General features: G+C 41.3%; 4 protein-coding genes and 1 pseudogene across 4 annotated transcripts; 4 read left to right on the forward strand and 1 right to left on the reverse strand.

Moving 5' to 3' along the window:
- The first annotated feature begins 43,948 nt into the window (after positions 1–43,948).
- On the forward strand, positions 43,949–49,719 carry LOC115104609 (regulator of G-protein signaling 20-like). Its single transcript, XM_029625968.2, has 4 exons — positions 43,949–44,106; positions 47,001–47,084; positions 47,330–47,564; positions 47,788–49,719. The coding sequence occupies exons 1-4, from the start codon at positions 43,949–43,951 to the stop codon at positions 47,980–47,982; spliced, it is 672 nt and encodes a 223-aa protein (XP_029481828.2). The 3' UTR covers positions 47,983–49,719.
- A 3,561-nt stretch (positions 49,720–53,280) lies between these two features.
- LOC115104611 (acyl-protein thioesterase 1-like) lies at positions 53,281–58,063 on the reverse strand (annotated as a pseudogene).
- Positions 58,064–58,757: 694 nt separating this feature from the next.
- On the forward strand, positions 58,758–76,612 carry LOC115105173 (large ribosomal subunit protein uL15m-like). The gene is made up of 5 exons (XM_029626862.2): positions 58,758–58,934; positions 71,823–71,980; positions 72,219–72,384; positions 72,685–72,808; positions 76,140–76,612. Exons 1-5 carry the CDS (start codon positions 58,830–58,832, stop codon positions 76,475–76,477), a joined length of 891 nt encoding a protein of 296 aa, XP_029482722.1. The 5' UTR covers positions 58,758–58,829; the 3' UTR covers positions 76,478–76,612.
- Positions 76,613–87,077: 10,465 nt separating this feature from the next.
- Positions 87,078–88,228, forward strand: LOC115104757 (sex-determining region Y protein-like). Its single transcript, XM_029626108.1, has 2 exons — positions 87,078–87,387; positions 87,585–88,228. Exons 1-2 carry the CDS (start codon positions 87,078–87,080, stop codon positions 88,226–88,228), a joined length of 954 nt encoding a protein of 317 aa, XP_029481968.1.
- A 42,842-nt stretch (positions 88,229–131,070) lies between these two features.
- LOC115104612 (transcription factor Sox-17-alpha-A-like) lies at positions 131,071–133,415 on the forward strand. Its single transcript, XM_029625969.2, has 2 exons — positions 131,071–131,514; positions 132,022–133,415. The coding sequence occupies exons 1-2, from the start codon at positions 131,217–131,219 to the stop codon at positions 132,894–132,896; spliced, it is 1,173 nt and encodes a 390-aa protein (XP_029481829.1). The 5' UTR covers positions 131,071–131,216; the 3' UTR covers positions 132,897–133,415.
- The last annotated feature ends 10,764 nt before the right edge of the window (positions 133,416–144,179 follow it).

Here is a 144,179-nt window from a genome sequence, read left to right on the forward strand (position 1 = left end):
AACAGCAGGGGGCCACAAATGAAGACCGACAAGGTAGTCCAAAGCACATCTGAGAGTGGGCTCAAAAAGGCCAGGGGTTCCAGGGGGGGCCAGGAGGGTGGGCTTCCCTGGGAGAGTAAGTAGTGGTCTCGTCCTTGAGGAAGGGTCTGTCCATGAACGACAGGGCTGGAGTCATCTCAACGAACTAGAGCCAATCTCAAGGGCAAGACTGTCACATCCACATGTCTTTCTGGAACGTATATCGAATCAAATGTGGCAGAGTGTTCATTTAGACTCAATTACACAAATTTAAAAAGACGCAGCTGCTGAAAATGAATCCAAAGCTAAAAGAGGTCCAGAGAGCATCAGTATATGAGCAGCAGGAAGGGAAGCAGTGGAGCATGCTAAAAGACCAGAGAGCGCTTATGGAGCTGTAATGTAAGGCTTTTGATTGTGAATAGGAAGACAGCCAGTGCTCGACCGAAAAAGAAAGGGAAGAAAGGAAGATCAAAGAGAAAGTAGAATTGATCATAGATGCAGACTGAGAAACACAGTCCTCCTGGGTAGAAACTGGCAGGTGTCCAAGACATGGTGGCTTTATCTATATAATCTACAATTCAGGCATAGCTACCTGGAGGGAGAGGACATTTTGGTTTCCATTTTGGAATGCAGAACACTCAATTATTCTCTCTAAAATACTTTTGTTCATGGCTATAATAAAGTATTTCAGCTGTCTAAAACCTGCAATCACCTACTCTTGTTTCTGTCTCAACATATCTTATTTTCACCCACTGAAAAGTCTCAAGGACAAGAAGAGGGTGTGTGTGTGTGTGTGTGTGTGTGTGTGTGTGTGTGTGTGTGTGTGTGTGTGTGTGTGTGTGTGTGTGTGTGTGTGTGTGTGTGTGTGTGTGTGTGTATATGTGAGAGAGAGCAAGAGAGAAAGAGAGAGAGAGAGCAACAGACAGAAAGCGAGAGAGAATGATAGGGAGTTTGTGCCTACACCCCCATTATCATAATAACCATGTAGGCAGATCAGGCTCTCCAAAATGCACATTAAAGAAGTAGCCTCAAAGGCAACACTTCATAACAAGAGGAGAAGACCTTGGCAACTGAATAATCCTGAACAATCAGTATGCCAGTGGAGACAGAGAGACTCTTCCCTCAATATAAAACCCTGTCAGTAAATGAGTGACTGGCTCAGATTGGCACCAACTGATTTTTCCCTAAATTGAATGAATCTTTGAGCCTCTCACTGGCTCAATCAATTCTGAGACATTCTTGGTGTGGTGATATCTCATTCTGCATGTTGATATTGCCAGTAGTGAGTGAGAGACTGCAAAGAGAGACTCTGACTGTTTGAATTCCCTGTCTATCCCTAAGCCCTATTCAGTAATGACAACCTCGAACTAATCAGGCTCTGGGCAGCCGCATACAACACAGATGGGCCCTCTTCATCACAGACCACGTCAGATTAAGGCTGAGATAATGTATAGTCTCCCCCTCTCTCGTTGTCTCATCTATGGATCCTGGTCAAAGTAGTGCAATATACAGTATAGGGAATAGGGTGCCATTTGGAATGCAGGCAGGGCCTTAGGAATGATTCTGGTGAATGGCTTGGTTACCATAGCAATGTGCAATACTGTGTACTGTTTCAATATTATTATTTTTATTTTTATTATTTCACCTTTAATTTAACCAGGTAGGCTAGTTGAGAACAAGTTCTCATTTACAACTGCGACCTGGCCAAGATAAAGCAAAGTAGTTCAACACATGTGAAAACACAGAGTTAAGCATGGAATGAACAAACATACAGTCAATAATACAGTAGAAAAAGTCTATATACAGTGTGTGCAAATAAGGTAGGATAAGGGAGGTAAGGCAATAAACAGGCCATGGTGGCGAAGTAATTACAACATAGCAATTGAACACTGGAATGGTAGATGTGCAGAAGATGAATGTGCAAGTAGAGATACTGGGGTGCAAGATAAATAAATAAATACAGTATGGAGATGAGGGAGTTGGATGGGCTATTTACAGATGGTCTACAGATGCAGTGATCTGTGAGCTGCTCTGACAGCTGGTGCTTAAAGCTAGTGAGGGAGATATGAGTCTCCAGCTTCAGTGATTTTTGCAGTTCGTTCTAGTCATTGGCAGCAGAGAACTGGAATGAAAGGCGGCCAAAGGATGAATTGGCTTTGGGGGTGACCAGGGAGATATACCTGCTGGAGCGCATGCTACGGGTGGGTGCTGTTATGGTGACCAATGAGCTGAGATAAGGCGGGGCTTTACCTAGCAGAGACTTGGAGCCAGTGGGTTTGGCGATGAGTATGAAGCGATGGCCAGCCAACGAGAGCGTACAGGTCACAGTGCTGGGTAATATATGGGGCTTTGGTGACAAAACGGATGGCACTGTCATAGACTGCATCCAATTTGTTGAGTAGAGTGTTGGAGGCTATTTTGTAAATGACATCGAAGTCGAGGATCGGTAGGATGGTCAGTTTAACGAGGGTATGTTTGGCAGCATGAGTGAAGGATGCTTTGTTGCGAAATAGGAAGCCGATTGTAGATTTAATTTTGGATTGGAGATGCTTAATGTGAGTCTGGAAGGAGAGTTGTTTACAGTCTAACCAGACACCTAGGTGTTTGTAGTTGTCCACATGTTCTAAGTCAGAACCGTCAACATACAGTAGGTAAGCAGGTGCATCATTCAAATCTCGAGGGCTTGAGGAAAGAGTGTTTCTTCTTCACTTGCAAAGGTTTCGCTCAGGGAAGTATTCCATTGCATCTGAAGTACAACATTACCCCTCCCTCTTTTCCATTGACCTCTTTGTGTGTGCTGTCTTTTTAATGCAGACAAAGTGTGAATGTTTCCTCACAGAGTGTATGGGATTGAGAGGGAAGGTGGAGGGGTGTGAGGCTACAGAATAATACCCTGTTGCATTACTAATGTGTTTTAAAATCAATACCAGCTCTCCTTTCTTAGGTTTATATGAATTATATCTCAGTAAACAGGAGAGCGCACCTGCAGATTGCCAAGTGATGTCTTGTCATATATGGCAAGTGTAACAGAAACACAGGCTATTAATGGCATCCACGTTGCCATCCTATCCAAACAGCTACACCATAGGCCTGTGCTGTTACCATGACAGCAAGGAAACAGACTTTGAGCAAGCTATACTGTAAGACCTTGTCCAACTGTAAAAGTGTGAGAAGAAACAGATACCAGTCAGTTAGGTATCTACTGTGGGTGATAGGGGATGGAGGATGGGGCAGCATGTTACTATGGATCAATCGTCAGAGGAACCCACCATAAGCACCTCACCTTGGAAGTCCACCTCAGTATATATATTCTTAGAAAAGGTGCCACCTAGAACCATAAAGGGTTCTTAAATTGTTCCCAAAGGAGAACCTTCTGAAAATAATTATTTTTAGTTTCAAGTGGAACCCTTTCACTAATACAAGGTTCTACGTGGAACCCTGATCAAATACAGAAGCTCCAGTGATATCTCTTCAGAGCTTGTCCAGACCGGTGCTTCTCCAGATGAGACGGTGTGCATGGATTGTGTGAAGGTCAAGGCTGATGACAGTATCTCGAGGTATCGCTCTACTCTACAGACATTTTTATTGAGCCTGCTGGGCATTGTATTTCATTTTTTGGTTGTTCACACCATGTTGTGAAACAACAAGAAACTGAGATACATATAAAAGCCAAGTGGGTCATGCTAAAAACACCCAGAGGCTTTTACAGGGACCTCAACGGTGCCACAAAAATCTCAGAAAGAACAAAATCCTGGTCATTGTGAAAAGATATTATGTTGTTTATACTTTGTCTAGATAGAGAATTGACTATATCTGTCACAGCTTGTCACAGCTCTACAGGAGGAAATATACAGTACAATTACAACGACAGTTTCTCTCACCCTGCCAACGCACTCAAACTGTATATGTCTGTTTCCCCAGGCATGATCCGTTTGCACTCCTCCCCAAAAGTAACGGCTCATCCTGGCATGCCAGGCAAATGCAATCAACTGGGAGCAGTGGTGGCATCCTGACAGTGGGCATTACTCTTACTTTGTCGAAATGGGACAGCCAAAAGATCCATCCTCCCTCCTGCCTCAAGACATCGGTCCACCTTGAATGCCTAAAACAAGGATGATGTTGCCATGCTAATTGCCTCTGTAAGGACAGTCGAGATCACAGATCTGTCTGTTTTTTCTCCCTCAAAGTTAGAGGATTTATGAGGGCATGATTGAGTTTTCATCAGCCAGGAAGGAGCTGATTAGTTCTGATTAGAAGTTGGGAGAAAAAATGGTCCTGTGAGACCTTGACACTTCAGTGGGAATGCATAATTTGTGGACCAAATTCAAGTCAAATTGCCTTTTGTTTCAGGGATATTACGTCTCACTCTCTCCCAAGTCAGAATTACAAGGGCATGTAATAATATTTTGGAGATGATATTTCCGCTCCCATTTCAAGCCCACCAAATGGATTCATTCTTCATTTCACTTGATTACCTGACAGAATCAGTCTTCTTTTCCAAAGTTGCCAAACATCAATAAACTACAGTATATAGGGGACAGTAGATAAAGATATAACAAAAATATGGATGTTCACCATCAATTGGGAGTCTTTACATTCAGAATGCATCCCAAATGGCCCCTTCTTCCCTGTATAGTGCACTACTTTTTGACCAGGGCCCATAGGGTGCAATACCTTTGAGCTCATAGAGTGAACTACTAACAGGGCCAATAGAGGACTACTAGTGCATGTAGGGAATAGGGTGCCATTTGGGACCTGAGTTCAGTCTTTATGAATAATTCACCTGAAAGTCTCCATTGATCCAAAGCCAATATTCCTACAGAGCACCTCCATCGACCAGCCAAGAGCCCAAACTCACACTCTCCAGGATGTTTTCGGGGTCTGCATGGAGGAGGATGTGGGGCCTCGGCCCTTGAGGATGAGAGTGTTATGTCTATCCTCCAGTGGTGGCCCCTTGATTTGAGACAGGATGTCCCTAGCGACCTGACCACCGGCGTTACAGATCTCTACAGCGCTGATAGACCGGGACAGTGGCAGAATGGTCAATAAAGTATCCTTTAAACCTCCTGCATTGTGGTTCTTCAGGCAACTCAGTTGCTACAGCTGCAGCCAATTATTCTGATCCACGCAGTTGCAGAACTACACAACCCCATTTACAGCTATTTATTGTAAAAACAACCACCAAGGGTGAGCAACCTCCGCTCATTTAGAGTTGTCTGTGGTGCTATCCACGGCGATGGTAGGGGCTGCTACAGCAGTTAAGAGCATTGGGTCAGTAACCGAAAGGTTTCTTGTTTAACTTCCCAAGCCGACTAGGTGAAAAATCTGTTGATGTGGCCTTTATCCTAATTGCTCCTGTAAGTCGCCCTAGATAAGAGTGTCTGCTAAATTACTAAAATGTGGTGCTGAATCAGTCTCCAATATTCATTCGTTAGCGCTAATCGTGGTGCTCTCCAGGGTCCTGAATTGCTTATGTGTGCGTCAGTATAAGGACACACTTCAGGTTTGATTGATTTTACTTGCCTAATTTTATTTGATTGATTTTATTTGTTTAAAAAAACACATATACACACAGTACATACAAAAACGTGATAGGGATAACACAAAACAAGTTGAAGTGATAGTTATAAGATGGAGAGTGAAGGAGTCTGTAGACAGATAGGAGTTGATTGGTTCAGACAGGCAGCATGGCGTGGACAAAGGGAGGGAGCATCGATGGTGCAGGGCAGAGAGAAAAAAGTAACATCTAGACAGTTCAGGAGCTCTTCAGCAGGGCCAAAGCCATCAGCATGGGAGTTCACACGGACAACCTGGGTACAGAAGAAAACAATATTTCTGCATCACATCCAGTCAACACAGAGTGAATCTGTCAAGAGTAATTTATAATCAGGCCCAGTAGTTTATATTGCTCAAGTCCGCCTACTGGATCTATAAATGCATTCATCTGTGCTCCCAATGGGGGCAGTCAGATCATATTCTCAGCTCAATGGAGCTTAAACAGATGGACAAAGTCCTTCGTTTCCTTCGTATTTCCCTCAGAATCAGAGCTGTTTCTGTCTCTTGTGCCTTTGCACTGTGGTATTTCCCCCTTTAACACAATGATTGAGCCGGTAATGCCTCCAGCTCATTCATCAGCCCTTTTATTCCCCATTAAGAGGGCTGTGTAGCATGTCTGTGGCGGTAGAGGAGTAAAGAGTCGTAGAGACAGACAGGTTCAGAGGCTAATGGTGGCGACGCTAGCAGCTAGCAGACACAGGCTGGATATTAATGGTGGCAGCACTAGCAGCTAGCAGACACAGGCTGGATATTAATGGTAGCGGCGCTAGCAGCTAGCAGACACAGGCTGATCAGCGGGGCAGGCAGGCCACTAATGAGGGCTGTATCCCTCCCCTCGATCTGACAGCAAAAGCTCTGGGTGATATTTAAAAAGCCCTTCTCAAAAACACCTCTGGTAATTAACAGACCATTATCAATCTATCCAACCCACTTAAAAAAACATTTAACTTCTCGGGACCAGCGCCCTTTTTTCTCCATTTCAGCCTGAATGACGTGCCCAAAGTAAACTTCCTGCTCTGAAGGCCCTGAAGCCAGGATATGCATATAATTGGTACCATTGGAAAGAAAACACTTTGAAGTTTGTAGAAATGTTAACATAATGTAGGAGAATATAACACAATAGATATGGTAGGAGAAAATCCAAAGAAAAACAGCCAGAATATTTTTTTGGAGAGACCATCCTCTTCAATTCCTATGGCTTCCACAGGGTGTCAGCAGTCTATGTTCAAGGTTTCAGGCTTGTAACGTCAACAACGAATAAGAAATATCAGTTTTAGTACAGGGACACAGTCTTGGAAATTCGTGTTTGCGTGCGCCATGAAGACAGGGAGCACCTGCTAAAATTGGTTTCCTATTGAACATACTTCTTTACATAAGAAATATTATAGTTTGATTACATTTTAAGGTATCTGAGGAGTGAATAGAAATGTATTTTGACTTGTTGAAAAAAAGTTTAGGGGTAGATTTTCGGATTCCTTTCTCTACATGTTGAACGAAAGGATTACTCAAATCGATGGCGCCAACTAAACTGACTTTTTGGGAAATAAAGAAGGATTTTATCTAACAAAACGACACTACATGTTATAGCTGGGACCCTTTGGATGACAAATCAGAGGAAGATTTTCAAAAAGTAAGTGAATATTTAATCCTTATTTTTGAATGTATGAAACCTGTGCCAGTGGAAAAATATTTTGATGTGGGCCGTCGTCCTCAAACAATTGCGTGGCATGTTTTTGCTGTAATAGCTACTCTAAATCGGACAGTGCAGTTAGATTAACAAGAATTTAAGTTTTCAGCCGATATAAGACACTTATATGTACCTAAGTGTTTAATATCCATAATTTTTATGATTATTTATTTGAATTGCGCTCCCTCCAGTTTCACAGGAAGTTGTCCCGCTGGCACTTAACACAGCAAAGAAAGAGGGCTCAGTTAGGAGAGCATTGTGCTTGTAATGCCAGGGTTGTGGGTTCAATTCCCACTGGGGAGCAGCATGAAAAAGTATGAAAATGTATGCATTCACTACTGTAAGTCGGTCTGGATAAGAGCATCTGCTGAATTATTTAAATGTACCCACCATTGTGAGGGTAACAGACACATTTGTGTTAAGTCTAATGCTTTAAAGAAAATACTTGCCCAGAGCTAAAATAATCACAGACAAATCAGCACTAATGTGTAAACATATACTGAACAAAACTGTTTGACATATGAACTAACAGGTTCTAGAGCAAACAACGCAATTGTCACAACACATAGGTTGTAATATGGCTTTTTTTCCCTGGCTTGGCTTCCCCAGTGATTTGACCCTTGCTCCGCTACTGCACACAGGTTGAGTTGCCAGTCTCTTCAAAAAGACCTTATCAGGCATGTCATAGACACTAATTAAAAACCATCTCACATGCGTCGACAAAGGTTAATAAGTGTAATTGTTTTCTAATTGACTTTTACAGACCCTTTCAAGATTATCACTTAATTATGTAGCCCTTTCCTGCAATCAATGACCAAAAGCGCCCCCTTTGGCCTCATGGGGGGAATGTTATTAATATTTTTCATAATTAATAAAGATTTTTTAACACGAAAATCCAGTGTTTCTATGTATTGAGTAGCTTGTATGAAAGGTGCCCAGAGGTGCCCAGAGTAAACGGCCTGCTCCTCAGTCACAGTTGCTAATATATTTATTAGTATTGGATAGAAAACACTCTATATGTATAACAGAACTAATATGGCAGGCAAAAACCTGAGAAGAAATCCAAACAGGAAGTGGGAAATCTGAGGTTGGTCGATTTTCAACCCAGCCCTATTGAATACACAGTGGGATATTGGTTATGTTGCACTTCCTAAGGCTTCCACTAGATGTCAACCGTCTTTATAAACTTGTTTGAGGATTCTACTGTGAGGTGGGGTCTCATAAGGGCTGTTTGAGCCAGGGGTCTGGCAGATTGCCACAGGCTCTGAGGCGTTCCATTGCTTTTCTACAGATATAGGAATTCTCCGGTTGGAATATTATTGACGTGTTATGTTAAAAACATCCTAAAGATTGATTCCATACATTGTTTGACATGTTTCTACGGACAGTAACGGAACTTTTTGACATTTAGTCTGCAACTAGGGAACGCGCTTCATGACTTTGGATTTGTTTACCAAATGTGCTAACAAAAGTAGCTCTTTGGACATAAATGATGGACATTATCGAACTAAATCAAACATTTAATGTGTAACTGAGATTCCTGGAAGTGCATTCTGATGAAGATCATCAAAGGTAAGTGAATATTTATAATGCTATTGTCACGTTCTGACCTTAGTTCCTTTGTTACGTCTTTGTTTTAGTATGGTCAGGGCGTGAGTTGGGGTGGGTAGTCTTTGTTCTTTTTTCTATGTTGTGTTTATGTGTTTGGCCTGGTATGGTTCTCAATCGGAAGCAGGTGTCGTTCGTTGTCTCTAATTGAGAATCAGACTTAGGTAGCCTTTTCCCACCGGTGTTTGGTGGGTGATTATTTTCTGTTTTAGTGTTTTACGCACCTTACAGGACTGTTTCAGTTTTCGTTTATTTTTCACGTCGTATATTTACCACGATGCACATTGGTCCGACATTTCATACTCCTCGTCAGAGGAGGACGAAGAATTCCGTTACAGAATCACCCACCAACCAAGGACCAAGCAGCATGGTATCGGGCAGCAGCAATCTCTGGACATGGGAGGAGATGTTGGACGGATAAGGACCCTGGGCACAGGCAGGCAGAGCTGGAGGCAGCGAAAGCTGAGCGGCGGCGATATGAGGAGGCAGCGCGGCAGCGCGACAGGCACAACAGGCAGCCCCCCAAAACATTTTGGGGGGGTGGCACATGGGGAGTGTGGCAGAGTCAGGTTGGAGACCTGAGCCCACTCCTCGTGCTTACCGAAATAAGCGCTGTACTAGTCAGGCACAGTGTTATGCGGTCAAGCGCACGGTGTCGCCAGTACGCGCTCACAGCCCGGTGTGCTATAGGCCAGCTCCCTGCAAGTGCCAAGCGAGAGTGGGCATCCAGCCACTCTCACCGGTGTTTTTGGAACTAGTGAACATAACGCGCCAATGTATACTGAGATTTTTTTATATAAATATGCACTTTATCAGAAAAAAAACGTATACGTATTGTGTAACATGAGTGTCATCTGATGAAGATCATCAAAGGTTAGTGATTCATTTTATCTCTATTTGTGCTTTTTGTGACTCCTCTCTTTGGCTGGAAAAATGGCTGAATTTTTCTGTGACTTGGCGGTGACCCAACATAATCGTTTGTGGTGTTTCGCTGGAAAGCCTATTTGAAATTGGACACTTTGGTGGGATTAACAGCAAGATTACCTTTAAAATGGTATAAAACATGTATGTTTGAGGAATTTTAATTATGAGATTTCTGTTGTTTGACTTTGGCGCTTTGCACTTTCACTGGCTGTTGTCATATCAATCCCATTAACGGGATTGCAGCCCTAATAAGTTTTTAAGGCCATAGCCATGTGTGTGAGGTGTTTTTTTTGTTTCAAAGTAGATTTGTTTAAGACTATCAAGAATCACTCTGTGTGACCCTGATTTATCCCACTGCAATAAAAGGCTAATCACCTCTGATTGGCATCTTGGGGTACAATCTGACAACGTGTGTCGAGTTTTCAGGCTACACCCCCTGTCAATACGCCATTAGGTGATTTCAACATTCACATTGATTCAACAAAATGTTCCTCTGTTACTGACTTCCTGAACATGCTTGACTGTCTCAACCTGGTATGGCATCTCAATGTCCCACACACAATCATGGGAATACAGTAGACCTCATCACTACTGGAGAAGTGCCTGCCTCAAACCTAAATATACATGAGCTACATGTATCTGACCATAGGCCTGTGATAATGTCTGTGATTACTCCTGCCCTTCATCTCCACCCCAAGCACACTATTCAATTCAGAAACATCTAGTCCCTTGACACATCCCTCTTCCAGGAGTCTGTTGCCCTGCCCTACAAGCTCAACACTGACGAGATGGTCGACCTGAATAATACCACTCTAAGCAACACCTTAAACAGTTTTGCCACTGAAAAAACTTGTCAAGTATCCTTCCAACGGTCCTCCTCATGGTTCACAGAGGAGCTGTGCAGCATGAAGACCCATGGATGCAGTTTAGAGCATCTGAGGAGAACTACTGGCCTACCTGTCCACCTACTGGCCTATAAAGACCACCAGGCTTGCTATTTCAAAGCACTAAAAGCAGTCCGCAACACCTTCTAATATGCCATGATAGACAACGACCGAGGAAATCCCAGGACCATGGTGGGACAACCACATATCACAGGATTAGTACACGTTTCCTTAATAAAGTAGTTATCAACAAAGTCAGAGCTAGAAACGGGGGAGGGGGAGACAAGTGCAAGTGTTATAAAACATTTGGGGGGGGGGGAATATTTAAGATACTCTTTGAGGAGGTAGAGTTTCAGGTGCTTCGGAAGATGCTGTCCTAGCCTCAGGGAGAAGCTGGTTCCACCATTGGGGTGCCTGGACAGAGAGGAGCTTGGACTGTTGTATCCTCCAACCTCAACCCCACTCTGGCTCCTACCCCACCACCAATATCAGCCCCCATCTCAAAGTGACTTTGCTCTGGTCTCACCTGCTGCTGTGTTAGAAATAATCGCCAAAATTAAAACTACCAGTGGCCCTATTCAACCCTATTCCAACATCACTGTTAAAAACATGCTCAGCTGCTCTCATTTAGTTTGTATCCATCCTGTTCAACAATTACCTTCACATTGGGCAGGTGCCATTACTGTTCAAAATCACTGCCATCACCCTCTTGCTCAGAAAAACATCCCTTGACCAAGACCTCCTCTCAAACTACAGGCCTATTTCCAACCTCCCATTTTGTATTTTTATCTATAAAGCTTTATGAGGCTCTCCAGTCTGGCTTCAGGCCTATGCACAGTTACTGAGACAGTCTGGTGACGGTTGTACATGACCTGCTCATGGCTGCAGATAAAGGATCCAATTTGTATGATATTTTTACGAATTACAATGCAGATTGTATGTTACGAATTGCAATTTGTACGATATGTTGCGAATTTGCAAAATGTATGATGTGTTACGAATTCCAATTTGTTGTGGCTAACGTTAGCTAAGTGGCTAATGCTAACGTTAGCTAGGTGGCTAACGTTAGCTAGGCTATGGGTTAAGGTTCAGGTTAAGGTTAGGGTTAGGAGTTAGGTTAAGGTTAAGGTTAGGTTTAGTGTTAGGGAAGGCCTGGCTAACATGGAAAGTAATTGCAAAGTAGCTAAAAAGTAGTAGTTGAAAAGTTGCTAATTAACTAAAATGCTAAAGTTGTCCATGATGACATTTGAACACACAACCTTTGGGTTTGCGTTATACATCTACCCATCTGCCCCAATAGGTTTTTGTTTATCATGCAGTTAACAACAACAAGGTATTGACACTTGACTGAAAGCATTACAGTTGTCTGTATGAATAATACTGTAATAATGTGTCCACACAAAAATACATATTATTTACAGGTCATGGCTACAACATCTTCTTATTTAAGGTTATGTTCTGTTGCTTCATAAATTAAACATGAGGTCAGACTTGGATCAGATCAGGAGAATTAGATATAATAGCAATCCTTCCGGACTGAAACAGGTTATGGGGAATATTTTAGGCTAGTTGTTCTTGTGTCTCTGTTTGCACCTCCACCTCTTCTGTGTCTGCAGGTGGGAGAGCTGAACAGGTGGGGAGTCTGCAGTTTGCTGATTTATAACACTCTTAAAACTTCCCATCACTTAACTTGGTTGCCTTGCCTTCTCACGCACCAGTGGCGCTCAGATACAGTAGATGGGAGCCCTACCTCAAACTCTTACACAAGAGAGAAATGGCAGAATACATACAGACACACACACACACACACACACACACACACACACACACACACACACACACACACACACACACACACACACACACACACACACACACACACACACACACACACACACACACACACACGGGTGCTCTGTTCCCAGACCATGCCCATTGACCTCCCATAGCAGCTCTAGTAGGCTGAGCAATGAGACAGATGAATGCAGTGTTGCCTGGGAGGAATTTCATTACATCGGTCAACCCTTTGCAGCCAAGAGTCTGAAATGCACACCCTCTGTACATAATGAGCCACCAGAAACACTAGTGTTTGTTCATTGAATTTGTTCATTTGTTCCATGTACTGTCCAAGTCCAAGAATAAGTACAATAAAAGTGCCCTTTTCATTGTACCTTTTGGCATTTCAAAATGAATATCTAACATTAATTTATGACTAAAGAACAATGTGTTCTATAGAGATTACTAATCATTACAGTGGGCATAGTGTCTGCCATGTTGCATTACCCATAGCCCTGAATGTTGTAGGTACTGTATGAAAACTGTAACAGTCAAATGAAAACAATGGGATATCAATATCCAGTGAGCTGCCGCTATTCCAATACCCATTCCTCATTATCTTTCAAGAATCCAAACGTATTATTTTGTAAACAGGGTGTAATTAGGATTCCGAGAGCAACATGTAGAGAATTAAAACTTTCCCCGCAGGAGATGTCTGATTTGAATAGCTGTATGTCTTCTATCATACCGTGAGCCTGATAAAAAAAATATAATGAAAACATAGCATTAAAGCATGAAGAAGTGCAGGGGCAGACATGACGAGCGAGAGATAGAGACAGACAGACTGAGAGAGAGAGTGAGAGAGAGAGAGAGAGAGAGAGGAGAGAGAGAGTGAGAGAGAGAGAGAGAGAGAGAGAGAGAGAGACAGAGAGAGAGAGAGAGAGAGAGAGAGAGAGAGAGAGAGAGAGAAGAGAAAGAAAAAGGGGGAGACAGGCTGAAATAAAGTATGTGAGAGATACTGAGAGAGAAAGAGTGACAGGGTGTGAAGACTGTTCTATGATATGACCCAGACAGACACAAAGACATCAGGGACATAAGCCTATCAGAAATAGTGTTGTCTGATACGATTCAAAGCACAAAATCCAAGAGGTGAGAGGCCGCAATTTCATCACGAGGCTGATAAGGCTATCTTACTCTCAGATTGTATCTAAAGCCCTATTCGAACGGGATTAGTGTAGTTTGTATTTTTGACATCTACATTTCAGGAAATGGATGAGCAGAGAGAGGAAATATAATTGAATATTTCACAAATAAATGATAAACTGTGCTTCAGTTCAAAAAGATATTGAGTAGATGGAATCATGCTGAAGATACGTGGAAGAGGGTATTGGAATTAACGTTTAATATCAATGTGAGTGTGAATCAATATAAATAAATGTTCCTTTAGCATGGAGCTGTATGGGGAATTCATTCGTTATTTTTGTGTTGTTCTGCTAATCCCATTTCCAGCCAAATAGGCCCATTGAGCTGCATACATAATTCAGAGGATAAGCATGCTTTTGGAGACGCCATGACTCCAGATGGGCCGGAGATTCTGTGTTCTTCTCCAAATCACAGGAGGCTCCCCGACCCGGCACCATTATAAAACTTTCTAGTTTCAGGAAACACACACACGAATGCACACAGGCAGACAAATATCCACACACACACACACACAGCCCAGGTGGCTGTTTTCAAGCAGCCTAAAACATTTTTTTTAAAATTTACCTGGGTAGAAGAAAGTCAAAACATATGATCAAGCATGATACAGTGAGTATCAGTCTCTGTATTTTATAGTACTGTCTCCACTTAGAATTGAAGGTATTAAGTATGTCTTTGTCCTTGAACCACTAAAACAATGCAGCCAAGCCAATAAGGAACACAAGGCTCAAACGTTGCTCTAAACCAATGAAAATAAAGTGTGTACAATGAATGGCAAGAGACAAAGCCAAGCAACGTAGCCACATTGATTTAGTTTGACATGCCAGATGTGGTTTTGATAGAGTGTGTAGACATTTTTACAGATGTGTTGTGGAACATGTCAGCCAGTAAGACCCATTCATCTGTGGTGTCTGTCGCAGACCAGATGTGCAGTGACAGCAACTCACACTCTCAAGGGGATGTTGTTGTCGTCACTACAGAGATTTTATCACACTGATATTTTCATGGCTATAAGAAACTGTTCTCCTGTGTACAAGGCTTCTAAAGCAGTATATTGACAGACAGTGCATTGGGATAATTCTGACAACTAGAACTCTTAGGATCAGGGAAATAAATTCAAAGAAGAGCCATCTTGGAAAACTGGACGGAATTCAGAAGGCAGGATAAATCAAATTACTTTATATATACGAGAATCTGGATATGTTTGTGTGTCAGACAACTACCTTCATTTTGAACATGAGTCACCCAAATGACACGTTCAAAAAGACAAAAATGAGTTCACTACGTTTAATAAATGATGCATAACGTTATACCGCAGAGCAGGACATCAGGCTAGTAAGATGAAAAGCAGCTGATTTATTATTAAATGAGGCCATTACACAGACACAGCAGCACACAAAATGTCACATCAATTAGCCCAATCTAGAAATAAACTCTGCTAGCTGGAGTCGTGTGAGATGAAGACCAGAACGTGATTGCCTCCCAAATGACACTATAGTCCCTGTATAGTGTGCTACTTTTGTCCAGAGCCCTTGGGGCCATGTTTAGAAATTGTACACTATATAAGAAATAGAGTTCCATTTGGGATGTCTGCTTTTGTATTTATTACTGGAATCCTTTTTGTCTGTATTTGCTGTAGTTACTGTACTCATCCTTTGATCCTGGTCGGTATGGTAACTGTGCATTCTCTTTGTGTTTGTGCTACATGTCACAGTGCTGCCTCTGGTTAGTCTGAATACCATTCTCAATGGAAAATAGAGATCAGAGAGAGGCCTTCCGGTTATGGAGGACATTCCGACCAATTTGTTTTAATTTATTTTCATACTGTCCTGAAAGCCATGCTAAAACGCTGGCTTAACTGTATTTATACAACAATTCCAGCCGGTGTCTGTTCCACAAGTTACCACAGGCTAAATCTATGATGTTAAAATGCCTATTTACTCGGTTCCATCTGACTCCATTGTCTCATCAGCCCGGCCAGGCAATTTATAAACTTGATCTTCACAATAGAAAGCATCATAGACATTATCTCACATTTCTTTTAGGATAACATTTAGTTTTCAACAGCGGAGATTTGTATGAACTAGAGGTCGACCGATTAGGATTTTTCAACGCCGATACTGATACCGATTATTGGAGGGCCCAAAAAAAGCTGATACCGATTAATTAATTAATTAATTAATTAACGATTTTATTTATTTATTTGTAATAATGACAATTACAACAATACTGAATGAACACTTATTTTAACTTAATATAATAGATCAATAAAAATCTATTTAGTCTCAAATAAATAATGAAACATTTTCAATTTGGTTTAAATAATGCAAAAATAAAGTGTTGGAGAAGAAAGTAAAAGTGCAATATGTGCCATGTAAGAAAGCTAACGTTTAAGTTCCTTGCTCATAACATGAGAACATATGAAAGCTGGTGGTTCCTTTTAACATGAGTCTTCAATATTCCCAGGTAAGACGTTTTAGGTTGTAGTTATTATATGAATTATAGAACTATTTCTCTCTATACCATTGTTATTTCATATACCTTTGACTATTGGATGTTCTTATAGGCACTTTAGTATTGCCAGTGTAACAGTATAGCTTCCGTCCCTCTCCTCGCTCCTACCTGGGCTCGAACCAGGAACACATCGACAACAGCCACCCTCAACGCATGGTTACCCATGCAGAGCAAGGGGAAAAACTACTCCAAGTCTCAGAGTGAGTGACGTTTGAAACACTATTAGCGGGCACCCCGCTAACTAGCTAGCCATTTCACATCGGTTACACCAGCCTAATCTCGGGAGTTGATAGGCTTGAAGTCATAAACAGCGCAATGCTTGAAGCACAACGAAGAGCTGCTGGCAAAACGCACGAAAGTGCTGTTTGAATGAATGCTTACGAGTCTGCTGGTGCCTACCATCGCTCAGTCAGACTGCTCTATCAAATCATAGTCTTAATTATAACATAATAACACACAGAAATACTAGCCTTAGGTCATTGATATGGTCGAATCCGGAAACTATCATCTTGAAAACAAGACGTTTATTCTTTCAGTGAAATTCGGAACCGTTACGTATTTTATCTAACGAGTGACATCCATAAATCTAAATATTCTTGTTACATTGCACAACCTTCAATGTTATGTCATAATTACTTAACATTCTTGCAAATTAGGCGGCCCAAACGGTTGCATATACCCTGACTCTGCGTGCACTGAACGCAAGAGAAGTGACACAATTTCACCTGGTTATTAATATTGCCTGCTAACCTGGATTTCTTTTAGCTAAATATGGAGTTTTAAAAATATATACTTCTGTGTATTGATATTAAGAAAGGCATTGATGTTTACGGTTAGGTACACATTGGAGCAAGGACAGTCCTTTTTCGCGAATACGCACCGCATCGATTACATGCAACGCAGGACACGCTAGATAAACTAGTAATATCATCAACCATGTGTAGTTAACTAGTGATCATGATTGATTGATTGTTTTTTATAAGATACGTTTAACGCTAGCTAGCAACTTACCTTGGCTTACTGCATTCACGTAACAGGCAGGCTCCTTGTGGAGTGCAATGAGAGGCAGGTTGTTAGAGCGTTGGACTAGTTAACTGTAAGGTTGCAAGGTTGAATCCCCGAGCTGACAAGGTAAAAATCTGTCATTCTGCCCCTGAACAAGGCAGTTAACCCACCGTTCCTTGGCCATCATTGAAAATAAGAATGTGTTCTTAACTGACATGCCTAGTTAAATAAAGATTCAATAAAGGTGAAAAAAATTAATAATAATAAATAAAAATCGGCCAAATCGGTGTCCAAAAATACCGATTTCCGATTGTTATTAAAACTTGAAATCGGCCTCAATTAATCGGCCATTCCAATTAATCGGTCGACCTCTAGTATGAACATTGCTTTCTATCTCTCTGAAATGTGCCACATTGTTTCAATATTCAAAATCGATATCCAGCTGTCCCATAGTAATGAACGTGTCGGGAGTTAGGACGAGACAGGCAGGCAGCGTTTCTCAGCCAGTCTAAATCATGAACCAGCTGGCATAATTTTCATGGATATATACAAAGAAATGTCAATTGAAAAAAGGTCAAATGGAAGTGCAGCTAGATTGCAGTATCCAGCTGTCCCATAGTAATGAACGTGTCGGGAGTCGGGACGAGACAGGCAGGCAGCGTTTCTCATCCAGTCGAAATCATGAATCAGCTGACATAATTTTCATGGATATATATAAGGAAGTGTCAATTGAAAACAGTCTAAACAAATGCAAATGCAGCTACAATATTGTTATTCTTGCTGCACTGTTTGACGTGACTGTAAGTTAGCCGTAGGGACAAGAACATTGCCAGCCAGTATGGCAATGGAACATTTAGAATGAACGACTGGGTTGCGTCCATAGATACAGAACAAAAAGACTGAGCGACTGGGCCGTGTTTCTGGCAACCGAACCGATAGAATGAATGACCAGCAGGCTTGGGTAGCAACCCTAAATTTGTGTCCGGGCTATACCTTGTGGAAGGATGAAATAGTATGAATAAATTCATCAAAATAAATGTTTTTATGAAAACATGTAAATCATTATTTGAATATTTTGGTAGCCCGTTGTGTAAAAGTGATAATGCCTTCAAAGACGGTATTTGGAAGCTATATCGGCATGGTTTGCCGGTCCTCAACTTCGTCTAGGGCATTAAAACACCCGTGCCAATATGTGACCGACCACCTTGATTCGGTCTTAGGTAGCAAAATTTGAAATTGTGTTTTTTACATTGGATAATAGCAGAGACAGAGAGCTACAAAATAGTATATCATACATTTTGAGGAACAATGGGGAAATAATTATGCTTTGAAAGTTGACAAACCTGCTGTTTTTATGTTATCCAGAGTGTTGGTGACTGTAAATGTGCTCCAGGCAACAATTTAATTACGTTTTTTTTGCTGACGTTTACTGACACCAGCCATATTCAACCGGTGTTGAGTGTTTGTAAATGTAATAGTTATTCTGCGCTCTGGCACACAGATGAGAGTGCTCTGAAACAGTTTTTGCAGTGACATTCTATTGAAATGGATACTTGCATTGTGGAGTCTTTTGTTAAGTTTAACTACGAGATACATTTTTAAAAGAAAGCTGCATTAGACACGGTTTACCTACACATACTGACCAGCTCAAATATACAGAAGCGTGTTATATGGCAGACCAATCCAAACTCATCTCTTGTCCAGCCCACTCATGTCCAGCCCACTCATTATCTCAGCCAATCATGGCTAGCGGGAAGGTTGCTGGCCTTTTCTGTGGCTTAACCAGCTAGGCTCGTAATTTAACCATTTTATTCATCTTTATAGATGGCACACCATTTTTTTATTAAGGCACATGTTCGAGAAGGCATTTCTGCCAAAAACTCATTTTGATTCAAATTTTAAAAATTCAGTTCAACCGGCTCTCCTGTGAAGTAGTAACCTGTGACATACGCCTAGTTTCCTGAAACGGGTCACATATATCCTCCAAACAACTGCTTCTCTGGCATTGTCACTTAAATACAATAGATCCTAGCATTCGAGAATGGCAACGGAACCTGACGAAACCTGACCTGAAATAACATGCTTTAGCCTCTGACCCGAGATGACGTAGGCGACCAGAGAAACAGACTTTTCCTCACAACTTAATGGTGTCATGACACCTATCAATGGTGTCAAGGAGGACAGCGGGTTCTTGGAAATAATCACAAAAGCCAAGGATCGCCTATAGGTGAGAGAGAGCAGGTAACATCTTTCCCTTGAGAGAAAACAAGCTTTACTTCACAGAAAGTATTCCTGAACTTTCTGGCAGAGAAAGTAAGTTGCTTGATGAGTTGTCAGGAGCGATCGGTAGGCTTTTCTCCAGTTTAAGCTGTGTGCTGATCTCAGTGGACTCCATCTTATTGACTCTAAATTACTTTGGTGTACAGAAGGCTACCCAAGCTCTCACACATAGCTCACCCCTGGTGCTTTCAATGGTGTTTATGCCTCTAAGTCTGATATGGCTGAGAACTTCTGAGAATAGTCTCACTTCAGTGCCTATCATAGTTATTGTTATGATGGGGAGATAAGATGCAGTTACTCAGGGGATATTAAGTCGAATTAATTACTTCCAGCGTGTATATGGTGAATACATAGTATTGTGAATACACACACACACACACACACACACACACACACACACACACACACACACACACACACACACACACACACACAATCCCTACAGCTTGGCAATAACAACACATATTTGCCAAAACAAATAAACGCATGTCAGAGGGCATGTAGACAAACATGAACATAATTGCTCTGAAGGTCCGGCTGTCAGGGGATGCCTCAGGTTGTCTTTGGGGAAAATGTCTATTATCATAACAATGATTCAGGCACAACACTATCATTCTGTGATCAGCTTGGGACAAAATAATGTATAGCCTACAAAAAATGGTTCCAAAGGGATTGCCGTAAATCCTTTTATCCCCCCGGCTTAAGTAACACAGCGTTTCATTTTCCTGCAGACTCCTGTTCACTTTGACCCAGCCAATGACCCCCCATTCCCCTGTGTTTTCATCTTGCTCACACCCACGTCAGAGGGATTACACCCAAATCATCCCTTCATCCTGCTGAATAACAATAAGCAATCTGACGGCCTCTTTGTAACAGCTAGAGGCAGAGAGAGCCGGACACTCTGGAGAATCAGACTTTAGAGTGTCTGTGGAACATTAAAACCTGTCTGTTCCAGAGCATTCTCCAGCACCAGCTAATATGAAATGACAAAATGTGGGGTAAAATTCTGAGTGGAAGCCTTAGAACATACTCCCTGTTGTTTGTTCTTGTTGCTGTGAAGCTAGCATGACTGCATGCTGTTGTGGCCTTGTTTTCAGGATACATTCCTTTGATAACTCAGGGAGATGGAATATAGCAGGGAGCACCAGAGCGATGAACTTGATTCAGGTAAAATCCCATTCACTCTATTCATCAAAAATAGATTTCTAACGTATGCCCCCAACCAGTGTTCAATGTCAGTAACTTGCAATGATTAAAAACAACAACCTTTGAAACTAAAGTGTAAAGGGGCCAGTGGCTTTTAGTAGAAATTCCCCTTCAGCCGGTTATCATGATGATCTGGTGAGGCAGCACCCCTGGTAGTAACAGCAGCATCGCTGTTAGAGAGTTTCTCTGCTGCTGACACTATAGGGGAAGAGAAAAAAAAGAAGACGGAAAAAGGTAGAGACAATCTGGGGGAAAGACAAATGCCTCAGGTTGCAACGGGAAAAAGGATTGCATGTAATGGGTGTTCCTTTACCAAGTTTTGATTGATTTATTATCAATGACACTGTATTTCTAGAAATGTGGCCTGGACTTAGTTGCTTACTATAAAGCTATAACGTACGTCCTTTTATTTTCTTTGATGCCGATAACGGCATTGTCATCTCCCTTACAGCCTAGCCAATATAAAAGAAAGTCCATTAGGTACTGTGACAGTGGAGAGCGGTAGTGAAGAGGAGGGGACACAAACGTATGGGTTCTATGTTGGTTTCTAATTGAGGCAGTACATCTGCAGTCATTGTCACGGCCAATTATTTCTGAAGGGGCTCTCTTTTTTTTTTCTTAATTCGCCATGGAGCTCTAATTAGTCCCTGTACGTCCGAGGCTTCTGTAAGCTGCAGGTGAGTTAAGACAGGGGATAAAGTGATGTGGAGGATGGCTGTGAAGCTAACAGTCTCTCTGACAGTTGCCCGTGAACAATAGACCTCATAATGACGGACTGCCGGTGAGCGCCTCGTGGCCAGTGCCGTACAATGCCATTTCAAACCTTTCCTGGAAACAATATATCCAGAGCAGCACTTTCAAATGACAGAGAAAGAGAGTTTTGCCCTTGCTCTTTTAATGAGAAACATGTCCACTCTTGAGAAACCGTGAGTCTTAGACAGTAGGTAGACCAGTTGAGTGCTAAGGAAAAGAAACGCCAACAGAATGCCCATCAAGGGCTGGACTTGTGCAAGCTTATTTCTTGGCGTCCAGTCCTCAGGCGTTTCTGTGCTCACCGTGTGTCTGTTACACAGTGAATGAGGCGTGAATGCTGACTACATCCGTCTCCAGCTGCACATTACCATCTTCCCTGTGCTTCTGTTATCATCCCCTCAGAAAGGATTGTTAGGGCCGTGAGAAATATTGCGTAGTTTCTCTGAATGTTTTAATGAACAGCGTCAAAACCCAATAAAAAACAAATGACAAGACCGAGCAACCATTCATCTTGCTGCTTGAGCGGTAGCCACCACTAAGGCCCGAGCTGCTCTAGCCATCGAGTCCTACATCTAAATCAAAGTCCTGTGTTGACCAAATTTCTATCTATAACATTCCAAACAAGACATTACGTAAAGCCTTCATAGTTCCTTCATAAGCTCTACATAAATGTGTTATAACCGTATGTCATGCTTTAGAAAGGGTTCATAAATGTGACATAAATGTGACATACACATTAGTGTAGCCCACTATGTCCAATATGATGTAAACTTGTGCTTTATAAAGGGTGACATGTTGGACCGAAAGATTGGAATACACTCTAAAGTGAAGTCATGTTAGTCACATTACACCTAATCTCGTTCCCAGACACTTCTGCCCAAATGTGGCCTTCGTTAGTATAGGGTTAAGTTTAAAATCAAATTTGAAGAAGATAAGCGGTGGAAATGGGCAGGGTTTAGCAACAACTACTACTTTGTTACTGTGTTAACTAGTGACAATGCCAAATACTTTACTCAGTACGGTCATTCCTATAGAATTATATGGTCACTCCCACTAAGGCCAACTTTGAATGGTTGATATTCCAGGCGTATATGCACTGTGTGCAATAGCCTGGGAACGACGTTACACCAAGAAACACTTACCTTGATGAAAGCCCCCAACTTAAAGAAATTGAAAGTGTCTTTCTTCTGGAACCAAGTTACATGTTCCTCAGTAAACAAACACGCACACAACAAAAACTAGCCATACTGTTCAGTGTTGGGCCAATCAGATCTTTGACACATTCACCCACTCCCCTGCTGAAATATCAGCCACAAAAGATTGGCAGTATTGTAACAGGTTGTAATCAAGCCCTGGTCTCCAGCATGGGAACAGAAGAGGAATAGCTGGTGCGGTGGTTGGACTACTCCAAATCATCGTGGCTCTGACACACACACAAGCTTTGCAGGTTCATCAACTAGTTTAAATACCCCTTACACCCCACAGTAATCTGTGGATTATGAGAGGGCTGGACTTCATGAATCAACAGAACGTTAAAACCTATGTATTGACACTTTATGTAGTGTCCTGTAATACTTAGTTTGAAGTGAGACACCTGTCATTCATAACACATCTATTAAGAGTCTATATATCACATGACACTGTACATAATTTAAAGTCAGACTCCTTTGGTCATTTATAACAAATACATAAATGCCTTGGATCATATTACGCTGTACTTACTATAAAGTCAGACACCTTTGGTCATTCATAACACATGCAGTGCCTTGCAAAAGTATTCATCCCCCTTGGCATTTTTTCTATTTTGTTGCATTACAACCTGTAATTTAAATTGATTTTTATTTGGATTTAATGTAATGGACATGCACAAAATAGTCCAAATTGGTGAAGTGAAATGAAAAAAACTTACTTGTTTCAAAAAATTCAAAAAAATAAAGAAAGAAATTGGTGGGTGCATATGTATTCACCCCCTCTGTTATGAAGCCCCTAAACAAGATTTGGTGCAACCAATTACCTTCATAAGTCACATAATTAGTTAAATAAAGTCCACCTGTGTGCAATCTAAGTGTCACATGATCTGTCACATGATCTCAGTATATATACACCTGTTCTGAATGGCCCCAGAGTCTGCAACACCACTAAGCAAGGGGCACCACCAAGCAAGCGGCACCATGAAGACCAAGGAGCTCTCCAAACAGGTAAGGGACAAGTACAGTACATAAGGGTTGGGTTATAAAAAATATCAGAAACTTTGAGCATCCTACGAAGCACCATTAAATCCATGATTAAAGAAATGGAAAGAATATGGCACCACAACAAACCTGCCAAGAGAGGGCCGCCCACCAAAGCTCACAGACCAGGCAAGGAGTGCATTAATCAGAGAGGCAACAAAGAGACCAAAGATAACCCTGAAGGAGCTACAAAGCTACAAAGCTCCACAGCGGAGATTGGAGTATATGTCCATAGGACCACTTTAAGCTGTACACTCCACAGAGCTGGGCTTTACGGAAGAGTGGCCAGAAAAAAACAAGCAAACACGTTTGGTGTTCACCCAAAGGCATATGGGAGACTCCCCAAACATATGAAAGAAGGTACTCTGGTCAGATTTGGCCATCAAGGAAAACGCTTTGTCTGGCGCAAACCCAACAACTCTCATCACCTCGAGAGCACCATCCCCACAGTGAAGCATGGTGGTGGCAGCATCATGGGGTGTGGATTTTTTTTCATCTGCAGGGACTGGGAAACTGGTCAGAATTGAAGGAATGATGGATGGCGCTAAATACAGGGAAATTCTTGAGGGAAAGCTGTTTCCGTCTTCCAGAGATTTGAGACTGGGACTGAGGTTCACCTTCCAGCAGGTCAATGACCCAAAGCATACAGCTAAAGCAACACTCGAGTGGTTTAAGGGGAAACATTTAAATGTCTTGGAATGGTCAAGTCAAAGCCCAGACCTCAATCCAATTGAGAGTCTGTGGTATGATTTAAAGATTGCTGTACACCAGCTTAACCCATCCAACTTGAAGGAGCTGGATCAGTTTTGCCTTGAAGAATGGGCAAAAATCCCAATGGCTAGATATGCCAAGCTTATAGAGTCATACCCCAAGAGATTTTCAGCTGTAATTGCTGCAAAAGATGGCTCAACAAAGTATTGACTTTGGGGGGTTGAATAGTTATGCATGCTCAAGTTGAGTTTTTTTGTCTTTTTCTTGTTTGTTTCACAATAAAAAATATTTTGCACCTTCAAAGTGGTGGACAAATGATTCAAATCCCCCCAAAATCAATTTTAATTCCAGGTTGTAAGGCAACAGAATAGGAAAAATGCCAAGGGGGTGAATACTTACGCACGCCACTGTATAGAAAGGCTTAATGATGTAAACACGAATGTATTAACACTTAGGGAAGTATCACTAACAGTTAAAGCAAATAAACATTAAAGACATGTTTAAACCATACATTCCCTTTGATTTGTAATTGTTTTTAAACAATGCACACACATGAAGTTTCAAAAAGTGCAGCAAAGCAATTACATTGAACATTACACTGTTACGCGGAGCGAAGCAGGTGAACCCAAGAGCAGACTCAGATGATGAGATAAGGTAACCAAGGTATTTATTGAAAAACAGGGGGAAGATGTGGTGCAGGCCAGGGAAAGCTTGGGCGGGTTGCAGGGAGCCAGGTTCTGAGACTGAGGCTGGAGCGAGGGGAGTTGGGGCTGGGTAAGCAGGTCCAGAGAGGAATCCAAGGAAGCAGTAGAGTGGGGAGTCCAGGACAGGGTAGCAGGACTGATGAGACGTGGGACTGGAGACAGGGACCCGAGTCAGAGTGGACAGAACTGTACGAGAGAGGAAAACAATCAGGCTTGGGAAAACAGGCACAACACGCAAACAGGATCTAATCAGGAACAAATGGCTAAAAATGCAGACTGACTGAGCAGAGGTTACAATCTGGCAGTGTGGAATTGGCAGGGCTGAGTATTTGTAGAGGTCTTGATTATTGAACAGGTTGCAGCTGGTGGGGATCTGCTCTGTCTCCAGCACACCTGTCTCTTCCCACACAATTCCACACACAGAGAGAGAGAAAGAGGGAGAGAGCACTGGGGGAGTGGCGGCAGGTTAGGGAGACACAGTATGAGCAGTAGAGGGCATGGCAGGTGCAGATGTAACATACACAGGGCTGTGAATAGTGTACTGTAGCTTGTCCCTGAGCTGGCGGACGAATGTTTCATGCCTGCTGGAGGTACTGCTTCTTGGTTCCAACCTTAAAAGTAACAACAAAGAAATTTAGCAGGTCTGTTAGGAAATGCCTTTGTCAAACCCTCTGGATGAGGGCATTTCTGTGCTGTACCAGAAACTGTAAATGGGGAGACGGGAAACTTTTTTCGATTCGTATTGTTATATTCCCCTTTCATTTACAAATCTCATGACTTGACCACGAGACAAAATTATTTGAAATAACAACTGAGGTAGTTACAGTATGTAATCCAACTCCCCTTTCATTTACAAATCTCATGACGTGACCATGAGATAAAATTATTTGAAATAACATGAATGAACTCAACACTTAACTTCTACAAACTGTCAACAACCTGCATTTATGAATGATATATTAAAAATAGTCTAAACGTTAACAATGATTTATATTTGCTCATATTTAAGTGACATTTGCATAAAATGTGTGTTTTAAAACATGTTCCAAGGTCATATAAATGCCCCAATGCGAATCACTGTATATGGAATACATTTATTGGCTTACAGAGCAAAAACTATTCTGAATGCCGCAGTAACGTTATTTTAGGGAATACCTGGTAGGGTCTGTAGAATGTATTTATGGTGTCATTTCATGGGTCTCTGAATAATACATGTTGCTGGCCTTTTACTCCACCCATTACATTGGCGGCCACAATGCAAATCACTGTATATGCAATACATAATCATCACATGCAATTACTGCTCTACAGACAACCCTAACCAAACAACATTGCAGGACATGCTTACTGAATTAAAGGGAAACTACACAAGTTTCTTAGATTTTTCACAGACCTCAAAAGTCATTCCCCGAATGTGGTTTGAGCATTGTCAACTGTTGTTGTTTTTCTATTAAAAAAGTGTGAAAAAAACTGGGGTAAAACCTGAAACAAAAACTGATATCCTATCAGAACTCAGGATAAGACACAGATATAGGCAGCTAGAATCACAGATGTTTATTGACCCAAACCAGGGGCAGGCAAAAGACAGTTCAAGGGCTGGCAGTAATCCAGGACAGAGTCAGTATGGTACAGAACAGCAGGCAGGCTCGGGGTCAGTGCAGGCAGATTGGTCAGAACCGGGGAAACTAGGAAACAGATACTTGAGAAAGCAGGAAGACGGGAAAGCATTCTGGTAAGACCTGACAAGACCAGGCAAACTGGCAACAGACAAACAGAGAACACAGGTATAAATACACAGGGAATAATGGGGAAGATAGGCAACACCTGGAGGGGGATGGAGACAAGCACGAAGACAGGTCAAACCGATCAGGGTGTGACATATTCGAAACCCAGAAAAACAGAGCTGAAAAAAATGTGTTTGGAAAAAAAACAGAAATAGGCAAAAAATAAAAAAGATTTTAAAAGGCCTCACCACCATTTTTATCTTAGAGTGTGTGTCATCCTACAGCACAGGATTTTGGGGAACGTTGAGGTCAGGTCCAATATTGACTATGCACCCAAGAGGGAACGCAGTTAGGCCATCCTAGAAATATGTATTATAAGTAGTAATATAAGTAGTATAATATAGAAAATGTAGCCAGCGTTTTTATCCAATGTAACTTATTGTCATATTTGACATAATTGGTTATGTCACATTTGACATTGGTGGTTATGTCATACAGTTATGCCACATTTATGAACCCTTTATAAAGCATGACATACAGTTATAGATGATTTGTAACACATGTATATAGTGTTTAGGTAAGCTTTATGAAGCCTTTATAAGCTGGACGTAATTTATAGCGGGAACACTTCAGTCATCTACTGAGATCTGATGAACACAACTGACCGGCAACTGATCCTCATATACTGTATATTAAGAGGTTGTTTTGTTTACTCCTCCCTATTTTAAAGGTCAGTGGCAGTCTGTGACATTTAAGATGAGGGTGGGCGATTTATTTGAATGAGCATGGCCTTATTTCAGCATATTGAATGACTGTCATTCATATTCCATTCACCAGCTAGCTCAATGTAACATTGATAGGTTTAGGCTACTTACATGAGGTTGCTACAACCTAGCCTATGAATGAAAGTTTACAAAGTAGGTGCACGGGTCGAGAGAAAAATAAGAGTAATCAAGGTGGCAGACAGTGACACAATTAATACTGCCTTACAAACCCTTGCACAGTCCAACAGTTGCAAACAAGAGTTTTTATTGGACAAATTAAGGTATGTTTATCACAGATTTAGTTATGTTTGCTTAAGAAATGAAATTCACCCCCACCCCCCACTCAAACACAGTTAACTTTCATGGCAGCTACATGATAATTTTGCTTGTTGTAGAGTTCCTTCTACGCACTTTCCTCCTCTCACCATTTTCCTTTGCTTGTGGACTTCAGTGCACAACAAATCAGCTGTCTGTGACCAGGCAAAAAAAAAACATTTCCAAGCTAAACCTTCATATCATAACTGCTAACTGCTACACACAGCCTACCGACATTGTCGTAGCTACTAGAACTAATGCGTTAGTAAACCCGCTACAATCATGCAGTAAAGTGTAGAGACAGCAAGCAGTTTAGCAGTTACACTGGGGGGCCTTGGTGACAGTAAATGTATAAAACCAAAAGCATATCTTGACTTGGAAGAGTTCCAGTGTTGGTTAGCCATAGCCAGCTAGCTAACATAGCAACTCTTTCTGTGTGAGCTGGGCATTCGTGTAGGCTAAACTAGAGCTAGCTCTCTTTCTTCTCCTTCATTTGTTAAGAAATTAATTTGTTCAAAACTGTTCAACTATTGTCTTTAGCTCTTTTTGAGTAAACTGCTCACCAAATGTTGTGCACTTCAGTGCTAACTAGCTGTGCTTTCAGTACCAGATTCATTCTCTGATCCTTTCGTAGGGTGGACAACATGTCAGTTCATGCTGCAAGAGCTCTGATAGGTTGAAGGACATCCTACGGAAGTTGTCATAATTACTGTGTAAGTCTGTGGAAGGGGGTGAGAACCATGAGCCTCATACATTTTGTATTGAAGTCAATGTATCCAGAGGAGGACAGAAACTACCTGTGAAATTGAACCATCTAGTGTTCAACGAAATAACAACACAATGTCAAATACAGGTAGCCTAGTCAAACAATTAACATCCAATCACATGAACTGTTACTCTCTCGCGGGAATTCCACTAACGGTCCATATGTAGTCAAACGTAGCTGCTGCTCATGTTGGTATCTGTACTGAATGCGCAAAAGCCATGACAGGGAGACATAGTGGAGTGGTAACGAGCGTGCAAGCAGTTGCTCCCGACACCACTTAGGTACACTGCAGCATCCACCGAGAGGCTCTTACTGCCAAGGGAATACCTGACAGCTTGAAAGACATTTTGGACACTACAGTGAAAATGGTTAACTTTGTGAAATCAAGGCCCCTGAACTCTCGTGTATTTTCTGCACTATGCAATGATATGGGCAGCGACCATGTAACACTTTTACAATATACAGAAGTGTGCTGTTTATCAAGAGGCAAAGTATTGACACTTTTTTAAAATTGAGAGACGAGCTTAAAGTTTTCTTTACTGACCATAATCTTCACTTGTCTGACAGCTTGCATGATGACAAGTTTCTCACACGACTGGCCTATTCTGGGTGCTGTTTTTTCTCGCCTGAACGATCTGAATCTAGGATTACAGGTACTATATTCAATGTGCGGGAAAAGATTGAGGCTATGATTAAGAAGTTGGAGCTCTTCTCTGTCTGCATTAACAAGGACAAACACAGTTCTTTCTCTTATTGTATGATCTTTTTGTGTGCAAATGAACTCAAGCTTGTGGACAATGTCAAATGTGATATAGCGAAGCACCTGAGTGAGTTGGGTACACAATTACGCAGATACTTTCCCGAAACGGATGACACAAACACCTGGATTCGTTATCCCTTTCATGCCCTGCCTCCAGTCCACTTACTGATAACTGAACAAGAGAGCCTCGTCAAAATTGCAACAAGCGGTTCTGTGAAAATGTAATTTAATCAGAAGCCACTGCCAGATTTCTGGATTGGTGCTGAGCCTTTCGCCAAATGCAATTCTTGAGGTGGAGTAACTCTGCAAGATCATGGATGAACCAGGGGCTGAACCTGTTTTTAATTCTCATTTTCTTTATTGGGGCGTGTTTGCTGACAATACCACTGAAAATATAAAAAAGAAGGTCCAAGCATCTTCGACGGAGATGATCAAGCTGATTCTATACCATTTTCCAGAGGCCAGAAGGCCTCATGAAAGAAGGCTTGCTCATTAAAGATTTGTCTATGACAAATCAGGTCGTTTCACTGAGCAGCCATTACGAACACAGGCTGTAAAACAGTGATCACCTAGGTCATTACAGAAAACACCAGACTGATGCCTATCAGGATTATGTGTGAAGATAACATTGAGGAGAGTAGCCGTTTCTGTTTGTGGGATTGATAATAATCTGAGAAAGATTTAGGGAGTCCCATTGCTTTAGGACTTGGTCAGGGGGTTTAAGCATGTCAAAATTTAGGTCACCTAGCAGGACAAATTCAGTCTTAGTGCAAGGGGCCAGGAGAGTGTAACAACGTTCATCTGTTGAAGAAAGAGAGTCGGACCGAAATGCAGCGTGTAGGTTACTCATGACTTTAATGAAAGAATATGTACATGAAATAACTCAATATAATACAAAGCAAAACAACAAACGGAACGTGAAACTAATTACAGCCTATCTGGTGACTATAACACAGAGACAGGACAAACACCCACAAAATACGACGTGAACTCAGGCTACCTAAATACGGTTCCCAATCAGAGACAACGATAAGCAGCTGACTCCAATTGAGAATCGCCTCAGGCAGCCAAGCCTAACTAGACACACCCCTAATCAACACAATCGCAATTACTACAAACCCCAATACGAAGCACAACATATAAACCCATGTCACACCCTGGCTTACCCAAACATATACCAAAAACACAAAATATAATGACCAAGGCGTGACAGAGAGAGCTTAGGGCAGGTAGGGTATAGGCCTTTGCTGATGGAGGATGATAGCACCCTGTCAACAAAGAGCTATTTGAAAGTTTAAATAACCAACAAATCAAAGACAGACTTGGTGGAGACAACCGAAGACAGACTTGGTGGAGACAACCGAACACTGAAGGTGATCCTTGGTAAAGATAGCCTACTCCCACACCTCTGGAAGATCTGTCTTGCCGTAAAAGGTTATAACCATTAAGGTTAACATCAGTATTCAAAACACTCTTCCTTAACCTTTTCACACGTACCAACACACGGGTGTCATCATTCTACAGTGGTCCCTGTAGTGTAAGATCAAAGCGGTGTGATTGGAACACTTATTTAGAACACTTATTTAGAACTGCCAGTTTCGGTATGACGCAACAGTCAGCATTTGAGCTGGCTCAGTTCCAGGTTGAATGGTGTCTCGCCTGCTCCTGCTCTCCCACTCTGGCGCTTGAGGGCACCAGGCTGCCCTTCATTACGCACACCTGTCACCATCATTACGCTCAGCAGCACTCATTGGACTCAGGCTGTCCTGTCCTGTTCCATGTCCGTTGTAATTAAATGTTCACTCCCTGTACCTGCTTCGTCTACCAGCGTCGATCCTTACAGAATGCTGACCACTAAATTAATCTTCAGGGAGTTTTTTTTGTTTGTTTTGGTTTGTGATGTCGGATCCAGATGCCGTCGCCGAGGGAACCCGGGGGTGCCTCAGCTAGCTCGTCAGGCTTCCACACCTTAGCTGGCTAGAGAGGTCTTCTTGCCTCGGTGGGCTCGGCAGGCGCCCACTCCACGTCATGCTTCAGTCGGCCCATCAGGCTCCCACGCCTCAGCCGGATTGTCGGGTTTCTACGCCCCAACCGGCTTGTCCAGCGCCCATGCCTCGGCCAGCCCGTCAGGCTCGCCCAGGTGGGACGCCGGGTGGCGCCCCTAGAGGGGGGGTAACTGTCACGCCTGCCTCCGCACTCCCTCTCTGGCGCTCGAGGGTGCCAGGCTGCCCTTCATTACGCACACCTGTCACCCTAATTACATGCAGCAGCGCTCATTGGACTCACCTGGACTCCTTCCCTTTGTTGATTGCCCTGTCTATGACTGTCTGCTCACCCGTTTGTTCCCTGTGTCTGCATTAATGTCATTATGTGTTCATGTCCAGACGCTCTCCTGTCCTGTTCCATGTCCATTGTTAATTAAATGTACTCCCTGTGCCTGCTTCTCGTCTACCAGTGTCAAACCTTACAGGATGGTGTCCTCGGGTCTCTGCTGTTTTTTTGCTAGAGTACCCTCCGTATAGCTTGGTCTGGAGTGAAGGCCAAGCTCCAAATCTATCCTTTTGTAAAAAAAAACATGTTGAAAAATGTGAGCTCACATACAGCTGAGTCTCTCTCTCTATCTGTTGAGGCTACTGCAGACCTTCATCGCAAAACAGTGTGTTTTAATCAATTATTTGGTGACGTGAATATATTTAGTTCAGTTGTATCTAAAAAGGATAACTATGTAAATGTTTCACTATTTTTATTTTTATGAAATTCACTGATAAGGATTGTTCTCCCCTTCCTCATCTGAGGAGCCTCCACTGTTATGGGGAGATGGGAGGAAGAGGAAAAGCAAACCGACAGCACAGTCAACGTATGCAGTCTCGCTACCTCACACAAGCATACATGTACGCACACACACACGCAGAAACACACGCTGCAGATCTGGGAAGCATTATTCACTGTGCAGGGCACTCGGAAAGCAGAAAATCGAGGAGAGGAACATAAATCTTTAATTCAGCACCAGAGTAAAGATAAAAGTTCTATACTTTCTGCAAATCCTAGAAATGTGGTTTATCTTGCCTGCAAAGTATCCCATGACAGATGCTCAGTCAGCATGTTCATCTATGGTCATTTAGGGACCACAGATAACACAATGTTGGGGGAATTATGACCAGAATCTTAGAGAGTATTGCTACCATCTGGAGGTGAGGGAAGTAAGGGTACAATTCTCTCGACTGAGCAAATAAATATGTTAGAATTTGAATGTAACTAATGGCCCTCCAAAGTACAGAACTGTAGAAAAAGTTGTATACTGTTTTGTATCAATAGTATCAACAACATCAATAGTATCTGGACTTCTGAACAATACTATGGTGTGTCTCAAGATTTTGGGAAGCCTGATCCGTCTAAGATAGACTGTGTTTGTGCTTGATTAAAAGACATCAATAAACAGTCCAGATAGAGTGAGGTTATGTATCTCTTGACATTTAGGAAATACAATTTTTTTTTCTGCATTCATTTCCAAGTGTCATCCTTCAGTTAACCTCTTGAACCTCTGGGGGCAGTATTTCATTTTTGGATGAAAAACGTTCCCGTATTAAACAAGATATTTTGTCACGAAAAGATGCTCGACTATGCATATAATTGACAGCTTTGGAAAGAAAACACTCTGACGTTTCCAAAACTGCAAAGATATTATCTGTGAGTGCCACAGAACTGATGCTACAGGCGAAACCAAGATGGAACTTCAAACAGGAAATGAGCAACATTTTTGAGGCGCTGTTTTCCATTGTCTCCTTATATGGCTGTGAATGCACCCTGAACGAGCCTACACTTTCTGCCGTTTCCCCAAGGTGTCTGCAGCATTGTGACGTGTTTGTAGGCATATCATTGGAAGATTGGCCATAAGAGACTACATTTACCAGGTGTCCGCCCGGTGTCCTTTGTCGAAATTGGTGCGTAATCTCCAGCTGCACGCATTCATCCATGTGATTCAGAGGAGAGAGGAGACTTCCACGAACGATATATCATCGAAGAGATATGTGAAAAACACCTTGAGGATTGATTCTAAACAACGTTTACCATGTTTCAGTCGATATTATGGAGTTAATTTGGAAAAAAAGTTTGGCGTTTTGATGACTGAATTTTTTTTTTTTTTTTTGGTAGCCAAACATGACGAACAAAACGGAGCGATTTCTCCTACACAAAGAATCTTTCAGGAAAAACTGAACATTTGCTATCTAACTGAGAGTCTCCTCATTGAAAACATCCCAAGTTCTTCAAAGGTAAATGATTTTATTTGAATGCTTTTCTTGTTTTTGTGAAAATGTTGCCCGCTGAATGCTAACGCTAAATGCTAAGCTAGCTATCAATACTGTTACACAAATGCTAGTTTTGCTATGGTTGAAAAGCATATTTTGAAAATCTGAGATGACAGTGTTGTTAACAAAAGGCTAAGCCTGAGAGCTAATATATTTATTTCATTTCCTTTGCGATTTTCATGAATAGTTAACGTTGTGTTATGCTAATGAGCTTGCGGGATAATTACACTCCTGGATACAGGTTTTTTCCGTAGCTAAACGTGATGAACAAAACGGAGTGATTTGTCCTAAACAAATAATATTTTTGGAAAAACTGAACCTTTGCTATCTAACTGAGAGTCTCCTCATTGAAAACATCTGAAGTTCTTCAAAGGTAAATGATTTTATTCGAATGCTTTTCTTGTTTTTGTGAAAATGTTGCATGCTGAATGCTACGCTAAATGCTACGCTAGCTATCAATAATCTTACACAAATGCTTGTTTTGCTATGGTTGAATGGCATATTTTGAAAATCTGAGATGACAGTGTTGTTAACAAAAGGCTAAGCTTGAGAGCTAGCATATTTATTTCATTTCATTTGCGATTTTCATGAATAGTTAATGTTGCGTTATGGTAATGAGCTTGAGGCTGTATTCACGATCCCGAATCTGGGATGGCTAGAATCAAGAGGTTAAAGGATCAGCAGTCCGTTCAACCTCCATTCATCATGCCTTTTGTAATGCTGTCAGTGTTAGGCCCACTGTCCCCTTCTCCTTGACATATAAATTACTGATGATGACCACTCCTGGGGTCAAACTGCCACTGTAGCCAGATTAACTATGATCTGTTACTCAAGAGCTGGCCGATTTCCTAAGAGTAAGAAATATCAAATGATGAAAATGTTCAAATGTTCCAATATGGCCGCTCTTTAAAAGTCTCCATGTCCAGGTCAAAGGCAATTCCATGTAATCGTGTTCTTCTGAAACACAGCAGTCACTTCTCTCTCCTAAAACTCTACTTGAAACTAAAGAACCAATAAAAAGGTTATTATACAACTTAGATCTCAGAGCTCTAAAATTCTAAGTGGTTGGGGTGGGGGGGGGGGTCTACTAAGCTAACACATGGAATAGTTTTAAGATGGTCATATAATGGATCATTTACTGTTTCATTTAGAATTTTAGGACCCCTTTAGGTATCAATAAAAAATATATCACCTGTATTGTTTTTAGGAAGCCCCTGATTTGGGAAGTGCGCGTCGCAATATGTCTAGCTGATTGAGTCGCGGCTGTCAGTGAAAAGCGTCTAAAATATGTGTCTTAAGTATAAAGATAATGTGTCTTAAGTATAATTGAAAATGTTACATCAAGAAGAAGGGGAGGGGTGTGTGGCGAAGATATTGTGTGACTCTCTCCAGAATGCATGCACATGTAGGAAAGTGCCTGTTTGACAAAGTCTGATTTCTGATTGCCTTAATTAATCACGTACCTACACCACTAATTTTTTCTTCAAGTCAACAAAGTCTCTTTTTCAACACCCATTGTGAATGATAGTTACTCAGTATTTGAAAAATCTTCCCAACACTCTCGGACTCGATAATCACCCAGCCGTGTGAAAGAGGAAAAAATCATGGTCCCATATATCCAGTGGAAATGTCATAAAAAACAGCTTTCTTTCCCGAGCTCACTGGCACAGGAAACTCTGAGGACCTGGAATATGCTAGTTGATACTGTCACGACTTCCGCCGAAGTCGGCTCCTCTCCTTGTTCGGGTGGCGTTCGGCGGTCGACGTCACCGGCTTTCTAGCCATGTTCCCTGCACACCTGGTTTTCATTCCCCAATCAATCCATATGTACTTATTCCTCTGTTCCCCATCATGTCTTTCTGTAAGATTGTTTGTGTTACGTGTATTTTGGAATTGTGGATATTATTACGCATATTACTTTTTGTCTATGTTCCGTGTTTGGGCACATTTTATGTTGCTTTGTGCTGACTTTTTGGACCGGAAATAAAAAGTGAACCTGTTCACTACACTCTATTCTGCTGCACCTGACTTGGCCTCCAATACACACTCCTAACAGATATGATGTTGCAAAATCATGACCCCATGTATCCAGTGGAAACAGCTTTCTGTCCCGAGCTCACTGGCGCAGGAAACTCTGAGGGCCTTGTCATGAAGGATGAAGGTAGGCCCCTCTTGGTTTTCATTGGCAAAGACTGAACTCAAGTCAGGGGTTATATGTCAGACTCTCCTATACCACTATTCCCAAACATTTTATACCCCAGAGGTTGTAAATAAACCCTTTTCTATCAAGGCACAAGGCGAGACCCAGATGCAGACACAGGAGGCAGATGGTTGGAGTCTTACAATGTTTATTAATCCAAAGGGGTAGGTAAGAGAATGGTCGTGGACAGGCAAAAAGGTCCAAATTGAAACTCAGGAGCTGCCTATGGTCTTTACTATTACAACCATTTAAAAAATTGTGAACGCACAAACTTGTGCACACATAGGAGGTCCAGTGAAAAAAACGTGTCCCCAGTCCAACTGATTCGTTCTGCCGATGGGTCTGGGAAGGCCGACATATGCGGATGCTTGGATTGAGACGCAGCCCATGCTAAAAAACAGAAATGTTAGTTTAAACGGACAGATTTTTATGGGGACTTTTTCATTATGTTACTTAGATTGAAACACGGGTGCGTCAATAGACTCTTAAGGGTCATAACATTGTGCACAATATGGGAATTGGGAAAGTGGCATTCGGTTGAACAAAGTTAATGTCACTTATACTCCCTCTCCGGCCTCTAGGTCATCAGGCTGCTGATTATCCCGCACACCTGTCACCATCGTCAAGCGCACCAGCTCCTCATGACACTCACCTGGACTCCATCAACTCCTTGATTATCTTCCCTACATCTGTCACTCCCCTTGGTTCCTTCATCAGGTGTTATGGACTCTGTTTCATGTCGGTGTGGTGTGGTGTGGTGTGGTGTGGTGTGGTGTGGTGTGGTGTGGTGTGGTGTGGTGTGGTGTTTGTGTTTCGTGGTTATTGTTTTGTTTATTTATGAATTAAAACACTCACTCCCTGTACTTGCTTCCGAATCTCAGCGCACTCTTTGGTTCATCTTTAATCTACAGTTTATTATTAACATTGTGGTAAAAAAGTGTGATATTGTTCCACGTTTCTTTGCAATTTCTTCACATGTTCGACAACAGAATACACATCTAAATGCTAATACTTGTGTCTATTTACCTGGCCACTTCACGTGTAATATTATTTCACAACATCCTTGAGACACAGGCTACTTCCGGCATGCATACACTGGATATTGGATTTAAAAGGTATGGACTCTTTGGTATGACTCTTTGGCCAAAGGGGCAGTCTTTCGGGAGCTGCCTAAGTGAATGCCTCCCATCCTTAGACTGCCTCCCCTCAGCATTGCACAGCTCAGGCCACACCGCTCTGTATTTGAAGCATGAACAAATGGCAATTCCTGTCCAGGAGGAAAATGAAGAGGATCCATTAGAGAGAGATCTTCTGTTATTCTGAGATAGGATTCTGAATTTGCTTATGAATTTGCAACTTTTTCCCATTTTGAAATGCAAATAATGTATACCTTAAAGTTCCATATTTTACAACTTGAATATTCAAACATTTGACAATTACACATATGCCACTATCCCTCCAATTGATTTTGGCTATCTGTGAATTGAATTCCTCAAAGTACCATAAACTGCCAGCGCCTGATTCATGTGTCAAACCATGAGGTCATAATGTCACATACAGAAATGCAGTTATAGTAATATATGGCCTCATTGGCCTGAATAGCCTATAGCTGAGGTATATGCCATATTTTGCTGAACCACAAGACAATTATTGGATTTATCTAATGTGTATTTCAAGGCATTAGTGTCATGGATTTTGTGGTTTATTGACAAATTAAATGATCAAATATGCATTTAAGTCAAGTATATTACAGGCAGTTCACATATGCACAATAAAAACAACCCTCAATGCAGGGTTAAATCTTTACTGAGAGGGACTCAGATGTGCTGTCTCACTATTTTGATATGAAATATTACACACTCTCATTTACGCTGCTGTAATACATTTCTCAGAGGAGATATAACTTATATGGGCTCCGATAGCTTCGCCTATTAACCAGGCTATACGTCTGAAAAGATTACTATTCTGCCCCCCCCCACACACACACACACACACACACACACACACACACACACACACACACACAGAGAGGAGAGACCCAGAAGGGACAGAGAGAGAGAGAGAGAGAGAGAGAGAGAGAGAGAGAGAGAGAGAGAGAGACCTGAAACAGAGGTCCATTAAATTGAAAGTATTTTATAGCCCAGTTGTCATATAAAGTAGAGGGGGATAGATATTCCACCTCTGCGGATCTCCCAGTAACCATATAACATATTTCCAGTGTCATATTTGCAACTTCAGCTTCAGGGGAAAGACCGACTGCACAGAGAGTGTTGTACCGTGAAATGAGGAAACACGGATAAGATATTCTGTATGATAGATGTTCTTCTTCTTCTGAAACACACAGACAGACACACAACAGCTATTTTATCAAGCGATAAAGCCCTCGTTTGACCTTCTTAATAGGATCGAAGAGGAAAAAGTTGAGATGACAGTTAATAAAATACCCTCCCAGCTGGGTCCTCACCGGTTCCAAGTGCTGTGTAATGTAACACCGTGGGGATGTCCTTCAGGACAGGTGCTTGTGCGTCAGAACATCTGCTCAACAGTATCTGTCTTAGAAGAACCCTGCTACCCTATTACCCAATTATTTTCCTCATCAAACCTAGACACTAGATGTCTGCATATTGCAACACCAACTTTACAATTGTCAAGAAGTTCTTGAGATGGACAAAGACATGTATGCATGCATTAATGCATGCCCCTAAGCATGCACACACTTGCACACGCACACACACCCACAAACACACAAATTCAGTTACACCCACATGCACACATACATTAGCATAAACACTCAAACTTGCAATAGGCTACTGGCAAGATACAATTTGTTACTGAAAAAAATTGTTACAGTTCAGTGAACAAACATTGATTGTTTCACTATAGAGTCGCCTTTGTCTATTTGCTTATGTGTGTATAAAAGCACAAGTCCTTTTTTCCTGCTGAATTTCAAGCTCAATAAACAGAGAAACCAATTTTCAATTCACATTAAAACCAGATCTATTGGATAGAGATATGTAACAGATGGAGGAATCTATTCTTGCTGAGAGTCCCTGATGGCTTGTACGGTTTTCATCTCTCTGAAAAAGTCAATCACGGCTGAATTCAAAGGAACCCACACAGTTTAGTTGGCATTTGGTGCTGCATGGGTGCCACCACTATACACCTATGTAGGCCTAAGCAGGCTATAACGTAGGCAGAGGCCTAATGGACATTGTCTTGGAGTTAAGCCTACCTTAGTCTTCGATAAGACCATTCTCTACTTGGAAACTAAACACGTGTTGATAGATGTGTTTTAACATTCGTATTAGCAGCAAAGAGATCTGTTAATTAACTTCGCGCTCCATCGGAAACTAATTTCACACAGCGTCCATCAAGTCCTATGAAAACTGCATCGTGCATTTCAACATAGATCGCTACTGCTCTCTTGTGGCTGTAGGCTCCTACTGCCGTTACGCAAAGAGACCAGTTGTGAGTTGGCTGACACAGTTGGCCTTGTATCATGGAAGACATGGGTCACAAATTCTAACACATCACATCTCAATGACCCACACCATTGCATAGGCAATGAACAATGTCTAATTGCTGACACACAAAAAAGAAATGTTTGGAGAAAAAAAAGGTATGTGGATGAAGGTCATGATTAGGCAAATCAACCATAAAGGGAAGTTAATGGCTACAGTTCAGACTTAGTTTTTTTTTTCATGACAAACATTTTTAGAAAAAGGCTGTAACCACGGATGTGCCAGTTACCCCGGTTGTCATGCCCTGATCTGCTTCACCTGTCCTTGTGCTTGTCCCCACCCCCCTCCAGGTGTCGCCGATCTTCTCCGTTATCCCCTGGGTACTCATACCTGTGTTTTCTATCTGTCTGTGCCAGTTGGTCTTGTTTGTAAAGTCAACCAGTGGTTTGTCTCAGTGCTTGCTTTCCCCCAGTCGCTCTTTTTCTCGCCCTCCTGGTTTTGACCCTTGCCTGTCCTGTCTCTGAGCCCGCATGCCTGACCATCCTGCACCTTTGCCCCACCTCTGGATTACCGCCCCATGCCTGCCTTGACATGGTGTTTGCCTGCTCATGTTGCTGTAATAAACATTGTTTCTTTGACACAGTCTGCATCTGGGTCTTACCTTCAAAACCTGACACTGGTAGAAGATTATGGCAAAGGGTTTCACCCAAGTGTGTTAAAATCCATTTACTCTGTTTTATTTAGAAATTCTTGAGTAAGTAATAGTTAAAAGCTAAGTCTAGTTGTCTCATTTTAATTATTTAAATAAAATATGGGGGGGGGGGGGGATTGGTGTTGCACATGTCACCATTACTAACCTCACTTTGAGGAGATTTGATGTAAAGTCCCTCCTTTTTAATTTTCTTTGTTCTTTCTTCGTAGTTCCTTTCCCGTACATTCCATTATGTACAATTACACTAAATCTCGTTTAAATAATGCAAGATTTTAAAACCCAGCAGTCTTTAAAATAACATTCATGAGCAAAAGGTTATCAAAAGTTGTTTTTAATTCATAAAGAAATGTATTTATTGGAAATATAATATAACTTCTAAAATTAAATATAACATTTAATAACAATAACTTAACTAATTAACTCAGTGTAACATTGATGTGGCAACTCTCTTATGCTCTGCTATTGCACATTTCTAATTTGTACATAGGTCAGAAATAAAGCTATCCCCAGTCAAATTGGACCACAACTCATGAGTCCACCTCCTGCACTGCTCACACCTAATCCAGTCCACACCTGTGACTGAAAACAGGGGGAGCGATGACAATTGAAAAGCTCTGTCTTAACAACGTAGCTATAGCTATCCCATCAAAATGACATAAAATGCTGTGTAAAATTGCTAAAAGGCTAGTTGCCCTCAACACACTCATCCAACATATTACTACTTTACTCAAAAAGTATCTACATTTTCTCTCTAAACAAGTGGATTATTTATTTTAAGGCTTTCCTACTTGCATATTTAAAAAAAACTATTATAGATCTAACTTCATTGGAATATATCTACAAGTTTTTCAAAATTTCAAAAAAATGTGATCAACTTCTCATCAAATCGTTTTCTTGAAATACCTCCAAATGTTGTGACAACGCGGAGGAAATGTTTTGTTGAGCATGAGCAGTGGCAGTCAGGTTACGTTTGGGGGAAATAATTTGGTGACATCTTGTGGTCTTTATGTGAATTACAGAGGGGGTATACTATCCTAATGATGAATTTATAGAATAAAATCTCTATCACTAACCAGGTTTCCATCCAACATGTTTATGCGCATAAAGTATATGTTGGATAAAACATGTCATGACAGGCATAATGGAAACATACAATGTATCGGTACACTTTACAAATGTCTACAAAACAAAATATGCTCGACAAGGTGGGATCTATTTATGTCAGTAAAATTAATTATGCGAGAAATTTAGGAGGAAACGCTTTCATGCGCAAATATTGATACAATAACCATCATATCGAAGTACACATGGAGTCACGCGATGACATGTTGTGTGGTAAAACAAATAAATACAAATAAAAGACATGTTGTGTGGTCCTCCCACTGCGACCTGTCAGGAAACCATGCAGTTTATCAGGCTACAGATTAAATAAATGATGATGAACTTCACAGGGTTGTGAAAGTGCAATGTGATGAGCATAATGCTCTTTTCCAATACATATCGAGGGTCATGTTCTGGAGACATGATGATCAGATCGATGCTTGACTGCTGTTTGACAAATACAAATGTTATAATTATAATAATCTCATCATGTAGACTAGCCTAATCGCACAGCCTACCCGCACTGTTGTTGCCTAGAGCGCACGTGCCAAAACCAAAGAAGGCTATTGCTATTTAACGCAACAGTTTTGGAAAATGCGATTGACATTTTATTTGGTACAATGAAAAATTAAGCGAAACAAATATTTTTGTGTGCACTATGTCATCACGCACTGATTTGTATCTGGTACGAGTCCGTTTGGTGACAACACTAGTGCTGGTTAAATAGCGCATATTTTCTACATGTGGATTTTCGAATATTTTCATGAAAATCTGCCGCCAATTGGATGGAAATCTAGCTACTCATGGTGGGTGGATCATGGAAATGTTTCATTCAGTGGTTGTGAAGTAGGCTTTGCTACAGATGAGGCTATGAGAGCATCATCAAACATTGCTTGAAGCCTCCAGTAAAAGCTGGTCTGCCCTTCAACGATTCAGCTGCAGAACATATTTTTTTTGCACTCAAACAAAACGCATGCGCATGGAGCAAACGAATTGCAACACAGTGCAGACGTTTGTGATTGAGGCAAGAATCACCTGTATTTTGGCATTCATGGTGACACAGTGAGTACAGTTACATTGGAATTTCCGCTATGAAATATAATTGAATGCTAAAATTTGAATTAGATTCAGCAATCTAAATGGAAAATGATGGACACTAGATAATTATTGCCAGCATGGTTTCTTGACAATCTCGTTCTATCTTTTGGAAATAGCTACCGAATTTAATGGTAATTTATTTATTTATTGCTGCTGTTGTAGTCATCATTTGCATCAGATCATTAGATGCCATATTCTCCATCTTGAAAGAAAAATACACCTTATGCGTTATTATACTGTCAGCATACAGTATTTCGTTTAAAATATTCTCAATATTGATTAACCTAATAAATGGTAAAAACAAAACAAAAGCGCTCTAACCCCCAAGTCTCCATCTGTGTTGTATCTGAGGATGCTTGGCTGGAGGCAGCAACGCCTCGTCTTTCTCATCCCATGCATTTCTCACCCCAGAGCGCGTTAAAATGATTTGATCCTGCGAATGTTAGGCTTAATAGGCGTTTAATAGCTTAGATATAGCTTATATATGTTTATGTATGTAATGTCAATGACGGTATTTTGCATAGCCAACTGGTACTACATTTCTCGCTATAATAAGTTATCGCTTTGACAGTGAAAAGAAGTTCGCACAGCGATCATTCTGCTCTGTTGAAGTGGTCAGAGCATTCCGCAAGACATGCGCGCTCAAGCTGATGTGACGACATGCCGTGGGGATTCCCTCAGTAGGCTACTATTTTTACGTGGTTTCGAAATGTTGTACAAGCAGTGGTGGTTCTAGCTTGTATGGCTCCCTGGGCGAACCACCCCCAAAAATATGACTCATAAATATCAAAAAGAAGTATCAAAGACAAATAGAAACAAATTTGTGTAGATTTGGCACTCGAGCATCAATACATTACCCATCCCCCAACACTGCTAACCAAGAGTCAAGACCAAACCAATTCACCTTGGTGGTGTGCAGACTGGTTTAATATTATTCTTAACGATTTCGCACAAAACAGAAAAAAATGCAACAATATGTCTGTGTAACTATATATTCACAGTATTATGAATGCATTGTGGTTTATTTGGTAGCATTTCGTATTGTGTCTGATTTTACTAATTGCATTAGTACTATACAAATTTAGAGGTGCGCTATTTGATAGATTCCCCTGCTCCTCCCTATCTCCGGCTCCCAGTTGGGAGATCTGAGGTCGCTTCCCTCCCCATCTCCTGCTTCTGAGTGGGAGACCTTCCCAGGCAGTAGCCTGCCTAGCTCACAAACTAGAATCAGCCCACTCCGAAAAGGTTAATTGACCCACAGTACAACACGGTGACATGCTATCATTGACGTGACGTGCAAATGAGCGCTAGAAAACCGATCGCGCAATTGTCACCATTCCAAAAAATGTGTGTGGGCGCCCCGTTCCGCCCCCGGCAAGATGCCGCTCTGGGAGGCTGCCCATGTCGCCTATACCTAAATCCGCCACTGTGTACAAGTCTTTAAAATGGCATATTTTTCACTCCCTCAATGTTATCTACAAGAAGATATGGTTATAAGTATACGGGTGGATGACTGATGCCTGCATTCTATGTGGGAATTATCTGAACCAACTCGAGTTTCCAGGTTGTATAGCCTAAGTGAGTGCAGTGTGCTGTATTGGGGGGGGGGGGGGGGTCTGCAGTATTGTGAGTCTGTCTCACCTACAACCTCAGCGTGGTGTTGTGTGTCCTGGTCTGCAGCCCATGGGGTCAGAGCGGCTGGAGATGCGCAAGAGACAGATGCAAATGCACCAGGAAGCCGCGACCAGTGTCCTCCAATCACAGCACAGGATGGGGAACATGCCCACCAACGCTTCCAATGCCTGTTGTTTCTGCTGGTGTTGCTGCTGCAGCTGCTCCTGGTAGGTACCACTATACTATCCATAGTAAGGGTTTGTGTCCCAAATGGCACTCTATTCCTTATATGGCGCACTACTTTTGACTAGGGCCCATAGGGTGCCATTTGGGACATAACCCATAGCTACCTTCCATTATATATACCATGCTTATACCAAAACTCTGCACTCCGGAGCAGGGGCGTCATGCACCCCAAAAATCTGAGGGGGCACCAAGTATGTGAAGATGGCTGGGGAGTGGTCTGGAGTGGGACTAAGCCCCCAGTCAGAAAGTTGGAGAATTTAGCATTTTTCAAACACCTGAAACGGTCTTTCCTGCAATCAAGAGCCATAATCATTATACTTAATTCTATTAAAGAATATATGTTTATTTTTCTGCATATCTAAGCATACCTCTTGAGCTGTCTGTATCCTCTGTAGTTATTTTGTTAAAGAAACTAAATATGCTCAAATCTGGGTATAAGATTGAAAGGAATGTGGGTCATATTCAGTGAATTTAGTAATTTTTTGTGTTTCTAAAGTCCACCGACAGCTGGCATGCCAGCTAAGAGAGTTAGACAAGCTAGCTACTTGATTGATAGCCTGAAATTGCTTCTTGGTATCTAGTTATGAGGTTGGGAGATTGGGAACCTATCTGGGCTAGCTAAAGCCAACTTCATAAAATTGCTAGGTGGATAGTAGTATTACAGAGAGACAACAAACAAAAAATGAAACATATTTATATTTTACAGGACATCTTTGAGGGGACACGTGCCCCCTATGCACATGACGCCGTTATCTGGAGCAACCTACATACAGTGCATTCGGTCGTCTTCAGAACCCTTTACTTTTTCCACATTTTGTTATGTTACAGCCTTATTCTAAATGGATTACATTGTTTTTTTGCTTCATCATTCTACACACAATACCCCTTAATGACAAAGCAATATTTGTTTTTTAGACATTTTTGCAAATTTTTACAAAATAAAAAACTGAAATATCACATTTACATAAGTATTCCGACCCTTTACTCAGTACTGTGTTGAAGCACATTTGGCAGCGATTACAGCCTTGAGTCTTCTTGGGTATGACACTACAAGCTTGGCACAGCAGTATTTCGGGAGTTTCTCCCATTCTTCTCTGCCGTTCCTGTCAGGTTGGATGGGGAGCGTTGCTGCACAGCTATTTTCAGGTCACTTCAGAGATGTTCAATCGGGTTCAATTTGGGCTCTGGCTGGGCCACTCAAGGACATTCATAGACTTGTCCCGAAGGCACTCCTGCGTTGTCTTGGCTGTGTGCTTAGTGAAGGTGACCCTTCACTTCAGTCTGAGGTCCTGAGCACTCTGAAGCAGGTTTTCATCAATGATCTCTCTGTACTTTGCTTCATTCATCTTACCCTCAATCCTGACTAGTCTCTCAGTCCCTGCCACTGAAATAAATCCCATAGCATAATGCTCCCACCACCATGCTTCACCGTATGAATGGTGCCAGGTTTCTTCCAGACATGACACTTGGCATTCAGGCCAAGGACTTCAATTTTGGTTTCATCAGCCCAGATAATCTTGTTTCTCACGGTCTGAGAGTCTTCAGGTGCCTTTTGGCAAACTTCAAGTGGGCTTTCATGTGCCTTTTACTGAGGAGTGGCTTCCGTCTGGCCACTCTACCATAAAGGCCTGATTGTTGGAGTGCTGCAGAGATGGTTGTCCTTCTGGAACATCCTCCCATCTCCACAGAGGAACTCTGGAGCTCTGTCAGAGAGTCCATCAGGTTCTTGATCACCTCCCTGACCAAGGCCCTTCTCCCCCGATTGTTCAGTTTGGCCAGGCAGCCAATTCTAGGAAGAGTCTTGGTGGTTCCAAACTTCTTCCATTTAAGAATGATGGAGGCCACTGTGTTCTTGGGGACCTTCAATGCTGCAGACATTTTTTGGTACCCTTCGCCAGATCTGTGCCTCGACACAATCCGGTTTCGGAGCTTTATATACAATTCCTTCGACCTCGTGGCTTGGTTTTTGCACTGACATGCACTGTCAACTGTAGGCCCACAGGTGTATGCCTTTCCAAATAATGTCCAATCAATTTAATTGTCCAATCAAGTTGTAGAACCATCTCAAGGATGATCAATGGAAACAGGATGCACCTGAACTCAATTTCGAGTCGCAGAGCAAAATGTTTGAATAAGGTATTTTGTTTTTTTATTTGTAATACATTTAGAAAAAACAGTTTTTGCTTTGTCATTATGTGATACTGTGTGTAAATTGATGAGGGAAAAAAATATTTTTAGAATAAGGCTGTAACATAACAAAATGTGGAAAAAGTCAAGGGTCTGAATACTTCCCGAATGTACTGTACAATATACTCTGCACAGGACACAAACAGAGCATCTGCCAGCTACACACAGTCTCTGTGGACAAAACCCACAGGGACATTTATGTTTTGAAGTCATAGATGTATACGTAAGCAAGGATTATGCCTCTTCCTCTGACTGCTCTCTTAGGACAGCACTACCTGTTGTGTGCAGAATAAGAGCATGCTAATTCACACCTCAGGGAGTGGGAATAGTCTCTGTCTCCACATCAACCTCAATTAAGTTGTGCTAATTGTCGCAGAGCTACAGTGTGTGCCTGGAGAGCCCAGATGTGGTGGATTCTCACCTGCCTTTAATTAGGCTACAGGTGACTGCTACACTAGGTGTTTAAATTAACTCCAGCACATCTCTAAGGACTGGATGACAGTAGTGTTTACACAAGACCTCCGTGCAGAACTCACGCATCCGGGACATGTGCACCTACCACCACTGTTGTTCACAGTTTGGAACAAACAACATGCCTGCTGCCCACGCCAATTGACAATAGCCGAAAACCATACATTGTGCATACAGTACATTTTCTATTTCTATTCCGTTTTTCACTGTTTTTCAGTCTGAATGTTATGACAGAGGATGAGAGGATTCAAAGAAGCACCTATGAGAGGAGGGCAGAGGGAATCGCAAACTGTGATGACAGGTAACAGCACTACACAGTAGATATACCCCATAGGGTTAGCTACATAGTTTAGGAAAAACAAGAAAAGGGGATATGGTTGAGACTGTTTAATAAAATCTCTAGACACAGAGATCCTACTAAATTACTAATATGTGATGTAATCTTTTGAGTTCTATATGTAATTATATAGAGCTAGAGCTGAAACGTCAACATTAAACAACTACATCTATTGTATGAAATAAAGAGCACGGTCCCTTTTTTTGAAGCCCCAAGCCTACTCTGGAGGATGCGACAATATGGACCATGTCGTTTGAGAGGCTGATGAAGAGCCCCGCAGGGCGGGGCTGCTTCCGACAGTTCCTAAGGACAGAGTTTAGTGAAGAGAACATGATGTTCTGGTTGGCCTGCGAAGAGCTCAAAAAGGAGACCAACAAAACTGTGGTGGAGGAGAAAGTACGACAGATCTATGAGGACTTCATTTCTATCCTCTCCCCTAAAGAGGTGAGTTTACACCGCTTTGGCCTTTCTTGAGACTGAAGTATCCTATAATTGTGCTCATTTATAGCTGTAAGCCTAAAATGCTTTCTCCATAGAGTATTCTCATTAGTGTGACTTGCTTCAGCAAGACTACTCTAGATTTCACATACCTCCGACTTATTACAGTTATTCATTAGACCGCTACTGCTCTTATTCAACTTCTCTGGTTGTTTAATTACTTCTCCAGGTGAGTTTGGACTCACGTGTTCGAGACGTGATCAACAAGAACATGCTGGAGCCCACGTCCCACACGTTTGAGGACGCCCAGCAGCAGATCTACACGCTGATGCAGAGAGACTCATACCCACGCTACATGAACTCGACAGCGTATGCCGAATTACTGCAGGGCCTGGAAGAACCACCACCTGCCACAGAGCCATAGACTTCCATTCTCCGTCAATCACTCTACACATTGCTCTTAGATGACACTTGTGTATCTTAGGTCCAGCTTTCAGTTACAGTTCACATGTTGATTGATCAATAGGCTCTATTTACAAAAATGTCGATATTAAGGTGTAACTACTGTGTGCTACCTTAAATATTGGCTTTCCAAAATCCTCAAAGCGAGCAAGAACATACGCTGTATTCCAATTCAGATTTCAAGATGTTTCCAAATATATTTATATTTTTATATTGCCTAGCACTTCACATTGCACTTTTCTATAGTTTTATGAGGGGAAAGCATGTTGTATCTGTTAGCACTGCATTTGTGTGTAGTTCTATTGTCAGACTTAAATCATTTTCAGTTATTTTTAATGAAATCTAATTTCACTTAATATTAAGAAGACATGGGAAAGTGCCTTGGCATTAGATCGTTTACCACTACACCTTCAACATACAGTACCAGTCAATAGTTTGGGAACACCTACTCATTCCATGGTTTTTCTTTATTTTTACTATTTTCTACATTGTAGAATAGTGAAGACATCAAAACTATGAAATAACACATATAGAATCATGTAGTAACCAAAAAAGTGTTTAACAAATCAAAATATATTTTCTATTTGAGATTCTTCAAAGTAACCACCCTTTGCCTCGATAACAGCTTTGTACACTCTTGGCTTTCTCTCAACCAGCTTCATGAGGTAGTCACCTGGAATGCATTTCAATTAACAGGTGTGCCTTGTTAAAAGTTAACTTAATGTGTTTGAGACAATCAGTTGTGTTGTGAAAAGGTAGGGTTGGTATACAGAAGATAGCCCTATTTGGTAAAATACCAAGTCCATATCATGGCAAGAACAGCTCAAATAAGCAAAGAGAAACAACAGTCCATCATTACTTTAAGACATGAAGGTCAGTCAATACGGAACATTTCAAGAACTTTGAAAGTTTCTTCAAGTGCTGTCGCAAAACCATAAAGTGCTATGATGAAACTGGCTCTCATGAGGACCGCCACAGGAAAGGAAGACCCGGAGGTATCTCTGCTGCATAGAATAAGTTCATTAGAGTTACCAGCCTCAGAAATTGCAGCCCAAATAAAGTCTTCACAGAGTTTAAGTAACAGACCCATCTCAACATCAACTGTTCAGAAGAGACTGCATGAATTGCTCCAAAGAAACCATTGCTAAAGGACACCAATAAGAAGAATGGACATTAGACCGGTGGAAATTTGTCCATTGGTCTGATGAGTCCAAATTTGAGATTTTTGGTTCCAACTGCTGTGTCTTTGTAAGACGCAGAGTAGGGGAACAGATGATCTCTGCATGTGTGGTTCCCACCGTGAAGCATGGAGGAGGTGGTGTGATGGTGCTTTCCTGGTAACACTGTCTGTGATTTATTTAGAATTCAAGGAAAGTTTAACCAGCATGGCTACCACAGCATTCTGCAGCGATACGCCATCCCATCTGGTTTGGGCTTAGTGGGACTATCATTTGTTTTTCAACAGGAAAATGACCCAAAATACACCTCCAGGCTGTGTCAGGGCTATTTGAGCAAGAAGGGAAGTGATGAAGTGCTGCATCAGATGACCTGGCCTCCACAATCACCCGACCTCAACCCAACTGAGATGGTTTGGGATGAGTTGGACCGCAGAGTGAAGGAAAAGCAGCCAACAAGTGCTCAGCATATGTGGGAAGCATTCCAGGTGAAGCTGGTTGAGAGAATGCCAAGAGTGTGCAAAGCTGTCATCAAGGCGAAGGGTGGTTACTTTGAAGAATCTAAAATATATTTAGATTTGTTTAACACTTTTTTGGTTACTACATGATTCCATATGTGTTATTTCATAGTTTTGATGTCTTCACTACTATTCTACAATGTAGTAAATAGTAAAAATAAAGAAAAATGAGTAGGTGAATGAGTAGGTGTGTCCAAACTTTTGACTGGAACTGTAGTTTGAATAAAACATCACAAAAATGGTGCAGCAGTTGAACACACTTGATATTAAATTGTGGTGCTTTCAGCTCTTCTCAAAGAATAGTAACTTTTTATGTACAGTGTGAGCTGATACCTGGAAAAAGATCTTGCCTGTGATATGAATACTGTGATGCTAATTTAGTCCTATTTCTCTGTCAAAACATAAACAGGAACATACATGTATGAAATAAATAGTATGTGACCATTCATATACTGTATTTGTGTATTGAATTAACAGAAAATGGCTTTCAAGTCTTACAAATCGAATAAAGCACAATAATTCATATGTTGTCGTCTTCTTTTACTATTGCATTATATCAGGGTTTTATTTCCCCATAGCAAATCAACATATTAAGATTCATATTTTCAAAACGATACAATCAAAAAAATACTCCCTGGAAGAGATGGCTTTTCAATAGCAAATAGCTACACCAACAACAGCACTGGCAACTGGCAAACAGATTCAAACATTAAAAGATTCCACCAGGCTCCAGCAGAGAATACAATTGTTTGAAGTTATGGTGTCCCTCTCCTTGGCTTGTCTCTAGCTAGCCCTCAGGCCTGTCCCTGACTATGTCTGTCAGTCTGAGTTAGCAGCAGGTTATATTGAGTGAGATATGTGGTTCAGACAGTCAAATCAAATCAAATCTTATTTGTCACATACACATGGTTAGCAGATGTTAATGCGAGTGTAGCGAAATGCTTGTGCTTCTAGTTCCGACAATGCAGTGATAAACAACAAGTAATCTAACTAACAATTCCAAAACTACTGTCTTGTACACAGTGTAAGGGGATAAGGAATATGTACATAAGGATATATGAATGAGTGATGGTACAGAGCAGCATACAGTAGATGGTATCGAGTACAGTATATACATATGAGATGAGTATGTAGACAAAGTAAACAAAGTGGCATAGTTAAAGTGGCTAGTGACATAAGAATGCAGTCGATGATCTAGAGTACAGTATATACATATGCATATGAGATGAATAATGTAGGTTAAGTAACATTATATAAGGTAGCATTGTTTAAAGTGGCTAGTGATATATTTACATCATTTCCCATCAATTCCCATTATTAAAGTGGCTGGAGTTGGGTCAGTGTCAATGACAGTGTGTTGGCAGCAGCCACTCAATGTTAGTGGTGGCTGTTTAACAGTCTGATGGCCTTGAGATAGAAGCTGTTTTTCAGTCTCTCGGTCCCAGCTTTGATGCACCTGTACTGACCTCGCCTTCTGGATGATAGCGGGGTGAACAGGCAGTGGTTCGGGTGGTTGATGTCCTTGATGATCTTTATGGCCTTCCTGTAACATCGGGTGGTGTAGGTGTCCTGGAGGGCAGGTAGTTTGCCCCGGTGATGCGTTGTGCAGACCTCACTACCCTCTGGAGAGCCTTACGGTTGAGGGCGGAGCAGTTGCCGTACCAGGCGGTGATACAGCCCGCCAGGATGCTCTCGATTGTGCATCTGTAGAAGTTTGTGAGTGCTTTTGGTGACAAGCCGAATTTCTTCAGCCTCCTGAGGTTGAAGAGGCGCTGCTGCGCCTTCTTCACGACGCTGTCAGTGTGAGTGGACCAATTCAGTTTGTCTGTGATGTGTATGCCGAGGAACTTAAAACTTGCTACCCTCTCCACTACTGATCCATCGATGTGGATAGGGGGCTGTTCCCTCTGCTGTTTCCTGAAGTCCACAATCATCTCCTTAGTTTTGTTGACGTTGAGTGTGAGGTTATTTTCCTGACACCACACTCCGAGGGCCCTCACCTCCTCCCTGTAGGCCGTCTCGTCGTTGTTGGTAATCAAGCCTACCACTGTTGTGTCGTCCGCAAACTTGATGATTGAGTTGGAGGCGTGCGTGGCCACGCAGTCGTGGGTGAACAGGGAGTACAGGAGAGGGCTCAGAACGCACCCTTGTGGGGCCCCGTGTTGAGGATCAGCGGGAGGAGATGTTGTTGCCTACCCTCACCACCTGGGGGCGGCCCGTCAGGAAGTCCAGTACCCAGTTGCACAGGGCGGGGTCGAGACCCAGGGTCTCGAGCTTGATGACGAGCTTGGAGGGTACTATGGTATTGAATGCCGAGCTGTAGTCGATGAACAGCATTCTCACATAGGTATTCCTCTTGTCCAGGTGGGTTAGGGCAGTGTGCAGTGTGGTTGAGATTGCATCGTCTGTGGACCTATTTGGGCGGTAAGCAAATTGGAGTGGGTCTAGGGTGTCAGGTAGGGTGGAGGTGATATGGTCCTTGACTAGTCTCTCAAAGCACTTCATGATGACGGAAGTGAGTGCTACGGGCGGTAGTCGTTTAGCTCAGTTACCTTAGCTTTCTTGGGAACAGGAACAATGGTGGCCCTCTTGAAGCATGTGGGAACAGCAGACTGGTATAGGGATTGATTGAATATGTCCGTAAACACACCGGCCAGCTGGTCTGCGCATGCTCTGAGGCGCGGCTGGGGATGCCGTCTGGGCCTGCAGCCTTGCGAGGGTTAACACGTTTAAATGTCTTACTCACCTCGGCTGCAGTGAAGGAGAGACCGCATGTTTTCGTTGCAGGCCGTGTCAGTGGCACTGTATTGTCCTCAAAGCGGGCAAAAAAGTTATTTAGTCTGCCTGGGAGCAAGACATCCTGGTCCGTGACTGGGCTGGGTTTCTTCTTGTAGTCCGTGATTGACTGTAGACCCTGCCACATGCCTCTTGTGTCTGAGCCATTGAATTGAGATTCCACTTTGTCTCTGTACTGACGCTTAGCTTGTTTAATAGCCTTGCGGAGGGAATAGCTGCATTGTTTATATTCGGACATGTTACCAGACACCTTGCCCTGATTAAAAGCAGTGGTTCGCGCTTTCAGTTTCACGCGAATGCTGCCATCAATCCACGGTTTCTGGTTTGGGAATGTTTTTATCGTTGCTATGGGAACGACATCTTCGACGCACGTTCTAATGAACTCGCACACCGAATCAGCGTATTCGTCAATATTTCCATCTGACGCAATACGAAACATGTCCCAGTCCACGTGATGGAAGCAGTCTTGGAGTGTGGAGTCAGCTTGGTCTGACCAGCGTTGGACAGACCTCAGCGTGGGAGCCTCTTGTTTTAGTTTCTGCCTGTAGGCAGGGATCAGCAAAATGGAGTCGTGGTCAGCTTTTCCGAAAGGGGGGCGGGGCAGGGCCTTATATGCGTCGCGGAAGTTAGAGTAACAATGATCCAAGGTTTTACCACCCCTGGTTGCGCAATCGATATGCTGGTAAAATTTAGGGAGTCTTGTTTTCTATGGAGCATCACAGGAGTCACCTTCAAGGAGCTCTAATGGCAGTGGGTGTGTAGGTCTAACCCTTAGATTGGAGGAAGCTACTTGTCAATAAACTGCTTGATATCCATCATTTCCTGTTGGACGCAAGAGAGACAAGTATTACAACACAAAATATAATACATTAATTTCATGTCAACTCTATTATGTATGTTTAAAGACTTCAAAAAGTGCCAATCTTCTAAGTTGAACCATAATTACAGAATTCACAGAGCTGCTGTACAAACCATACTAACCTCAGGGCAGGCACTGTGAGGCATTCTGGGATAGGTATTATAGGTGATGTTGGATAGGTTACAGAGGGTCTTCCGTTTCTCCACCTTGAGACATCCAAAATTACGGGCACCAGAGGGTCCGCCTCGCCATGGCACTGCAGGACATGCATCTCCTTGTTGGCAGAGTTGGCCGACGCCTGAGAAAGGACAACATTAGGTTTATATTTCAAATCAGCTACGACTTGTGACGTCTCTAGAACGATTTTGTCTATGTCTGGGAATTGACTTTGACCATTGTTGATTTGTGTGGTTTGGTAAAAGTAACAAGCTGTGAGCGTACCAAGTAATTAGGCGTCACTCTAAAGCGGGAAGGTGGAATAAACGAGTCAGGAAAAAGGGTTTTCTGATTGAACACGGTTCTCTATTGAGAGTATTTTGTCAACAAAAACATTCAAACATAATCAATGAAAAATCTTCCAAGGAAAAACACACATCTTCTTCTCCAGATGAAACAAGAACACAATAGGATAATCTTTAAACTACAACAAACATAAATCACGGTTTTGTCACCGTCTTAGTGGTTCTTTCAGCACAGCTTCCCTCTCTCGGTGGCCATCTTCCAGAGATAGTTTCCCCCTCCTCTCTTCTGGTTCCATTCTCTCTTTTATAGGGGAAGGAGAGTATCTCATTAGTACCGTCAGCTGTGCTTAATTGACTCTGGTTACCTTGTCTCCCAGGCTCTGTTGGGCAACTATCCATGAGCCCAGCCTGCCCTCTAGTGGTCCGTCCACAAAGCTAATAGACTGCTTACATTCCAAAACAATAGAATGGATCTTATGTATAACCTAAGTGCACCACAGAACATTTCTAATGCAGGGTAGCCTATACTTGAGGGAGGGTGTACTGTAGAGGGAGCCAGCAGCTGAGAGCAACCACTCCCTCCAGTTTCTGTTGGGTCGTGAGAGCAGTGTAGAGAGACAACGCTCCATCCTGTATACACCAAAGCACACAAACAATTACTATCGCTATGTCTTACCACTGAGTTTAGTACATTTGAGCGTTGTTTTACAGGTTTTTATTGTCACAGGCTAGTCTACCTGAGAAAACCCACCAAGAACAATTCTGTGGGATGTTATTCCAATCTTCACTTCTTGATCAATCAGCGTTTTAGCTGAGAAGACAGGCAGCACTCAATGAAATCAAACTCAAATAGAATCAAGCTCAGGTTCATACAGTTTAAAACATTACCATACTGTATGCCCTAGTGCAGCTACATCCAAACCATGTAGACTCACTTTTCTCTGAAACATGTTTAATACCAGCTTCCTCTTCCTCTGCATCTGTTTGCAAGCCGATGATGTCAAACCTATAACATAGAGGGGAGTGATTAACCCAAATCGGCTACGGTTCTTGGATATTGCCTTCCTTTTTATAAAATTAAATAAACTTGACTTTTTACCAGGAGGGCATGTTCATGCCCACATTTAATGTAACAGGCTTGAATGGACTGAAACATTTAAATTAAATAAAACAGTTTCACTGTCATTAATAAATGCATATACAGTTGAAGTCAGAAGTTTACATACACCTTAGCCAAATACATTTAAACTCAGTTTTTCACAATTCCTGACATTTAATCCAAGCTAAAATGATCTGTCTAAGATCAGTTAGGATCACCACTTTACTTTAAGAATGTGAAATGTCAGAGTAATAGTAGAGAGAATGATTTATTTCAGCTTTATTTCTTTCATCACATTCCCAGTCTGTCAAAAACTTACATACACTCAATTAGTATTTGGTAGCAATGCCTTTAAATTGTTTCACTTGGGTCAAACGTTTTTGGGTAGTCTTCCACAAGCTTCCCACAATAAGTTGGGTGAATTTTGGCCCATTCCTTCTGACAGAGCTGGTGTAACGGAGTCAGGTTTGTAGGCCTCTTTGCTCGCACACGCTTTTTCAAATTTTCTACAGGATTGAGGTCAGGGCTTTGTGATGGCCACTCCAATACCTTGACTTTGTTGTTCTTAAGCCATTTTACCACAACTTTGGAAGTATGCTTGGGGTCATTGTCCATTTGGAAGACCCATTTGCGACCAAGCTTTAACTTCCTGGCTGATGTCTTGAGATGTTGCTTCAATATATCCACATAATTTCCCTTCCTCATGAAACCATCCATTTTCAGAATTGCACCAGTCCCACTTGCAGCAAAGCACGACCACAACATGATGCTGCCACCCCCGTGCTTCATGGTTGGGATGGTGTCCTTCGGCTTGCTAGCCTCCCCCTTTTCCTCCAAATATAACAATGGTTGTTATGGCCAAACAGTTCTCTTTTTGTTTAATCTGTCCTCTCCTTGTTTGGGTGGCGCTCGGCGGTCGACATTGTCGGCCTTCTAGCCATCGCCGATCCACTATTCATTTTCCATTGGTTTTGTCTTTGTTTCCAACACACCTGGTTTTCATTTCCCAATTACTGGTCATGTATTTAACCCTCTGTTTCCCCCATGTCTTTGTGTGTGATTGTTTATTGTTCATGTCGCTACGTTTCCGGATGGTTTTGTGGCAACCGTTATTGTTTGCACATTGGTACTGTTAATTGTGCTATTTTCTTGAGTAAAGTGCGTTGTTCACTCATCTCTCCTGCGCCTGACTTCATGCAGCAGCTACGCCCACCGTCTGACATCATCAGACCAGAGGACATTTCTCCAAAAAGTATGATCTTAGTCCCCATGTGCAGTTGCAAACCATAGTCTGTTTTTTTATGGCGGTTTTGGATCAGTGGCTTCTTCCTTGCTGAACGGCCTTTCAGGTTATGTCGATATAGGAAGCGTTTTACTGTGGATATAGATACAATTGTACCTGTTTCCTCCAGCATCTTCAATAGGTCCTTTGCTGTTGTTCTGGGATTGATTTGCACTTTTCGCACCAAAGTACGTTCATCTCTAGGAGACAGAACACATCTCCTTCCTGAGCGGTATGACGACTGCGTTGTCCCATGGTGTTTATACTTGCGTAATATTGTTTGTACAGATGAACGTGGTACATTCAGGCATTTGGAAATTGCTCCCAAGGATGAAGCAGACTTGTGGAGGTCTAAAAGTCTAAAAAAATATATAGAATTCTGAGGTCTTGGCTGATTTCTTTTGATTTTCCCATGATGTCAAGCAAAGAGGCACTGAGTTTGAAGGTAGGCCTTGAAATACAACCACAGGTACACCTCCAATTGACTCAAATTATGTAAATTTCAGAAGCTTCTAAAGCCATGACATCCTTTTCTGGAATTTTCCAAGCTGTTTGAAGGCACAGTCAACTTAGTGTATGTACATTTCTGACCCACTTTTAATTTTTTTTTTTTTTACCTTTATTTAACCAGGCAAGTCAGTTAAGAACACATTCTTATTTTCAATGACGGCCTGGGAACAGTGGGTTAACTGCCTGTTCAGGGGCAGAACGACAGATTTATACCTTGTCAGCTCGGGGGTTTGAACTCGCAACCTTCCGGTTGCTAGTCCAACGCTCTAACCACTTGGCTACGTAAGTGAAATAATGTGTCTGTAAACAATTGTTGGAAAAATTACTTGTCATGCACAAAGTAGGTGTCCTAACCGACTTGTCAAAACTATAGTTTGTTTACAAGAAATTTGTGGAGTGGTTGAAAAACAAGTTTTAATGACTCCAACCTAAGAGTATGTACACTTCCGTTTTCAACTGTATTAACAAAATGTAATCAATAATCACTATCATCAACAATCTCCATATACAGGAGCTGTGCTTGTCCACAGAGGTACTCACGAGTGAGGACACATGTATTTCACATGTGGTGTCTGGATCCCAGCAAAGGCCTCTGCCCAGCCATTGCTATGAACAAAAGCAAAAGATATCTTATGAGCTGAAGACTACAGTAAATGGAAATAATATGACCGATAACTCTTGAGTCAATGGTGAGTGGTAGGAGTAAATTGAGGGATGATATGAATGAGCTGTACTGCACATACCCAGTGTCACCCAGGCCATGAAGAAATATCACCTGTAATGCAAAAGAGATACATAAATGCACAATGTGGTTAGCTTTATTGACAAAACTTTAATGTTAATGGCTTGTCGGTCTCGGTTTGGGGCGTTCAACCCTCCACCTGCAAGCAACAGTGCAAGCTTTTGTTACAGCCCTACACTAAAACAACTGGTACTAGCAGCCCCCTAGGGGGGGCATTTACTGTGAATACAGACGTATGTGAGACAATAATGTGAGAGCTATTGTCTGCAACAACATGCATGTTGCCTCAATGCTCGCTGCCAAACATCCCTCACTCACCGCTGCAGTAGCTTTCCGAGCGGCAGGTACAATAGCAGGCAACGGCAATGACATATTATTACCGCACATACAACCAGTGGCAGATTTAGGTATAGGCGACATGGGCCACCGCCCAGGGCAGCATCTTGCCAGTGGCGGCATGGGGAACCCACACAAAAAAAAAATCGTAATGGTGACATTTGCGTGATCAGTTTTCTATCGCTCATTTGCATGTTACGTCAATGATATCATGTCACCGTGTGGGACTGTGGGTCAATTAACCGTGTCGGAGTGGGCACCCTGATTCTAGTTTGTGAGCTAGGCAGGCTACTGCCTGGGAAGGTCTCCCACTCAGAAGTACGAGGTAGGGAGAGCGGGGGAATCTATCAAATAGTGCACCTCTAACTTTGTACAGTACTGCACACCACCAAGGTGAATTGGTTTAGTCTTGACTCTTGGTTTACAGTCTTGGGGGATGGGTAATGTATTGATGCTCAAGTGCCTAATCAACACAAATTTGTTTCTATTTGTCTTTGTTACTTCTTTTTTATATGTTTATCTTATTTTATATATAGTTGTATATTTATATAGTTTTAAATGTTATGATATTTTTTTTGTGTTCCAAATGTCTGAAAAAAATTAGTTAGTGCGGGGGCGCTGAAGGGGGGGTTCGCCCAGGGAGCCAAACAAGCTAGAACCGCCACTGCATACAACGTACGTAGCTGGCGTTCAACAACATAATTGACGATGTATGCTTGGATGGGAAGAAAGCGTTCAATTTGTATCGCCCTTGGCCCTATGATTTGCGATAGTTATGAGGGTACAGTTTGTTTACGTAGTCGTGGGCATCAGTTTGGCAGAGAGCGAGCGCAGTACACATTTATTAACTGGTAAACACAATGGATAGGACAATATTATAATCAAATCAAGCTGTAGGAAATCTAGATGTTCCAAAATTCAGTGAAACAATGGTACTTCCGCTTCCGGCATGTGGATTGTGTCACGTCACGTGAGCCACATCCATGGTTCCTGATTTTGTCCTTGGGTAACACTGGCATGTGGAGAGGACAATGTCTTTTACCAAAAAACCTGGTGGGAAGGCATTAGATATTTTGCAGAATTTGCCTCGTATTACATTAGCAAACTTGCGACCGGAACCGGGGACGAAGAAAGCTGTAAGTATGCGTTTATTAGCTAGCCCAAAAGTTTCTGAAAAGCTAGCAAGCTAGCTATCATGGCTAGAATAGCCAGAGAGGAAGAGGAAAAGAGGGCCCAACTCGGCGTAAAATCTGTCCCGCCAACAGGTGGCGTTTTTTCGCCCACCAAGCAAGGAGTTATTGCTGTCGAATTTGGTCAACAACAAAATATAATGGCTTATTTGCTACGTGAGGTTTATTTGATCAAATAGATGTTTCCTAATGCTTGAGTTGTTACGAGTGTACTGGTATAAATAGGAGATGTGACATCCCTGCAACTTTGAGAAAAAACACTTTACATCGGAGTTGTCTCGAGATGGCTAAGCATGTTCATGTCAAAGCATGTTTATTTTTATTATTTTTAAATCCTCTTTTATTATTATTACATTTCAAATTACAATACAGTAACCACAAAAACATAGGATATCAGTACACGTATGTTTTCTCTGAAGAAACATAAAATAACATTAAAGTAAAAAATAAAATAACTTGAATTGAGTTTTAAAGTTAAAGTGCCTAAAATAAGGTCAAGGGATACAAATCTATGATAGAGTTGTAAGAATACAGTGTGTTTTTTTGTTATTGACTAATGCTAGAGATTATATTGGATTTGAAGTAGAAATATATTGCATTTGGGGACAGATTTAAAATATTTGTGTTTGTGTATATAAAATTTACCAGAGAGAATTAAGAAATTAATGACCAATTCAGAAGTTTTGGTTTTCATTCGAATACATTGGTCTTATTAATAAAATAAAACATGTAAATCCTTAACTCTTAAATAAAAATAACTTCACAGAGTCACACTCGTAAAAAATGTGTATAATAGTTTCCCCTTCTTTATCACAGAAAAGTCATATGTCCTCTAAGTCAGTGGTTCTCAACTGGTTTTGCTTGGGGACGCAAATTTGACAATGACAATTGAGTCGCGACCCAATATTATGGACTGTTGATGATTACATTTTGTAATGTTGTATTGCAGCTGCCTTCTTGGGCAGGCTTTACTTGTAAAATAGACTGTTTCACGGTGTACTATTCTGCTGTTAAAGTCATTCAAATATTTTTCTAAATAATTTAAAAGGAACCTTTATTTAACAAGGCAAGTCAGTTAAGAACAAATTCTTATTTAAAATGACGGCCAAACCCGGACGACGCTGAGCCAATTGTGCCCTATTGGACACAATCACGGCCGGATGTGATGCAGCCTGGATTAACTGAGAGAACATGTATTATCAGTTCAAGAGAATAAGCCATTTAATTAGGCGACCAGTTCACCTGTGGGGTGTAATAAATGATCAGACTCAGAACATGACATTAAAACCAGTCCAATAATGTTAATGAACAGCAACACATACCAGTGTTTAAAATAGAAAAAACAACAATCATTAGGAATTGGTAATCATCAATTACCATGTGAATAGTTTCACAACCGTAAAGTTTTTTTTAAAGGTGTATGTTTTTAACCAGTTCAATAAAATGTAATATAAATGTCAGAATTAATGAACAATAAAAATTTACATAGTGAACAATAACTCATTAACCTATTTATTTATTGTGTGTGTGGCCTATCAGTGGGAAAGCTGGGGGTTTCTTCAGATTGATAAGTTTATTGAAGTCTGGAGTGATGGTTGACAGGTCAACTCAGAGGTCGTGCTGGCTGTCCAGTCTGTTTCTGCTTTTAGTTTTCAGCACGGCCATAGCAGAGAAGCCACTTTCACACAGATAGGCAGTGCTGATTCACTACAGGCGAAAGCAGGATACTCTGCACCAGAACTGTGGCTGTGTCCGCGATCAAATGACAGCTCCACCAGCAGATCATTTTCGTTGCTTGGCAACGTGACGCTTCCCATGTCCAGTCGTCTAGTCTCCTGTTCTCCACCGGGAAGTAGTCGCAAAACTTTCCCTGCAGCGTGACAAGATGCTGTTTAACGTTTTTTTTCTTCAGTGTATCACGATGTGCTATGTTGGTCAGATTCTTAATCTCAAAATCAGCATTGGAAAACATGTCAATCCTCCCGTTAGAAACTTGCCCAAACTGCAAATCCATGTTGTTCCTTTCTTCAAATCGATTGTGCCCCCTCCCTCCCTTGCATTGATACATTGAGCGAATTCACATGATCAAAAATATCCGCCAGGGAGGCAACCTGCGCGAGCCATTCCTCTCAATCGAAATGTTTGAAGCTCATAAAAACGACCCAACACGTTACCCCTGGAAAGCCAGCCGACCTCTGCTTGATAAAGCACCTGTTGGTGCTCGCTCCCCATATCCCTGCAGAAGGCCTGGAAACACCTGCTATTCGTCAAACTCTTTTTGATATAGTTGACACACTTGATCACATTCTGGAGAGTGGCGTGGAGCTCAGGCACGATGTCCTTCGCTACCAATGCCTCCCTGTGTAGGAAGCAGTGGTTCAACGTCGCCCTCGGTGTGCTCTCCAGGATCCAGTGTAATACTCCGGAGTGCTTTCCGTCATGACAGCTTCCCCATCAGTGGTCACACCGACGCACCCACCCCAGGCAAGTCCCACGGAGCCCAAGCACATATCCATTGTGTTAAAGACAGCCTCTGCGGTGGTGGTGGGCAAATCAGCATTAAAAAGGACCCGCTCCTCGAAGTTATTACCCCAGACATGTCTGACATCGACCATTAGAATTGCATGGTTAGCCACATCTGTGGATTCATCAAGTTGCAGTGCATAATGGACGTTTGCACTCTGATGTCTGGTGCGTTACAGTGGGGCAAAAAAAGTATTTAGTCAGCCACCAATTGTGCAAGTTCTCCCACTTAAAGACGAGAGAGGCCTGTAATTTCCATCATAGGTACACTTCAACTATGGCAGACAAAATGAGAAAAAAAATCTAGAAAATCACATTGTAGGATTTTTAATACATTTATTTGCAAATTATGGTGGAAAATAAGTATTTGGTCAATAACAAAAGTTTATCTCAATACTTTGTTATATACCCTTTGTTGGCAATGACAGAGGTCAAATGTTTTCTGTAAGTCTTCACAAGGTTTTCACACACTGTTGCTGGTATTTTGGCCCATTCCTCCATGCAGATCTCCTCTAGAGTAGTGCTGTTTTGGGGCTGTTGCTGGGCAACACGGACTTTCAACTCCCTCCAAAGATTTTCTATGGGGTTGAGATCTGGAGACTGGCTAGGCCACTCCAGGACCTTGAAATGCTTCTTACGAAGCCACTCCTTCGTTGCCCAGGCGATGTGTTTGGGATCATTGTGTTTGGGATCATTGTCATGCTGAAAGACCCAGCCACATTTCATCTTCAATGCCCTTGCTGATGGAAGGAGGTTTTCACTCAAAATCTCACGATACATGGCCCCATCCATTCTTTCCTTTACACGGATCAGTCGTCCTGGTCCCTTTGCAGAAAAACAGCCCCAAAGCATGATGTTTCCACCCCCATGCCTCACAGTAGGTATGGTGTTCTTTGGATGCAACTCAGCATTCTTTGTCCTCCAAACACGACAAGTTGAGTTTTTACCAAAAAGTTATATTTTGGTTTCATCTGACCATATGACATTCTCCCAATCTTCTTCTGGATCATCCAAATGCTCTCTAACAAACTTCAGACGGGCCTGGACATGTACTGGCTTAAGCAGGGGGACACATCTGGCACTGCAGGATTTGAGTCCCTGGCGGCGTAGTGTGTGGTACTGATGGTAGGCTTTGTTACTTTGGTCCCAGCTCTCTGCAGGTCATTCACTAGGTCCCCCCGTGTGGTTCTGGGATTTTTGCTCACCGTTATTGTGATCATTTTGACCCCACGGGGTGAGATCTTGCGTGGAGCCCCAGATCGAGGGAGATTATCAGTGGTTTTGTATGTCTTACATTTCCTAAATAATTGCTCCCACAGTTGATTTCTTCAAACCAAGCTGCTTACCTATTGCAGATGCAGTCTTCCCAGCCTGGTGCAGGTCTACAATTTTGTTTCTGGTGTCCTTTGACAGCTCTTTGGTCTTGGCCATAGTGGAGTGTGACTGTTTGAGGTTGTGGACAGGTGTCTTTTATACTGATAACAAGTTCAAACAGGTGCCATTAATACAGGTAATGAGTGGAGGATAGAGGAGCCTCTTAAAGAAGAAGTTACAGGTCTGTGAGAGCCAGAAATCTTGCTTGTTTGTAGGTGACCAAATACTTATTTTCCACCATGATTTGCAAATAAATTCATTCAAAATCCCACAATGTGATTTTCTGGATTTTTTTTCCTCATTTTGTCTGTCATAGTTGAAGTGTACCTATGATGGAAATTACAGGCCTCTCTCGTCTTTAAGTGGGAGAACTTGCACAATTGGTGGCTGACTAAATACTTTTTTTGCACCACTGTATGTCCTCAAACATGTGCTGGATTCTCCTCGTGGTGTCATTGGCTAGGGGTATGGTTTTAAGTTTGTTGGTGGCTGACTCTCCCAAGATTTTAGTGCACATGTCAATGCAGCAGGTTGCTCTTAGCAATATGCTGGGCCACAAGGTATGATGTGCAAGCTGCCTTTTCTTGTACCGTGCATACATTGTTAAATTAATCTTGTGAGGCCTCCAGATATTGACATATCTTTTAAAAAATAAAGTCAACTGTCTTATCTTTGTGGCTTGGATGCTTGGTGCCCAGATGCCTTTTCATTTTGGAGGGTTTCATGCTCTCATTAGCTAGCTCATTGCATAGGACCCACTGCAGTCTGTCCTCACCCTGCCTCTCTTCTATACATGTTATGTAAAACCATATTTGATGAAGTCGAGGTATTTTCTCTTCTTGACAGGGACCGTGTTGTTTTCCTTGTTGACATTGGAAGCAGCAGTAAATGAAGAGGGAGCTGCACGTTTTAAAAACGTGTCCATGATTTTACTCAGACAGCTATAGCTACATGAGTTAAATGACAGCCAACTATCCAATTGTGCAATGCCTTCAGAACACGTCTGCATAGTTAGCTATCAATCAAGCTAGCTGTCAGAAGAATATCTGTATTATCTGATTGGACGTGTCACATTTAAAACAAAACAATGTTTCAGAATGACATTTTTATTGGATCTGTGTGTCAAATCAAATGTTTATTGGTCACATACACAAATTTAGCAGATGCTATTGCGGGTGTAGCGAAATGTGTGTGTGGGGGGCGAGAACGTTATTGTATTGGGTCAGTGAGTGCAGTGCAAAAAGCTTCAGAGTCTGAACGTAGCTAGCCATTTCACCACTGTGGACGCACTGCTTGTGTTAAGTCAGCAACAATAAGTGGTGCAGCGGTATCCTTTCAAAATAAAAGTTTCGGTGCGGCGGTTACCTTTCAAAATATTGTTTTTTTTATTTATTTGTATATTCTTGCATATTCCCGCGACCAATTAACATCGGTCATGACCCCCACTCCCCCAGTTGAGAATCACTGCTCTAAGTCCGTGAATTTAGACAAGTTATTGCAAAGGTATATTTTGTGCAAGATTTTAAAGTCAATTTATTTTACTTCATTTGATATACAAAATTTGTGAGGGAGCAACCAAGCTTTCTTCCATTTAATTTGAGGAATAAATGCATTCCAGAAGAATTTCCCTCTTGGAGAGATCTTGTTCTTGGAGTTTCTACATTTACTAGATTTCTTATCCAACTGGGCAACCTTCTAACATACAGTGCATTCTGAAAGTCTTCAAACCCCTTGACTTTTTCCACATTTTGTTACCTTACAGCTTTATTCTACATGGATTATATTGTTTTTCCCCCTCATCAATCTACAAACAATATGCCATAATGGCAAAACAAAACAGTTTTTTTTTTGCAAATGTATTAAAAAATAAACTGAAATATCACATTTACATAAGTATTCAGATCCTTTACTCAGTACTTTGTTGAAGAACCTTTGGCAGTCAAGTCTTCTTGGGTATGACACTACACGCTTGGCACACCTCTATTTGGGGAGATTCTTCTCTGCAGATCCTCTCAAGCTCTTGTCAGTTTGGATGGGGATTGTCGCTGCACAGCTATTTTCAGGTCTCCAGAGATGTTCGATCTTGTTCAAGTCCAGGCTCTGGCAGGGCCACTCAAGGATATTTAGAGGCTTGTCCCCAAGCCACTCCTGCGTTGTCTTGGCCATGTGCTTAGGGTCGTTGTCCTGCTGGAAGGTGAACATTCGCCCCAGTCTGAAGTCCTGAGCGCTCTGGAGCAGGTTTTCATCAAGGATATCTCTGTACTTTGCTCCGTTCATTTTTCCCTCGAACCCGACTAGTCTCCCAGTCCCTGCCGCTAAAAAATATCCCCACAGCATGATGCTGCTACCACCATGCTTCACCGTAGGGATGATGCCAGGTTTCCTCCAGATGTGACACTTAGCATTCAGGTCAAAGAGTTCAGTCTTGGTTTCATCAGACCAGAGAATCTTGTCTGGCAAACTCCAAGTGCACTGTTATGTGCTTTTTTACTGAGGAGTGGCTTTCGTCTGGACACTAGCATAAAGGTCTGATTGGTGGAGTGCTGCAGAGATGTTTGGCCTTCTGGAATGTTCTCCCATCTCCACAGAACTCTGGAGCTCTGTCAGATTGACCATCGGGTTCTTGGTGGTTCCAAACTTCTTCCATTAAAGAATGATTGAGGCCACTGTGTTCTTGGGGACCTTCAATCCTGCAGAAATGTTTTGGTACCCTTCCCCATATCTGTGCCTCGACACAATCCTGTCTCGGAGCTCTACGGACAATTCCTTCAACCTCATGGCTTGTTTTTTTTTGCTCTTACATGACTTAACTGTGGGACCTTTATATAGACAGGTGTGTGCCTTTTCCATGTAATGTCCAATCAATTGAATTTACCACAGATGGACTCCAATGAATGCACCTGAGCTCAATTTCGAGTCTCATAGCAAAAGGTCTGAATACTTATGTAAATAAGGTATTTCAGTTTTTTTTTATAGATTTGCAAAAATGTCAACTTGTTTTGGCTTTGTCATTGTGGAGTATTGTGTGTAGATTGAGGGGGGGGGGATTATTGAATACATTTTAGAATAAGGCTGTAACATAACATTTGGGAAAAGGGAAGGGGTCTGAATGCACTAAGTTGTGCACCTATCTTGACATGTTCTCCTAAACACAAATTATATTTCATTAATTAAGTCCTGAAGGTATTGCTTTACATATAGAATTAAATTATTTGATGTATCTGGAAGTTATATGTATCTAAGAACTTTCTATAAGAGAGAATAATTCCTTTTTTATCAAATAAATCAAGAACAAATACTTGTTTTTAACAACAGTGTCTTTCTACAAAAGTGCCTTGTGTGGGGAGAAGTTGTGGACATAACTTAATTTCCAGGCTAAAATGTATTTTTCATGAAATTTGGAGAGTTTGATGGGTAATTTTGCTGGAGAATAGTTGCATTTCCACAAATGTAAGACCACCCAATTTCATAAAAATATGACAGGGAATGAAGTACCATATAGATTCAAAGCTAAGCATACTTTTTAAAAATCCAGTTTACTTTAAAGATATTGTTGATATCAATCAAATCTAGTACTTCAAGCCCACCATCAGCTCTTTGGTTTGATATTACAGACTTCTTAAGTTTGCATTGTTTATTTTTCCATATAAAGTCTAGGAAAGTTTTGTTGATATCCTTGCTGGTTTGATCCACTACAAATAGGGATTGAGCATGGTAGACAAAACGTGACAGGACCCTCTACTTTTGACAAAAAAAACTTCCAATAATCGAGAGGTCAGGCTAGGGCCAGTTATTAAAGATGGATTTTGTATTCTTTAATCTCTGAGAGAAATTGAGATGTTGACGGACAACGTTTTTTTTGCCATGTGCAGCCCTAAATATTTCACATGATCTTTCACTGGAATATACTCAACAGATTCATCATTTGAGTTATGTATGGATAACATTTAGCTTTTATTTAACTTAAGTTCCAGACCAGAAGCAGAAGAGACTAATTTGATAATATTAAGTGCACTAGTGACTTGATCCTTGTCTTTTAGAAATAGCTATATCGTCTAGATACAGTGCCTTGCGAAAGTATTCGGCCCCCTTGAACTTTGCGACCTTTTGCCACATTTCAGGCTTCAAACATAAATATATAAAACTGTATTTTTTTTGAAGAATCAACAACAAGTGTGACACAATCATGAAGTGGAACGACATTTATTGGATATTTCAAACTTTTTTAACAAATCAAAAACTGAAAAATTGGGCGTGCAAAATTATTAAGCCCCTTTACTTTCAGTGCAGCAATCTCTCTCCGGAAGTTCAGTGAGGATCTCTGAATGATCCAATGTTGACCTAAATGACTAATGATGATAAATACAATCCACCTGTGTGTAATCAAGTCTCCGTATAAATGCACCTGCACTGTGATAGTCTCAGAGGTCCGTTAAAAGCGCAGAGAGCATCATGAAGAACAAGGAACACACCAGGCAGGTCCGAGATACTATTGTGAAGAAGTTTAAAGCCGGATTTGGATACAAAAAGATTTCCCAAACTTTAAACATCCCAAGGAGCACTGTGCAAGCGATAATATTGAAATGGAAGGAGTATCAGACCACTGCAAATCTACCAAGACCTGGCCGTCCCTCTAAACTTTCAGCTCATACAAGGAGAAGACTGGTCAGAGATGCAGCCAAGAGGCCCATGATCACTCTGGATGATCTGCAGAGATCTACAGCTGAGGTGGGAGACTCTGTCCATAGGACAACAATCAGTCGTATATTGCATAAATCTGGCCTTTATGGAAGAGTGGCAAGAAGAAAGCCATTTCTTAAAGATATCCATAAATAGTGTTGTTTAAAGTTTGCCACAAGCCACCTGGGAGACACACCAAACATGTGGAAGAAGGTGCTCTGGTCAGATGAAACCAAAATTGAACTTTTTGGCAACAATGCAAAACGTTATGTTTGGCGTAAAAGCAACACAGCTCATCACCCTGAACACACCATCCCCACTGTCAAACATGGTGGTGGCAGCATCATGGTTTGGGCCTTCTTTTCTTCAGCAGGGACAGGGAAGATGGTTAAAATTGATGGGAAGATGGATGGAGCCAAATACAGGACCATTCTGGAAGAACCTGATGGAGTCTGCAAAAGACCTGAGACTGGGACGGAGATTTGTCTTCCAACAAGACAATGATCCAAAACATAAAGCAAAATCTACAATGGAATGGTTCAAAAATAAACATATCCAGGTGTTAGAATGGCCAAGTCAAAGTCCAGACCTGAATCCAAGCGAGAATCTGTGGAAAGAACTGAAAACTGCTGTTCACAAATGCTCTCCATCCAACCTCACTGAGCTCGAGCTGTTTTGCAAGGAGGAATGGGAAAAAATTTCAGTCTCTCGATGTGCAAAACTGATAGAGACATACCCCAAGCGACTTACAGCTGTAATCGCAGCAAAAGGTGGCGCTACAAAGTATTAACTTAAGGGGGCTGAATAATTTTGCACACCCAATTTTTCAGTTTTTGATTTGTTAAAAAAGTTTGAAATATCCAATAAATGTCGTTCCACTTCATGATTGTGTCCCACTTGTTGTTGATTCTTCACAAAAAAATACAGTTTTATATCTTTATGTTTGAAGCCTGAAATGTGGCAAAAGGTCGCAAAGTTCAAGGGGGCCGAATACTTTCGCAAGGCACTGTATGTATAGAACTATTAATATCTTTATAAAATATATTAATAACGGAGACAAAGCTAGTTCCGAGATAGTGTACAATGAATGCATTAGGAATTTGTGTTAAATTGTATCAAATGCTTACGAAAGTCGAGGAATAGAATAATAGCTTCTGATTCAATTGAATCGGCGTAATCAATCAAGTCTAAAACTAACCTAATGTTACAGCTGATGTGGTGAACTTTCATGAAACCAGTTTGGGCTTCGTTAACAAGGTGTTTAAAAAATATATTATATATTTTTAGCATATGCCAAAGTCATCAATTTATAATCTGTATTTAATAATGTAATAGGTCTCCAATTATCTATGAAAAGGGGATCCTTATCAATTTTTGGTATTAAGGAAATAAGCCCTTGTTTCATGGTACTTATCATCTCACCCTTTAGCTAGGCATTCTTGGAACATGTTGAATACTGGTCCCTCTAAATGTTCCCAAAAGAGTAAATAGAATTCCACAGAAAGATCATCTGTTCCAGGTGCTTTGCCCTTCTTCATAGATTTAAGAGCATCTCAAATTTTTGCTCTAGATCTAATAAAGGGCCCTTTAGCTAAATCCATGTACATTTGATCTAGTTCTATTCCAGAGATGTGAACACAGAGACACTGTATTCAAATCTCATTCTTCCTCTGCTGAAAGGGTATCCTTTTCTAAAATAACATTCAATTTATTCATAAGCTCATCTTCTTTCAAAAATGTTTGCTTCTTTAGTTCCTTACTGCGTGTAATGGCGATAGATCTTACTTTGAATTTAAATATTTCCCACTTCCATGCTTTGATTCTAAATCATTTGAATTAAACGAGTCTATGATCAAGTTCTTTGTGTTCTTGTTGAAGACCGGATCATTTAGGAGTGAATTATTACGTTTCCAGTGTCCTCGAATGCCACTGGAATTTTCAAAACATTCTAACGTCAATAAAAATAATTGTATAATCAGTCAAAGGAGCATATTTATGACTTACTACTTACTGTACAAGTGGGGGATAAATGAGAAACAGATCAATTCTGGATCTGACCATCATTGACCTATTACAACAGGTGTATTTGTTTTAAGTTTGTTTTAAAGAAACGCCATGTATCAACCATGGTCAGTTTACTGCAACATGAGGTGATGATGTCACTTTTCTGAGATCTCAGAGCTATTCTAGGTGGAAATCTATCTAAATAGTTATCAGGTGTTTCATTAAAGTCTCTAGATATTATAAGCCATGCATTTGTATACTTGTTTTGCAGCTCAGTAAGCCTATCAGCAAGATCCCAAAAAATAAAGTCTTATTTGTGGTGTGAGAATTGTTTGAGAATTATTAAATTGCATATAATAAAACAAGCATTATCTTGTACCCATGTCCCATCTTTGGACATACCAAACTCTGAAATATCACCTCTAAACTTATGAAGCAACGTCATAGTACCAGCTGAGTGGTTAGACCCGTGACTATAATAAACAGTATTTCTCCATTGTATTTTCCAAAAGCTAGAATCTGAATTGCAGGAGGGAGTGTCCTGGAGTAGAATTAAATCTACATTACAGTATTTACAAAATAAAAACTGCTTTTCTTTTAGTTATGTTTTGTAAACCCCTGGCGTTTAGAGATACAAGGAGGTCAAGTGAATGTCATGAAAGTACTGAATGTTTTTGAAAACGCTGTGCTCAGGTAGATAGCTACATTGACTTGACGTTGATTTCGTCCTATTCTTTACAAATCAAATGATAACGCTAAGAGTTGGCTAAATTACTCTTGAGTAATAAGCCGATTTGTGATTTTTACGTTCACCCCGTTTTATATCACCAGGTTTGTAAATGTGAATACGGGTTCATCATATTGATCACAACCTTCTCGGTTTAGGGTAGTCCAGTTCTTTCTTTAAGCTCAGGTTTCCTTACTAGCTACCTAGCTCACTGGTTCCACCAGTTAACCTGATATTCATATCACTACACTCTATTTGTTTTTTATTTAAATTACATTTTGTCAGGTTATATAACGTTCTGAATTCAGTGCACTGAATATGTCAGAGCATCTCTCTCCGTTGAATACCAGCTGTTGACGTCATCGAATATTACAAAAAATATTACAATAATGAGATCCTCCGAAACACAACCCTGCCAAAGCCGCACTACTTCTTGACATACTGCTCGCTTAACCCGGAAGCCAGCTGCACCAATGTGTCAGAGGACAACTGGCAACCGAAGTCAGCTTGCAGGTGCCCGGCCCGCCACAAGCAGTCGCTAGAGTGCGATGGGACAAGGAAATCCTGGCTGGCCAAACCCTCCCCTAACCCGGACGATGCTGGGCCAATTGTGCGCCGCCTCATGGATCTCCCGCTCACGGCTGGCTATGACACAGCTTGCAATTGAACCTGGGGCTGCGATGCAGTGCCTTACACCGCTGCATATCTCTGGAGGCCCCATTATGGGGTATTGTGTGTGGATTGATGAGGGAAACAACAATTGAATACATTTTAGAATAAGGCTGTAACTTAACAAAATTTGGAAAAAGTAAAGGGGTCTGAATACTTCCCGAATGCACTGCACATTTCAATCACATTAAAATAAATGTTATGTTCATTCAAATTACTTCTGTTATACTGTTTGTACATTTTGGCTAAATATATTTCATGATGTATAACAACATGTGCACAATGATGTGCCAAATCTTAATTTAGTGTATTAATATAGGGTAAGCATTTAGAATAAGTTGCCTCAATTTTTGCAGCCATTGGTGGTAATATCACTCTAGGAACTGATCCGTCGTCAATATTGTGGAGTAATTATAATTACTAAGGAAAGGAAAGACTTGAATAGTGAAAGCTGATCCGAGAGCAGCACTGCTTTTCTTTTGATCCTATTGGTAGCAACACATGGTCTAACTACAGACTTAGCAAACGTTCTCTCCATGTGCTTGTTTGGGAAAAACACTTACATCGTTATTTAAAGAAACAACTTTATATCTGGAACAATCATTGTAATGCTTAAGTTACATCACAAATGGGAAACGAGGCCCTGGTACCGCCAAATAATGGACATAAAAAATATTTGTATGCCAGATAATGTGATATAACCAATCTAGCTAATTCATTGTGACAATGACAAATAATTGACTTTTGATTACTATGTAATATGTCAATTGTTACATTATGAAACATTAATAGTGAAGAAAAAATGGCACAAACACTGATAATGTGAATCAAATTCTGTCTCATCTATCATTTTGTAGGAGAAGAAGCGAGGCAGAGGCCAACATGGAGGAAACAGAAGTGGCCGGGGTCACAAAGGGGAGAGGCAGCGAGGCAACCGACCTCGCCTGGGGTTCGAGGGGGGTCAGACTCCCTTCTATCTAGCCATCCCCAAATATGGCTACAATGAGGGACACAGGTACATTGTTGTTCCATGTGCATTGTTGAACACGCCATGTTCTGTTGGTCATACTATCAAACGGGCATAACGTTCCAATACAGAGATGCAGTCTGAGAAGCAACAAAGTAAGGCTTTGTAGCTTTTCATACTGTATCTCTGTACTGTAGTTGTTATTGCCTTGATGTCAATCACATTTTCTATACGTTATAGCCGTTTGTTGAGATTATGCTCACAAAATGTGTGCTTTTCTTCCTAGTCGAAGGGCTCAGTACCAGCCACTGACCTTGAACAGGCTGCAGTATCTGATTGACCTGGGCCGGATTGACCCCACTCAGCCCATTGACCTGACACAGCTGGTCAACGGCAGGGGAGTGACCATCCAGCCCCAGAAGAGGGACTATGGTGTTCAGCTTGTTGGCGAGGTATTTACATTGGCTACATTTACAACTATGAGCTGTCATGACTGTGTCTCCGCTTGATTTGGGGGTGAATTCATTGTTACGGAAGCTTGGGGATGAAACACGATCCCACCAAGGTAGTTGATTACTTATCTGTTATTTAGTGCACATATATTTAGCCAGTAGGGGGCAGTATTTAGCTAATTAGATTGTGGTGTGATTATGCTAGACCAGAGGCAGTTTTTTTCCTGTTCTGTAGGTTTGTTCTGTATTGATTGAAAATCTATTTTCTCTATTCTTGCATCCAATTGTGTGTGTTATCAGGGTGCTGGTATCTTTGCAGCGAAAGTCAACATAGAAGTTCAGATGGCGTCTGAGGAGGCCATTGCTGCCATTGAGAGAAACGGAGGGATCGTCACTACAGGTTTCTATGACCCCAGAAGTCTCGGTGAGTAGTAGTGATGGTAATGTCGTAGTAGGTAACACTTTACAAGAAGTTTCCATTTGTAAAGTGTTTATAAAGGGGTTATAATTATTTTAAGTTATTTAATCAAATGCATTAAACTATTAATAAACGGTTATATCGCACTGGTCAAAATAGTGCAATAACTGGTCAGTGTTTGCCAAATAGTGAGACAATATTTACCTCCAGTTATTAACCATTTATAAATGCACTTACAAATGCATATATTGATGAACCCTTATGCAACCTTATTGTCAATAGTTGCATAGTTGAACAATAGTTATTTTCTCACTTTTGGGTGTGATGCATTGGTGCTCTGTCCCAGGAACAGACAGCTTTGTTTTCATGTGTCTTGGCCCACGTTTGAAACCCTGATGCCCTGGACAAATTTACTTCCAGGACATGATTAAATTATTACCCCTTACCAGATTATATCAACACACACTTACCACTTCTCTGTGATAGTCCAAGTATGATGAACACTCTGGTGTGAAATGCTAACCCTAATATCTTTGGTCTGTGTAACAGTGGAAGATATATCCTCTCACAACATGGACTGTTTTGGTCTTCATACCCACAATTAATTGACTGAACATGCTTAACTATCTTCTCTCATCTATGTGGTGATGAGTACCCAATACTGTCCTATAAGTATGTCTAAACTCTGAGTGAACTCTCAAATCTATAAATTATTTACCAACATGTATAACTGCTAAAAGTGTACCTTATTTTAAGTAACAGATCTATGAACATTTATAACTGCTCAAATTATACCTTATTTTAAAGTGTCAATCCACAGACCAATAACAAATTAGTCACCAATATTTATAACTGCTGAAAAGATTCCTTTAAACGTTGCAGAAATCGCTCTGCCATTTCCTGGTTGCCTAATTTCAGTTTTGTGACAAAACAAGCATTCATTGTGTAGACAATCATTGAACCATCTAGACCGCTGTAAAATATTTTTCCCATAACCCAGAATATCGTATTTTTAGCTGTGTGAAGTTGGTGTATAAAAATGAAGGTAAAAACAGGAAGCATAGAAATAGCGCGCATAGAACAGATGTACCACTTATTAGACTTGCTTTAAATGAGAATGACAGATCTAGAACCTTTTAAAGAAAGTGGAACCCTACTGACCATTTATTAATGAGCTAGGCCTACCAATATTTATATCTTCAAAACATATACCTTAAAAGAAAGAAACCTTCTGGCCATGTATTAATGTCAAGATACAAACATTTTATAACAGTATATAACCTCCTCAAACATGCAATACATACTAAGAATAACATTTAATTTAATAGAAGGATACATTGGGGGGGACTCAAATCTGTAGCCTATCTAATTTGGATAAACAGGGGGGGGGTCTTTTTCTCCCCTTTTTAACATTTACAAGTCAGAATAGGAATGTATAACAGATGAACTATTTAAAATACAACACAGTCCCCTTCTGTGTCTTCATCTGTTTCTTTCTTGTTAAGCATTTTCCCATCCTGGAGTCTGAGACCTTATTGCAGGGATCATCAACTAGATTCAGCGCGGGCAAATGTTTTTGCTGAGCGGATGGTCGGGGGGCCAGAACATAATTCCAAGTAATTTGTAAACTGCAAATTGACTGCAAGAGGCCCAAACTGATATAATGTTTGACTGAAACATAATTTCAAACCTTGCATACAATCACGTATACAATCACGTCTCTCTATTATGCGTGGGAATACTTGGGAACAGATTTTTTACATTAAAATCACTTGGAGCTGATTTCCTGGTGTTTTAACAGTCTTATGTCCAACAATGGAAGAAAAAAATATATATTATATGTGTTTTTTGTTCAGAAAACTTGGCAGTTGGGAATTTATGGCAACTTAGCATAGACACTAGCTAGCTACTCTACTACCATCATTATCATAATTTCTACCATTTAGGCTTAGCTAATTATGTTATCCACTGCTAGCTAATAATATTAATAATAATAGCTAGAGTTTAACATTACTTGTCAACACTAATAGTTGACACTGATGAAAGGGCTTAGCTAGGTAGTTACCACATTTTTTGCTAATACACTAGCTAGCTAGCAAGTTAAGTCTTTAAAACAGGGGGTGTCTTTTTCTAGCTAGCTAGCCAGCAAACGTGATCTACTTATTTAGTTAGCTATATCATGCCAAAGATGATCTTGTGTTAAATCGTCTAGCAGAATGTCTATATTCAAAAATACATTTTAGGTTTTATCTACTGCTAGCTAGCGGGCAAGCTAACGTTTCCTAGCTATGTAGGCAGGACAGATGTGCTAGCAAACATTAGCTAGCTGAGCAGCATGCTAAATCATCCAGGACAACTTCTGTATTCAAAACTGAAAGAAATTGCATAGAGAATTGACCCTTTCTCCGCTGTCAACATTTGTATCTTGTGAACGTTTATTTTGCGCAATTTTTTGGGTCTGACCTTCGCACCTTTCTCATAGCCACGTCCATCATGATTCTTCACGACGCACTGTCACATGATGTCAGTGCCAACATGTTTTTCGGAAACCAGCAAACTGCACCAGTAGTTTGTGATCTTGGCTTGTGATCTTGAGATGAAGCCTTCATTCCTTGAATAAATAAGTGTACTAATTGTGTTTTTTAAATTTAAAGTGCGGGGGGCTGCCTGAATTGACAGTGGGCCCCTGAACTGCTTTGTTCAGGGGCAGAACGAGAGATTTTTACCTTGTCAGCTCTGGGATTCGACCATTAGGCTACCCCAAAATATATTTGCGTCATCAGGGTTTCAAACATGGGGCGAGACACATCATTGGGGTTTAGGGGAAAATATATTTTTAAGAAAAATATATATATTATATATATTGACTAAAAATGGGGGTTGGAAATTATGCTGACCATTAAATTGATGGAAGCCTCAATCTATCCGCAATATTAAAGCTGACCCCCCATATCATTGGAGTTGACCATTGGTCTGAAAACCAATCATTTCTGTTCCTGGAAAAGAGCAAGAATGCATCATACCCAAAAGTGAGAAAATAACTATTGTTTTAACTTTGCAACCGTTGAAAATAAGGTTGCATGATTATACAACGCATTTGTAAGTACATTTATAAATGGTTAATAGCTGGAGGTGTTTTGTTATAACCTATTTATTAATGATTTATTATGCATTTACGTAATAATAAGTCCTTTTATAAACCCTTTACAAATAGAACCCTATTGTAAAGTGTTACTCTGTAGAAACACATTAAGCCAAAACTTGAATCATCTTGCTATGACACCACTTCCATTTTACACTTGGAGAGGTAGTAACTCTGTATTTGTTCTGTCTGTAGCGGTCCTGTGTAAGCCTGTGCCGTTCTTCTTAAGTGGACAGCCCATTCCAAAGAGAATGTTGCCTGGGGAGGACATGGTCCCGTACTACACAGATGCTGTAAACCGTGGTTACCTGGCAGACCCAGAGAAGATTCAAAAAGCACGGATAGCCTTGGCCCAGAAGTATGGCTACATTTTACCGGACATTTCCAAAGACGAGTTGTTCCACATGCTCTTTATGAGGAAGGACCCCAGACAGATCTTCTTTGGCCTCTCGCCAGGCTGGGTGGTCAACATGACAGAGAAAAAGATTCTGAAACCGACTGACGACAAACTGCTCCAATATTACAATTCTTAAAAATGATTAACATAAACATGCTCAGTTTATATACATAAATGTCATGATGGGTGATTTAAAATAAACGTCTCTTAGCATAACTGGCCAACTGATTCAGCTTTTTCAACACAACTGTATTAAATGTTCATAATTTAATGCCATGGTTCTCTCATTCGTCTTAGGGGCGTTTCACCCAAAATCTGAAAAGAATGTATTTCTATTGTACATCTCTGTAAGAAAGGCACCATGCTTAATGATCAATGCTTATAGTAAATGGAGGAGTAAATTGAGGTTAGGTTACGCACACTACTTGACCAAAAGTATGTGGACGACTGCTCGTCGAATATCTCATTCCAAAGTCATGGGCATTAAATATGGAGTTGGTCCCCCCTTTGCTACTATAACAGCCTCCTCTCTTCTGAGAAGGCTTTCCACTAGATGTTGGAACATTGCTGTGGGGACTTGCTTCTATTCAGCCATGAGGATTAGTGAGGTCGGGCACTGATGTTGGGTGATTAGGCCTGGCTCACAGTCGGCGGTCCAATTCATTCCAAAGTTGTTTGATGGGGTTGAGGTCAGGGCTCTGCAGGCCAGTGAAGTTGTTCCACACCGATCTTGACAAACCATTTCTTATATGGACCTCGCTTTGTGCACGGGGGCATTGTCATGTTGAAACAGGAAAGGCCCTTCCCCAAACTGTTACCACAAAGTTGTAAGCACAGTTGTCTAGAATGTCATTGTATGCTGTAGCGTTAAGATTTCCCTTCGCTGGAACTAAGGCCGAACCATGGAAAAAAAAGCCCCAGGCCGTTATTCCTCATCCACCAAACTTTTACAGTTGGCACTATGCATTGGGGCAGGCAGCATTCTCCTGGCATCCACCAATCCCAGATTTGTCCATCGGACTGCCAGATGGTGAAGCATGATTCATCACTCCAGAGAACTTGTTTCCACTGCTCCAGAGTTCAGTGGCGGTGAGCTTTACACCACTTTAGCCGACCCTTGGCATTACGCTTGTGTGCGGCTGCGCGGCCATGTAAACCCATTTCATGAAGCTCCCGACGAACAGTTAATGTGCTGATGTTGCTTCCAGAGGCAGTTTGGAACTCAGTAGTGAGTGTTGTAACCGAGGACGGACTATTTTTACATGCTTCAGCACTCGGCAGTCCCGACCTGTGAGCTTGTGTGGCCTACCACTTCGCGGCTGAGCCGTTGTTGCTCCTAGATGTTTCCACTTCACAATAACAACACTTACAGTTGACAGGCTGCTGTAGCAGGGCAGAAATTTGACCAACTGACTTGTTGGAAAGGTGGCATCCTATGACTGTGCCATGTTGAAAGTCACTGAGCTCTTCAGTTAGGCCGTTTTTTTGTTGTTTCCGTACAAACTCGGGAGAGGCGAAGGTCAAGAGCCATGCATCCTCTGAAACACGACCCAGCCAAGCCGCACTGCTTCTTGACACAATGCCCGCTTAACCCGGAAGCCAGCCGCACCACAACGTGTCGGAGGAAACACCGTACACCTGGCGTCCGTTTCAGCGTGCATGTGCCCGGCCCGGCACAGGAGTCGCTAGAGCGCGATGAGACAAGGACATCCTTGCCATTCAAACAATTCCATAGCCCGGACGATGCTGGGCCAATTGTGCGCCACACCATGGGTCTCCCGGTCGTGGCCGGCTGCGACAGAGCCTGGACTCGAACAAGGATCTCTAGTGGCACAGCTAGCACTGCGATGCAGTGCCTTAGACCACTGCACCACTCAGGAGGCATTAAGGCCATTCTACTGCCAACGTTTGTCTATGGAGATTGCATGGCGATGTGCTCGATTTTATGCACCTGTCAGCAATGGGTGTGGCTGAAATAGCCAAATCCACTCATTTCAAGGGGTGTCCACATATTTTTGTATGTGCAGTACCAGTCAAAAGTTTGGACACCTTCTCATTCAATGATTTTTCTTTATTTGTACTATTTTCTACATAACAGTCTTGAAGGAGTTCCCACATACACTGAGCAGTTGTTGGCTGCTTTTCCTTCACTCTGCTGTCCAACTCAACCCAAACCATCTCAATTGGACTGAGGTTGGGTGATTGTGGATGCAGCACTCCACAAGTGTACCTTGAATTCTAAATAAGTCACTGACAGTGTCACCAGTAAAGCACATTTCCTCCTCCATGCTTCACAGTGGGAACCACACATACAGAGATCATCCGTTCACCTACTCTGCATCTCACACAGACACGGCGGTTGGAACCAAAAATCTCAAATTTGGACTCGTCAGACCAAAGAACTGATTTCCACCGGTCTAATGTCCATTGCTCGTGTTTCTTGGCCCAAGCAAGACTCTTCTTATTATTGGTGTCCTTTCAGTAGTGGTTTCTTAGTAGTGGTTTCTTTGTAGCAATTTGACCATGAAGGCCTGATTCACGCAGTCTCCTCTGAACAGGTAATGTTGAGATGTGTTTCTTGAACTCTGTGAAGCATTTATTTGGGCTTCAATGTCTGAGGTTGGTAACTAATGAACTTATCCTCTTCAGCAGAGGTAACTCTGGGTCTTCATTTCCTGTGGCGGTCCTCATGAAAGCCAGTTCAATCATAGCGCTTGATAGTGTTTGCGATTGCACTTGAAAAATATTCAAAGTTCTTGATATTTTCCGGATTGACTGACCTTCATGTCTCCGAGTAATGATGGACTGACATTTCTCTTTGCTTATTTAAGCTCTTCTTGCCATAATATGGACTTGGTCTTTTACCAAATAGGGCTATCTTCTGTATGCCACCCCTACCTTGTCACAAACCAACTGATTGGCTCAAACGCATTAAGGAAATAAATTCCACAAATTAACTTTTTAACAAGTCACACCTGTTAATTGAAATGCATTCCTGGTGACTACCTAATGAAGCTGATTTAGAGAATGCCAATAGTGTGCAAAGCTGTCATCAAGGCAAAGGTTGGCTACTTTGAAGAATCTCAAATATAAAATATGGTTTGATTTAACTCTTTTTTTGGTTACTACATGATTCCATATGTGTTATTTCATAGTTTTGATGTCTTCACTATTCTACAATATAGAAAATAGTAAAAAAAAATAAAGAAAAAACATTTTAATGAGTAGCTGTGTCCATACTTTTCACTGGTACTGTATATATGGTATACACTGAAGAGGGATAGCCTTGGGATAGCTCACACTTTGACTAATGTATTGACTTTGATTCATGTCCGCACGGCAGTCTCAGATGAAAGTGCTGTAATGATCACATCCGCTGGCGGTGCTTTAGGTCCCCTTACTGAGATAGACCAATGATCAACACGATGGAAGGAACGTAGACCCCAACAGGTGAGGGGGAAATAAGGAAAATAAAGACTCTGAATGAAAACAGGAAACAGATGCATGCTTGTGTTACATGTGAAAAGGCCTGCCTTAGATTGAGAAGGGGTTTTTAAATTAGTCATAGGCAGCTGTATCCTGGCCTGGACATTGGAATGATTCTACACCCCCTGTTTGGAACACAATCTGAAGCACACACTTGCCGTTTTGCCCCTGTTATGCTCTAAAGCTGACTGAAACGTAAAAGGTATTTAAAAAATGTCATGATGTTAATGTAATGCTCAAAAAACACTTCCTGGTTGTTATCTAAATGATCACCCTTTCAGACAGGAAGGGGACAAGGTATTCCACATCACATTTCTGGAATTCCACCATTAGAGTGCACCCCCAGTTCAGAAAACATGCATCTGACTAAAGGGCTTCTTTGATGCAATCGGAAATATGTGCACATGCAAAACAACATCCATATGGTTAATCACCTTTAATTTCTTCATCATTCCTAATGATTTTAATTTGATCAGATACATTCTTTTAAACAACGCATATTTATACTGTGTAGTCGTCTGTACATATTCTTCCCAACAGATGTAAGCTATTGAATGTACAACATACTGTCCCATTGGCATTCCAGAATAAATGGCATCAGAAATGTCATACTCCCGGCCTCTTCTATATGTGTTCTCCATAAATAACTTCATATTTATTTGTATTATTTTATCTGCATTATCTTCCAGTATGTAAATCAAATTGCTTGGGTGTTTTGTAATATCAATTGCCAAAGGTGAAATAGATCTGAAAATCCTTTTAGACTTTTACATTTGCAATATTAGGGGAATTTTAGTGTACAACTTAATTTCTTAAATGTAAAATGTCCTAATCTTACTACGCATTTAGTTATAGCGTTTGTAAAGGTCTTATGCTATTTCTGTATATACTGCACAAATGTCACATTCGAATTCGAAGGCCATCATGGGGGGGGGGGGTCTCAGGATTGGCATCTTGTTGCCAATAATAAACTCCATACACACGTAGTAGATACAGTACACACATGGCAGGCCCTGCCAGGAAAACAAGCCTGAAACCTTACAGCATAATACTTTAAATAAATCACACCACAGGAAAGAAACTACACAATTACTGTTTATGGCAGAGCTGCAGTCCTTATCTTCAAAGCAACAGAAATCCTTTTTAATCTGGATCAGGTCTGAACATTTAAAAAAAAGAAGAGACTGTTTAAAATTTTGAGAGGTCTCTCTGAAATCCCTGGTCTGGAGTTCAAGTTGAATTTAAAGTATCTACGCAGAAAGCATCCACATTTGTATAATAGTAGACTTAAGTGTTTTAGACTAAACTAAATGACACTTTAGCCCGACTAATCATTTGTTCGAAACTTCATTCACATGGCCTGTCAATCGAGTGGTCTAAGCATTTCTCCTACTTAAGACTAAAAAGATTTGCCGTGAGTTTATCAAGCATTTACCATGGCTTGTGCTACAAATAACCTAATGTCTGAGTCTGATAGTCTGCCCAGTTCACACTATCTAATTAAACATTCAAATATTGTCGTTGTCCGAGCAGACCAGATCAGAGCATTGTGATTACTTATCTGCTATCTCTGAGTAGGCCATCTAGGACAGACAGATATCATGGTATCGCAGAGGTTTAGTGAGGGCTATGCATTGATACTGATTCTAGACCAGTTAATAATTAGAGACAATTAGAGCTCTTATCTGTCTGTCTGCCAGGGGACCTGGGCAATGGGCAGATCACACAGACAAGACCAGGGACAGAACAGGGAGGAGCAGTGGGTCAGATCAAGGGGCTATACACTCACTAGGGGACAAGTCTTTACCTTTGGGTAAAAGATGAGAATCTGGAACATTGCATAGGACCATGATGAGATACAGTTTCCATGACAGCAGTGCTTGGGTAGAACGGCAGAGAGGCTCAGTGACTGAGACTGCCTGTATTGGATGTAGTGCAATAGCCCGCTGTGGCAATACAATACTTCATCAAATGCCAAAGCTCAACAGCCCGGACAATAAACAAACCACTCAATTCAACAGATAAGGGTCTTATCAGAGAGCCAGGTCCAGAATACAATTCCTAATTTGCAAAGAATAGAATTGACTCGAAAGGTTTGAAGCCTCCTTCAATAGTGTATTTCAGAGCTGCTGAGCAATGCATTTTACAGGGAAAGACACTTATGGATAACTCACTAGGGAGGAATAAAGTTTGAATCGGTTCATGGGATATGAACACTGATGTTTGTTTCTGCATCGTGACACAGTAGGCTGACACAATGGACAGAGTCATCATTGGTTCCTATTGGTTCTCTAGAGGTGTCTTTTGTTCTTCTGAACCAGCTGTGTTGTGCTCTCGCAAAGGTGCGGGTTATACTGTTTAGATGTACTTCCTCATCACTGAATGTATTACAACACCGTAATATAAATACCTTGATTTTGTTATCCTTTTGTCTTATTTCAGTGACCAAGATGTGGACGTTTAACTAAATGTTGAAAACAAAACTTGAGGAAAAGCAGATGTGCTATTTCGAATGTATGTAAAAGCACAAATCACCCTAATAAAGCAATAATCATGATGAAATGATCCCAAAAATTATGGAGCCGAATACACCCATTCTGTGTCTGGTCCCTGCTGCTGCAGCACATTAGCCAGCCAGGGTTTGGTGGTCTGAGGATGTGGTTGTACCGTTGTAAGTTCTGTTTGGGGTCTGGTGTGTTATCTGCTCTGAGAGGTGGGGACATCATTGTGTTCAGCTAACGAGACCACATTAAGCCCCGCCACCCCAGGGGGCATGTAATCGTCTCAGCTATCCCCACGTAGGACAGGGCAGGGCACTGTTTACAAGTGCCGGGGCTAGCACCCAGGGCTGAGACCTGGGTCTATGTTGTGTGTGCGCAGACACATGATTAGCACTGACTGGGTGCAGGAATAGAGGAGGGGGGCAAGCCTGCTGAATTGAATTGGGAGAGGAGGAGAACACGACTATTACATAGAATAGTGCCTTAGCTTGACAGTGTATCTGAGCCCATACAATACACTAGGAGTCTGAACAAAAGTCACCAGGTTCCCCCTCCACTCCCTCTCACACAGTTTCACGAACCAATGCAGCTCACAGCTCAAACCTCATCACAGGTTCCTATGATGAACCACTGTGAGGAAACTCACCTGTATCTCCACATGGGACTCTTTTATAAGAGCTCCGTCAACAAACATCCTCTTGTTAGAAATGCTCTTTCTTTATGTCTCCTTTTTGCAGTGACACATTTGTCATTGGAGTTACTTTAATACACAGAGCTTCAAAGTATAGTTGGTGAAGATCGTCCTAGGATGGGAGATGGTGAACAGTAGGATCTGAACATTTTACATTCAGTTCTACGACATGCAAACGTAACCCCTGCATGCAAACCACACGGACACAAAACAAAATGGTCCCATTGGTGGTGATGATAATTATATCCAGGCATGGCTATCAGCCTCATGTCACTCCATCCAATGAGCTTCCTCTTTCTACTGTACTGTATGTCCTTGGACCATTGAGGGACAGCATTGGCTCCAGCATATCCTACACAGGTTACAAAAGGGTTCTTCAGCTGTCCCCATAAAATAACCCTTTTTGGTTCCAGGTAGACCCTTTTGGGTTCCATATAGAACCCTCTGTGGAAAGAGTTCTACATTGAACCCAAGCGAGTTCTACCTGGGCCTTAAAGGGTTCTACCTGGAACCAAACATGTTTCTTCAAGGATTATCTTATGGGGACAGCTGAAGAACCTTTCTAGGTTATGGATAGTGTAGGAACATCCACATCGAAGACTGTGTCATAGCAAGAATCTTTGTTCTGACCCATCCAAAGAGCTTCCTCTTCCTACTGTACTGTACATCCTTGGTCCATCGAGGGACAGCATTGGCTCCAGCATGTCCTAGGTTCATCCACATCCAATACACTATCATAGCGGGAATCCTTGTTCTTACATCCATGAAGAAGGTGACCCATTCCAGAGAAGGTGCTTTTCGGGTGAAGAGACTGTAGTGGAGACCCCTGGAGACCTCCATTGCTGATCGCTCCACCTGGGCCATCCTGGCTCACTCCAAATCAGACTGAAGACAGAGAGTGTCTCAGGAGTGTCTCATATATGACTTCTGTCCAATACAATGGAACATTGTGATGGGGAATCTTCAGAGAACAATCCCCATTCAAACATTATAGTGACCATTCAGCAACATCACTGTCCCTAGCTGTTTGGATTTCAACACTCACAATGGCATGCATGAAACAATGCAATGATAGGCCTACTGTGGGTCAACTGCCAACCATTAATTTATTAAGAAACCAATGGGATTACACACATCTACCTGCAATGCATAACAAAATAATGGTTAAGAATATAATGAACATTTGGAACAACTATAAAAAATAAATCACGTTTTTATTTTCTGACCAGTAAATGGCAAAGGTAAATAGATACCAGAGATAAGGGGGGGAATAAGATACACAATTTTGAATGTCAAACATTAATTACAGAAATGTCAACCGAAACGAATATTATTGTATTCATGCTGAGTCATTCAAGCTAATTAATTCAAACCATTAGCGGTTTTCACACAGCCGCTGCCTGTGTGTGCTATTTAACACTCGGATGTGGATTCCAACCTTAATTCTAACATTTCCTAAAATATATTACAATACATTTTGTGTGGATAAAATAAAATGTTTTATGTGTCTTATTAGGCTAATATTAGGCTTCTAAAGTACGCTAATAAATAATAAGGATATATATTTTTACCTATGTTTTATTTTTATTGGGCTAAATAACTTAGTTTCTTATGCAATGTCAAGCGCATAATCTTGATTAACGAACCCTGTGAGAGATCATGAACGCAGTATGTGACAAAATGTTATTGACACCTTTGATTATAGGGGCCAGATCAATTTTAACAAATCGGGCTATAGCCTACTAACACATATTTAGTGTGGCCATCAGCCTATGCTTTAATTGGAGCGCCTAAATTCGATTACTTCGTTCTGTTATCATTAGACTGTCTAATAAGCAAACATACATTATATCGATTCGCAAACATACACCTCAGGGCTCAAAGTTTCGTTGCGCCGACGCCCAGACTGATCTTTGACTTTGAAGAGTCTAAAAGAGGAGCATCTCGGAGAAAAATAAACCTTGATCACCCTGTTATTGACTGAACCGAGGCAACATCAGAACTGACTCGTCTGTTTGATCAAGGTGTCAACTTCCATTACCTTTTTTTTTATACAGGGCCTGAAGACATATTCAGCTATTCATCTGTCACTGCAAAACAGTGCAAGTGAAGGCCTAAATGAATGAAAACCCTGCTGTGCCGTGTGTATTTTCCACAACGCCTAGCCACAACAAAACATGACAGGTGGTGCAAACCAGAATGGATGACAGGCGCTCGCCTGTGTCTTGTTGATTCTACATCTGCATAAACTGCTGTAATGACACTAGCCTCTTGTTGAAGTTGATGGGATGTATAATCAGATGTGGTATCAATTGGAGTGGGATTATCATATGAAACCAAGAGGAATTCTATCATGTTAGGCCTTTTTCTGTAATAGACCAGTCATGCAAATTGCAAATCAAAAGGAATACACTGACTGAACTCACAAGGCTGCGCTTCACAGCCAGGGTTTGTTGACGCACTGAGGTCATTTTAATATCTAAATTTGTGAGTTCATGAACAATATCACGAGTTGTTAAAATGAAACATGTTTATATGAAAACAAGCTCGCCCTAGCTCCCTGGGGGGTTGTACTGTCCCACACAACTCCAATAGATTTTCCTTCCTGACCTTTTAGGACTTCCTGTGCAAATCTTATCACTCTGAAAAACCTGACACGGCAAAGGCAACACGAACATGGCCAAGATGTCAAAAAGGCCTGTTTAAAATAGGCTTCATATTTTTCTTACGTACGTATTTTTACATACTGGATATGTCTTTGTGCTAACCCATGAAAACCCCCAGAATGTCCAAGATGGCTTTAGCTCAATAGACTATTGTATTATAGGCCTGCAGATGAATCGACTTGAAATAGGCCACTGTCACACACAAAGATAAGCTTGTCAAGCACCCCTATCAAACGTTTAGATATCGCTTTTGTTGTGGGTAAATATGTGTGTATATAATCCTATAATAAACCTGCCTTGATCACGTTTGTTTCAGTGTCCCTATATGTGTAAAACGTGCTTTGAGAGAGACAGTGGACCTGATAAGTGAGGCTGCTGCCTACATACAGACTTGAAATCATTGGCTTCTTTAATAAAAGGATCACTAGTCACTTTAATAATGCCACTTTAATCATGTTTACATATCCTGCATTACTCATCTCATATGTATATACTATATTATATACCATCTATTGCATCTTGCCTATGCCACTCGGTCATCGCAAATCCATACATTTATATGTACATATTCTTATTCCATCCCTTTACTTAGATTTGTGTGTATTAGGTAGTTGTTGTGGAATTGTTAGATTACTGTAAGATATTACTGCACTGTCGGAACTGGAAGCACAAGCATTTCGCTACACTCGCAATAACATCTGCTAACCAACACAATTTGATTTGATTTGAGGATCGGGCAATTGGCACGTGACTTATAATGGATAACTAAAGTTCTGCCAGAGAACTTTGATGTTAGAGGATGGATGTCCAATTGATTTAATTGTATTTATAACACACAGAGGAAAGTGAAGTAAGGCCTCAATAGAAAAACGAAATATATTTCAAAAGGAGAATAAAGTAGGCATCCGATTCATTTGGCACAGGGCAAGGCATAGGAATTTGCCAGCTTCATAAAAGGTAAATCCATAATGGATACGTTGTTATTTTTAGCCTCCAACTTCAAAGGGAAAGACGGCCTACATCAAATTTGCCAAGATTGTCGTGATCCAATCGAGCAGTCATTGTACCGAATCATGAGTGCATTTATCACGGATCATTTTAAAAAGTAAATTCTATATATATTTTAAATTCGATAGGCAAATAATAGGGCCTACATGTATTCATTTTTATTTAACATTAAATGGCCATTTGATTGATTGATGATAGATTGAGCGAGGCATCAAGAACTATCACTGACTTGAGAGAACACCTTGATTTGACACCTTAAATCCACTCCTCCTGGCCTACTATTGGTGGATAGACACCCGGGAACGCATATAGCCAATGTCCATCACTAGTGGAGTAGGAGAGCAACCTCAAAGCAACATCAAAGGTAAAAAAAGATACATAACCATGTACTTTGATCGGATCCCCCCACATTCCGATCTTTGCATAACGAAAGCCATGTTTGAAAGCGACGAGTTCTGCGGTGCGTCTTCCCAGAGTGAGCAGATGTCCGAGGCGCAGTCCCTCGGCTCTGTCCCATCCAGTCATCTCTCGGTCAACTCCGACTCCAGCTGCTCTAGTCCTGAGCCGAAACCATTGGCAGAGCCACGGGTCAGAAGACCGCTGAACGCCTTTATTATCTGGACCAAGGAGGAACGCAGACGCCTTGCCAAACTCAACCCTGAACTAGAGAACAAGGAACTCAGCAAAATGCTCGGTAACTTTTATTCACATAATTTCCATTTGTCTTAAAACTATTATGAGACTATTCATATTTCAACAATTACCAAAATCATTATTCGCCTATTAACCAATTGATGAGGACAGACATGGCAAGTTAGCTGAATGTAGCATGCATATTGTGTGTTTTGTGGTGTTTCTATACTAATAACTAATACGATTGTGTTGCCGCAGGTAAAACTTGGAAGGACATGTCTCTGGCGGAGAAGCGGCCCTACATGCAGGAAGCAGAGTGCCTGAGAGTACAGCACACCATCGACCACCCCAAGTACAAGTACCGGCCCCGCAGGAAGAAGCAGCTGAAGAAGGGCCCCAAAACCCTACCTGTGGAGGCCCTGGTCCCTCTCAACTACCTAATCCAGAACCATTGCCATCAGCAGCAAGCCTACCCAAACCCAGCCATCTACCCAAACACACAGGCATACTTCTCCCATATGCCCGGGACCTACCCAAACAGGTCCAATTACCCAGACCCATCAGCCACATTCCCTAACAAGCTTCTAGAATACTCTAACACAGGGACATACCCAGCAGAGCCTCACCCATACTACTCTACCCAGCATGGGCTGCAGCATTGTGAGGTCCCCAGCCCAGCCTATGCTGTGTCTCATTGGGAGCAGGGGGACTTCATGGCCCAGGGCCTCCAGCTGTTCTCCTCCACTGACCTCTCTCTGGAGTTCTATCTGGAGCAGATTCACCTAGATATGCTGTATGATCTGGAGCGCAGTGAGTTTGAACAGTACCTGAGCCCGCCCCCATGCAGGCCTGAGCCAATGGAGTCCAGTTATCACCAGCAAGGCAGCCTACGGGAGGCCTGAACTATGTCATTTGCCATATATGGCAAAGATTTGAGCTGTTTTTGTGTGTACAGTATAGATGGGTTGGCTGACAACTTCATGAAAATTATGCACTCTCATCGATGAGGCAGAAGGCTGTGTTGTGTTATGATTCTGAATGATCAGATAGCTAGGAACCATGACAAGAAGCTGCCATGTGGGGAATCGTAGGTGGCTTGTTTCAGCTCGTTGTATCTTGTTATTGATACCATTTCTTGTTTTGAGGGGGTTTGGACTCATGTCATGTCTATGCTAATATGGCTAAAATTCTCTAATCAGCTAACCATGTACTTGAGAGATAACAAGTGCTCATTGTGCAAAGGTTTTATGTTTTCAATAAACATTTGGAGACAAAATATAGTTTACATGTTGTCAGCAATCTAAGCCAAACCTGTCTGTTTTCCCCCATAGTTGTGCATGCTTCGGTTTAGTTACTGAACAACCAACCTGTCTATGTCAACTCCAAAATGTATTATTTAAATGATAGTTTTTTTCCCCAACTTATTTGATACTATTTAGAAGTATGGAAATGGTATTACATGTTTTAAAGATGACATTTTTAGCATTGTTATTTATATTGTATATTTTGTTTTTGTCAAAATGTATTCTTATTGATGAATGTTTCCAACCCAGTATTCCTTATAAATAAATACATCTAAAATAATCTTACATTTGGATGTCCTTACTCTCAAGTGAATGCTATACAATTAACAGATTAAAATGTGTGGTGCACTAAATTATACAACATTTCAACAGATTCACTTATAAAGAAAACTGTCTTTTGGTGGATGACTGGCAACAAATGATCTGGAATATTTATTACTCGTGTCAACAAACTGGAGTGGACTGAGAGGCTGTTGGGTTTATTGCTTGCCCAGCCGTTGGCAGAAGCCAGGCTGTTGACATACTGTTTTATCTCTGGGCCTATGTCTTTCTTGACTGGGCGAGGGGGGGAAAATAGGGTGGGTGCCAGGGGCATAAACCTCCACACTTCCTGTTTCATTTTAAAACATCTCACAAAGCTCTAAAAATATGCCAAATATCCGCACATCTCCCGACTCATATGCCTCTGGCTGCCAAATGTTTACCCATTTATGAAAATGTTTCTCTCACTCTGCCCCAACCTGCCTGGGCATAGGACCAGGCAGGGTAGCTCCATCAGCCAAGCAATGAACGCTACAATAAAACACATCACAAGTCCCCACTCCACACTCAAATTCACCAACACATATATTTTTTATGCATCCTTTATTGAGGGTTCACATGAGGAAACATTGAATAATGACAGGGATGGTTATTATGTGGGGAAGGGGGAAGCGCAAGATGGAGGCCAGGGGACTGAGGTCCAGCGACCTGCCCAGGGAGAGAGGGCTGATTAGGGACCTAAAGAGCTGCTCCGCTCAGCACTTCCAGGCTCTAACCCACAGATCCCTGAATGAACGGAAGAAATCTGACGTCAGCTCCATTCCCATGACACTCATGTAAAACCGTCAGACAGTGTGTGTTTATGTGTGACTGAGAGACACTATCTCTCTCACACATAAATACAACAACAAGCTCAATACACAGGATATTTTGAAGGTTTGAAATCTCTCCTTTCCTCTCTCAATTCAATTCATTTCAAAGGGCTTTACTGGCATAGGAAACATATGTTTACATTGCCAAAGCAAGTGAAATAGACAATAGACAAAAGTGAAATAAACGATAAAAAATGAACAGTAAACATTACACTCATAAAAGTAAATAAATAAACATACATATATATGGGTTGTGTTTACAATGGTGTTTTTTCTTCAATGGTTGCCCTCTTCTTGTGGCAACAGGTCACAAATCGTGTTGCTGGAATGGTACACTGTAGTATTTCACCCAAAGATATGGGAGTTTATCAAAATTGGATTTGTTTTCGAATTCTTTGTGGGTCTGTGTGATCTGAGGGAAAAATGTGTCTCTAATATGGTAATGCATTTGGCAGGAGGTTAGGAAGTGCAGTTTCCACCTCATTTTGTGGGCAGTGTGCATATAGTCTGTCTTCTCTTGGCAGACAGGTCTGCCTATGGCGGCCTCACTCAATAGCAAGGCTCTGCTCACTGAGTCTGTACATAGTCAAAGCTTTCCTTACTTTTGGGTCAGTCACAGTGGTCAGGTATTCTGTCACTGTGTGTGTGTGTGTGTGTGTGTGTGTGTGTGTGTGTGTGTGTGTGTGTGTGTGTGTGTGTGTGTGTGTGTGTGTGTGTGTGTGTGTGTGTGTGTGTGTGTGTGTGTGTGTGTGTGTGTGTGTGTGTGTGTGTGTCCCGGCCAAATAGCTTTCTAGTTTTGCTCAGTTTTTTGTTTATTCTTTGCAATGTGTCGTAGTTATCTTTTTGTTTTCTCATGATTTGGTTGGGTCTAATTGTGGTGCTGTCCTGGGGCTTTGTGGGGTCTGTTTGTGTTTGTGAACAGAGCCCCAGGACGAGCTTGTCACTTCTCCAGGTTCAAATCAAATCAAATTTTATTTGTCACATACACATGGTTAGCAGATGTTAATGCGAGTGTAGCGAAATGCTTGTGCTTCTAGTTGTGTTCATCTCTCTGTAGGTGATGGCTTTGTTATGGATGGTTTGGGAATCGCTTCATTTTAGAATCTTTCTCTCAATCTCTCCCTCTCCCTCTTTCTCTCTCTTTCTTTCTCTCTCTCTCTCTCTCTCTCTCTCTCTCTCTCTCTCTCTCTCTCTCTCTCTCTCTCTCTCTCTCTCTCTCTCTATCGTGCACAATTTGTCTATGCCTTCTCTAAACTAATCCTACATTTCTCTACTGTGTTACTCTGTTGTAATTTGGTCTCTTAGCAACAATCAATATTCCGTTTCAGGAATTTCCTGAAGGACCAACAGAGACAGTGTCAATGATAGCAGTGAAAGGGTTCATATGATCAACAGTAAAGAGCAGACACCAGTAGGACGATTGGAAACAAATCATAAAATTTTTAAGATTTATAATGAGTGAATCTACTTGTGATGTAGGAAATACTATGAATTATCCATCCTTGTGCACTATTGTGCTGATGCATAAATATATTGTGCCTTCAGAAAGTATTCATAACTCTTGACTTTTTCCACATTTTGTTGTGTTACAGCATGAATTTAAAATGGATCACATTTTAAAGTCAGATTTTAAATTCAGATTTTGTGTCACTGATCTACACACAATACCCCATAATGTCAAAGTGGAATTAAGTTTTTTTTTTTTTGTATAAATGAAATGCTGAAATGTCTTGAATCAATAAGTATTCAACCTTTAGTCATGGCGAATCTAAATAAGTTCAGGAGTAAAAATGTGATTAACAATCACATAATAATTTGCATGGACTCAATCTGTGTGCAATAGTAGTGTTTAACATGATTGTTAAATGACCACCCCATCCATCTCTGTACCCTATAGAGATTGCAATAGAGATTGCGTCACCTGTGGATCTGTTGGTGCTATATGCAAATTGGAGTGGATCTAGGCTTTCTGGGATAATGGTGTTGATGTGAGCCATGACCAGCCTTTCAAAGCACTTCATGGCTACAGACGTGAGTGCTACGGGTCGGTAGTCATTTAGGAAGGTTTCCTTAGTGTTCTTGGGCACAGGGACTATGGTGGTCTGCTTGAAACATGTTGGTATTACAGACTGAGTCAGGGAGAGGTTGAAAATGTCAGTGAAGACACTTGCCAGTTATCAGCGCCTTTTTGGAGTACACATCCTGGTAATCCGTCTGGCTCAGCGGCCTTGTGAATGTTGACCTGTTTAAAGATCTTACTCATGTCGTCCAGAACAGCTGATGCTATCATGTGTGTTTCAGTGTTATTTGCCTCGAAGCGAGCAAAGAAGTTATTGAGCTCTTCTGGTAGGCTCGTGTCTCTGGGCAGCTCTCGACTGTGCTTCCCTTTGTAGTCTCTAGTAGTTTGTAAGCCCTGCCACATCCACCGAGCGTCGGAGTCAGTGTAGTACAATTCAATCTTATTCCTGTATTGACGCTTTGCCTGTTTGATGGTTCGTTGGAGGGCAATAGCGGGATTTCTTAGAAGCTTCTGGGTTAGAGTCGCGCTCCTTGAAAGTGGCAGCTCTACCCTTTAGCTCAATGTGAATGTTGCCTGTAACCCATGGCTTCTGGTTGGGGTATGTACATAAAGTCACTGTGGTGACGATGTACTCATTGATAAAGCCAGTGACTGATGTGTTGTACTCCTCAATGCCATTGGAGGAATCCCGGGAACATATTCCAGTCTGTGCTAGCAAAACAGTCCTGTAGTTTAGCATCTGCTTCATCTGACCACTTTTTTTATAGACCAAGTCACTGGTGCTTCCTTCTTTAATTTTTGCTTGTAAGCAGGAATCAGGAGGATAGAGTTATTGTCAGATTTGCCAAATGGAGGGCGAGGGAGAGCTTTGTACGCGTCTCTGTGTGTGGAGTAAAGGTTGTCTATAATTTTTTCCCCTCTGGTTGCACATTTAACATGCTGATAGAAATGAGGTTAAACTGATTTAAGTTTCCCTACATTAAAGTCCCCGGCCACTAGGAGCGCCACCTCTGGATGAGCGTTTTCCTGTTTGTTTATGGCGGAATACAGCTCATTGAGTGCGGTTTTAGTGCCAGCTTCGGTCTGTGGTAGTATGTAAACAGCTACGAAAAATACAGATGAAAACTCTCTAGGTAGATAGTGTGGTCTACAGCTTATCATGAGATACTCTACCTCAGGTGGGCAAAACCCTAAGACTTCCTTTGATATCGTGCACCAGCTATTGTTTACAAATATGCATAAGCCCCGCCTCATGTCTTACCAGAGGCTGCTGTTCTGTCCTGCTGATAGAGTGTATAACCCACCAGCTGTATGTTCTTAATGTCATTGTTCAGCCACGACTCAGTGAAACACAAGATATTACAGTTTTTAATGTCCAGTTGGTAGGATATACACGCTTTCAGTTCGTCACATTTATTTTCCAGCGATTGAACATTAGCTAGCAGAACGGAAGGCAAGGGCAGATTAGCCACTCTTCGCCTGATCCTCACAAGGCAGCCTGATTTCTTTCCGCGAAACCCATGTTTCCTTTTCCTGTGAATCTGGGCCTGGTCCATAGTATATCCCTCATGTCTGACTCATTGAAGAAAAACTCCTCGTCCAATTTGAGGTGAGTAATCCCAGTTCTGATGTCCAAAAACTATTTTTGGTCACATGAGACGGTAGCAGCGACATTATGTACAAAACAACGCAAAAACACTAGTAAAGTAGCATGGATGGTCAAGAGCCGATAAGACGGTAGCCCTACCCTCCCTCCATCATGTGGAATCATGTAGTAATCAAAAAAGTGTTAAACAAATATAATTTAGATTTTTCAAAGTAGCCATCCTTTGCCTTGATGACAGCTTTGCACACTATTGGCATTCTCTCAACCAGCTTCACCTGGTATGCATTTCCAACATTATACTGGCCAACTCATTCCAAACCATCTCAATTGGGTTGAGGTCGGGTGATTGTGGAGGCCAGGTCATCTGATGCAGCACTCCATCACACTTCTTCTTAGTCAAACAGCCCTTACACAGCCTGGCGGTGTCCTGTTGAAAAAAAAATGGTAGTCCCACTAAGTCTTCAAACCAGATGAGATGGCATATTGCTGCAGAATGCTGTGGTAGCTATGCTGGTTAGGTGTGCCTTGAATTCTAAATAAATCACAGACATTGTCATCAGCAAAGCACCCGACAAATCATCACACCTCCTCCTCCATGCTTCACGGTGGGAACCACACATGCAGAGATCATCCATTCACATACTCTGCATCTCATAAAGACAAAAATCAAAAATCTCACATTTGGACTCATCAGACCAATGGACAGATTTCCACGGGTTTAATGTCCATTGCTCATGTTTCTTGGCCCAAGCAAGTCTCTTCTTCTGATTGGTGTCCTTTAGTAGTGGTTTCTTTGCAGCAATTCGACCATGAAGGCCTGATTCACGCAGTCTCCTCTGAACAGTTGATGTTGAGAAGTGTCTGTTACTTGAACTCTGTGAACCATTTATTTGGGCTGCAATGTGAGGTTGTTCACTCTACTGAACTTATCCTCTGCAGCAGAGGTAACTCTGGGTCTTCATTTCCTGTGGCGGCCCTCATGAGAGCCAGTTTCATCAAAGCGCTTGGTTTGTGCGATTGCACTTGAAGAAACTTTCAAACACATACGTAGCAAAGATGATAACACATAATCACTCCAGACAGACACAAGCAAAAACTCAATACATAAATGTTGCAGCAGCCTAGGCTACACCTAAACATTCGAGATCTGACATACTGTATGGGATGGAAACGAGACAACTGTAGACTACTAATGTGCGCTGCCCATTTGGTCAGGGTAAACAAATTGGTAACGTTGTGTATTTATAATCCATTTGTGTGTCAGGAGAAAATGTGAATGTGATCAAAATCGGTTTATACTCCACATTTGGCTGGCTATGCTGCCTATACGTTTTCAATCCAAAATGATTAACTGGAAGGAATCAATTGTCATAATTGTGATGACAGATGTGAGTAATTTTTTGCGTAGGCCTGCATGATGCAAACATGCATAACGCAAGCTCAGCCCTGTGAGTTCAAATCAAATTCAAATCAAATTTATTTATATAGCCCTTCGTACATCAGCTGATATCTCAAAGTGCTGTACAGAAACCCAGCCTAAAACCCCAAACAGCAAACAATGCAGGTGTAAAAGCACAGTGGAGTTCTGTTGTCTATCACTTGTTGTCTATGTGTCTGTGTAGAGGAAATCCCCCTCTAATCTAGTCTAAATATAATTCATATGAACAAGTATAAGGTTGCTAGTTTGACAGGGTTTCCCCCCCCCCCCAGTGTTTTAAAACCATGTGGCCTGATTAGGAAAAACTGGTCCCATCATAGCCCATACAAAACCTTTTTACAGCGGATTAATCACTGTCATGCCTTATAAGGGTCCAGAGTTTTCCTGGTTAGGTTAACAGATAAGGAAAAACTCTGAGCCCCAGGAGGTAAGAATTGCTCTCTACTGATAGTGCTCATTCGTGAATTCTCCTTCAGGAATGTCTCTCTGTCTATGGACGAGAAGAAAAGTCAAACAGGAAACAGGAAAGTCTGATTTCAGACTCTCAACAGCTTCTTGACTAGAAACACATTTTATTTCTCTCTATAATTTAATAGAGAGGCTGTTTGATAGACTTGGCACTGGAATGGACAACGTAAAGAGCTTGGAAAATAATTAAATTAATGAATTAATAAATACAAATAAATTGGCAAGGGGATTCACTAAGGAGACATGTTAAGACATTTCTGACTCCAGCTTAAAATGACCACCATCCACTGTAGGTGTGTAGTGTGCTTGAAATGAAAAGCTTAAAAACCAACCAGTTCTATTACAACCCATTAATTAGTCTCTGATAAAAATCTAAGGGCAGAACAGTTAATTATGAGTCTATCTGGGGCAACTCCAATCAAGCTCTTGTTTGGACAATCAGATTACAATAACCTCATCAGGGCAGTCTCAGCCTCAGTCCAACAGTTTCAATGGGCTTTCACCTCTGAGTCTCACAGGTCTATGCTCAGACGCAAGCCAGGCCATCATTGGCTAACTTGGGTAGGAACCTGGCTTTGGCTCCTATCTGCAGGGACAATGGAGAAAGGAGATGGAAAAAGGGAAGGAGTAGAGGGGAGAATGGAGGTGGGAGAACATAGAGAGTGGAGGAAAAAAGAGAGGGGATAGGGGAAGAATGGAGAGTAGAGCAGAGAGGAGACAAGAGAGGAGAGGAAAATGAATGTTGTAGAAGAGATATAGTAGAGCGGAAAGGAGAGAAGAGAAGAGATGGGTAAATGGGACCTCCGGTCTCCAGGGGGGAACACAGTGGGGACCCTTCTTTTGAGTGGAGTGGGTGCCTTTGGAGCAGGGAGACACCACCAGAAAACCAGACAGCTGATTACAGTAATGGGGTTTTAGTCTGACAGATAGACTGAATAGAATGGGGCGTCTAGGTGTGGCCCCTGTGACCTGCTGGGAAGATACAATACTCTATTAGAGGCCCCCGAGACCAGAGCTTGTCAATAAACACATATAGGAACTGATTACACACACAATCCTCAATCTAAGCATAGTCGTATGTACTGTGTGTTTGTGTGTTTGTGTGTGTGTGTTTGTGTGTGTGTGTGTGTGTGTGTGTGTGTGTGTGTGTGTGTGTGTGTGTGTGTGTGTGTGTGTGTGTGTGTGTGTGTGTGTGTGTGTGTGTGTGTGTGTGTGTGTTTGTGTGCGTGTGTTATTTTTTTATAATCACCTGGACGCTTAGATCAGTGTATGTACTATGAGTTGCTCACAGAGAGCTACCCGCGCTGTGATCATCTGAAGTTTGTTTAGCAAGCCCATTACCCTACCCTACTACACTACGTCCTCTGGAAATAACGTCAGGGCTCTTCCTGAATGTCTCAGAGTACACTACTATGACTCAGCGTTTGAGTATGTACTTGTATATGAGTGTTGTGCAGTTGTGTTTTTATGATTTGATGAGACTGATTTGATGAGCCTTCCAGATGGTGTGTCCACACGTCACAGGAAAAGATTCCCCCTGCTTTCTCCGCACCTCAATACACCTGGGACATCACTTCATTAGCAAAATGGTTTGAGGTCACTTGAATTTTAGCAGGATATAACCTCATAGGCATATGTAATAATAAGTGCTTTATAAAGGTAATACATTATACTATTTAATTATTATTATTACTAGCATGTATTCATCAACATGCTAACATTTGGTAATGGGTAATTATTTGATATTTACTGATATGTGTAACTGTGTTTTTCTAGTGATGGTTAGTGCTACCATTTTCAATGAATCCCAAAGGGGAAAAAAACGTATTTATTAGGTAATAAAAATTTAGTTTTTACTATGTTGTTTCTAAATATCAGGTAAACAGTAGACTGTTAAAACAAAGCATGACCTTCCTCTACACTTAAACTCTAAATCCCAATAACAAGCGCTTATAAAATTGAAGACGTGTCATTCACAGTTCTTCTTCAACGGCCTTTGATGTGTCTGTGGAATCTGTTAGCGATGTATGAAAGTCAGGGACAAGAACAATACCTGCGCATGTGTTGTGTGTGTGTGTGTGTGTGTGTGTGTGTGTGTGCTTGGATGTGTGTGACTACATACAATCTCCATACAATGACAATTCCCGTAGCAACTCCAACAACATCTCTCATTGGGGGCACAATCTGTCTGTCCCCTAACACCTTCCTCCTCCTCTTCCTCCTCCTCCTCCTGTTTCCCCTCCATGGTGGGCACCTGTTAGTTTGTATTGACACGAGAACATGTAGTAATTGGCTTAGCAGAGTAAACTTGAGTGATACAGCCCCATTCTCTCAGCAGGGTAGCTGGTTCTCAGCTGCAGTCACAATGATGACCGGAGCACCACTGTATGGCAATTGAGCCATATCTTCTACCTACATGATAGCCACCATGTAAACCTGAACTGACTGAGCAAACAGGGCCACCACATAAAGCTCACTGACACCTGATTAACCAGCCATGAGCTTGATGTTGTTATTTCACACAGTCTATATGTTGATTTGTGGTATAAGGTGTGTGGATTGACATGGCATTATACTGTAATGGTAAAATTGTCACCTGGAGGTAATTTGGGGGTCTCAGAATGTTTTTAGGATGTGTTTGGAAGCATTTGGATGTAGCATAATGTGGTGATTCGGGGTGGCACTGCTTTTGTAAACACTGTGTGGGTTTGAGTGGCAGGGTGTTTTGAGGCAGGGGGTGTTAAGGGAGATTGGACTCTCATAGGACGTGGCCTCACTTCCCCCTCTCTCTGAGGCTCTCAGGAGGAGAGCAGTGTGCCTTTCAACTTTTATTTTTGCTCTGTTTATAAACGCCACTTTCTGGGAGCCTGGCTGCAACCTCTGTTATTCTTCCTGTGCTGTTTGCCCACTCGCAGCTGGAGAGACAGGAAAACAAATCTGGAAAACTACTCCAAGTATGTCATCTGTGATTACGGGACGGAGCTGCAGTGACCGCCGCCTGTGCCTGGCATAGGCAGGCCTGGGCAGCTCTCCCTGGCTTGAGGCAGTGACAAGCCTGAGTAATGTGCCTCTCCTGGGGGCCTCTCTGGGTCTGGGTACCTATAGCTCAAGGCCTCAAGGTCTCCTAGCGCATTCTTCCAGGGAACTCTGGCTGTCCGCCTTTTTCCTGCGGAGACACAGCAGAGGAAGCCACCCACCCTAAGGTGGCCACCAAGCCTCCCAACTTTCAGTTTTTACATGGGTTTATCCTCCCAGCGGTAACACACCCAGCGAGGACAAAACAACAAGCCCAAGGCTAGAGTTGTTTTCTCCTCTGAAAGTTTTATAATAACGTGACCCAAAGAGTGCCATATAACTCAAAATCATATCAACAATAATGTAACCCTGTTGGAATCTGACCCGTTTATATTTACCGTAAACGTCACTGTGGAAGCTGTAAAAATGATGAGATGCCTGTTTTGTCGTACATATGCGGGCTGTCTCCATATTAAACCTAATTTAGGAAAAGCATTGGTTGCAACTCACCTTATTGTCGGCCTCTCCTTTCCTCCGCAGCCACTTTCCCATGGTGAGGAGAGCTGGAGCGGGGATCCAGGGGGATGGCAAATGACACAGCAGCCCGGCCTCCCATTGTATGTTGCGTTTACTCAGCACGAGAGAGCAAGGACAGTTAGGCTGCAGGAATACAATAGCCTCATATTTATTTACTGCTTAGTGGCAGCCGGGGAGGCCCCTGTACCTGATAGTGTTTACAGCAAAGGAGAAACCCCCGCTTCGTAGGATACTACACCCACGTAAAGGTTATTACAAGGCTGTGTATGTCTCAAATGGCACCCTTTTCCCTATGTAGTGCACTACTTTTGACCAGGGCCCATGGGGCTCTCATTCCGCCTGTTGAAGCCTTTCAATAAAGAAGGAGTCAATTCAAGGACATTAGGTCTCAAATGTGGGAATGTACTTTCATTTGATGAGCATACTGTATATTTGTATACATGGGGAAGTAAAATGAAAAAGGCCTACAACCTCAGAATAGTTAGGCCTACATGTATAATTTTAAAATGGAAAATGAATACAATTTGTGTGTGGAACTTAAATGTTGTTGATGGTCTACTGAATCAGTAATAGGTATGTTATGTCAATAAGTAGAAGAATGGACATACGGGAGCCCTGAGTGCCCTGGCAGAGTGTGGTTATCCCAGTTAGCTCCAGGGGAGGGCTCACTCTAGTTTGCAACACCACAATCATAGCAATCTAACCTGTATTTTTCCCCATCCATAGGCCTACTTTGCTATATTTCTCCAACAACTGCTCTTTATATCGTCAATCCTAGTGCACATACAATTTAATTCCGTTCAATTTCCTGTTCAGTTTTGGTTAACAGGAATTGCTTTCTCCAAGTTTCCAAACGTTCATATGAAGAGAAAATAAACAAAAGCGGCGGTGACTATTGACCTACATGACCATACCCGTTTCCCGTGAAATTCATTTCCAGAGAGGCATTATGAGAGCTTTATTTATTGGTCTCTCTTAAATCCTTTTTTAGATGAACAGACTGATTAAAAAAATAGGGAATTCAGAAGAAAAAAACGAGAGATGTGTGGTAGAGCTGAGATTCTGAGATTCTCTCCTGTTACTGTGACAACCCAAATAGTTCAGGTGTGTCAAGTGACAGGGCTTCACTGCTGCTATTAGCACTTTTTATATAACAAGGATGGTTGGGGGATTTCCCCCGAAAGCATTCATCTTTTGCTGTCATAGGGATGCATGTTATTAAGGAGGAGCCATTTGAATGTATTTCGCTGTGTCGGTTTTCTGTGGGAGCGACTTAAGGCCTGTGTCACTGTATCTAGGTGTTACATTTGATCATTATATCACATTTGATCGCTACTAATACCACTATATGGCATTATGCTAACTAATGTCCATTCATGTCATTTCGTGCAGATATTATGATGACAATTTGTGAATTTTTTTGTTAGTTTTGGTCTTCGTTCAAGGGTTCGTGCACACAAAACATTTTCTTGAGGCAAGCCTAAATTTGGTAGGCAAAGTCTACGCACCTTCATCTGTGATTCGTCAACAGTAGGGATTCTTCAATTAAGTGTTTGTTGTCAAGAGAAGACTCTTTTTCATGCAAGAAAATTCACCTGAGAAATGCTGCACCAAATATCTTAGTTAGATGTAAAATTGCACGACTAAGATCTCAGCAAAAACGTCAAAATTAATGACAGCTTTCTTGAGTCATCTTAGATTAATTCGGCCTATTTTAAGGAAGAGTATACTGGACGCTGTGGAAAACAGGTGTATATAGCAGTGTTTCCTGCACAAACACACTGGCCTCTCTGACCAAATATAGTAATTCACCCACTTCCCCTCTGAACTCCAGGGCAGTATCCCAAATGACACCCTATTGCCTATATAGTGCACTACTTTAACCAGAGCCCTATGGGCTTTTGTTAAAGGTGGAGCAGTACATAGAGAAAGGAGTGCTATTTGGGACACAGCCCCAGTTCACTCTGTGGCCAAAGGGCTGTCCTTCACACCTGTCTAAACCTGCGGTTTCCTGTCTAAACCTAATTGCTCCTGTAAGTTGCTCTGGATACGAGAGTCTGCTAAAAGACTAAAATGTAAATGTAAAATGTTTCATTAGACAGACAGCGATATTTCACTAACCATTGGGTTGGACTACAGTTAACTAATCAACTGAATTTCTTACTCAGCTTTGCTTTCTCTCCCTTCTCCTCTCACTTACTCCCTCTCTCCTTGCCTTCTCATATATATATATTTCTCTCTCTACCCTCAGTCTCCTTCTCCCTGTTCCCCTCTCTCTCTCTCTCCCTCTCTCACACCTTCCAGGCAGCTTAAGCGCTCTTCCTTCCTGCCCTTGCATGGCTTCCTGCTCCTGCTCTTATCACTAGAGAAAACGTGACAGGGCCTCAGCCTAGTCAGCCCGCCACTACCCAGCACCCCCTTCCTAGGCCACGACCGCCTTAAATGGAAGAATTCTGCCCTGGGCCTAGGGGCGTAGGTGCCTGGGGTGGGCATAGCGGGATATCCCGGGGCCACTGTCACCCACCTGGCCCAAAACTGCTAATGGACTTATTTATTATAAACAATAAGGTTTCTACTTCACAGCCTGAAAGAGGAACAATAAATGTTAAGTGGTCGGACATGTTTTTATTTATGTTTTTATTTATCTTTAAGGAAGCCCCGGGCACTCGGCATTATAAAGCCATTCTCTGTAAAGGGGGTTTCCTCAGCACAGGAAATCAGTAGCTTTGATTTTCTCGGCAAATCTGTGCTTCATCACACAATGGGAGTAGATCTGCACCTCATAATAAACGGTCCATCAAATCTGTGATTGACCTCATAGCTAATCAAGTGAAATTCAAACTGTGCATCACCCACCGTACAATATTGTGGCATCAGAGATACGTTCCACTACGTCACAATTCTGCGGCAATTTATTTTATTGCACCACACTGGTGAATCAAAAAATGTCATCTACTACTAGTGCCTTGCATTATATTAATGTGGTAGTTGATGTGGCAGCAGGTTTTGTAATGTGAAATTTGCTTTCAGCAATTCATCAGCATATCCCACTAGGCACAGACGTCAGTTCAACTTCTTGTTTAGATTTACAGTTAACGTGGTTGAGATAACGTGGTGAGCTAACGTCAATTCAACAAAAAATGTCACCATGTCAGTGGATTTAAGTTAAAAGTTGGGTGAAGAAAACTAAGAAATTCCCTTACGTTGATAACTTTTTGCAAATCCATTCAGTTTTTCACATTGATTCAACATCAACATCATCACATACTTTTGTTGTTGAAATGACATGGGAAACAACATTGATTCAACCAGTTTTTCCCCCCAGTGAGATATTGTCTCTTCTTCATTCAAATGATGTTCCTCCTCAGGTGGAGTGGGATTGTTCTCCTCATTGGCCAGAGGCAGTATGTATCAAGAGACTAAGAAGATCAGAATCCTAATGACACATATGGCCCCAGATAGTGACCATGCCTAGCACTGTCATGGTCAATCTATTATCATTCCCATGTTTTAGTGAGTACACACACACACACACACACACACACACACACACACACACACACACACACACACACACACACACACACACACACACACACACACACACACACACACACACACACACACACACACACACACACACACACACACACACACACACACACACCCCAGGTTGGGAGCATCTTGAGTGTGTGTGTGTTGCTCGCATGCTGTATTTATTGTTGTTGCAGGGCAGCGTTGCCAGATAGGGGTCTGCCCGGCTCTGATAGAGCCAATGTTATTGTAAGGCCACAAGGCCATCTGATAAGGGCCCAAACTCCACAGCCCCCAGCGATAAGACAATGTTTTGGATGGTACCCAGCCAGAAAGCTTTATAACCTGCTGCACAAACGTAACAATAACCACAAAGTTCAAGGTCTACTTGCTGTGCATCGACCACAATGTCGGAAAGATAAGTTTTACATCCAGAAGTGATCAAGTTCCTCTGAGGTCTCCATATATACACCTTTGACTGTTTCCCAAATGGAACATACCCTATTCTCATGCATTGCACTACGTTTGACCATAGTCCTATGGATCCTAGTCAAAAGTAGTGCACTAAATAGGGAATAGGGTACAATTTGGGGACGCTACCTATGTCAGTGTATGAATGTTGTTTAGTGTATTTGTGTATACTGATGGCAGTGGATAGTATTCAGAGTCTCTCTGACTGTGTTGCTGCCTGAGAGTTTTCCCTCTTATCTTGTGAGAATATCACAGAGGGGAAGTTGGTCTGCTGACTCTGGCCATTGAGGTTAGGTGGAAAAGTCAAAAGTTAAGTGTGAGGCTAAGTTTAATGCCTAGATCCAGACACTGTCCTGTTGATCATTCTAGTAATCAACACTCAATAACATTTCTGTTGATCCCCAATATGGTATCCATATTAGGACCTCATGCTGAGATTGAGGCTGTCCTAATATGTCCTAATATGTACACAGTACCTGTAAATCATAATCAATGGAATTAGACTGCTCCAGTGTTTAGTTATTTAGTGTTGACTTTGAAGGGGTTTAGGGTCTAGGTTTAGGTGCTCATGATGGAAACTGTTATTGCTCTTTATATTCAGATTGAGGCGACTCAGATTGAAGCCTTCAAGGCACATTGACTTGGCGAGGGTACTGCGTTGTTACTGAGTTGATATGGATGCTCGACACCATTGTGTGTAAATTCCCTGTCAAGAGATTATCTCTAATTTAACATCAGGTGAACTCAGACACTGAGAGGTTAAAACCTGAGCAAAGTGTCCCCTTGATGTCGAAAAGATATCCAACCTTAAGTATTGATCAAACTATTCCACTGTGTGCGGGTCACAGAGTAAAGTTACTGAAAATAAACATCATAGACAACTGCATACTTTCATTTAACTGTCATCTTTTTTTCAATTATCTTATCTTAATTCAATTACATTTCTGCACTGAAAAGTTCAATAAAATCCACAAAAAGGTGTCCTCAAAAGAAGAAAATAATATGATTTTCACAGGTCAGACATCATTTATTCAACATTATTATTGGCAAGAACCATCTGGTTTGATATATGGCTGCTGCACTGAAGGCATATTTTAGGCTATGAATTTGATAGAAGCTACGTGTGAGAGTTAAGTGAATGGTACGGCTTCCTTACATTGTGAGTGATGAGAACATGTGTGGGTGTGTAGGTGTGCAGCCAATTAAAATTCAATATAAAGTAGGATCTTCCTGTCAGTAATATGTGCTTCTATACACCGTTAGTGTAAAGGGAACAGCTCAGAGAGGAAGCACTCACACAGTGCATTTCCTCCATAAAACCACAGCTGTGTGAAAACAACACATTGCCCATTACTCAGCCTTTTCTGTCATTTAAGAACCATATAGGACAACATAATGCCCGTGGAGAGGAGCTGCATGTACAGTAGCCATTGTTTTTAAATGGAATAAATCTGTAAATTGATTAGACTGTATTTGAAAAGGTAAGCCTACATATTAAACACAACACATGCGGTAAAGACGTCAATTGAACTTGACCAAAACAATGAAAATGCCATGAAAACGTGTGGGGGGAAAGGGCCGTGGGGGAAAGATCCCGAATCTCCTCATTGCCACCCAGCAAAATCAGCCTACATTTAGGCTGTTGTTTATATGTGTATTTCACATTATGTTGAGGTAAAAATCTGAATATAATGCTTGTATGGAAGTCAACACCAACACATGTTCATGTCATCGTCACCAATCAACTGCATTGGAGTTCAAAACAACTGACTCCCACCACCAATTTTGGCATGCTAGCTATGCTAACCAGCTAATACGAATAGGGGTTAGCATTTAGCAGTCGCTTCTAAAACCTGAAAAGGAACAACTTCTAAATGTTATCTAGCGAAAACAGCCAAATATATCCAAATCAGACTTGAGTAACTACATTGTGGGCCTGTTACATTACATAAATCATGACGAATTTGACGAATATCCACTTTATTAAATCAGATTTCTTGAATGTGCGCCAATTTGGTTAATGGAATGGAACGCAGAGACAATGGAACGCAGAGACATTAATGGAACTCAGAGACATTTATTAAAGAATCCCCATAATTAAAGGTGTTCTTATATTGTAAAACATGTAAGGATACAGGTATAGCTGGATAAGTTTACAGTACTGTGAAGACGTATTTGCCTCCTTTCTAATTTTCTCTACTTTTGCATATATTTGAAACTGAATATTATCAGATCTTCAACCAAAACCTACAATTAGATAAAGGGAACCTGAGTGAACAAATAACACAACAATGACATACTTAATTGCCCCCTAATTGCCCTCTTACACTCAATAACTGATTGTGCCTGTAGTTGTTGATCAGTCTCTCACGTCGCTGTGGATGCATTTTTACCCACTCTTCCATGCAGAACTGCTTTAGCTCAGCGTCATTTGTGGGTTTTCAAGCATGAGTTGCTTTTATTATTATTATTTTTTTAAATCACCTTTATTAGTGGTAGTGGTGAAGTAATTACAATTTAGCAATTAACACTGGAGTGATAGGTGTGCAGAAGATGAATGTGCAAGTCAAGATACTGGGGTGCGAGGAGCAACAAACAAAAAAAGAACAATATGACAGCTGATGCTTAAAGTTAGTGAGGGAGATATGAGTCTCCAGCTTCAGTGATTTTTGCAATTCGTTCCAGTCATTGGCAGCAGAGAACTGGAAGGAAAGGCAGCCAAAGGAGGAGTTGGCTTTGGGGGTGACCAAAGGTCTGCCACAACATCTCAATTGGGATTAGGTCTGGACGTTGACTAGGCCATTCAGAAAGTTTGAATTTGTTGCTTTTTAGCCATTTTCATGTAGACTTGATTGTGTGTATTGGATTATTGTCTTGCTGCATGACCCAGCTGCGCTTCAGCTTCAGCTCACAGCAGGATGGTCTGACATTCTCATACAGAGCAGAATTCCTGGTTCATTGTGTTAAGGCAAGTCGTCCAGGTGCTGAGGCAGCAAAGCATCCAAAAACCTTCACAATACCACCACCATACTTGACTGTTGGTATAAGGTTCTTACTGTGGAATGCAGTGTTTGGTTTTCGCCAGGCATAATGGGACCCATCATCCAAAAAGTTGCAGTATACTTTTGACTTATCTGTTCATAGAACATTCTTCCAAGAGTCTTGATGATCATCCAGGTGCTTCCAGATGCTTTTGGCAAACTTCAGTCAACTTTTGGATGAGATGTGTCCAATTATGTTTGGTGAAAACATATATAAATATATATCTGCAAAATATGACACAGATAATGCCCAGTTATTCCTTCCATCTACACAAAACACCATGCTACTACACGGGAGCACATCGTGCAAAAAACGTCCCTCCCCAACACAGGAACACCCCCCACCCCCCCTCTACCGGTATTAGCTTCACTGATTTACAACAAGAAACAGAAACAGAACGACCTTCACATTCCATGCTAGAAAATAAATTATTCAACCCAAAAACCAATAATAATAATAGATTCATGAAGACAGTAGTAATGAGGCAGCTAAGGTGACGTCTCTAGAAACTGCTGAAAGTCCCCCAGACATCAGTATATTCATATAATATATAATTCATATAATAGCTGTGCATTTTTTGGCTGCAATGACTGCCAATTTAATGAATCTGGTTTTGCTCCAAATATTAACTGGTAGAACAGAATCATCTCCAAGAAGAGCAAGGGAATGATCTAGTGGTACCGCCATCTAGTGGTACCGTCATTAGTGACCTGTGATAAGATCTGAATAATGTCTTTCCAACAATTGCTTAGTTCAGGGCAGGACAAAAACATATGTATAAGTGTGCCCACTGCCGTTTTACACCTTGGGCAACATTTTTCATATTTAGAATTGGTCTTATACAGACTCTCTGGTGTAAAGTAGACCCTATGTAAAATATTGAATTGCATCAACTTGTGCCTTGTGTTAAATGAAAGACGCTGAGCATCTAAAAAGAGCATCCCCCATTTCTCATCCTCAACAATGAGACCAAGGTCATCATGCCACTTCATGCAAGCTTTCAGCGAAACCTTTTACCCCTTTCCTTTCCAGCCACAGTTTATCAGTTATGGTTACTCATGGGCTGAATCCTCCCTCCCGGGTCAGTGGCAATATAATGCCTTACCTATAGGTACTTGAAGAAATTAGTTTGAGGTAACTGAAAACGAGATGCCAGTTGTTGAAAGGATAGTATCCTTCTCTATAGATATTACCAAATGTTTTAATTCCTTTGTTGAACCAAGAAAATGTAATACCATCTCTCAGGGCTTTGGGAAAGATGGGGTTATTATAGAAAGGTGTTTGTTCATATATAGATCTAAGTCCTTCTGTTTGTTTACAGACTTCAATATATTTAAAGTGTTTTTCATGAAAGGATTGTTTATGAGACCTAGCAAAGTTTTAGTTGGGATAATATAAGGTATAGATGCTAATGTAACAGGGGTCAGACGCTCCTCCCCTATCTGTCTCCAAGAGGGTGAACTTGTTGTTGTATCTTGCCATACCCCCACAGCCTTTAAGAAACCTTCCTACTAAGTTGTTTGAAAAAAACTTTGGGATTAGGAAAGGGCAAGGTTTGAAAAAGGTACAAGAATTTTGGTAATATATTCATCTTTACCCTCCCAGTAAGAGAAATTAGTACATCTCGCCATCTATCCAATTCTTCCCCAACCTTTTTGAGAAGTGGAGTATAGTTCAGTTGATATGTCTTAATAATTTCAGAAGGAATTTGCAATCCAAGATATGTCATTTTCTGTGGTTTCCAACAAAATGGCTGGTCTAAGATTGGGTTCTGCATAGCTGCCCTGTTAAAAGGCATAATTTTACTCTTCGATAGGTTTATTTTATATCCTGAAAAGGTCCCATATTCTTTCAGGATATCAACTAATGTTCGAAGGGAAATTTCTCGTTTAGTGAGGTAAAGCAAAATGTCATCAGCTATTTAGCGAGACCAGATGTTCACGCCCACCTATACGAACACTATGGATGGATGGATGAGATCTAAAAGCTTCTGCCAGTGGCTCTATAGCCAAAGAAAAAAAGGAGCGGACTAGCGGGACAACCCTGTCTTGTGCCACGTGATAGGGAGAACTGTGAGGAAATGTTTCCATTAGTCAGGATCTGAGCTACCGGACATTTGTACAGTAATCTAATCAGACCTATATACTGAGGTCCAATATTCATCCTCTGTAAAACTTCAAACAGGTAGTTCCATTCTATGCGGTCAAAAGCTTTTTCCGCATCTAATAAAGCTTCCACTACAGATTCTTGGTCAATCTCTACATAATGCATAATATGAAATTATCTGTGATATTATCACGAGATGAGCGGTTTCTTACAAAGCCTGGTTGGTCCATATCAACCAAGTCCGGAAGAACCTTATCCAGTCTGAGAGCTATGAGTTTCGCAAGAATCAATAGTGTTCAATAGAGATATTGGTCTGTACGACACATAAAGCAGAGGATCTTTCCCAGGTTTTAACAAAGCTGTGATCAGTGCCTGTTCAAGTGTGTCTGGGAACTTTTCTGTCTCTATGCCACAACTAAACATAACTAAACATGCTGCAAAGAGGCTCAATTAGTTTGGGTAAAAATAATCAATAAGGAATTTGTCTAACCCTGGTGATTGTGCCCCAGCAGTGTTGAAAATGGATTCCCTCATTTCCTCTGATGTAATCTCTTTCTCTAAGTGCTCTCTATTCTCATCCGTTTGTAAATTGAGTTTGTTCAAAAACTCATGCATTGTGGCAGGGGCATCCCCTTCAGACTTGTACAATGTTCCATAAAACTCCCTGAAGACTAGATTCATTTTCTGAGGACTGTGAACAACTGCGTTATTGGGTAGCTTAATAGAGCTAATAACTCTACCAGCTTCCTCTCGTCTTATCTGCCAAGCAAGAAACTTTCCTGCTTTATCTCCATGTTCGTAGTAGTTTTGATTTGTTCTCCTAAGAGCATTTTCCGCTTTATGGGTTGTCAAGGTGTTACATTCCAATCGCTTTGAGTCATATTTTTGCAGAGTTGAGTCGTCAAATGTTACACTATGTTCATTTTCCAGATCTCTAATTTCATTCTCCACGAATCTACTTGAGCCTTATACATCTTACGAGCACCTGAACTAAAGGATATGTTTTCCTCCTCAGATACGCAAGGAGAGCTTCCCATAAAATTAGGAGGGAGGCAGAGTTGTTATTGGTGCTAAAAAATATGTCTATATGAGTGTTCAGAAATGTTACAAATGTGGGATTATTTAGTAAGTATGTGCCAAACCTCCATCTTCTTGAGGGTGGCTGTGCTCTACTGACAGGTACTGAAGCCAGCAGGGCAGAATGATCTGATATACATCTTGGTAAGTACTTACACCCAGTAGTTAAACTTTCATTGGCTGCAGGAATAAGAAATAAGTCAATTCTAAAGTAACTGTTATGGACAGGGGAGTAAAATGAGTGTTCTTTAACCTTTTGGTTGTGAAATCTCCATAAGTCTACAAGTCCAAAATATTTCATTTCTGCTTTTAACATTTTAGCTGCCTGTGTGAGGTTGATACTATTAGAGGAAGATCTATCACTGGAAGTGTCCAGTATCAAGTTAAAATCCCCTGCCATTATTATCTCCGATGATGGGCACGTTAACTTTAAAAAGATGTCTTGGTAAAATTTAGGATCATCATGGTTAGGCCCATACACGTTCCCAATGGTAATGGGCTCAGTGTTAATGAAACCTTGAATGATCACAAACCTACCCCCTTTGTCTTTAACCTGAGATTGTATCTGGAAGGGGCAATGCTTATTAATGAGTATGGCCACCCCTCTTGCCCGAGAGGTGAAAGATTAATAGACCTACCCACTCTCTCTTCCGTTTATCATGCTCAGAGTCAGTCAGGTGTGTCTCCTGAAGAAGAGCTACAGTATATCAACCGTATGCTGCTTTAGATAATTCAGAATTCGTTTGCGCTTGACTGGGCATTTTAGTACCCCTAATTTTAAGTGTCAGAAATGTATAGTTATTAGGTGCCGACATCTTTAAAGAAAATAAGAAACAGGGAAAAGGAAAGAAACAAAATTGCATTGAGTCTATTCAACTTGTTCAAAAGGAAATTATGAAAGTATAAAGTAGTAAACATCTCGTTAGCTAATACCCTGACCCTACCACAAACCCACCCAACCCCCTCCCCAACTGAGGCAGTTAAAGAACCCATATCCTTAGACGCTAGTCTTTAAACTAGATGTAATGTACCTGCTATGCATAGCATTGTTCGAATTAGGTTAATTCTAAATGATATGTATATGGAATTAGAAGTACATTGACTGTTCCTTGTGGCATGAAAATATTGTTAGTCAAGTAACAAAATACAATTTGATTACAACAACAATGACCAGACTATTTAGCCCCACTTGAGCATGTCTCAACAACAACAACAACAAAAACCTTGGGTACGTTCATAGTCACCAATAGAGCCTACCCGCACACCCAAATGTCAACCAATCGGCATTGGCATCCCCATTGCGCCCTGAAATCTGTGCCGCGCGGCGACAAAAGCGATGACCACAAACACACCCGAGCAGGTCAGGAAAAAATACATCAAGCTATGATGTATAAATGAAAACATTTACCAGATGATAACTATCATCTCTCAAATATACAATAGGGACAAGTAGTTAAACAATCACCATCCTCCTGAATTCACCCTCCCTCCAAAAATATTATATATACACACGTGTACGCACATACACAAGTGTAAAGCTATCACCTAGCTGGCAATTAGGCGGAAAGCCAGTGTGTAGCTTATCCCTGCCTCGGTATCACTAACGTTAGCATACATCTCTAACAATAAACAAGCCAGAAAACGTAATAGTAGCATACTAACATAGTTAGGCTTGAAACCCAGTCAAAAGCCACATAACTATTTAACCAAACCCGACTGGACCTCTCTGCGTAAAATAAAAGTATATAGAAAAAATGTAACTACCCGGCATAGTGTGTACACCCTTGTAAACTTAGCGAGCTGGCTAAATAGCACAGCCAACATTAGCTATGATACAACTTTACCTCGCCAGTCATTATCACGCTAGCCATCTAGCCAGCCATCCAACCAGCCAGTCGATCATATAGTAATTTTGTTGTTTCCTCATGTGCTAACAGTTCACTATCCACTGTATCCAAGTACAAAAGACAGTTCCTCGAGGTGCAGTAGACATGTACAAGTCAGGAAGTTATTTCCTCATGTATGTTTCAGCCATCTTCACAGAGTCAAATGTGCGCTCACCATTCTTGGTTTCTATCCACAAAGTCGCTGGGTAGCACAGGCCACATGCCAAGCCAGCCTGATGCAGAAGTCTCTTCAGTGGGGAGAAAGCCATCCTCCTCTTGTGTAGTGTGGGAGAAAGATCCGGAAAGATCATGATTCTGGCATCTCCGTACTTGAGCTCTCCCTTTGCTCGGGCAGCAGAGAGGATGCGAACAGTGTCATGGTACAGTAGAAATTTAATGACAAATGCCCTGGGTGCAACCTGGCCAGGCAGCCACCTCCGTAGGGTGCAATGGGCCCTCTCGATCTCCAGTGGGTGCGCGGGACGGGGTAGATCCAGAATTTTGGGAATCCATTCCTGTAGAAAGGAGATCGAGTCTCTTCCCTCCACAGCCTCTGGGAAACCTTGAAGTCTCAAATTCATTTTCGTAATAATCAAATTTCTCCTCAAGTCTTCCAACTTCTTGTATTTTTGGTCCACTTCCTCGCAGACGTCCAGGATGGCAGCCTGGTGGTCAGCATGGTCTTTTTCTAACTTTGTCACTCGTTCCTTTGTGACTTTCTGGTCTTTGTGGAGTTTATCGACCAGTACATCAATTTTGCTGAGGCATTCAGAAAGGGTCTCTTGGATTGTTGTTATACCCTTGTCCATCTCCATTCTGAACCATGCTGGTGCTTCTTCCGAGCTAGCATCTGCTGAGGCCAAAGAAGGGCTATCAGAGAGGGGCATTTTTCCATGCCTCGTCTGAGGCTTTGACATATTGGGCATCTTTTGCTTTGGCGATACAATAAATGCTTCCAACTCACTATTAATGAACAGGTAAACCGTGTCAAAATGCCTTAAAATTGTTTGAAAGTTCGAGGACGCTACGCAGACGCATCTTGTTAGAGCTTCGCCATTGCCGGAAGTCATATGTATATATTTTAATAGTTATATATAATACAAATCGAGGTGCGGGCGATGGAAATGCTTTTGGCGGTTGATCTGCTTCTGTTATGTGGGTGGCACTGTGTGCTCTTTTCGAAGGATAGGTCCCGGTCTCTATGGGGCCATGGGATTCAGGGGTCGGGGGTGGTCTGCCGGGCATTGGGTTGACAACCCAACTCGGGATGAGGGTTAGTGGGTAGAATAGTGGGGACCCATTGGAGGTTTACTTCGAATCAATGCAAATATCATGATACAGCTATATATATATACATATATAGCTATATATAGCTATATATAGCTATATATATATATATATACACTCAATCATCATGTTACTTTTTAATGGTATGTTTACAAACATATATTATGATAAATAGAATTTAAACTTGTGTCTCGTTATAGTAATTGTTGAAATAAGTTGAGCCAGTTATAATTCTAATGGCTTAGCAGATAATAATAAAATATGCTCTATATTTACCTGGCTAAAAGAGAAGGAATATAATATCTATTGTTTACAGGAAATTCATTCAACAATTTTAATTTAAGTTTTGTGGAAAAGGGACTGGGGGGTGAAATATATTTATCCCATGGGCAAAGAAATTCAAAAGGGGTGATGATATTAATTAACAGCAATTTTGATCCAAATGTGCAAATTGTCCCAAACAGATCCTCAAGGTAGATGGCTGATTTAATTTTTTTTATTGGACAATCAATAAATATGGCTTATTAACCTATACGGTCCAGATAATGATGATCCAAGTTTCTTTGAATATTTATATAAGAATTTATCATCTCTACAATCTACACTAGACTCTATTGTTATGGTGGGAGATTATAATACGGTTTTAAATACCTCTATGGGCCGTAAAGGAAATCACACTACAAATCACACTACAAACTCATGAATGTCATGGAAATATTGGAATTAGTGGATATTTATAACTGACTTTTTCAGACATAACATAGGTAGAGCAGATCCCCTTAGTAATGGGACACTTTTAAATGTGCCTTTAGAGGCCATGCAATTCAGTACTTATCTATAAAACAAAAGCAATTTAGGTCAAAAGAGTCCATATTAACAAAGGAAATAAAAACGACACTATAGAGGCTCAGAGTAAGTTAAAGGAAAAACAAAAAGAAATGGATGAACTTATTCAAAAAAGATCCAGTGTAATATATTCTAAAAATAAAGCGAACTGGATGGAATTTGGGGAAAAAATGCACCAAATAGTTTTTCAATCTTCAACATTTCTTTACTGAAATTGTCACGCCCTGACCTTATAGAGCCTTTTTTATGTCTCTTTTTGGTTTGGTCAGGGGGTGATTTGGGTGGGCATTCTATGTCCTTTATTTCTATGATTTGTGTTTCTATGTGTTGGCCGGGTATGGTTCTCAATCAGGGACAGCTGTCTATCGTTGTCTCTGATTTGGGAATCATACTTAGGTAGCCCCCCCCCCTCCTTTCAGTGTGGGAAGTTGTCTTTGTTAGTGGCACTATAGCCCTGTTAAGCTTCACGCTCGTTTTGTTGGAGACATTTATCTTAAATTAAAATAAATTTACACACACCACGCTGCACCTTGGTCCACTTCTTACAAACGCCTGTGACAGAACTACCAACCACCAAAGGACCAAGCAGTGTGGTAAAGAGGAGTCCTGGACATGGGAGGAGATCCTGGACAGAAAGGGACCCTGGACGCAGGCCGGGGAGTATCGCCGTCCGAGGGAGGAGATGGAGGCAGCTAAGGCGGAGCGGCGGCGATATGAGGAGGCAAGTCAGCGAAGCAGGCACGAGATGATTTGTGTTTCTATGTGTTGACCGGGTATCTTTATCTTAAATAAAAATAAATGTATGCTCACCACTCTGCCCCTTGGCCCACTTCTTACGACGCCCATGACAGAAATGTGTTACAAATGATGGAGTCACACATGATTCACCAAACTATATTTTGAAAGAGGAAGTAAAGTACTTTAAGAATATGTTTTAATTTCAGTCTCCTCCATCTCCACTAACCAAAGCTAATTGTATGTATTTTCTTCTTATTAATAATGTAAAATTAACATCTGTACCGAAAGACTCATGTGAAGGCCAAATTACAGAGGGACTTCTTGATGCAATTAAAGCCAATAAGTTTGGGATAACTCCAGGGCTGGATGGCATACCAGTGGAAGTATACCAAACTTTTTTTGATATACTCAGAGGACTATTATTAGCATGTTTTAACCACTCTTGTATAAACGGTAGATTATCAGACACTCAACAAGGTCTGATTTCATTATTACTGAAACAGGATCCAAGTGGTGTATATAGAAATCCAGTCCATTTAAACAATTGGGAGGCCTCTTACACTTCAGTGATGCAAAACATTCTAGCTAAATGCTTAGTACATAGAATTAAAATGTTGTTTTTTTCAGATATTATTCATCCTAATCAGACAGTTTTTTTTACATGGATGATACATTGGAGATGATATAAGACAAGTACTGGAAACAATAGAACATTATGAAATATCGGGGACCACAGGCCTGGTTTTCATAGCTGACTTTGAAAAGGCTTTTGATAAAGTATGACTGGAGTTTATATATAAATGCCTGGAATATTTCAATTTTGGAGAATCTCTTATAAAATGGGTTAAAGTTATATAAAGTAACCCTAGGTGTAAAATAGTAAATAATGGCTACATCCCAGAAAAAGTTTGAAACTGTCAAGAGGAGTAAAACATGGTTGTCCACTTTCGGCATATCTATTTATTATTGCCATCAAAATGTTAGCTGTTAAAATTAGATCCAACAATAATATATATTAAAGGATTAGAAATCCATGGCTTAAATACAAAGGTGTCATTGTACGCTAATGATACATGTTTTCTTTTAAATCCACAATCAGAGTCCCTCAACAGCATCATAGAGGATCTAGATACTTTTTCTAACCTCTATGGATTAAAACCAAATTATGTGTTGGATCACACAAAAAATGCAACTTTTACATTCCCGTGTAGTTTACCAATAAAATGGTCTGACAGGGATGTGGACATACTCGGTATACATATCCCGAAAGAAAGAAATGATCTCACTCTAATAAATTTTAACAGAACGTTAGCAAAAATAGATAAGATCTTGCTACCATGGAAAGGAAAATACCTGTCTATTTGTGGAAAAATCACCCTGAATAACTCTTTAGCTATATCACAGTTTAACTATTTGCTTTTTAAATTATATTTGGAACGGCAAGCCAGTCAAAATTTAAAGGGCCTATTTATATAATGAATATGAATTCGGAGGGCAGAAATGATTAAATATTAAAGCATTAGATCTCTCACTAAAGGCATCAGTCACACAAAAGGTGTACCTAAATCCGAAATGGTTGTCTAGTAAATTAGTAAGAATGTCTCACCCCATGTTCAAGAATGGCCTTTTTCCCTTTATTCAGATTACAACCGCTCACTTTTGGTTATTTGAAAACAAAATCATCTCCATATTATTGTTATTTTTTAAACAAGCCAAATAAAGTTGTTTACAATTTCAGTTTAATCCACCAGAAAAGACAGAACAAATAATACAACACGTATTGTGGTTAAACTCAAATATAATAATTGATTTAAAAAATATGGAAATTATATATGTCACACATGTAACTAACACAGACATATGGAAATGTCTGGTCTACCCAAAATTACAACCAACTAATTGCGGCATTACTGCAAAAATGGAAGAGGCAAGTGGAAGGGGGAAAAAGTAAGGAACTTGTCTGTCAGCCCTGTATTAAAGACCAAAATTGGTTAAAGAAAATTGTGATAAATAAATATATATACCAGTTTCATTTAAGGACCAAAAAATTGACTGCTGTGCATATACATTCCTAATTAGTTCGGAAGAGATTTTCGATCTCAATTATGAATTGACACACAAAACGACATCGGATTCAAAACTTAGAATTTTTCCATTAAAGTTATTATACAAAATGATTGCAAGCAATAGAATGTTATATATATGGGGGATACAATATTCCCAGCTCTGCAGATTTTGCTGCCAGGAGTGAGAGGCATTAGATCATTTATTTTGGTACTGTCCATATGAAGCTCGTTTTTGGTCACAGGTCCAGGAACGGCTTAAAAATTGTAACATTTACCTAGAGCTAATGCTGTACTTTTTTAAGTTCAGTACTTTTGTGAAGCATCACAGCTCAGTTGAAAAATATATGGCAAAAATCAATCCAAAATGGATGGTGTTAAGAGATAGATGGGAGGGGTTGAATTGAGCTGAAGGGTGGGACTAATAACAAGATAACAAATGTAAAACATACGGGGTCTGTAAAATGTATATACGTTCAGAACTTTTGTGAAATAGCACAGTTACAAACGTTTTGGGTAGCCTTCCACAAGCTTCCCACAATAAATTGGGTAAAATTTGGCCCATTCCTCCTGACAGAGCTGGTGTAACTGAGTCAGGTTTGTAGGCCTTTTTGCTTGCACACGCTTTTTCAGTTCTGCCCACAAATTGTCCATAGGATTGAGGTCAGGGCTTTGTGATGGCCACTCCAGTACCTTGACTTTGTTGTCCTTAAGCCATTTTGCCACAACATTGGAAGTATGCTTGGGGTCATTGTCCATTTGGAAGACCCATTTGCGACCAAGCTTTAACTTTTTGACTGATGTCTTGAGATGTTGCTTCAATATATCCACATAATTTCCCTTCCTCGTGATGCCATCTATATTGTGAAGTGCACCAGTCCCTCCTGCAGCAAAGCACCCCGACAACATGATGCTGCCACCCCCGTGTTTCACGGTTGGGATGTTGTTCTTCAGCTTGCAAGCCTCCCCCTTTTTCCTCCAAACATAATGATGGTCATTATGGCCAAACAGTTTTATTTGATTTGATCAGATCAGAGGACATTTCTCCAACAAGTACAATCTTTGTCCCCATGTGCAGTTGCAAACCGTAGTCTGGCTTTTTTATGGTGGTTTTGGAGCAGTGGCTTCTTCCTTGCTGAGCGGCCTTTCAGCTTATGTCGATATAGGACTCGTTTTACTGTGGATATAGTACCTATTTGTACCTATTTCCTCCAGCATCTTCACAAGGTCCTTTGCTGTTGTACTGGGATTGATTTGCACTTTTCGCACCAAAGTACGTTCATCTTTAGGAGACAGAACGCGTCTCCTTCCTGAGCGGCATGACGACTGCGTGGTCCCATGGTGTCTATAATTGCGTACTATTGTTTGTACAGATGAACGTGGTACCTTCAGGGGTTTGGAAATTGCTCCCAAGGATGAACCAGACTTGTGGAGGCACTGAGTTTGAAATACATCCACAGTGCAACTCCAATTGACTCAAATATTGTCAATTAGCCTATCAGAAGCTTCTAAAGCCATGTAATAATTTTCTGGAATTTTCCAAGCTGTTTAAAGTCAAAGTCAACTTAGTGTATGTAAACTCTGACCCACTGGAATTGTGATACAGTGAATGATAAGTGAAATAATCTGTCTATAAACAATTGTTGGAAAGTAGATGTCCTAACCGACTTGCCATAACTATAGTTTGTTAACAAGAAATTTGTGGAGTGGTTGAAAAACTCCAGCCTAAGTGTATATGAACTTCCGACTTCAACTGTATAGGCTGGAAGTAGACGGGGGAGTGGACATGATGCAGACAATTACATTGATGGAAGCAACAATCTATCCTCAATTTTAAAGCTGATCCACCCCCTAACAAAATGTGTGTTTTGGGTAGAGAGATGAGGTAGTTAAACACTATTATTGCACACAGAGTGAATCCATGCAATTTATTATGTGACTTGTTAAGGGCACATTTTTACTCCTGAACTTATTTAGGCTTGCCATTACAAAGGGGTTGAATATTTATTGACTGAAGACATTTCAGCTTTTCATTTTGAATTAATTTGTTTAAGAAAGTGACCATGACATTATGGGCCAGTGACCAAAAAATCTCTACTTAATCCAATTCAGGTGTGAATACTTTCTGAAGGCACTGCATATGTATTATGTCAGTATCATTGTGAAGGTGCAGTGATCATTGTACATGAAGGGGATATGAGAGTTGTGAGGAGCATGTCACCACAAACCATCAAAGGAGAAGTCACTACGTATGTGAGGAAGTTCTGGAAATGACCTTTGATGTGAAAAAAAAATAATCCCAATTGCAATAACTTCCAATGTATGACATAAAATATCTGCAACATACACAATGATCCACAACAATCAACAAAACACACATGACCATAATATACAGTACTGGCATGATTGCAATAGCATACAGTTTTTCACAAGGCACTGTATTGAATCAATCTAAAAGTCCAATGAAACCAGATCAGTGATACAGCTGTTTATAGCTGGATGCAATGGTGTCTCTCTTATCTTCAGTCTGAGAGTTAACTCTTCTTCTCCAGCTCACGCGCTTCACCATATTGATCCACAGATTCGCTGTCTGTGCCTAGAGAGAGAGAAAGGGAGAGAGAGAGAGGCAGTAGACCACTGATCACAGGCTATTGATCGGCATTGGTCGCTCCAGTCGCCAACATGGTGTTACCTTCGAGGGTATCAGCGTTTTGTTCTGCGGTGACGCTTTAGCACCTCGACCAGGCAAAGGCCACACATCAAAGAGAGAGGAGTATTTGACCGCCTGGTGAATCGATTCACACCCTGATTGTCACATACAAAGGCCCCACTGTCTTTCTCCTCCCATTCACAGATATGGGCCCAGATTAGGAATTAACTCATATTCAGCACTCACCAGTTTGTTAAAAGGTACACAAACTTGGATGCATAGGCATCTAAATGTGTTGCAATATAGGAATGGAAATAGGAAGGTGTCATTATGCGTCATCTGTATTTGTGTCAGATGAGATGAGTTGAGGCACTTCTCAGGGCGGAATGGTTAAATGCAGGTGAAGTTGTGGAGAGTACTACTTATGTGGCAGCTAGTTGTCAGGGGAACAATGCCACCGTTTAAATACAATCTATCACCCTCTCACCAGCAGTCATCCGTATCATCTCGCAACACAAATCCTAGAGGTTTTTAGCTACTGTTTAGGCTGTCCCAAAGTGCCTCTATAGGTGTCTGCACATTAAGACTTTCTTCGATGAATCACACCAATCATGTGTGATTTACAAATCACTCTCTGCGCAAAACCCAAAATCGATAGGGTCTTACCAGTTTGTGAACATTATTACACTGCCGAACAAAATACAGTTTGAAGAAGGGGCGTCCAATGTTGACCCTAATCATGTGATTGATCTAAAAAAGGAGCCTGAAGTGTCAGGAAGTCGGCCATACCTCTGTCTTTGCTGATAAAGTCATCAATATGATAAACTTAAGTCACAATTAGCCCGGGGGCCAAGACAATGCAGTGGTCACTGGTGGGAATGTAGTCAGGTCAGGGCAGTAAAAGTGGTCAAGATGAAAGAGATTGGTTACAACCGAAATGGTTATATAGTGCACTGCTTTTCACAGGGCCCTGGTCAAAAGTAGTGCGCTATATATGGAATAGGGTGCCATTTGGGATGAAATCATTGTCTCCCTTTAGGGACTGACCTCTGTTCATTTGAGTAAGGAAACAAAGGTTTTCCCTTTCCCTGGTTAACTAACGGTCACCCCTGCAATTCCACTATCCATTGTAGTGCTTCTATTTTTATATTGTGATTTATGAGTGACTGAGACTTTTATCCCTTTGATCACAGAATGGTGAGGATGACACAATGACCTATCAATCACAGGTAATGTCACTGTGACAGACAGGTGGGGGTCACTGTAATCAGACTGTACCTTAATTGAAGTCTGGATTCATTTGGTTTCAGACACACACTTCCCCCATCACATCACAGACTGCAGTAGTGACCTAAAGTGACTCATCTTCTAATCTTACTGTAAGTCTAATCTTACTTGTAGTCCCTCTAATCATATCCCTGGTGATTTGCCATTTCAACATGTTGAGTGTTTGTTTTGACATTAGTTTCATTGTATCAGTCAGTACATCCTTTCTCTATTCCAGTGATGAAGAGAAATGGCTTTAAAATCCTATGAAGCCATACACTACAGGAGTGAAGAAACCTACCATATATGTCCTGTATTCAGGAAAGGGACTTTGATTATTTTACTTTGCGTTTCCGTCTTATTGTTGCTCGACCCCTCGCAAGTCCACAAATCCAGAGGTTACCACAACTTTGGGCGAAAGGTTTCCAAACATCCTCCTGTTAGCATGACTAAAGGAATATTGAACATTTGTCTTGGACCCAGGACTGGGTTTAATCAAACAGACCGAAAATGAAGGCGAGGCGGGACCCAGGACTGGGTTTAATCAAACAGACAGAAAGTGAAGGCGAGGCGGGGAGATGAGGCGGATACACACATCTCTAAACTAACCTGTGGAGATAAACAAGACATTGTTTTTATCATAACTACATGCAGGCAATAGTGATGCGGTGTTGTGTCTCTGTGTCTCTGTGTGTGTGTGGGGGGGTATCAGAATGAGTCCTCTGGTCCCTGTGGGACAGACCGCAACAATGACAAGTTATGCCCAAGGAGATTCCCACCTGATTCTCTGCAGATCCCTGACAGATTAAAGCCTCCAGAACAATGAGAAGAGGTTTTCCTCTGTTCTGCTGGTCTGAGGCACACACTTCCTCATGCACCCGTTTCCCCTTGCCCAGGGAATGTTCCCAGCATTCCCCTGAGGAAGGGAATCTACTAACCCCCCAAACACATACACTCACTATCACACACACACACAGCCATTTTTCCAAGAGAGGCCGGTGTATTCAGTGACATTATTATTTGCCTTTATTTAACCATGACAACACATTCTCTTATGCTGTATCAACATTGACTGGCAGGTATGTCAGTTGAGGACAGAAAAGAAAGCGAGATCTTGCCCTGGTTCATTCTCTGATCTGCTTCACACGAGGGATTGTGGGATTGTGGACTCCAAACGGCACAGGTCACAGACTCTCACACAGGGAAGTAGGAAATTAACACGATCACACTCAACCACCACACAACCTTTCACATCAGCCATCTGAACGTCACCTGACCATTCAATCTGAGCACAATATTTCATATCTGCTATCGGTCTCATGAAGCACATTAGTCATGAGATAATAAGAAAAAATAATATATATATATATTTTTTTTAAAGTTATAAATATTATTGTCAAACATACATTCATCGCTTTGATTACGCAATTAAAAGGAATGATACTGAATAGCCGGATTATTACAGTTTTAGAGAGCTAGCTATGTTTCTATATTCTACGGGGCTTCAAAAAAGGGTGCATGTGATCTTAACAAGCTGTTGCTTCACAGCTCAGCTTGCTTAAATGGAGGTTGAGGGTCGGATGGTATCTCATATCATATCAATTAGAAAGTGACATTAATCATCTTAAGAAATGTGTAATTTCTAATTGCGGTGATGGAAGATGGAGAGAGGTGGAAGGTGTATGTCTGAGAACACCTGTTACAGTACATGCTACCCTCCTTAACCTCCTCTTCACTCCTCCCCCTCCCCCTTCAAACACCTCTCCCTCTTTCCCCTCCATTTCCCCTTCAAACAGGTGCTAGTCATAATCAGACCTAGACTAAACATTCATAAAATCACACAGATTATCACACACATGTATTGTATTCACTTCCTGTAGGTCCTATAGGTCAGTGAATGAACTATGTGTGTTTTAGAATTCATTCGGTTGTTAGTTTGTATATTCATTCATTCGTGTAGGTTTTCATGTCAGATCTGTTTTTTGGGGGGAATATACAAGTTCATGTAAGAGCATTGAAGATATTTATCAAAAAATAGTATGATGGAATATCCACAATAGTATTTTTTCCAATGAATTAACCATAATGTTTCAACTTTAGTAGTAAGTTAATTGGTAACCCTTTGCATGTGAAATCTATGGCTTTGACCAAGTTCAGGCTCTAATAGCCTGTGTGTGTGTCTGGGGATCTGAGTGCTAACATATATACGCCTTCCGTACCAGTGATTTAAACTAACACCACTGCCTCACAACTCAACACAAAGGACTCTGCAGTCTCATTGTGCAATTCCCAAGAAAGCCGCCCACAGACATTTATACAGCAAGTCTGGCGACCAGCAGCTCTACAGTGTGTCAGAACTTGCTTGGAAGGCGGACAGTTTGTGCTACTATGCCAAGGACAGGAAGTGCTCGCAGAGGGACAGGAAGTGCTCACCGCTGCAGTAGCCGAGGCTGGAACTGAGATAATGCCATTGTGTAAGCAAGCCAAGTGACCTCTCCCTGAGCGCGGAGCCCAGAGGCTGGCGTCGAGAGCCCTGGCCCCCACCCAGCTCCAGACTCCCCAGGCACGGGGTGTGGGACACGGGATGGGGGGGATGGGCACGGGGAGTGTCGTCTCCCCTTATTGCCCCCTCCCCTCCTCTGGATGGAATCTGAACCTCACCTTGTAGAGGAAATGTGGCCGCAACTCCAGACTTTATGACTTCTTCCATCAAAAGAGTGTATTTTTCTTTCCCACACACCAGGAGAGAGCCAAGGCATACACACACGAGGGTGCATGCACAAACTCTCACACACGCACGCTTTGGCCGCACGCACTCACATATGCATGCACACACACTCGCACACACACATGCACACACACTGATAGCAAATACACACTCGCACACACACTGATAGCAAATACACACTCGCACACACATCCCTTATGGAAAAAACACATGATTTCACATGTGAAATTGCCACGTTTTTCTCACATACATTTTAATTTCACACATGAAATCATATGTGATGATATTTCCCATGAAGTTTCACGTGAATATTTTTCACATGAGATTTTGCAGGTGATGCCCTGTGAACAAAAATTACATAGTATGCTCCAGCAACATTAGACAACTATACTGAAAACCCTCAAATTGCTGAAATAAATAAATGAAATCAATGATGAGCGAATAGTCAGATTTACTGAAAACTAAAATAGCAGTGCAGATGGCACTCTTTTGCTAAGTGCAGCGATGTATTTTAGGTAATGAATCTGTAGGAGACTTCTAAGTACGCCGAAGACTTTGTGGCACAGCAGAAAGCTCAGCTGTATCCCAAATCCATAGGTTGTGAGTTCAAATCCCAGGGGGGTCATATTGAAAGGTCAGCACTAAGTGATCATGTCAAATGTAATCATGTTGATTAAAGATGTTTACACCCTTTTAGCTGAACAGCATACCACTTACCTTAAAACCCCTGTACCATTTCATTACTTCCCATACAAAAAATCATGTTAAATGTGTAGTTTCACATGTGAAAATCGCATTTCCACATGTGAAATCCTATTTTTACATGTGAAATAGCTGTTTTCACATCTTTAGTTGAAATATTGAGGTCAATTGTTCACATGTGAAACCAAATGTTGACAATTTAGATTTCAACACCAGCTTGAGGAGGAGAATAACATGTTTTCAACTCACATGTTGAATTTTCATTTTTACACTCTCACATGTGGAATTGCACTTTCACATGTGAAAAACTTTCACAAGTAAAAATTTAAATCTCACATGTGGAACTCAAATGTTGTCAGGTGTAGTTTCATGGCATCACATGTTGAAATGTTGCATCCCCATGTCATCACATTTATTTCACGAGGTCATGTTTTCACGTGCTCAAATGTTTTCACGTGTAGTTTCATATGATGCTTTTACATGGTCACATATTATCACATTAGTTTCACATAAGATCACATGTGAAATGAAAGTGTTTTTTTACATAAGGGAGACAGACACACACGCACACACTCAAACTCGTGCGGTTTCAGTCCAGTCTCATGGGACTAGAGGCAGAAAACCGTATCAGGTCATCAGTGGTAAAATAGATGATGACAGTATTATAGCACCAGATCCTGCCCAGCGCTGGGCTGGGACAGAGCAAGACCCCTCTAACCCCCCCTCCCCCCCCCCTCCCTCCCAGTGCGCTCTGGAGCCTCTGCTAGCATCGGAACGGGACACGATGGGGTTGTATAAGCATCTCTCATATTTCTGTCAGCCCTCTTTGACCTGCGAGAGGAAAAGCTAAAGCCTGACATGTTGTATCTGACTGTATATACACAGCGTGATGGAATGGCCTGCGGACAGACGAAGAAAAGACAGAGCTGACAGGTTAAGCCCTGCTGACACTGATAAGGACCCCTGCAGTCTCTGGCTGGTGTTTGTATTCCTGACCACTATGGCCACGGCTTGAATCTCGACTGCTTATTAAAAACATTCAAATAGTGTTAGGTGTGTGGGTGCACTGATACACTGCATGGCTATTTGGCTGCAGCTGATTCAATCAACAGTAGGTCTCTCACCTCTCCTTGTTCTCCTGTCTTATCTAGGCCGATGACTCAGTACAGGCTTGTAGACACTGCAAGTGGTAGAGTGTTCTAACACAAACATTTTGTAAGCAGTGGAAAGATGGTCATATCTGGGTTAACTAAAAATAAGTGATTTTTCTGACATTTTAAATATTTCCTTTATTGCCATGTTCAAAATGTTGTACTTCTTTTATTTCAATTTTTTTATGGAGATGTTTTTCTTCCATGACTAAATATATACACTTTCTCACTCTAGGCCTATGTCTCATTCACACATATTACTTTTGTGAAGGAGAGTGTTGTGTACTTGTCCAGGACCTGTGACAGAGTTCACCTGCAAGTCGAAGCAAGTTGAGAGCTTCAAGTTCCTTGGCATCCACATCACCAACAAACAACAAACTAACATGGTCCAAGCACACCAAGACAGTCAGGAGACTGAAAAGATTTGCATGGGTCCTCAGATCCTCAAAAGGTTTTACAGCTGCACCATCGAGAGCATCACATCCAACCACAAGGCACTACAAAGGGTAGTGCGTACGGCCCAGTACATCAGAAATCAAAGAAATTCCTGCGCCGACAGAGACGGCTGCCTCGTTTCGCGTTCCTAGGAAACTATGCAGTATTTTTATTTTTTTACATGCTATTTCTTACATTGGTACCCCAGGTAATCTTAGGTTTTATTACATACAGTCGGGAGGAACTACTGGATATAAGATCAACGTCAACTCCCCATCATTACGACCAGGAATACGACTTTGCCGAAGCGGATCCTCTGTTTTGCCCACCACCCAGGACAATGGATCGGATCCCATCCGGCGAACCAAAACAACGATGCCGTAAAAGGGGCAGACGAAGCGGTCTTCTGGTCAGGCTCCGGAGACGGGCACATCGTGCACCGCTCCCAAGCAGACTACTCGCCAATGTCCAGTCTCTTGACAACAAGTCTGATGAAATCCAAGCAAGGGTAGCATTCCAGAGAGACATACGAGACTGTAAAGTTCTTTGCTTCACGGAAACATGGCTCACTCGAGACACGCTATCGGAGTCGGTACAGCCAGCTGGTTTCTTCACGCATCGCGCCGACAGAAACAAGCATCTTTCTGGTAAGAAGAGGGGAGGGGGGGTATGCCTTATGATTAACGAGACGTGGTGTGATCATAACAACATACAGGAACTCAAGTCCTTATGTTCACCTGACTTAGAATTCCTCACAATCAAATGTCGACCGCATTATCTACCAAGAGAATTCTCTTCGATTATAATCACAGCCACATATATTCCCCCCCAAGCAGACACATCGATGGCCCTGAACTAACTTCATGACTGAATACAAACAGTGTAGCTATTCCCTCCGCAAGGCAATCAAACAAGCTAAACATCAGTATAGAGACAAAGTAGAGTCGCAATTCAACGGTTCAGACACAAGAGGTATGTGGCAGGGTCTACAGTCAATCACAGACTACAAAAGGAAAACCAGCCCCGTCGCGGACGACAATGTCTTGTTCCCAGTTAGACTAAACGACTTCTTTGCTCGCTTTGAGGACAATACAGTGCCACTGACACGGCCCGCTACCAAAACCTGCGGACTCTCCTTCACTGCAGCCGACGTAAGTAAAATATTTAACGTGTTAACCCTTGCAAGGCTGCAGGCCCAGAAGGCATCCCCAGCCGCATCCTCAGAGTATGCGCAGATCAGCTGGCTGGTGTGTTTACGGACATATTAAATCAATCCTTATCCCAGTCTGCTGTTCCCGCATGCTTCAAGAGGGCCACCATTGTTCCTGTTCCCAAGAAAGCTAAGGTAACTGAGCTAAACGACTACCGCACCGTAGCACTCACTTCTGTCATCATGAATTGCTTTGAGAGACTAGTCAAGGACCATATCACCTCTACCCGACCTGACACCCTAGACCCACTCCAATTTGCTTACTACCCAATAGTTCCACAGACGACGCAATTGCAACCACACTGCACACTGCCCTAACCCATCGGGACAAGAGGAATACCTATGTGAGAATGCTGTTCATCGACTACAGCTCAGCATTTAACACCATAGTGCCCTCCAAACTCGTCGTTAAGCTCGAGACCCTGGGTCTCGACCCCGCCCTGTGCAACTGGATACTGGACTTCCTGACGGGCCGCCCCCAGGTGGTGAGGATAGGTAACAACATCTCCACCCCGCAGATCCTCAACACTGGGGCCCCACAAGGGTGCGTTCTGAGCCCTATCCTGTACTCCCTGTTCACCCACGACTGCGTGGCCATGCACGCCTCCAACTCAATCATCAAGTTTGCAGACGACACTACAGTGGTAGGCTTGATTACCAGCAACGACGAGACGGCCTACAGGGAGGAGGTGAGGGAAAATAACCTCACACTCAACATCAACAAAACACAAGAGATGATTGTGGACTTCAGGAAACAGCGGAGGGAGCACCCCCCTATCCACATCGACCGGACAGTAGTGGAGAGGGTAGTACGTTTTAAGTTCCTCGGTGTACACATCACGGACAAACTTAATTGGTCCACCCACACAGACAGCGTGGGGTGGGTGGACCGAAGGCGAAGGCGCAGCAGCCCATATTCAACCTCTTCAACCTCAGCAAACTACCTGCCCTCCAGGACACCTACACCACCCGATGTCACAGGAAGGCCATAAAGATCATCAAGGACAACAACCACCCGAGCCATTGCCTGTTCACCCCGCTATCATCCAGAAGATGAGGTCATAGCAGGGACCGAGACACTGAAAAACAGGCCATCAGACTGTTAACCTGTTGCGACAAGCAATCCCGTATCCGGGAGCGTAATTATAGCCTCAAGCTCATTACCATAACGCAATGTTAACTATTCATGAAAATCGCAAATGAAATGAAATAAATATATTGGCTCACAAGCTTAGCCTTTTGTTAACAACACTGTCATCTCAGATTTTCAAAAAATGCTTTTCAACCATAGCTACACAAGCATTTGTGTAAGAGTATTGATAGCTAGCATAGCATTAAGCCTAGCATTCAGCAGGCAACATTTTCACAAAAACAAGAAAAGCATTCAAATAAAATAATTTACCTTTGAAGAACTTCGGATGTTTTCAATGAGGAGACTCTCAGTTAGATAGCAAATGTTCAGTTTTTCCCAAAATATTATTTGTGTAGGAGAAATCGCTCCGTTTTGTTCATCACGTTTGGCTAAGAAAAAACCCCGAAAATTCAGTCATTACAACGCAAACTTTTTTCCAAATTAACTCCATAATAGCGACAGAAACATGGCAAACGTTGCTTAGAATCAATCCTCAAGGTGTTTTTCACATATCTATTCGATGATAAGTCACTCGTGGCAGTTTGGTTTCTCCTCTGTTCAAAATGGTAAAATGCACGCACCTGGAGATTACGCAATAGTTTCGACGGAGGACACCGAGCGGACACCTGGTAAATGTAGTCTCTTATGGTCAATTTTCCAATGATATGCCTACAAATACGTCACAATGCTGCAAACACCTTGGGGAAATGACAGAAAGTGTAGGCTCTCTCCTTGCACATTTACCAACAACGACGAGACGGCCTACAGGGAGGAGGTGAGGGCCCTCGGAGTGTGGTGTCAGGAAAATAACCTCACACTCAACGTCAACAAAACTAAGGAGATGATTGTGGACTTCAGGAAACAGCAGAGGGAACACCCCCCTATCCACATCGATGGAACAGTAGTGGAAAGGGTAGTAAGTTTTAAGTTCCTCGGCATACACATCACAGACAAACTGAATTGGTCCACTCACACAGACAGCATCGTGAAGAAGGCGCAGCAGCGCCTCTTCAATCTCAGGAGGCTGAAGAAATTCAGCTTGTCACCAAAAGCACTCACAAACTTCTACAGATGCACAATCGAGAGCATCCTGTCGGGCTGTATCACCGCCGGGTACGGCAACTGCTCCGCCCACAACCGTAAGGCTCTCCAGAGGGTAGTGAGGTCTGCACAACGCATCACCGGGGGCAAAGTACCTGCCCTCCAGGACACCTACACCACCCGATGTTACAGGAAGGCCATAAAGATCATCAAGGACAACAACCACCCGAGCCACTGCCTGTTCACCCCGCTATCATCCAGAAGGCGAGGTCAGTACAGGTGCATCAAAGCTGGGACCGAGAGACTGAAAAACAGCTTCTATCTCAAGGCCATCAGACTGTTAAACAGCCACCACTAACATTGAGTGGCTGCTGCCAACACACTGACTCAACTCCAGCCACTTTAATAATGGGAATTGATGGGAAATGATGTAAAATATATCACTAGCCACTTTAAACAATGCTACCTAATATAATGTTTACATACCCTACATTATCCATCTCATATGTATACGTATATACTGTACTCTATATCATCTACTGCATCCTTATGTAATACATGTATCACTAGCTACTTTAACTATGCCACTTTGTTTACATACTCATCTCATATGTATATACTGTACTCGATACCATCTACTGTATCTTGCCTATGCTGCTCTGTACCATCACTCATTCATATATCTTTATGTACATATTCTTTATCCCCTTACACTGTGTATAAGACAGTAGTTTTGGAATTGTTAGTTAGATTACTTGTTGGTTATTACTGCATTGTCGGAACTAGAAGCACAAGCATTTCGCTACACTCGCATTAACATCTGTGTATGTGACAAATAAAAAATAAAAAAATTATTTTTTATTTAAGGAGACATTGGAACACAGCGCCTCAAAAATCTGGCTCACTTCCTGTATGAAATTTCATCTTGGTTTCGCCTGTAGCATCAGTTCTGTGGCAGTCACAGACAATATCTTTGCAGTTTTGGAAACGTCAGAGTGTTTTCTTTCCAAAGCTGTCAATTATATACATAGTCGAGCATCTTTTCGGGACAAAATATCTTGTTTAAAACGGGAACGTTTTTCATCCAAAAATGAAATACTGCCCCCAGAGGTTCAAGAGGTTAAACAGCCACCACTAATAGTGAGTGGCTGCTGCCAACATACTGACTCAACTCCAGCCACTTTAATAATGGAAAAATATATGTAAAAAATGTATCACTAGCCACTTTAAACAATGCCACTTAAATATAATATTTACATACCCTACATTACTCATCTCATATGTATATACTGTACTCGATACCATCTACTGCATCTTGCCTATGCCATTCTGTACCATCATTCATTCATATATTTGTATGTACATATTCTTCATCCCTTTACACTTGTGTGTATAAGGTAGTTGTTGTGAAATTGTTAGGTTAGATTACTCGTTGGTTATTACTGCATTGTCGGAACTAGAAGCACAAGCATTTCGTTACACCAGCATTAACATCTGCTAACCATTTGTATGTGACAAATACAATTTGATTTGATTTGATCACCGGGGTCAAGCTTCCTGCCATCCAGGACCTCTATTACCAGAGGTAATACGACACTACAGTGGTAGGCTTGACCCCGGTGGAAGGCCATAACAATTGTCAAAGACTCCAGTCACCCTAGTCATAGGCTGTTCTCTTTGCTACCTCACGGCAAAAGGTACCGAAGAAGCTTCTACCCCCAAGCCATAAGACTCCTGAACAGCTAATCAAATGGCTACCCAGACTATTTGCATGAATTATTTGTTATTCTTATCTCATACTTTTTTTTTAGGTATTTTCTTGAAACTGCAGTGTTGGTTTAAGGGCTTGGATGTAAGCATTTCACTGTAAGGTGAATACTTGTTGTATGCAGCGCATGTGACAAATAACATTTTATTTTATTTCATTTGCTTGGTCTTGAAGAGTGAGAACCAATTTTCACCACTATAGACGGCCCTTGTGTCCCTTAGCTGTGGCCCGGGTCCGGCCCTTCTCTTCAGACAACAAAGGCCGATAGATGGGTGTTTATTTAATCTCGACTGTTTGCAAATGTGTATTCACCAGCATCCCATCTAATCATTTTTATGAACGCTTTTTGTTATTAACATCCAGCCTCGGTCAATTTCTGTGAATGCTGGCAGCCCGTCAAAATGATGCGTAAATCTGCGCTTTAGAACTTCCAGTTACCTAATCCATCATCCCAATAGGCCTACACAGATGAGATAGTCCATGTGTATTCGGCTTACATCTGAATAACAGTGAGAATAAAATATAAAACTGGAAAATAAGATTTGAAAGTGATGGTGCATGACCAATGGAGAAAGTGTCTCTCACCAAAGCAGCATTTTAGTTGAATTCAAACGTTTGTGTGCATTAACGTTGACTTTTTCGGATATTAATTATTTGATCATTGCTAAATTTGATAGGCTGTAGGACAAATTATTTTCCCATATTTACATTTACATTTACATTTAAGTCATTTAGCAGACGCTCTTATCCAGAGCGACTTACAAATTGGAATGATGTATCCCAAATTATTTTGTGGTGTTTATTTCACAAACGCAAGATGTTCTAATTGAATCATAACTCCAAAATGCACAATAGCAATATTCCGTCTGTTTAATCTTGAACTGTGTTTGGGCACCTAATGTGTTGTTTGCATTATGCATAGATGACAGCGCTTGTCTCCATGGGTGGCATTGCGCTCCAAATAAGGCTGGAAGGCGGTTACTTCAAACTTTTTGCGCCTCAGGGGTGGGCACTCCCACCTTATGTTGATTGGTTGCTTGTGCTCTTATAGCATCCCCACCTCAGGGTAAAATAGTCAGCTCCTGGCTATTATCTAACAGTGACGGATATTTCCCATTCAGTTTGGAATCGTTACTCTTGCGTTAACGTTCATTGTTATATCTGTACAGCTAGGGGCACTTCTGTTTTGTTGTTTTTTTTGCTCGAGTTGCTGCGGTTGGTGTCGATAGAACAGAGATGAGTAGTCCGGATGCGGGTTACGCCAGTGACGATCAGACCCAGACTAGGTGCGCGATGTCAGTCATGATGCCTGGAATGGGACACTGTCAGTGGGCAGACCCCCTGAGCCCTCTTGGGGACACCAAAGTGAAGAGCGAGTCGTGCGCTACCAGCTCCGGGAACCAGAACCGTGGAAAGACTGAGCCGCGGATCCGGCGACCCATGAATGCCTTCATGGTGTGGGCAAAGGATGAGCGCAAGCGCCTGGCACAACAAAATCCTGACCTGCACAATGCGGAGTTGAGCAAAATGTTGGGTAAGACAATACAATTATAATGTATGTGAGCCTGTTACTTCCATGATATTTATAAAGACCAATGTGTATTTCTTTCATATTTATTTTTTAAAATATATACATGACGAAATCCTTAGTGAATTGTTATTTTAAACAGTGTGATGTTTTCACGTGAAAACATAGTGAATTTATTTTACAATAAATATGATAAATATTATTGTAGCCTACTTCAATGATTTTGGTTTGTAGCATTTGTGTAGTGACACATTTTCATGAAAAAGCTATCTGCCCTTACTTTGCCATTCGAATATAGAGTAAGTAACTAATATAATTTCCAAATGAACTAAGTACAACAACTAATTACAACTAATTGCTGCTTTTGATCAATAATAATAGTGATGTTATCATGTTATGAAATCAGTGTTCTCCTGTTGTTGCTAAATTGGCAATTAGCTATTTTGGAGCACCACCAGTCTGCATGCCTGATGCCGCCATATAACTCATATGAGCTCTGTTCTTGATCTGTAGGGAAGTCATGGAAAGCCCTTCCTGTGTCCGAGAAGCGCCCCTTTGTAGAGGAGGCTGAAAGGCTCCGGGTCCAGCACATGCAGGACCACCCTAACTACAAATACCGACCCCGGCGGAGGAAGCAGGTGAAGAGGATTAAGCGTCTGGACTCAGGGTTCCTGGTTCATAGTGTGTCCGACCACCAGAGCACCTCCCGAGTGTGTATGGAGGGCCTGGGGCTGGGTTACCACCACGAGCATGGCTACCAGGTGTCGACTCAGTCCCTCGGCCACTACCGCGACACCCAGGCCCTCGGGGGGGCTTCCTACGAACCCTACAGCCTGCCCACCCCCGACACCTCCCCACTGGATGCCGTGGAATCAGACTCCATGTTCTTCCCCGGCCACTCTCAGGAGGAGTGCCACATGATGCCTGCGTACGCCTACCACTCCCAGGGGGCAGAGTACGCGCCTCAGGACCCTCACTCCAACCAGCACGCCAACCACATGCTCCACAGACACCTCTCCTCCCCCACTGAACAGCAGCAAGGCCACCAGGCTGGCCCCATGCCCCCCTCCTTCAACCAATTGGCTATGTACTACAGCCAGCATTGTAGCCCCAGTCACCCCAAGCGACACCCAGGATATGGGACAGGACAGCGCTCCCCTCCCCCAGACTCCCACCCAGCGGAACCGGTGGAGCAGATGCATCCATCAGAGCTGATAGGTGAGGTGGACCGGAGTGAGTTTGAACAGTACCTGAACTCCTCCAGACCTGGGGACATGACAGGCCTGTCTTATGGGGCACATGAGGCCAACATGCAGGGACCTGAGAGCCTGATATCCTCTGTGCTCTCTGATGCCAGCACAGTGTTCTACTGTAACTACACCTCCTAACCTCCTGGTCCTCCCTGTCTCTATCTACTACTGAAGCTATTACAGCACATGACCTGACCTCAAATGTCTCTTTCTGTCTCCTGTCACTATTTCTGTCTTCTCTATTTCTCTATTTCTCTCTTTCTCTCTTTCTCTCTCTCTCGCTCTCTCTCTCTCGCTCTCTCTCTCTCTCCCTCCCTGTCTCCCTTTCTCTTTATGTCTTTCTCTTTCATTCTGTTACAATTGAAGGCCAGTGGGAACAGTGGGATCTCTTTAATTTGAGGGTTCAAATTCAGTATGTTATTTTCTTTTTGTGTGAAGGGCGTTCAATGTGTGTCACTGTATGAGCTAAGAAGCCATAGTATGACATCTGAATTGTAATGATGATTGTTCACACATTGGTTTGAATTTTCTCTTTGTTCTGAAGAGGAATATAAATACATTTTCTGATAATAAATCATGTACAGTTACTATTTGAACGTTTTATGTATAGCTGTTTTATACTTTTGCACTTTTGAAAAATAAAGTTTTGAACCAAAATATATGTTCCTTCACCGTTTTATGTTTTTGAATTACTTTACCCTACCTTTTCATTGATGAAATACAGCATCACACCAATTATTATATCAATTCACCTTGGTAATAAGTAACCATATAGTTATTAATACAATGTTTTCATTGTTTATTTGAATCAATGTTAACATCAGTTGAAGAGGTTACAGACCATTTAGCCTATACTTCTGTTTTATGTTATTAATAATCAAATTTGTTGAAACCGTTTTTTATCCATAAAATAGATGACTTATTCCTGTACTGTATAGACATTAGTGGTAGCCTAGATTAATTTCACAACAATATTAGAAACATGTATCTGATCATTTTTACATTTAACAAATCCTCCACAGGCCTACAGTTCACAGCCATCTGCTCACCTTTGATAGATAATACATATTATATTTGAATGCTTTGTATATTCTCAAGAAAACACATACATGGTGAATAAGCTGATGATAGCGTTGTGGAACATTGTGGAACGGCTCACAGGGCAACAGAGTTAGTCCACAGTGGAAGGCTCTGGTCCGGCTTCCTGCCCCGGTTAGAATAGCGGTGATCTCAGGGTTTGACTTACAAATTACGCCTTGTTTTCGCAGCATGGAAGAACAGTTTATGTCCCGGATATCCTGTCTCTAAATGATTTAGTCTCCCATGTCTAATGGCAGAGACAATTCAATATTTGTGTATTTACTACACCTATGCTAAATAATGGAGAGTCGTACAATAGGACTAAACATATTTATATGTTATATATATTTTCTTATAGCCAAATAAGAGGTATACTGTATGTTTTTCATAGCATGGATTAATTCAGAAAACAGATAAAGTATATGGATATTTGATGTGGAATGGATGAGGAACGTGTTGAGCACATCAAGACAACAATTCCTGTATATTTATAGTTGTGTGTACCATTTTATAAATAAAGATGTTCCTTTTGAAAGGAAGAGGTTCTTCTTCAAGGTGTCAAGCACGATGACCCCAGAATCCATTTTTAGTACTTCAGAGGAAGCATGTTCCAAAGGCGTATATTCCTCCACTTTGTTCATGTCCAGTGTTTTGACATTTCTCCTATGTCACACAAGCAGAGGTTGGATCTCAAGGTAAATATTCCCTGTCCTTCCCACAGACATAATGATGATGTCACTTTAGAGTTTGGAAATATTCAAGAAAAATAAAAGGTGCATTATAATTCTACAGATTAATCATATCCTAGTTTGGGTAAATTGCTCTGTCCAGTCCAATTTAATTAATCTCAACGTATTGTGTTTTTTCTCTCACATAAAACATAAAAGATGGTCATTAATCAAGCATTGCATATGACTGGGATTATTTTCTGTTTATTGTACTATTGTAACATAACCACCCCAAACACACAAAAAACGCAGATAGCCTTCCCGCTTCCACCCCAAAAGAAACATGCCCTACAGGGGAAACATTTGCAACCCCACCCCCAACCCGGACTCCGGGGGTAGATGTGACTTAGTAAGTACAAATCCGGGACACCCCAATTAGTGTAATATGTTGTTTCATATGGTATGTATTAATTTGTGGATGTTCATCATCCATTTCGTATATGTTACGAATTAAAATTTGTATGAAATGTTACGAATTGCAATTTGGACAAAATGTATGATATGTTACAAATTCCAATTTGTTGTTGCTAACGTTGGCTAACTGTAGCTAGGTAGCTAATGTTAGCTAGGTTAGGGGTTAGGGGTAAAGGTTAGAGTTAAGGTTAGGGTTAAGGTTGGGATTAGGAGTTAGGTTAAAAGTTGCAAAGTAGCTAAAAAGTAGTAAGTAGTTGCAAAGTTGCTAATTAGGTAAAATGCTGAAGTTGTCTGTGATGATTCGTACAAAATACCTTTTGGGTTGCTAGACGTTCACGTTATATGCCCACCCTTCCACCCTGACCAATCACCCTACTTTAGTTTTTGCCTTAACCATTTTGTACCATAATGTCTCATCATTGTTGACTGGTCCCTGCAGCAAACAATCACAAGTATGTGACTGGAAGAGTAGCAACAGAACGTATAGGGGGTAGAAATCGGGGAAGGTGTCATTATCACGTTATGGGGAAGACCCAGATGCAGACAGTGTTGAAGTAACAAAAGTTTATTACTAGAACGGGGGGGCAGGAAAAATTACAGGTCAAGGGCAGGAAGAGGTCAGTAATCCAGATCAGAGTCCAAAAGGTACAGTACGGCAGGCAGTCTCAGGATCAGGGCAGGCAGAGGTCAATAATCCAGCGTGGTGGGGCAAGGTGCAGGATGGCAGGCAGGCTCAGGGTCAGGGCAGGCAAAATGGTCAAAACCGGGAAAACTAGAAAACGGGAACTATAGAAAAGACAGGAGCAAGGGGAAAAATGCTGGGAGGCTTGACGAACAAAATGAACTGGCAACAGACAAACAGAGAACACAGGTATAAATACACAGGGGATAATGAGGGGCGATGGGAGACACCTGGTGGGGGGTGGAGACGAGCACAAGACAGCTGAAACAGATCAGGGTGTGACAGAAATATTAAATGGGGGGTAAACACAGGAGAAGTTTATATGCAAAACAAAAATAAAACCCTGGGTCTAAGCTGGCAACCCATAGTCGTCTTGAAAGCACCATAAGTCAGTCGAGTGAACTATCCCTTGTCATAACATCTTTGGTCTGACAGACGCTTACGTGACAACCAGACTGCATTGTATAAAGACAACAAACATGGCACCACACAGAGCTGGAACATAGCTTAGCATTAGCTGATCATAATCAGTACAACCTTCAAAAAAGTATTTTAAACATCATATGTGTCCATTACAATCTTTGCAAGAATCTGTTTGAATGATTTGTCACAAGTACTTGAAAACATGTGAATAAAACAGTAAATACATTATGCTTCATACATGCATATGGTATGCTACAGTAGAAATGACAACACGATATTTACAGAAAATAATGCACTTACTTTGATAGGAACGCACACATGACCAAAGTTATTATTTGTAAGGAAAACAACAATGAAGGCAATGCGCATCATCAGCCAGAAAATGTGCCAGGGGGAATACGTTTGTGCAAGGCCTGTTCTGTCTAGAGATGCGCAATGTCTCCATACTTGATCTGGGGAAGCACTGGGGAAGTGCTTGGGCTAACGTTGAAGAGAGAAGTTTGTCCGACTCACTAAAGTCTAAAAATTAAATAGTCTGCAACAGTGAAATGGGCTACTTCTTATGTGAATTAATGAGAAGGTGGAAAACAGCTCAATTCAAAATGTTGTTAGAAATTGAAATTGACAAGTTGAAACATAGCCTATAGATAATTAGCAGGCAGCGTGCCTTGGTTTGAGTGCAGCGCGAGTTAACTGTCCTGCTGTGTAAGAATCACATTTTGGATTTTGTTACAAAATTGCATTTTTTATTCTAATTTGAGTGTCCCGGATTTACATTTACTATGTTACGTCTAGTCTATGAGACCAGGCTGACCCCCTCTATAACAGGTGACACACTTTCCCTAGGGCTAGGCTGGGGAATCCCGTCTAATTGGTGTGAATCTGTGCAAATTCAGTCTGCAGCTGGGTTTAACTTTAGCCTCTCTGTTGTGATAGCTAATGGCTGGCATAAGGACAGGCTCAGACCACTATCACCACAGCAGCACTCAGGATCAGCGGAATTGGTGGGTGGGGGTCACCTGTACAGACTGGGGTGGGGTGGGGTGGGGTGGGTGGGTGGGGAGGCAGTTACCCCCTGTGAGAGCTAATGTTATCTCCCCCCACTAATTTGATACAAATGATAGGCGCAAACCGCTAAGTAAATTTGCTGTTTTAATATTCAGGCCAGAGAGAGAGGGGCAGGTGACTCGAAATATGTGTGCTCAAGAACTGTTGGAATCTCCACAGTGAATAGAAATATGTTGAGCCGACTCAAAGCTCAGAGACTGATCTACAGCTGATATTATCACAGACAAATGTATAGGAGATGACAGGCATTGTTTTGGTGTGGCAAGTTGTCATTTTTAAAATACATGATAAAATACAGGGCAATAAGATGGATAACAAAAGATTAGAGAGAGAGAGCGAGAGAGCGAGAGAGAGAGAGAGAGAGAGAGAGAGAGAGAGCGAGAGAGAGAGAGAGAGAAAGAAAGAAAGAAAGAAAGAAAGAAAGAAAGAAAGAAAGAAAGAAAGAAAGAACAAGACAGAGAGAGAGAACACTCTGATAGACAGTCTTACAGCCCAGGAAACAGGTCCTTACTGTGTGTTCCTGCGTACTGTGCGAAGTGATGAGAGTCCTGAGGCCTGTCTGTCTGACAGCGAGTGGCCAGCCAGACCGGGACGGGGTGGGAGGGGAACAGACAAGGAGATTACCGCTAGGCTTACCTGGGCGGCTCGCTACATTAACACACAAGCACTTAATCACAGCATTGCACTAATCTCACCTCAGGTAGCTGCCTTTCACAAATACAGCTTTATTCAAACACAAATACAGTGACAAATACAGCTTTGGGGTAAATTTGGGCAGTCATGGTAAAAAAAGTGTCATTCACTACCGTAAAGTCACAAACAGTTTTAGCCAGTACTGAACACAAAGAAATAGATACACCTCAATAAATGTCACAAATGAACACTATTGAAAATGATATGTCCCTTATGAATGACACAGTCTCTGTGTTGTAATAGAAAGAGAAGACCCATTCTATGTCTTATGAATAGTATTTGTCTTGAAAAATCTGGCTTTGCCCCCGAGCCTCCAGCAGAGTATTTGTCAAGGGTTTACTAGCCATATTCAGACGTGACTAGCATCACCTTAGAACATTGGTTATGTAATTATTACCCCAGCATGTTCTTTATTCCAGAGGACTTTTCGCACAGCATTAGTTTTTCGAAACTGCCCCCTGTAATTATTTGTTTATTTTATTCAATTGAGTCTTATGACATAGCCTGGAGGCTTTTATTCTAGGCATTAAAATATTTCAACAGATGATAAAAGGCTAGACTGAAAACTCGTACTTGGCTGCCAAATGTATAGGTGTCCACATAATATTTATAAATTCGGTTTCACATCCACATCTCAAACCAAAAATCTAAGTGAAAGAATAGGACTAAATCAACTCAAAATGTAAAGTACATTTAACTTTTGATTTGATTTAATGTAGTTATATTCTTTAACTTAAATGTTAAATGTTTGGTTGAGATGGACATGTGAATCCAACATATCAATGTTCTTTTGTGCCATTGTCAGTGGCACAAAAAACACATCTCCTTCAAATGTTGATATTTGGTTGAGTTGACAACCTAACACAATTCAATATAACTTTTACAATACAGTATATAGCCTACTAACTTGTCGACAAGTTAAGGAATTATGTTGAATTCACATATCCAACTAAACCCAAAACACAAGTGGAAGAAAAGGATTGAGCAAGTGGCTAAAATTTAACTAAGCATTAGTTACATCTCCTTTAAATGTTGATATTTGGTTGCGTCAACTACACACAATTCAATAGGACTTTTGTAATATAGTAAATAGCCTAAAGTTAAGGCTATCTTACAAACTAATGTAACAGCATTTATTCAACCTTAAAATGAGTAAAACATCCATGGCCACATTTCGAGGTTACTGTAACTACAAATGTCTTTTATGTAATCATAGAAAGTGTGCATGTTCAAGATAGCATGCAAAGGTCGCAGGTCTGTGGAGATCTTCACAAATGCTCTAATAATCTGCACAGAGTCTCAAACAGCGTTGATCACTTTCACTATGTACTTTTCATGTAATCTCAACTGCAATCCAGGTCATTTGGTTGTGCTATTAGATTAAACGTTGATAACACATTAACTCATTGTACAAATACAACATATTTGACATTGTATTACCATTTGAACGTTGTTGTGCCTTTAGATGGTTGAAAGCATAGTGATGACACATTGGGAATTCAACAAATATCTGGCTGTCTTTTTGAGTAGGTGAATAAAGGATGAAATCTCATTGATCAACGTCTCAACCAATCATTACCCACATTTCCACATTGAAAGGACATTGTGTGCCCAGTGGGCTGGCTGTCAATGAAGTTATTGATAGCGGATTGCATACAGTATGTGAGACAGCTGCAGAAACAGAGGAGGGTGTGTCTGCTCCCTGTCTAAACCAGGGTTTGGTGTGGATGTTTGTTCTATTGTATAATCCCAGGCAAATGCACTCCTTCTCTGGGCCTGATCAGTTTCATAGCCCCTGCCTGTCAGAACGACCAGTGTCCATTTGTGTTGCCACTAAATATAGTCCACATCAAGTCAATATCTGCTCCATGCAGTGACACAATAGTTAATTTTTCCTCTGATTCGGGCCCTTGTCTTGTCTAATACGATTATAAATAGCTATCGCAGGAGTGGGTGTGGGGTGGTGTAGAAAAATTATCTGGATTCCTTCATTTTGTCATAACCTCAGTGACGATATCAGTGATTCTCTAAGTGGGTCTACACACCATTTCCTGAGACATCAGCCTTACAAGACTCTTATGCAATATTACTACACAGCTTTTATAGATGTATGCTAAATTAGTACACCGTGTAATTTCTACCTGAAGGAAAAGGGGCAATGTAAACATGAACAAACGAATAAATACTAGTACTCAAATAAAAACAATCTTAACAGCAGAAGAGACACTGCGAATGTATTTACATTAAAAGTTCATAGCTCTAGCCTTGGTCGTCGGAAAAAGGGATTGAGTCAGAGGTAAATAAACTCCAGGGCTGTTCTGATCAGCTCGCTGTACTCTTGTTCCAAGTCCCTCATGGCATCTCCAGGCATTTTTAGCTTGTGTCCAGGCGGGTAGTGATTAGAAGATGACTACATCAGCAGTCAGTTTCCTCTCCGCTGTGTTTTCCTATGGAGGGCGGATAGGTGGGGGTATTGGGAAGCGAGGCCATGGTAGAACTCACACATACAGTGCCTTCAGAAAGTATTCACAGTATCCACATTTAGTTGTGTACAGCCTGAATTTAAAATGGATTGAATTTAGATTTTTTAGGGGTGGGGGGGGGGGGGGGGGGATCACTGGCCTACACACAATACCCCATTATGTCAAAGTGGAATTCTGTATTTTTATTTTTTTATTTTTTATTAAGAAAGAATCAAAAATAACGATTTGAAATGTCTTAAGTCAATAAGTATTCAACACCTTTGTTATGGCAAGCCTAAATAAGTTCAGGAGTAAAAATGTGCTTAAAAAGTCACATAATAAGCATGGATTTTTCAATGACTACCTTATCTCTGTACCCCACACATACATCTGTACGGTCCCTCAGTCGAACAGTGAATTTCAAACACAGATTCAACCAGAAAGACCAGGGAGGGTTTCCAATGCTGCAGAAAGAAGGGCACTTATTGGTAGTAGACATTCAATATCCCTTTGAGCATGGTGAAGTTATTAATTACACTTTGAATGATGTATCAATACACCCAATCACTACAATGATACAGGTGTCCTTCCTAACTCAGTTGCCGGAGAGGAAGGAAACCGCTCAGGGATTTCACCATGAGGCCAATGGTGACTTTAAAACAGTTACAACGTTTAATGGCTGTGATCAGAGAAAACTGAGGATGGATCAACAACATGGTAGTTACTCCACAATACTAACCTAATTGACAGAGTGAAATGAAGGAAGCAAGTAAAGAATGAAAATATTCCAAAACATGCATCCTGTTCGGAATAAGGCAATAAAGTAAAACTGCCGAAAGTGTGGCAAAGAAATTAACTTTATGTCCTGAATAGAAAAGCGTTATGTTTGGGGCAAATCCAACACAACATATCACTGAGTACCACTCTTCAAATTTTCAAGCATGATGGTGGCTGTATCCTGCTATGTGTATGCTTGTCATCGGCAAGGACTAGGAAACGTTTTATGATCAAAAGAAACGGAATAGAACTGCGCTAAGCACAGGCAAAATCTTAGAGGAAAACTTGGTTCAGTCTGCTTTCCAACAGACACTTGGAGACAAATTCACCTTTCAGCAGAACAGTAACATACAACACAAGGCCAAATATACACTGGAATTGCTTACCAAGACAACATTAAATGTTCCTGAGTAGCCTAGTTAGAGTTGTGACTTAAAATGGCTTGAAAATATATGTCAAGACTTGGAAATGGCTGTCTAGCAATGATCAAAAACCAACTTGACAGAACTTGAATAATTTTTAAAATAATAATTTGCTAATATTGTACAATCCAGGGGTTCAAAGCTCTTAGACTCACAGCTGTAATCACTGCCAAAGGTGATTCTAACATGTATTGACTCAGGGGGTTCAATACTTACCGTATCAAGATATATTAGTCTTTTATTTTTTTCTATATATGTTTTTTTTACAAATGTTAGAATTGCTCTTCCATTTTGACATTACAGAGTATTTTCTGTAGTTGGTTGACAAAAAAATAACAATTAAATCAATTTGAACTTTGTAACACAACAACATATGTAAAAAGTCAAGGGGTGTGAATACTGGTAGTAGTGGTGGCGGTGTTTGTGCCCAGTTTCCCCTGTATGTCAAGACTACTTAATTAAGGAAACCTCAGGAAATAGTCTCAGTGAGTTTCAATAGTCTCAACCTCTGCAGGTCTGTCACCGGACATTGTAGTTTACTCATTGACAAACAGTGACTAACTTTTACCAGTAATATGATGGGTTCAGCATAACAAGGAATAAAAAATAAAAAATGTGTTTTAAATAGAACCACCCATAAAAGAAAAGTTACACATGACTGAATGCTGATATTTTATTGCCAAATAAATAACTAAATTAGTATAAGTTTATAATAATTGGAAACAAGGTATAATGAAGCTCATTTATATTCACAAAACGATTTTGTCTGTTAATAAATTATATACACAATATATTAATCGATATAACATAATATTTTAGAATAAAAATGTCCTTTGATAATATGCCTACTAATATAACCAGAATTTTGTTTTTTAAATCCATTAAACAAAATCCCTATTGAAAAAATATACTATTATCACTGGCAGTGATAATATGATAAATGTGGACCATTGTGTTTTATTTCTGTGGATTTTTGAATCTTTCCGAGAGCACCTGTCCACACTTCCTCGTCCCAATGACTCCTGTTTGCTCTATCCATGAAAGATTGGCTGGGAACATCCTCCATCCGGGAGGAAACCTTGCCCCATAAAATTCACACCGCTCTTCCCATTTTGGGATCACCAGGAGGATTTCCTAAAAAAAAATTATACATGAAAAATAAAATCTAAATAAAGTGAGAGAGGGCAGAGTGTCATGGCCCGGGTCAGGCCCCTTTGTTGTGTGTGTGTGTGTGTGTGTGCGTGTGTGCATATGTGTCAGTTCAGGTGCAGTTTTAAAAACACCGGCGTAGCATAAACAACAGGGATATAGCCTCACACCAAGTGCTGAGAACGCCAGTAACAGGATTTACCCACACGGGTGCATCTGCAACAACAGATAGTCCCTAGCTTCTATGATTCTTTTCTCATATTGTCATCTATGGCGTAGGTAGGTGGCCTATACTTTAATGCTTGGTAGTTACTGTTGATAGCCTGTCTAACTAATAATAACGTATAACAGTAGTATTCAAAGTTGATGGATTAAAATGTAAATATAACAGATTTATCTTAAGTCATTAAATCAAAATGTGCCAATATGTTTACCCACAGTACTCAATTAATTAATAGTGGATCTAAAGTTAGGTCTGTCCTGCTTTTTTAGATTGTGTCCTACACAGGAAAGTAGATGTCTTTCTTTAAGTTGGAGCTTATAAGAACTTCAAATAAATTATACACACATTGTATCATTAAAATAGCAAACAGTTTACTTCCAGTTCCCCAAGAACAGACAACGGGTTCTCCTCCATTTTTCAAGTAGACCTACAGTCTATTTTCCAGTATCTAGGCCCAGTTTATTATTATCCATAAATTGACACCGGTTCAAAAGGCATTCAACTACTGAAGGCTAACTCTCCTGCTTTCTCAGAAGTTTCTACATGCAATTAGTTTTATGTTCATAGTTGTATGTTTATAGTTCTATATAATGAATGAATATAATATTATACAGGTTTTTTTTGTACCAGCAAATTAATGCCTTTAGAAAAAGTTAAGAGCTGAGCTGAGAAGAGAAATAGGATTTCCCGCCAGAGGGCAGCCTCGCGCAGTTTGTCAGCGTAGCACGCGTTCAACTGAACATTTCCACAGGCACCTCGCGTGCTGCTGCTGCTAACTATTACATCGTTTTCCCGCGGTTTGGCAAATGATTACAGTGTCACAAAACTATTCCTTTCTAGCAACATGGTTCATGTTGAAGTGGTAGCCTATGCCAAATAACCACTTACAATTTGAAATGGCAAGGTTACACAGGACACTACTCTTCTTATTTTTTTTTACTCAAAATGCACGTCTGCCTAAACTAATCTAACGTTTTCCTGATCCACATACTGTGACATTGAGCAATACTCTTGTTGTTTTCTCGACATAGATATGGATAGGGTGGGTTAACTGGCTAATTGTTTTACCGTGTTACTAATAATAGAAAAACAATGAGCACACATGTCCTCACTCCCAATACATATCTTGGAGAAATAACTAAGATTACAGTTGTGTTTAGTACTATAGTATCCCAGAAAAATAGGCTAAATTGTTGTTTTTGTTGATGATGATAAGCAATTTGTCTTCGGGCCAGTTTATTTGACCTTTATTTAACTAGGCAAGTCAGCTAAGAACAAATTCTTATTTTGTGAACCTCTG

This window comes from Oncorhynchus nerka, linkage group LG22 (assembly GCF_034236695.1).
Source record: "Oncorhynchus nerka isolate Pitt River linkage group LG22, Oner_Uvic_2.0, whole genome shotgun sequence".
Classification (NCBI taxonomy): domain Eukaryota; kingdom Metazoa; phylum Chordata; class Actinopteri; order Salmoniformes; family Salmonidae; genus Oncorhynchus; species Oncorhynchus nerka.

Coding starts and splice junctions, on each gene's coding strand:
- LOC115104609 (XM_029625968.2), top strand. CDS start 43,949: ATGGGGTCAGAGCGGCTGGAGATGCGCAAGAGACAGATGCAAATGCAC. Junction 44,107..47,000: donor TGCTGCTGCAGCTGCTCCTG/GTAGGTACCACT, acceptor ACTGTTTTTCAG/TCTGAATGTTATGACAGAGG. Junction 47,565..47,787: donor CTATCCTCTCCCCTAAAGAG/GTGAGTTTACAC, acceptor TTACTTCTCCAG/GTGAGTTTGGACTCACGTGT.
- LOC115105173 (XM_029626862.2), top strand. CDS start 58,830: ATGTCTTTTACCAAAAAACCTGGTGGGAAGGCATTAGATATTTTGCAG. Junction 58,935..71,822: donor AACCGGGGACGAAGAAAGCT/GTAAGTATGCGT, acceptor ATCATTTTGTAG/GAGAAGAAGCGAGGCAGAGG. Junction 72,809..76,139: donor CTATGACCCCAGAAGTCTCG/GTGAGTAGTAGT, acceptor TTCTGTCTGTAG/CGGTCCTGTGTAAGCCTGTG.
- LOC115104757 (XM_029626108.1), top strand. CDS start 87,078: ATGTACTTTGATCGGATCCCCCCACATTCCGATCTTTGCATAACGAAA. Junction 87,388..87,584: donor GGAACTCAGCAAAATGCTCG/GTAACTTTTATT, acceptor GTGTTGCCGCAG/GTAAAACTTGGAAGGACATG.
- LOC115104612 (XM_029625969.2), top strand. CDS start 131,217: ATGAGTAGTCCGGATGCGGGTTACGCCAGTGACGATCAGACCCAGACT. Junction 131,515..132,021: donor GGAGTTGAGCAAAATGTTGG/GTAAGACAATAC, acceptor CTTGATCTGTAG/GGAAGTCATGGAAAGCCCTT.